The sequence below is a fragment of the Oncorhynchus gorbuscha genome, linkage group LG06 (assembly GCF_021184085.1).
Source record: "Oncorhynchus gorbuscha isolate QuinsamMale2020 ecotype Even-year linkage group LG06, OgorEven_v1.0, whole genome shotgun sequence".
In the NCBI taxonomy this organism is placed as follows: domain Eukaryota; kingdom Metazoa; phylum Chordata; class Actinopteri; order Salmoniformes; family Salmonidae; genus Oncorhynchus; species Oncorhynchus gorbuscha.
In genome coordinates, this window is record NC_060178.1 from 34,996,638 (window position 1) to 35,140,816 (window position 144,179).

The 144,179-nt window shown below is 41.9% G+C and overlaps 1 protein-coding gene across 1 annotated transcript; it reads right to left on the reverse strand.

Annotated features, from left to right (window-relative positions):
* Positions 1-8,095: 8,095 nt before the first annotated feature.
* On the reverse strand, positions 8,096-83,842 carry LOC124037109 (BMP/retinoic acid-inducible neural-specific protein 3-like). The gene is made up of 9 exons (XM_046351753.1): positions 83,391-83,842; positions 45,152-45,498; positions 35,631-35,821; positions 30,197-30,387; positions 14,671-14,776; positions 14,060-14,296; positions 11,502-11,724; positions 10,232-10,574; positions 8,096-9,417 (listed from the first exon to the last, which is right to left on the reverse strand). The coding sequence occupies exons 2-9, from the start codon at positions 45,361-45,363 to the stop codon at positions 8,629-8,631; spliced, it is 2,292 nt and encodes a 763-aa protein (XP_046207709.1). The 5' UTR covers positions 45,364-45,498; positions 83,391-83,842; the 3' UTR covers positions 8,096-8,628.
* Between the last annotated feature and the right edge of the window lie 60,337 nt (positions 83,843-144,179).

The following is a 144,179-nucleotide window of genomic DNA, read 5'->3' on the forward strand; positions in this document are numbered from 1 at the left end:
CCGTGGCGGATATCTTTGGGGGCTATACTCAGCCTTGTCTCAGGATGGTAAGTTGGTCGTTGAAGATATCCCTCTAGTGGTGTGGGGGCTGTGCTTTGGCAAAGTGGGTGGGGTTATATCCTTCCTGTTTGGCCCTGTCCGGGGGTGTCCTCGGATGGGGCCACAGTGTCTCCTAACCCCTCCTGTCTCAGCCTCCAGTATTTATGCTGCAGTATTTTGTGTCGGGGGGCTAGGGTCAGTTTGTTATATCTGGAGTACTTCCCCTGTCCTATTCGGTGTCCTGTGTGAATCTAAGTGTGCGTTCTCTAATTCTCTCCTTCTTTCTTTCTCTCTATCGGAGGACCTGAGCCCTAGGACCATGCCCCAGGACTCCCTGACATGATGACTCCTTACTGTCCCCAGTCCACCTGGCCATGCTGCTGCTCCAGTTTCAACTGACCTGAGCCCTAGGACCATGCCCCAGGACTACCTGACATGATGACTCCTTGCTGTCCCCAGTCCACCTGGCCATGCTGCTGCTCCAGTTTCAACTGTACTGCCTTACTATTATTCGACCATGCTGGTCATTTATGAACATTTGAACATCTTGGCCATGTTCTGTTATAATCTCCACCCGGCACAGCCAGAAGAGGACTGGCCACCCCACATATGCTCTCTCTAATTCTCTCTTTCTTTCTTTCTCTCTCTCGGAGGACATGAGCCATAGGACCGTGCCCCAGGACTACCTGACTTGATGACTCCTTCCTGTCCCCAGTCCACCTGACTGTGCTGCTGCTCCAGTTTCAACTGTTCTGCCTTATTATTATTCAACCATGCTGGTCATTTATGAACATTTGAACATCTTGGCCATGTTCTGTTATAATCTCCACCCGGCACAGCCAGAAGAGGACTGGCCACCCCACAAAGCCTGGTTCCTCTCTAGGTTTCTTCCTAGGTTTTGGCCTTTCTAGGGAGTTTTTCCTGGCCACCGTGCTTCTACACCTGCATTGCTTGCTGTTTGGGGTTTTAGGCTGGGTTTCTGTACAGCACTTTGAGATATCAGCTGATGTACGAAGGGCTATATAAATAAAATTTGATTTGATTTGAATGCTCCATTACACTTTCTACTGAATGAGGACATCTAGTGGAAGATGTAGGAAGTGTTTCCAGATCCATAACTTGTTTGGAAGGGAGGGGGCGATGATGTCAAAGTTGCCCCAACTTTCAGGATTTCAAAACATGTTTGGAAGACTGCCTGCCCTGTGAGTTCTGTTATACTCACAGACATAATTCAAACGGTTTTAGAAACTTCAGTGTTTTCTATCCAATATTAATAATAATATGCATATATTAACAATTTAGGACAGATTTTGTGCAGTTCACTATGGGCACGCAATTCATCCAAAGTGGAAATTACTGCCCCCTATCTGTAAGTGGTTTTAACTTTGTTTTCTTTGCATTTTTCTTTCTTTTTCATTTTTTTAATGCAAATGTAGAGATCAACAATAACAGTTTGGGTGTTATTTGATGTTGAAGAGTTATAGGCTATGTATTTGTTATCGTGGAACTCGTTGGTAAGAGGTCTGGATGTAGTGGTGTAATTATTTTCTGGTGATGAAAACGTTAGAGGTGTCAAAGTCATCCTTTTATCTGCATTACTGACCCCATGCTGCTCTCCCCTTCACTGAGGTTTGATGTTGAAGGGCACTTTGCTCTGGGTCCCAAGACACTCCCCCCCCCACACGCAGAAACTACGAAGGGATATTCTTTAAACTTCTCACTTAGAAGTTATTATGATTATCATATTCTCGAATCAGAAATACTCAATAATTCCCTTGTCTGAAACTTTATATTATAGTTTATTTTTCTCACAGCATTGTCAAGCTATGTACAGGTAACTGCCAAAATAAAGGAAACACCAACATAAGTGTGTTAATAGGGCGTTTGGCCACCACGAGTCAGAACAGCTTCAATGCACCTTGGAATAGATTATACAAGTGTCTGGAACTCTATTGGAGGAATACCTAGAAATTCCATAATTTGGTGTTTTGTTAATGGTAGTGGAAAACTGTTTCAGGCACCACTCCGGAATCTCCCATAAGTATTTAAATGCCACAGACGTCTCTGGTGACTGAGATGGCAGTGCCATATGGTTTACATCGTTTTCATGCTCATCAAACCATTCAGTGACCACTCGTGCCCTGTGGATTGAGGCATTATCATCCTATGGGTGCATAGCTATGGTACCCAAAATAATGGCCAAATGGCCTGATAAGCATTTTTATACATGACCCTATGCATGATGGGATGATAATTTCTTAATGAACTCAGGAACCATACCTGTGTGGAAGCACCTGCTTTCAATATACTTTGTATTCCTCATTTAATCATGTGTTTCCATTATTTTGGAAGTTACCTGTAGCTCAGGGATTCTTGAAAGACAGAACAATAAAAAAAAATCACAAATGTTATTCTTAATATTAACAACATTTGAAATGTATATTTTGATAGACCAAAGTATCAGCTATCAGACCATGCAAAGGAACAACCTAATTCTTACATTTCATAAAAGGCAACTAACTGGATTTATGTCAACTTCGTTAGCAGGACCACTGGAAAAAGTGTTGTGAGACGGCATTTGCCACAACATTTTTCTATCAGATGTTGCAGCTCCACATCACTTTCATTTTAGTATAATAAAACATATTGAAGTAAATTGTTAAAAGAGGGGCAAAGTGCTGTTTCTTTTTCTGATTTGCCTCGTGATTTGTGAACTTGCACACAATTTCTCTGTCCTTCACAACGGTGTGCTGCTGCAGCCTCTTTGCGTGTCGTGACCAATCAGATTCATGGAAATAGCCTAGTCAGGCACAACACAAAAAGCTCAAGGTGTGCTCTCAACTTTCCTCCGGTATTTATTTAGCAAGCGTGATAACACATCACTCCCGACAGATACAAGCAAAAATTCTTACATAAATATAGCAGCCAATACAACTAAACATTAGCGTCTCTGTGTCTGTATATAGGAAACCCCCTAGTCCTTCATTAAAATATAATTAATATGAACAAGTACAAGGTTGCTGCAGTTTGACAAGGTTTTCATCCTCCCCAAGGCCAGGAGTTTTTCCTGGAGTTTTTAAAACCATGTGACCTGATTGAAAAAATATTAACCCACCATAGCCCAAATGAAACCTTTTTACAATGGATTATTCACGTCATACCGTGTAAAGACATCATAATAAGGATTTAATTCGTACATGTATTGTCCAATAAGTGTTTAAAGACCTTGATTGATTATTTGTAACTTATATGATGGTATATAATGCTCCAGGGCTAATTTTGTTTGTTTTTAGATTCAGAAGATAGAACAAAGTGTATAAATAAAACATTATACCTTAAATCTAGCACAGCAATACTTAAATAGTTGAAGCATATGTTGCAGAATAGTGATTAAAATATTATTTCCGATTATTTACAACAACAAAAAAAACATTTTAAGAGGGTTAGCCATCAGTGACGCAGTTCAATTGTAAATCAAATTGAATTTGTCACATGCTTTGTAAACAACGGGTGTAGACTAACAGTAAAAGGCTTACTTATGCGCCCTTCCCAAGAATAAAGAGAGAAAAAAGATCAATAGAAAAATAATTACAGGTAGATATGCACATATACAGTGTGTTCCCGAATGTATTCACATCCATTGACGTTTTCCATATTTTGTTGTGTTACAGCCTGAATTTAAAGTGGATACAATTGAGACTTTGTGTTACTGGCCCACAAACAATACACCATAATGTCAAAATGGAATAATGTTTCTAGATGTTTTTACAAATGTGCCATGGCAAATAATTTCAGTCGTAGAAATGTCGTAAATAAGTCACATAATAAGCTGCATGGACTCACATTGTGGGAAATAATAGCGTTTGTATATTTTCTAACATGGTGGTGGCTGCATCATGTTATGGCTATGCTTGTCATCGGCAAGGACTGGGGAGTTTTTTAAATAAAAGAAAACGGAATAGAGCTAAGCACAGGGAAAATCCAATAGAAAAACCTGGTTCAGTCTGCTTTCCAACAGACTCTGGGAGACAAATTTGCCTTTCACCAGGACAACAACCTAAAACCCAAAGGCCAAAAATACACTGGATTTGCTTGCGAAGACGACATTGAATGTTCCTGAGAGGTCTAGTTATAGTTTTGACTTACATTGGCTTGAAAATTTATGACAAGACTTGGAAATAGCTCTCTGGCAATGATCAACAATGAACTTGAATATTTTTTTATAATTAATATGTTATACAAATATTATACAATTCTGGTATGCAAAGCTCTTTAGAGAATTACCCAGAATGACTGCCAAATGTGATTCTAACATGTAATGTCTCAATGGTAAATTAGATATTTCTGTATTTAACTTTCGATCAATTAGTAAAATTGTCATTATTGAATCCATTTTTAATTCAGGCTATAACACAACAAAACATGGAACAAGTCATGGGGCATTAATGCTTTCTGAAGGCACTGTAAGTGGGGATAAAGTGTCTAGGCATCAGGACAGATAAACAGTAGCAGCAGCATCTGTAATGAGTCAAAAGAATTAGTGCAAAAGGGGTCACTGAGGGTAGCCATTGGTTAACTATTCAGAAATCTTGTAGCTTGGAGGTAGAAGCTGAAGATGCTCTCGATGCAGCTGTAGAAATATTTTAGAATCTGAAGGCACATGACAAATCTTTTCAGCCTCCTGGGGGAGAAGAGACATTGTCGTGCCTTCTTTACGACTGTGTCTGTGTGTGTGGACCATGATAATTCCTTAGTGATCTGGACACCGAGGAACTTGAAGCTCTTGACCTGCTCCACTACAGTTGACAAGCCATTGACGGAGCTGACAACAAATACTTAAAACAGATAAACATAATTTTTTTATTTGGAAATTCCCAATAAAAACAACAATTCTGTTAGATCTTACAGCACTCAGAGTTGATGTTTGACAAAAATCAGTCAGAATTGAATATCATTATGTTTTTCTTCATTCAAGTGGTATAAACAGTTGCAATTTAGTTTTTCCTCAGTTGCTTTATGACTAAAACCTATCTTAATCTGTCAGGGAGATGGAGTTGACAGTTTATGGATGTGACAATAGTGATTTCAACATTGTTTGTTTAAATCTATCGAAAGTAGAGAACTTTACAGACCATGAGTGGTCTTGTTGCACTACATGTAATGAGGACATGAAGAAGGGGTCCTTATACTATACTGTATCTGACCCTGCTCAAACTTGATCCATTCAGAAGTTTAGAAAAATCTGACAGAGTAACCACAAACCACCATTTTTTAGGAATCAGTTTTGAGAGAAATATTCCTTTAAGTCAGAAAGGGCTACTGAAAGATGCTACATAATACCCTTGTTTAAGTTCATATTCATTGTTGACAGTTTTTAGAATTTACATTTTTTGGGGGGAAGAGTTTGAAATTGTGATCCTGTGCTTCAGACATTTCACAGAGCCGCCATGGAAATTAATAATGTTGAACATTAGAACAAACCTTAACAAATCTTTCCCCTAACTCATATTTTTTCTCGAATAATGCTACGAAATGCAACAAAATGTTCAACTATAAAAACATACGTTTCCCTGCTGGAAAATGATTGTCCCAACTTTTAAGAATCCCTCACGTTTGAGGGTTTTGTGTTCACAGCCTGAGTGGCTAAGCAATGGCGATTGCTAGCCAGACACCTGAACAAATGTCATTTTACAATGCATCATCGTTGGAACTAAAAGTCAGGATTGATTTGTGATTATACAAACCATGCCGTGCGGAAACTGCCATCTCAGTAATGGGTGCTGATCTAGTCTCGTCTAGTCCGGTGGGACAGGTGGCGGGAAGGGGGATCGGAGGGGGGACAAAATGCCAGAGGAGCCTCCTCAGAAGAATTATCGATCTCTTTGCAGAGCCGTTTGTTCTCCCAGGTAATGAAGCAGACTATTGATTTATCGGCCGGTGACGGTTACCTTTTGCCTCCTCTTGTGTTTTCTGTTCCCAGTTAACTGCAAAGTCCCCACGAGGGGACTTTTTTCAAAGAGAAACCTGGGATCTTACTTCCTGTATCATAGTACAATGGTTTTAAAATGTGTTTTTCTTTTGTTCACTGTTGATACAGTCCCAAAATGTTTTGCCTGTCAGCACTCAAGTTGTCAAGATACTGGACTTTCAAGAAGATAAGTGTCTCTGGCCACATCATCATGATGATGATGCAAAATGATGATGCATTTTTCCTCATAATGGGGATGTGGATTATGTGGCACCATCATAATTACATAGACTAATTAAAAAAAAATTGTACATATGTTCAATTTAACAGACCAAGCAGCACCGTTCACTTCATTATTACACTCGTTGATCTTACATTAGAAATTCAACTATGCTAACTTACTTGAATGTATAATTGATTGTGTGAATGCATTTCCAACATGGTATAATGTGGAGTGCATGCAAATTGGTCAGTGTAGCAAATCTGATGATTGTGTCTGTGACAGAGGTAACTAACACGTCTTTCTTTTACCTCTATCATAACATCATAATGACCTATTTCAGAATAATTAAATGTTTCTCTTCTATGGGTAGCCATGTCTTATTAAGGCATTCCGTTTAGAAAAAGAACTGCGTTATCAACAGTAAAAGCATAAAAGTATGCAATCTAGTTGCAACAGGACAGTCATACAGTACATGAGCAAAGTTATTATATCTGACACTTTTGATTGACATCTCAGTAAAGGTCAGACCTTCCTTCATCAAAGCTTTGTCTCTCCTCTGCCCACTCAGTGTCTCATAAGGGATAAAAACAATTTACAAGCTCGCAATAATGAATTATGGCCAGCCTCGCCAGGATGGGCTATAGAACTGAGCCTGGTAATTGCAGAACGAGCAGAGGGCTGTTAAACATCATAATTATAGTCACCTACCTGGTAATCTTTTCATTTTTACCGCAGAAAGAATAAATGGGCAGACAGAATTAATTTTCCTCTGTTTTTTCTTTTTACTCCAGCATCCCTAGCTCACTTACTGTGAGAGGAAAAGGTTTAATTTGTTGGCGGGTTGATGTGAGATAATGGGATGTAAAGTTTTCGTCTGTTCTCTGTCTCACCTTTAATAGGACATGTTAACCAGGAGAAGGTGGATAAAGTGTTCTGATGGTTTTCGGGGAAATAATTTACTTGTAAAGACCAAAAAGACAACCAGGACCTTACTTCTTCCATCTCTTCACAGTGGCCATGTTCTGACACTCCTGCATCCAAAGGACACCTTGAAATGCAGTTATACATCCAGCACACACCTCAGCATCAATCCATGTTCATCCGTGTTACCCTCCTTGGATTGTATCTTATGACATGAGAAGGATTTGATAAGAGGAGCAGACAAATGGAGGTTCCAGCCATTGACCTTCATAGGTGTGTGACCGCTCCCCTGGACAGACAAGCCATGAGACACAGGCCATGTTAATAAATGAGATCTGACACCTTATAGTCCTGACATTTAATACTGCAGGTATGGATCTGTGGCCAAGTCAAGTAGAGGGGCATCACTCCTGGTTCTAGAGGGCAGTTGGAGTGTCTACTGATCTGAGTGTCTACTGATCTGAGTGTCTACTGAGTGTCTACTGATCTGCTCCAATTTAATCTGCTATCAGATAAATAAATACAAAAATTCACCCTGTGTGTTTCTAGCCATGGCCCAAATGGAACCAGTCTTACGACAAACTCAGCTTAGTTCACTTCTTTCAGCATCTGTAGTATGTGTGTTCGTGTGTGTGTGCACATTCACTGTGCATAACCTATGGTTTTTTGTAAAATAATTAGGGCTTCAATTGTTCCTTTAACAAAGTCTACTAATCAATTAGGATAAAGAAGCTTGGTCACAAGCCATACACGAACTACATAAATGAGAGTAATAGAGATTCCTGATGATTCGATCAAACTCCTCTATCATGTTTAATTTCATTCACTCAGTTTAAGTGGTTTCAATTCCTGCGATTAATGTGTTGAATGTCTTACAATGAGATGTGATAACAGCTGTTCCTCGGCTCTAAGTAAGTCTGACAAAAAATATCCCCAGTTGTTAATCCATTATGTTTTAATAACAAGTCATCTACAAAACTGACTGACACCACTGTATTCTGGTCATTATGGAAAGTGCACGGTCACATAAGCAAAATAACATATAAAAGAGTTACAAACAAACAGACTGTACCATGTTTCTTAAAAAGTTCCTCCAGTTGGCTTCAGTATATACTGTATAAATGAGAAGGGTTGAATTTAAACAAGATGGTCAAATGGATGTGGAGAGTGTTAAATATATCAATTTCTAGATCTGTTTTTGTTTTCAGATGTCAGGAGTTCTCTCGACCAAAAAGCACCGGCTATCAGCACCTCCCAAGTCATTGAGTCGCCACAAAACTGAAAGCTAAACAACATTATTCAGTTGTCCTTCTCATCCAACTGCTCCATTTAGTACATAGTTTTACAGTCTTGTAATCCAGAGAATCAACAAACCACTGAAAGCCAAAATACTGTACCAGTACACCATTCTGCTGTCAAATAGTTCACCCTTGAAGCCGTTTATCTTTAACGTCCCCCAGTCGTCCCCTAGTAACTGTTAACTACACAGCTTGGTTGTCTCGTAATCCAGAGAGTTGGGCAGGCGGTTGCTAAAGGCCTGCAGTGAGGCATGTATGCGGACCACCTCGCCGGCGGTCAGTTTGAGCCGGTGTCTGAGCAGACAGGAGAACAGGTCCAGTCTCTGCTGACCTGGAGGGGACAGTCGGTTGACCCGGTCCCTGATCTCCAGCAGCTGCAGCAAGGCCGTGTCCTGGGAACCCTGGGTGTGCGGGTAGTCCAGCTGCAGGATCAGGTCGCGGATCGCTTCTGGGTCAAAGTGCATACTGTAGCCAAACACCTGGATGCTGTTGATCTTCATGTAGCCCAGATTCCGAGAAGAATCCAGAATTTCTAATGGCTCATAGTAGAGGCTGTCGTTCACCGCCCCTGCCGGGCCTCCACCGCCTTGCGTCTTTATCCGGCTCCGCAGGTAGATGTGGATAGTCTCGAAGAAGGTCTTCCACTTGTTGCCCAGCGTCAGGGTCCAGTTAAAGCACTCCAGGGGCAGGTCTAGTTTGGTGGCTGTCCAGTCTGGGAAGCTGTTCTCACTGACGGGAATGTACCAGCTCTCAGAGTGGCTGCCTCCAAAAGGGTTGATGTAGAGGGTGAGGACAGGCTCCAGGGTGCTGTTCTTGGTCAGGCAGATCTGGAGAGACACGCCCAGCAGCATGTGGACCAGGTTGGACTTGTACTTGTTGCTCTTCAGAGTCAGCAGCATCCTCTTCCTCCAGGACGGGTCAAACCAGCTGTTCAGACGCATGTCATTACTGATGAAGATGGCGTGGACCTGGAAGGACATATTCATAGTTGTTTAAGTTGTTAGAACAATATGTCTATCTACTTTCTCAAGATCGTATATTACAAAACATGCATCCTCATATGCAATAAGGCACTAAAGTTATACTGCAAAATATTTGACAAAGCAATTTACTTCATGTCCTGAACACAAAGTCTTAAGTTTGCGTGGAATCATTAAGGACTGGGGAGTTTTTCAGGATAAAAAAGAAACAGAATGGAGCTAAGCACAGGAAAAGTCCTAGAGGAAAACCTTGTTCAGTCTTCTTTCTACCAGACATTTGAATACAAATGTACTGAAAGGACAATAACCTAAAACCTCAGGCCAAATCTACAATGTAGTTGCTTACCAAGAAAGTGAATTTTCCTGAGTGACCAAGTTATTGTTTTGAGTTAACTCTACTTGAAAGTCTATGACAAGACCTGAAAATGGTTGTCTAGCAATAAACAACAACTAATTTGACAGAGCTTGAACAATGTTGAAAACAGTAATGGGCAAATTCTGCACAATCCAGGTGTGGAAAGCTCTTAGAGACTTACCCAGAAAGACTCACAGCTGTAATCACTCCCAAAGCTGCTTCTACAAAGTATTGACTCAGGGGTGTGAATACTTACGTAAATTAGATATATATGTATTTCATTTTCAATACATTTGCAAAAATAATTGTTTACAGGTTTCACTTTGTCATTATGGGGTATTGTGTGTTGATGTGCGCGAAACGTTAATTTAATAAATTTGGCTGTAACACAACAAAATGTGGAATAAGTCAAGGTTTATAAATACTTTCTGAAGGCACTGTAATTACCTCCAGCCGACGGTCAGCCCTCTGTAGCAGGTATCTCAGCTCCAGGTCCTGTAGGTCTGTCTCAAAGCCCAGGTAGTTCTCTGTAGAGTCAGCCACCATGGGTCTGCAGACCCCCTGGGTTAGGCTGTATCCAGGGTTGCAGCTTCCACAGCGGGTGTGGTTGTCTAGGGCGCAGGCTGCGCAGGCGGGGCCCTCTCCGATGGCACATGGCGGGGACAGCTGGCAAGGGCTGTGCTCGTAGCTGCAGGTACAACTGTGGAGCTCTTCAGAGAACGAACCCAGCTGGTTGTTCTCAGAACAGTAGAGGAGAGACTGGAAGTGACTCAGCCAGTAGGACTGGGGCCTGGGACGGAGACAGAGAGACACAATGGAATATAACATAGGATGGCAATACAGTAGGTGAATGAAAATTGTGTTGGGTTTAATTGGTTTATTGTATTTTTAAAAATCTGTGCAATTGTACTTAGTAACAGTTACTCTTACCAGGAACTAATGATGCATGTTTGAGTTCATTTAAACAAACATATTCCATTAATGCATTCTGCAATTTTGTTTGTTTGTAGTATTGTAAAAAATCTTTACAAAGAGACAAACATATGGCTTCATCTGTGAAATAGACATGCAGAAAGTAAACCTGCATAATTTGGACTAATGGTCAAAGTTTGAGCACAAAGGCTGCGGTCGCAAAACTAGCCCAATCATGATATATTTTTTCCACAAATTGGTCTTTTGACCAATCACATAAAAAAATTTCACATCAGATTTTTTTCAGAGCTGATCAGATTTTTCAAAAGACCAATTAGTGAAACAAATATCAAAATTGGGCTGCCTGTCTGAACACAAAGTGTAGCTTAAACCAATTCTGAAGTCGTAGTATTACTTGCTGTATAAAACTGAGCCGCCGTCTCCATGCAGATTATTCCTTCATAATTGTCAGCGGAACTGGCCCCTGGAAGTTATATCAATCACGCATCTCTCGTCTGTGTGAAGCACTGCGAACTAAAGGCATGCAGGGGAGCCTCCCAGTCAAAATGACAAACATTCCACTCCCTCTCTCCACAGTCTATAGTCACAAAATAAGTATAGTGCTTTACATTTTCCTCACAGCGGCAGTAATAATGTAGATAAACACTGCTTGGCTTGCCTCCCGTTTCTCCTACTCACACAGGGGTAGATGGAGGTTTGCTATCAGCTTCCTGGATGGGTGATTAAAGTGTAATTGGGGATCAGTGGTAAGAGGTGTAATGTGGGAGCAGAGTGGGACTCTCACAGTTCTCTGGGTAGACGGATGTGAGGCTGCCTCTGACACCTCTTGCTGAGGCTGAATAGCTTGAACACCACTCTTTGGGCTCGTCTGAAGAGCACTCTCATGCTGTTCTCCAGCTGCTCGTAGCGCCACTGGAACACGCCATCCAACGACCACAGGTGCTGGATTGTCGTCACGTTCAGGAAGAAGTTCTGCGGGAGCCTCGTCAGAAAGGTCTTGAACTCATCTGGCAGAAAGAGAGTGACAATGAAAAGGTGATTGTTTTGAAATGAACATGTCATGAATATGGCAAGGTGAATAGGGATCTAGTGCTGCCGTAGCGTGAGGGGACCGTGCTCCATCACTTTTCAATTTGAGAATACATGGAGTTGGTAAGGTAAAAAAGTATTCTGGTCAACTCTAAATAGATAATGTCACACCGCAAAAATTCCATTAAAACAAAAGAATGACAAACTAAATAGATATGTAGGTTATAGCAGCCTACAGGTACAACAATTGTGGTTTCTTCCCTGTAGTCTCTCTCTCTGGAGAGATGAATATCTGTAGGCGTGTGTGCAGAGGCCCAACGGTCAGAGGCTTGACAACTTTGAGCAGGCCAAATCCACCATGACAAGAACAGCCACAGACAGGAAACTCTATCAGGGGTTGCTGAAACATTTGTCCTCAAAACATTGTGTTATGGACTTGGGGCACATGTACAACTCACTTGAACTCGCCCTACTGTGCATGTGCTTAGCTTACAGAAATGCACCACCTCAATTGCGTATGCAGACAAACTCATCCACTGCATGAACCTTATCACACCAACAAGATCTTGGATCCAAATTCACAGCATGTCTGTCCTGAAGTTCATAAAACTCCACAGTCCCCCTCCTGCGCAATGGAACCCAGAACGACCACTTGGTTATGGTGCTGTCCTTTCAGCACCATGATTCAAAGGCGCTCAAATCGCTTAAAGTAACCTTAATCAAGAACTGTTGCCTACGCCTAATAATCCTTCTCATCACTTATGATTATTATCACTTCTCACAATAGTGTTCATTTAGTAGCCTAAAGTTAGATAAAAGCTGAATCAATGTCTCACAAGATCACACAATGATGAATTAGTATTTTTACATAGCCTAGCAGAACCAAATATGATAGCATACTGTAGCATAGACACCTACAGTATAATATGTTACACCAAAAACACCTCCTCAGTCATTTCTAATCTGAAGCTGAGGAGTTTCATTTCTTCCCCCTCATGTGGCTAATAATCTACAGCGTGCGCCATTAGGCAGTATATATGCTTTGATTGAAACAAAATAGTCCATCAAGAAAGGCTACCCACTAGGCACAGACGTTCAGTCAACGTCTATTCCACTTTGGATCTACGTAATTTGAAATTTCATGGAAACAAAGTTGATTCAACCAGTGTGTGCCCAGTGGGTAATAGGATCCAAAAAGGATTCTCCTATGGGGATGGCCAAAGAACCCTTTTGGAAAAATGTTTTCTGTATGTTTGAAAAGAAAGAGCATAAGATCACTTCATGCATGTTGCCACATTCCTCAAGGCCAAAGGAGAACGACGTCATTGGTTCCAGTACTGCCATGCTAATAATAATAATAATAATAATAATAATAATAATAATAATATATGCCATTTAGCAGACGCTTTTATCCAAAGCGACTTACAGTCATGTGTGCATACATTCTACGTATGGGTGGTCCCGGGGATCGAACCCACTACCCTGGCGTTACAAGCGCCATGCTCTACCAACTGAGCTACACAGGACCATGCTCCATGTTTCCAGGTGTATTTTCTTCCTGCTGGCATCCCATTCCGCTGAATGTTGAAACGTCTTTGATATCCTTTACCGAAGGACATGTTTACGACCTCACCTGAGAAACTCTTTATTCCTGGCACTCTCACACGCCTGCACTCTCCTCTCTGCTCTTAAAACATCAACTTTGAAAGTAATTGCACTTATAAATATTTCACACACCAAAAATATTTGAAGAGAAAAAAGGCCCATCCATTCTGAATTCACCTCAGGAATAGTGGTCACTACAGGGTGACCGAGAGAGGCAATAATATCCCAACATTATGCTAAGTGCTCTCATTCATACGTTGTTACTCCACCGATGTGAAAATGCTGGAATTAATCTGCTCGAGATGTTTTTTTTTTATCCAATCCTATCAGGTTGTGATTTGCTGCACACAGACCGTGTGCCAAGTCCCCCAGGTTTCACTGTGACTCATTACGGTTTACACCGTAAATCATAATGTCTGGGGTACACACCAAGGAACGGCCCTCCACCATTAATTGCGTGACATATGATCAAACACTTTTACTCAGCTCACATAGTCCCCTACAAAAACTATCCAAAGATTGTCCACATATGAATTTATAAGCTATCAACTGCATGCGCAGCGACTACGTTTAGAGCTAAGCTAGCTGAAGACATTTCGTAAATGCTGCATGACAACTGAGTTGCACTGGACACTTCATATATCAAATTAAAAGTTTAATAGTTTCAGCATCTAAAGATCAAAGAGGATCCAAAATGTTTATCTTCACCTGAGTCCTCAAACTCCTTGTAAAGTGTCCCCCATGTCTCAGTGATCCTCTGCAGGCTGTCCTCCATGGCTTGGATGTCCATGTAGGGACAGTTGCATTCTGGGAACTTGGGGTCACACTTGCACCAGCAGTCGTTGTCCTTACAGATGAAGCCCCCTTCCACGTTACAGGCGATGTAGCTGAGAGCAGCCTGGACAAAACTGTCCCGCAGGTAGTCTGGCAGGATAACCTGTAGGCCTGTAAAACAACACAACATAGCCAGGATTTAAAACCACCATTAATGTGTACTGTTATGGTACTGTATAAGAGAACAACAATTTGTGGTCTATAGTGAGTGAATTGCAAGGCAGTGCAAGTGTAGTTGTTAGCCTTGGTAGACTAACAATGTAAGAGCATACCAATAACTGTATTTTACTCTATACAATCGTTTTAATGGGATGTGTGGATCTCTTTGAAGATGCTATTGTATGGGAATTTGTGCTATAAACCATATTTCATATTTTTTTTGTGCTTTTTTGTGGTTGATTCCAAAGCACTGGTGTGGAGCGTGACAATGGTGTACAGGATTTGCATTCTAGGAATACGTAATCAAGAAAATATATAATACAGACCTTGCAAGTGGACTTTGTTTTCCGGACTCTGAACCAGAACAGAGCTGACAGAATCAAGGTTGTCATAGTTACTGCATCCGAGAGGGCCTGTCCGGGTCTCTGTTACCTTGGCAAGAACAAACATACAAAGCTTTGAATGCACATTCCTTATAACGTCACAGCAACATTTGTATGCTTTGCCATACTATTACATCAGTATGCGCAAATGAAATATCAAACTAAAAATATGGAGGAAAAACACTACTTCTACAGTACTTCTGTATGTGACAAAGGAAACACTTCTCAGAGAGGTTGCTCTCTGCTGGGAAAATGCAATGAAGTGATGAGAATGTGAGTTCCCTGGTGAGATGAGTGTTCAGCCATGGTTTTCTGCTTTCTGTGCCCCTTCTTCCTGTGCCCCTGTAGCCAAGCCCCTATTACACACATTAAACAGGCCCCTTAATAACCATCACCCACAGCTCTGAGTAGATACTGAATCACAGCTAGCAGAGAGACACTGAACATTGCACAGTGGTAGAGCACATTTACAGTACGCCTTCTCCTCTCCTCCGCTCTCTTTCTCCTTCCTTCCACCCACAGACACTGAATTGATTACATGGATTCCTTCATTACATTCATTCTTATGCACCCACAGAGAAAATGGCAGCGTTGCTGTTCTTATTCTCTCCCACTCAAAGAAAAGAGAAACATCAGAGTGGTGTTGAAGGTGGGCCTCAAACAACTCAGCCGTGGCTGGTCTTTTCTGTCGCATTGACTGAGACATCTCTCCTGACCTTTCAATGGCAAAACATATCTGCCAGACCTGATCATCCTTTCTACCTCATTTGCAACATGAGATGTCTTTTCTCTTTCTGTTTGAGGTTACATGGTGGAGAGCACCTAACTGATTGCCATTTTTCTCCCTTTGTAGTAGAGGGACAGTGTTGTCAGCCCAGAGACATGACCAGGTTTGGCCTGTCACAGGACGGGCAGAGAGACAGATGGATGTGGCGAGAAAACAAGGGTCAGTCCATCAGTTACACAATCAAACACAATCCCAGAGTGCTGACAGAGAGAAAAAAACTCGAGAGGGACCTGATGATAATACTATATACAGGGAAACTTCTGGAGCTATTAAATCACACCTTGAACCTAGCAAAACCTGGGTGTCTAGGAAAATGAATAGAATATGCTAATCAGAGAAAGGGGAGAATCTGTGTGGAATGATTTTGCCATTATTATTTACAGCACATTGTAAATCACAAATTTCCTTCATATGGGATTTTACTGCTGGTAAGACTGTAGAAATGAGGAACAACATTTTGGGACACTTGAATATTTAATCTATTAAGAGTATTACTTGAAATGACATATATGATAGCCCATATGGCATAATGTTGACTGACGAGCACGGCAATCCATTTACTCTATGGATAGCAGCTGTTTTTTTTTATTGCAGATACTTTCTGGTATATTACTAAATGCTTAATGCACATTATTGGCGAGCTGTATCTCTGTGTTGCTGCTGGAGGAGGTTTCACATGTAGTACAGAGAGGGGCTGTGTTCCAGTACAGTCTGCTATGCTTATTTTTCTCTTCCTCTGCTTCTGCTTTTCTTCATGACCACTAGAGGGTAAGGAGATAGATAGGTATATGATACAGTAGCTTGATGAAGCAAAGATGAGGAAGATATGAGGAAAGGTGGTTATTTAAATGACGTGGTAAGCACTTTTACAATTGCCCAAGACTTACTGGCAAGTGCCGGGGCAGGACTTTAGACTGAAAATGAAAGGTACAGATTGTAGCTTTAAGACTGCTGGGATACAGTGCACCTGTGACAAAAAAGAGCATTCGATTGAGTAGCAGGGCGGAAACATAAAAATTCAATGCTGCCATAATGGGAACATAATGCAATACTGTTCTGAGTGGAAATAAATATGAATCCTCACGGTGTTGTGAGAGCCCCGCTGCCGAGAAACGTTTTCTCATTGTTCATCATTCTGCAGACACACTGCCAACCATGGTCTGGTTCAGGTGGGGATATCACCATTGATTTAGTCAGGGAAATTGTCAATCATTCCCTCTGCTCAACCTTTCTGCCGCTGTGCTCTCACCTGACACTCTGAACTAATCTCTGCCTTTGAAAAATGAAATCCGGCACTCACACGTACATACACACTATTAACGTTACTCCCAACAGAACAGACAAAGCAGCGCGTCTTGCTATATGAGGAGTGACTACATCTGCTGTGATACAAAACGCCTGACCTCCCAACAAGCTCTATGGTTGAGGTAGTAGAGCGCTTTGATAGTAGTTATTCATAGTTTGCTCTGTCAGAAACAGCTGTGACTTTCACTATATAGAAACATGAAGGATAGGGAAGGTTTTTCTTTCCTACTTTCAAAAGGTGTATACACATTTTCAGGGGTAGGGTAAGAAACATTTCAAAATAAATGAATATACAGTGCATTTGGAAAGTGTTCAGACCACATAGAGGGGCGGCAGCATAGCCTAGTGGTTAGAGCGGTGGACTAGCAACTACGGGTTGCAAGTTCAAATCCACGAACTGACAAGGTACAAATCTGTCGTTCTGCCCCTGAACAAGGTAGTTAACCCGATGTTCCTAAGCCGTCATTGAAAGAATTTGTTCTTAACTGACTTGCCTAGCAGAATAAAGGTAAAACAAAACTTCCCTTTTCCACATTTTGTTACGTTACAGCCTTATTCTAAAATGTATACAATGTTTTTTCCCCCTCAATCTGCACACAATATCCAATAATGAAAAAGCAAAAACAGGTTTTAAGAAATGTTAGCAAATTCATAAAAAATAAAAGGTACCTTATTTACATAATTATTAAGACCCTTTGCTATGAGACTCGAAATTGGTGCATCCTGTTTCCATTGATCTTGCTTGAAATGTTTCTACAACTTGGAGTCTACCTGTGGTAAATTAAATTGATTGGACACGATTTCGAAAAGGCACACACCTGTCTTAATCAGGTGCCACATTCAACAGTGCATGTCAGAGCAAAAACCAAACCGTTGAAGGAATTGTCCGTAGAGCTCAGAGACAGGATTGTATCGAGGCACAGATCTGGAGAAGGGTACCAAAAAAGTCTGCAGAATTGAAGGTCCCCAAGAACACAGTGGCTTCCATCATTCTTAAATGGAAGAAGTTTGGAACCACCAAGACTCTTTCTAGAGCTGGCCACCTTGCCAATCTGAGCAATCGGGGGAGAAGGGCCTTGATTAGAGATGTGCCCAAGAACCCAATGGTCACTCTGACAGAGCTCCAGAGTTCCTCTGTGGAGATGTGAGAACCTTCCAGAATGATAACCATCTCTGCAGCACTCCACCAATCAGGCCTTTATGATAGAGTGGCCAGACGGAAGCCACTTCTCAGTAAAAGGTACATGACAGCCTGCTTGGAGTTTGCCAAAAGCCACGTAAAATACTCTCAGACCATGAGAAGCAAGCTTCTCCAAGATTCAACTCTTTAGTCTGAATGCCAAGCATCACGTCTGGAAGAAACCTGTCACCATCCCTACGGTGAAGCATGGTGGTGGCGGCATCATGCTGTGGGGATGTTTATCAGCGGCAGAGACTGGGAGACTAGTCAGTATCAAGGGAAAGATGAATGGAACAAAGTACAGAAAGATCCTTGATAAAAACCTGCCCCAGAGCACTGAGGACGTAAAGACTACGGCAAAGGTTCACCTTCCAAAAGGACAACAACCCTAAGTACACAGCCAAGACAACGCAGGAGTGGTTTCAGGAAGTCTCTGAATGTCCTTGAGTGGCCCATCAAGAGCCAGGACTTGAACCTGAACATCTCTGGAGAGACCTGAAAATAGCTGTGCAGTGACGCTCCCCATCCAACCTGACAGAGCTTGAGAGGATCTGCAGAGAAAAATGGGAGAAACTCCCCAAATACAGGTGTGCCAATCTTATAGCGTCATACCCAAGAAGACTTGAGGCTGTAATCTCTGCCAAAGGTGATTCAATAAAGTACTGAATGTACCAATTTGTAAGTCGCTCTGGATAAGAGCGTCTGCTAAATGACTTAAATGTAATGTAATGTAAATGTACTGAGTAAAGGTTCTGAATACTTATGTAAATCAGTACAATGGCACCGAAGGGGATTGCTTTCGTTTTACGGGCTCCAAACCAACTGTGCTATTTTTTTCCCCGGCATTGTTTGTAACTTATTCTGTACATAATATTGCTGCTACTGTCTCTTATGACTAAAAAGAGCTTCTGGACATCAATACAGTGATTACTCACCTCCAACTCCAAAGATTTTTTTTCTTTCATGAGTCCAACGCGAAGGGTATACTGTTTGTCTGAGACCAGGCCCAAATCCCCGTCATTCGCGTGAAGAAAAGACGGAAATACAGGGGGCGGAGATTGGGGTGCCTGGTTAGAATTCATTGGCTAGTGTGTAAACTTCCTCTACCATCTGTTCTATTGGCCAACCTGCAATCACTGAAAATTAAACTGGATGATCTCCGTTCGAGACTATCCTACCAACGGGACATTAAAAACTGCAATATCTCACGTTACACAGAGTCGTGGCGGAACGACAACACATAATATTCATTTGGCTGGGTTTTCCGTGCATTGGCAGGACAGAACAGCTATGTCCGGTAAGCTATGTCTGGGGTGGGGGTGTGTCTATTTGTCAATAACAGCTGGTGCACGATGTCTTGCTCGCATGAGGTAGAGTTCTTCATGAAAAACTGTAGACAGACCATCAACCTAGAGATTTTTCATATATATTTTTTGTAGCCATATATTTACCACCACAAACCGATGCTGGCACTAAGACCGCAATCAACGAGCTGTACAAGGCCATAAGCAAACAAGAAAAAGCTAATCCAGAAGCGGTGCTCCTAGTGGCCGGGGACTTCTGTCACGAGGGAAATAAACTCTAGACCACCTCTACTCCACACAGAGACGCCTCCAAAGCTCTCCCTTGCCCTCCATTTGGAAAAGCTGGCAGTAATTATATCCTCCTGATTCCTGCTTACAAGCAAAAACTAAAGCAGGAAGTGTCAGTGACTAACTCAATATGGAAGTGGTCAGATGACGGGGATACTACGCTACAGGGCAGTTTTGCTAGCACAGACTGGAATATGTTCCGGGATTCATCCAATGGCATTGAGGAGTATACCAACACAGTCACCGGCTTTCTCAATAATTGCATCAACGACGTTGTTCCCACAGTGAGGGTACGTAAACAGTTGAAGTCGGAAGTTTGCATACACTTAGGTTGGAATCATTAATTGTCAACTCAATTTTCAACCACTGCACATATTTCCTGTTAACAAACTATAGTTTTGACAAGTCGGTTAGGACATCTACTTTGTGCATGGCAAGTAATCTTTCAAACAATTGTTTACAAACAGATTATTTCACTTATAATTCACTGTAGCACAATTCCAGTTGATCAGAAGTTAACATACACGAAGTTGACTGTGCCTTCTTATGGTATAGGGGACGCTTGTGTCCCACTTGAGCAAAAACCAGGGAAAATGCAACGCGGCAAATTCATATAAAATGATATAAAAATCTAACTTTCATTAAATCACACATGTAAGATATTCAATTAATTCATTGTGAATCCAGCCAACATGTCAGATTTTTAAAAGGCTTTTCGGCGAAACCATAAGAAGCTATTGTCTGATGATAGCACAACAGTAAACAAAGAGGGTAACATATTTCAACCCTGCAGGCGCTACACAAAACGCAGAAATAAAATATAAAACATGCATTACCTTTGACGAGCTTCTTTTGTTGGCACTCCAACATTTCCCATAAACATCACAACTGGTCCTTTTGCTCAATTAATTCCGTCCATATGTATCCAAAATGTAAATTTATTTGGCACGTTTGATCCAGAAAAAAACTGCTTCCAAAATGCGCAACGTCACCACAACATATTTCAAAAGTTGCCTTTAAACTTTGCCAAAATATTTCAAACTACTTTTGTAATACAACTTTAGGTATTTTTAAACGTTAATAAATCGATCAAATTGAAGACGGGTCTATCTGTGTTCAATACAGGAACACAACAAACCAAGCTACTTTTCAAGTCTTGCGTAACTCTCAACAGTTTTACGCAGTTCCTAGTTGGCCCTACTTCTTCATTGCACAAATGAATAACCTCAACCAAATTCCAAAGACTGGTGACATCCAGTGGAAACGGTAGGAACTGAAAACAAGTTTCTAAGAAATACCGTTTGCCAATGAGAGAACAGTGAACAGACAGACCTCAAAACAAAAATAATTCTGAACGGTTAGTCCTCTGGTTTTTGCCTGCTACATAAATTCTGTTATACTCACAGACATGATTCAAACAGTTTTAGAAACCTCCGAGTGTTTTCTATCCACATCTACTAATAATATGCATATCTTATATTCTTGGCAAGAGTAGCAGGAAGTTGGAATTGGGCACGCCATTTATCCAAAAGTGAAAATGCTGCCCCCTATACCTTAAGAAGTAAAACAGTTTGGAAAAATCCAGAAAATGATGTCATCGCTTTAGAAGCTTCTGATAGGCTAATTGACATCATTTGAGTCAATTGGAGGTGTACCTGTGGATGTATTTCAAGGACTACCTTCAAACGCAGTGCCTCTTTGCTTGACATTATGGGACAATCAAAAGAAATCAGCCAAGATCTCAGAAAAATAATTGTAGACCTCCACAAGTCTGGTTCATCCTTGGGAGCAATTTCCAAACACCTGAAGGTACCACGTTCATCTATACAAACAATAGTGCACAAGTATAAACACCATGGGACCACGCAGCCATCAGACCGCTCAGGAAGGAGATGCGGTCTCCGAGAGATGAACGTACTTTGGTGCGAAAAGTGCAAATCAATCCCAGAACAACAGCAAAGGACCAGATGAAGATGGTGGAGTAAACCGGTACAGAAGTTCATTTTCATGGTCCGATAACGCCCTCCCCCTCTACTTCCTCAATCCCTCCTAGCTCGTTTGTTCATGGTGATATGAGTAGATGTCATGTGGGGGCGATGCCCATTAAATTGCAATTTCCCACCTTTGGGAAAAAATATGACAGTCCTGATCCGCTAATCTAGAAAGATGTCGTGACTTTCTTGCCCTCAATCCCCTGACTGATGAAGAACTCCTTGCCACATTGAGGAATGTGTTGCATGGAACAGCTCGAGACTGGTGGGATGTGGCACGTCTCACCACTACCTCCTGGGCTGACTTTGAGGCCAAGTTTTCCTCTGCATTTCTGTCTGAGGACTACACGGATGAATTGGCAGACAGAGTCAGAAATCGAGTACAAAGAGAGAAAGCGAGTATCCGTGACTTTGCATACGTTTACCACTCCCTGTGCAGAAGGTGGAAACCTGGCAATGAGGAGGAAGAGGTCATGAAATTGATCTTGAAGAACATCAACCCACTACTAGCCAGTCAACTCCGAGAACGAGTCACCACTGTTGATGGACTGGTTCGCTTGGGACAGCAGTTTGAGAAAGACAGAGAATGCCAACAGCAATATGACCAGAGAAAGAAACAGACACCCAAACAGTTACCCAAGACAGACCATCAACAACAGCCAGAGTCTCCAGCCAAGACCCTCTCATGTTCTGTTGGAGATGTAGCCAAACGGGACATTCTTCAGCTACAAGACCGTATCAAGTAAACCCTTCCAGAAACCACAAACCACAACAGGCCATCACACCTAACTCTCTTCGCAGGAATGACCATCCTACTCTGGGTGCTCTAACCAGAGCGGAAACCCCAAGAGTCACTGCCTACACCCCCCCATCGACATCCCCTTCCTTTCAGTTAATACCGCATCAACTGGTGTTACCCCTGTCCATAGGCCCATGGACAGGAAGAGCCATCTTGGATACCGGGTCATCCTACACACTGCTCAATGAGAAACTGTGGAAGGAGGTTAAAGGTGACCCAACAGGTGTAAAGGTGAACAAAAATCAAAAAGAAGGGTTACCAGCCACAATACAACTTGAAGCCGTGGACAGAAGGTCCACTCTATCTGGCTGATGGTGAGGCTAAACGACCACTTGGATGGAGTGAGGTAGAGTTTCGCCTGTGTAACCGCTCCTATATGATTCTCTCTGTTGTCCTACAAACCAAGAATCTTGCTTTTCCTGTAGTGTTGGGAATTGATTTCATGTACTTCAGTGGTGTCCAGATTGATATAGCACACAATTGCTACTGGTTTCCATACAATCCGAGCAAGAAGCATTTCTTCCAATCAGAAGCTACGAAGTCACATGATTGGGGATCAAATGGGGCAGTCTTCTCTGCCATTGCTCCGGTACCACTAACCCTTGATAATCCTTCTGACGATCTATTTTTACAGTCTGTGAGAAGAGCTCAGCTGGAACAGCCAGATAAGTTATTAAGGCTGTTGGAACAGCTGCAGAATAATGCTGATGTATGTACTTCAAAGCTCGGACGCACCGGGCTCCTGAAGCACAAAATATTCCTGAGAGGCATACACAGGAAATGCACAAACGATCAAGCAAAAGCCACCTAGCAGATCAGACACCTTTGTCCCGACAGATACACAGACACAGCACGGTAATCATCCGACAGGACAGGAACGGAAAACAAGGGAAGAAAAGGGACAGGGGAAAAGATCATAAATGATTGATTGATATGTTAACGAACAGAAGGAAAAGCAAAATGACAAGATGATATAAGACAAAACATGACAGTTCCTCCTCTCCCTGGGCTGCTCCTGTTGTCCTCATCCCAAAAAAGACTGATGGTCTTTTGTGTGGACTATAAGAAGACCAACAATGTTACCCAGACTGATGCCTATCCTCTTCCCACCATCCATGAGATCCTGGAGTCATTGTCTGGTGCTGTTGTGTTCACTACCCTTGACCTCAATAGTGGTTATTGGCAGATTAAGATGGACCAGGAAAGCAAGGACAAGACTGCTTTTGTCTGTGCTGAGGGCTTGTTTTCCTTGAAGGTGATGCCTTTTGGATTAAAGAATGCACCTGCCACTTTCCAAAGACTCATGGAGATTGCGTTAGGTGAGCTCAAAGGGAAGATCTGTTTCGTCTACCTGGACGATATAATTATCTACTCCCAGAACAGGTGTAAAAGGTGAACAAAAAATCAAAAAAAAGAAATGGTCTCACTATGGTTACCAGATACCTAGTGTTTCCAGACTACCATCCAAGGCAAACAGGGTTAAAGGTGTCATGTTACAGGCTTCCCAGACAACAACTTTCAAGATCTTCTAGCCGTGTTGGACAAGCTAAGAGAAGCTGGTCTGACCTTGAATATGAAGAAGAGCAACTTCTGCCAAACCTCCCTGAAGTTCCTTGGCCATATTGTGTCTTTTGACGGTATTCATGTGGATCCTGAAAAGACAAAGGCTGTACAAGACTTCCCTGTGCCAACCACAATCAAGGCCCTTCAACGGTTCCTTGGTATGGCTGGATGGTACCATCGGTTTGTGTCAAACCTTTCCCAGGTGGCAGAACCCCTCAACGCGTTGAAGCGAAAAGGAGCAAAATTCCAATGGACGGCAGAGTGCCAGACCTCCTTTGAAACCCTGAAACGACATCTCGTCACACCTCCCATTTTAGGTCATCCCAACTTTGATTGCCCTTTTGTTGTTTACACTGATGCAAGTGATGTTGGACTTGGTGCTGTCCTAATCCAACAGACTGGACTTGGCACTGAAGAATTGCTAGCGTTCGCCAGTAGGACATTGAATGGAGCAGAACGGAACTACTCCACAACCAAGCAAGAGTGCCTTGCAGTTGTCTGGGCTTTGGAAAAGTGGAGGTACTACTTGGAGGGAAGACACTTCACTGTGGTCACTGATCATTCCTCCCTTGTGTGGGTGTTCAAGACCAACAAACCAAGTACCAGACTCATAAGATGGGCTCTACGGTTGCAAGAGTTTGCAGTAGAATACAGGAAAGGAAAATACAACACTGTTCCAGATGCCTTGTCCAGAGCTCCTGCTTGTGATAACGGTGGCCCTCATCTTACATGTGCTACTGTCCTGTCAAGCAGTCGAGACTCACCCAAAACTGACTTTCCCATCTCTGATGAGGCCATATGGAAAGCCCAACAGGATGATCCAGAAGTACAGTCTTTGTACCAGACTATCCTGGAAGATGGAGAAAAGATGGTCAATCCTACCACAAAGCTGACAATCATTGAAGACAAAGTCTACCGAGTTGTACAACTACCTCACAGAACACTCTACCAAATGTACATACCGGAAACTCTACGCCTACAACTGATTCAACATTTCCAAGAAGACCCATTAGCTGGTCATTTGGGCAGGTTCAAAACCTACAAGCGGTTGCAAGCGTTACTGTACTGGCCACATCTGAGCATGGATGTGAAGTCACACATCCGAAATTGTCAGGTTTGTCAAATGTACAAACCAGAAGGTGGAAAGCCTGCTGGCAAGTTGCAGCAAACGGTGGTTACCCGACCTTGGGAAATGTTAGGAGTGGATTTGATGGGTCCATTTCCTAGAAGCTCCAATCAGAATGTGTACATGCTTATTTTTGTTGATTACTATTCAAAGGGGGTGGAGCTCTTTTCCCTGCGTCAGGCCACAGCAAGGACCGTCTCTAACATCCTTACGAAAGAGATCCTGACTCGCTAGGGAGTGCCTGATTTCATCCTCTCTGATGGAGGTTCCCAATTTGTCTCTGAACTCTTTGAGGAGACCTGCCAAAGATGGAACCTGAGACAGAAGTTGACCATGGCCTATCACCCACAGACCAATCTCACTGAGAGAGTAAATCGAACCTTGAAGACAATGATTGCTTCCTATGTAGGGACCCAGCACAAACACTGGGACAAGCACATTCACAAGTTTCGATTTGCCCTGAATTCTGCTGTGCAAGAGTCCACTGGAGTCACATCTGCAGAGCTGAACCTGCAGAGCTGAACCTAAGTTGACCCTTGGATATGGTGCTACTTCCCCAGCAGCTTACTCCAGACGCTGCTTGCTATGACCAGGTAGTCCATCTCCATGACTTGAGAGCTCGTCTCAAAGAACATGATCCAGGCTCGACTCAAGCAGAAGATAAATTATGAGGAATTGGAGGCGATTGAGCGCCTCAAGGTCCTGGATATCTTTGAAGAGGAAAGTGAGGAGACTTTTCTCGGATTCACAGACCCAGAAGTCTCACACCTTAAGGCCTGTGACCCCTCAGCTGAGGAGCATGAGCTCCAAAAAGTCATTAATATTTTTGTAGAGGAAAGCGGAGAATGAGGAGACCTTTCTCGGTTTCCCCGACCAAGATGTGCCTTCCAGGGCAATGATCGGCTTTTTCCAGGGGAGGGGGTGTGTGACGGCCCTGAATTTTTCTGAACCGCCTCAGTGCAGCTCCTTCCAATAGGGTGCTTACCCTTTAATTCCCAATTAAATAGCCAGCATCAGCTGCGCAAAAGTGGGGTTGTGATGGAGACTTGAATAAGGATGTGTTCAACCCTCAGTTCCGAAGCTTCTCTATTCCGTTTGTTTTGTTGCCGTTAAACGTGTGTTTTGTAGCCTAAGAGAGTTTACCCAGGATCGGATCCACTCCCTGCGTCCGTGGACTACACCTCTCTGTTCTTCGTGGCCTTTCTCCGCTGGAGATCTATTGGCGGATTGGATTGTCTGACTGACTACCACCTTTTTGTATGCGGTATTTCATTTGTTTTGATGTGATGTATACTGTGATTTATGTAGTTAGTTGTAGTTGAGGACTTAAGTAAGAGTTGATACGCATTATTAAAGTTCTGTGGTAAAATAATTGTTATATTGATTGTATGTTTAACACTGGGTTTACGCTACACGGAATGAACGGACAAACATTGCGTGACAAAAGTCACTTGAGTTCACTGAACTGCTTTACCGGGCTGGACTCTTTTTAGGGCCGAGGTACAGGACATTTCTGGAGGAACCAGAACTCATTGTGTTATATTATTATATGTGTGTGTAATCATTGATGTTGTTAATACAACCCACGCAAAATAATATAGTTGTTTTGGAAGTTATTTCCAATGTTTTAAGGGTTTATGAAAAGTTTATTTCCATCCTATCTTTTACATAAGTCCTTTGTATTGGCGTAGACTTGACGGACCAGATGGGACTCGTTCCCTCCCAAACCAAAAGGAGAAACCAATGTTTTCTCTTGTAGGCACAACCTACCTGGCACCCCTATAAATAATAACCTTAAGTCAAAACCGTTACACAATGTGAAGCACGGAGATGGCAGCATCATGCTGTGGGGGTGCTTTGCTGCAGGAGGAACTGGTGCACTTCACAAAATGGATGGCATCATGAAGGAGGAAAAATGATGTGGATATATTGAACAACATCTCAAGACATTAGTCAGGAAGTTAAATCGTGGTTGCATATGTGTCTTCCAAATGGACAATGACCCCCAAGCATAATTCCGAAGTTGTGGCAAAATGTCTTAAGGACAACAACATCAAGGTATTGGAGTGGCCATCACAAAGCCCTAACTTCAATCCTATAGAAAATTTGTGGACAGAACTGAAAAAGCGTGTGTGAGCAAGGAAGCCTTCAAACCTGACTCAGTTGCACCAGATCTGCCAGGAGGAATGGAACATTTGAAAATTGAACATTCACCCAACGTATTGTGGGAAGCTTGTGGAAGGCTACGCGAAACATTTGACCCAAGTTAAGCAATGCTACCAAATACTAATCGAGTCTATTTAAACTTCTGACCCACTGGGAATGTGAGGAAAGAAATAAATGCTGAAAATTAATCACTCTCTCTAATATTATTCTGATATTTCACATTCTTAAAATAAAGTGGTGATCCTAACTGACCTAAGACATGTAATTTTTAATTGGATTAAAATGTCAGGAATTGTGAAAAACAGTTTAAATGTATTTGGCTAAGGTGTATGTAAACTTCCGACTTCAACTGTATATCCCAACCAGAAGCCATGAATTAGAGACAACATCCTCAATAGTTTCAAGGATAGGGACACTAATCCGGACACTTATAAGAAATCCCGCTGTCCTCAAACGAACCATTAAAAAGGCAAAGCGTCAATTCCGAAAGACTACTAATAGTTATTTTCCACCATAATTTGCAAATCAAATCCTACAATGTGATTTTCTGGATTTTTTTCTCTCATTGTGTCTGTCATAGTTGAAGTGTACCTATGATGAAAATTACAGGCCTCTCTCATCTTTTTAAGTGGGAGAACATGCACAATTGGTGGCTGACTAAATACTTTTTTGCCCCACTGTATATACAGTACCTCCATATCAGGTTTAGTTTTTTTGTGTATTTTTTCTATTGTTCCTGAATATTTTTCACATGTCTATTCATGTACCTTGGTTGGAAAGCAAGGTAGCAACATAATACCTTTTCAGTGATCTACCGGGATGGCATGCAGTGATCTACCGGGATGGCATGCATGTCACAACATTCATCTCATCAGCTAGTCAGTTCAGATGAGTTCAACATCACCTACTGATCAACATTCCGCAAGCTTCTAGCCATCCAGGACGTACATGCCAGGCGGTATCTGAGAAAGAACCGGAAAATTGCCAAAGAATCCAGTCACCCGAGATATGGACTGTTCTCCATGCTCCCATCTAGCAGGCTGTACTGGCACATCAAGGCTCCTGAACTCCTAAACAGCTTCTATCCCCTTGCCTTGAGACTGTTTAATGGCTAACAACTCCTCTCCTTTTCCCACAGACTATCCATAATAAGACGAGACTTAGCAGCCTCAGAAATTGTATCCCAAATAAATGCTTCACAGAGTTCAAGTAACAGAGAAATCACAACATCAACTGCTCAGAAGAGACTGCGTGAAGAAGGCCTTAATTGTACAATTTCTGCAAAGACTAAAAGACACCAATAAGAAGAAGAGACTTGCTTGGGCCAAGAAACACAAGCATTTGGCATTAGACCGGTGAAAATGAGTCCTTTGGTCTGATGAGTCGAGATATCCGATTTTTGGTTCCAACCTCTGTGTCGTTGTGAGACGCAGAGTAAGGTGAACGGATGATCTCCGCATGTGTGGTTCCCACCGTGAAGTATGGAGGTGTGATGGTGTCGGGGTGCTGGTGACACTGTCTGTGAATTATTTAGAATTCAAGGCACACAACCAGCATGGCTACCACAGCATTCTGCAGCTATACACCATCCCATCTGATTTGCGATTAGTGAGACTATCATTTGTTTTTCAACAAGACAATGACCCATCACATCTCCAGGCTGTTTAAGGGATATTTGACCAATAAGGAGAGTGATGAAGTGCTGCATCAGATGACCTGGCCTCCACAATCACCCGACCTCAACCCAATTGAGATGGTTTGGGATGAGTTGGACCGCAGAGTGAAGGAAAAGCAGCCAACAGGTGCTCAGCATATGTGGGAACTGCTTCAAGACTGTTGGAAAAGCATTCCAGGTGAAGCTGGTTGAGAGAATGCCAAGAGTGTTTAAAGCTGTCATCAAGAAAAAGATTGGCTACTTTAATTAACACTTTTTTGGGTCAATATATGATTCCATATGTGTTATTTCATAGTTTTGATGTCTTCACTATTATTCTGTAGAGTAATAATGTAGAAAAACCATTGAATGAGTAGGTGTCCAAACTTTTGACTGGTACTGTATATATTAACAGTAGTATTGATACATTCCTGTTACCAGTCACTTTTCAGCCCTCTTTACATGTATATCCTACTACCAGTCACGTATTATATATTAATCTCAACCACTGCACTAAGGTACTGGTACTGACCTGTATACAAAACATTAAGAACATCTGCTCTTTCCATGACACAGACTGACCAGGTGAATTCAGGTGAAAGATATGATCCCTGACTGAGGTTACTTGTTAAATCCACTTTAATCAGTGTAGATGAAGGGGAAGAGACAGGTTAAAGAAGGATGTTTAAGCCTTGAGATAATTTACATGGATTGTGTAGGTGTGGCATTTTGACAAAAAATGTGCCTTTGAACTAGGTATGGAAGTAGGTGCCAGATGTACTGGTTTGAGTCAAGAACTGCAACACTGCTGGGTTTTTCACGCTCAACATTTTCCCGTCTGTATCTCAAGAATGGTCCACCACCCAAAGGACATCTAGCCAACTTGACAACTGTGGGAAGCATTGGAGTCAACAGGGGCCAGCATCCCTGTGGAATGCTTTCAACACCTTGAGTCCCTGCCCTAACGAATTGAGGCTGTTCTGAGGGAAAAAAGAGGGTGTGCAACTCAATATTAGGAAGGTGTTCTTAATGTTTCTAATACGCAGTGTTTCTAATACCCACATTCTCGTGTTTTTCAACCCATATTTGTGTTTTTGATTTGTTTAATATATATTTTATTTTATTAGTTTTTATTTATTTATTATCCATATTATTATAATTACTGCATATTACTACATTGTTGGGAAATAGCTGATTGCAGAAGTCTGATTGCATTTATGAATCTGTCCGAAAGTCAGGGTGTGTACTGTATGTTTGTGTGTGTATGTCTGATGTGATCTGCATGTAGTGCAACTTGTAGGTTTACCTTGATGGCTGTGGATGCTATCTGGATGTGGTGCAGCTTGCGCAAAGTGCTCTCTCTGTCGATGAAGTAGGAGGCAGCCAACTGGTGCAGAACCTCCAGAGTAACACTGGACGAGTTGCCAGAGTAGTCGCTCACCTCGGGCTTCTTACTCAGCTTCCTCTTGTCCACAAATATCGCTAAGGCCTCTTCCCCTGCAAACAGAAAGACAGCATTGGGACAATGTTTGCTGACGGTGTTTAAACAGGATGGGAAAAAGTTTGATGGCGAACATGGTTGAAACAGTTTATACAAATGTCAGCTGGTGTTATTTAGACAGTCTGAACTTCATAACCAACTGTTAGTAATAATGGCAATAAAATGTAATATCAATGTATTATTCACTGCCAGTGATTATGACTATTTACCAGGTGCTATTTGGTAGTATATGAACAATTATAAACCAGGAAGTTTGGGTCCTGGATGTTGATTGGGAGAAACAACATTTCAGCAGTGTGTAGATCAGACAATATACCACAAGTACGATTCAAAAACACTTGTTTCCTGATCTTTTTCTGTTGGTAACCAGTTAATAATAGCAATAAGGCACCTCAAGGGTTTGTGATATATAGAGAATATACTGTACCACGGCTAAGAACTGCATACAGGCACCCTGCTTCTCATCACAGCCCTTAGCCGTGGTATATATATATAAGGGATAAATGCTCCCGATCTGTACATTACCTTGGAAACTCAGTGGGACGGACGATGCAGAAGCAGAGTCCCTCTGCAGACTTCATTCGTTCCAAGGGAATGTACAGAGTGGAAGCATTTATCCCACTTATTCCTTAGGAAAAGGTACTAAAGCAAATATTTACTGGTATAGAATAGAAATGCCATTTATATAAATTCATACGTTTTCATCCTCCCACAAACCCTGGTTGTTAGTCTGTTGCCCAGTTGTTGTTTTTTTAAAATTCTATTGCCATGGTGGCAATGTTATTTTCCCTTGCTTGCTAGCTAACTATGGCTAACACAGTCACGTTAAACAATGCCTATGGCTAACAAACAATACAGCCACAATAACAGCAAAGTATCATTTGCGTTAGTTTAGGCTGTTTTCTACTGGCATTTATTTGGATAGATCCATAACAATGAGCTGATGATGTGCAATTTCGCCTGGCATAGAAAAGTTGTGGCTAGGGCTGTCTACTGCCCCCGCTGGAGTAATTGCGTGCCCATAGTAAACAATTTTTTTTTGTCAAAAGTTGCTAATATATGCAAATAAAAACTATTATTGAATAGAAAACACTCTAAAGCTTCTAAAAAGGTTTAAATTATGTCTGTATGTAAAGCAGAACTCTCAGGGCAGTCATTCTCCCAAACTCTCTCTTGGCATCAGAAAAGTTGGCCCAACTTTGACGTCATCGCCCCCACCCATCCCAAGCACTTACAGGTCTGGGAACAGTCTCTCTGTCTTCAGAGCGATCTCAGCTTTCAATGGGGCTTCTCATTGTGAGAATCGCGTGCTCACAAGAGTTTTGGCGGGCCGAAACCTTTCGGTCACGCGAAAAAACAGGTCACTTTTATGCGCGCTCTGCTCCGGTCCTGTCTTTTTTCCAAGATTGATTATACAATGCATGCGTTTCTGTTCGTCCTCACGATTGCTGTACACCTTTATAACATGTTAAAGCTGGATTATGAAGTTAGTTTGACAAGTTTAATTGACATATAATATGTAAGTTCGACGTTTTGGTGCGCATCCACTTGACTTTTGGCTACATTTCAACCGAAATGTGTCGTGTTTGAGAACCGAAAGACACAGACTGCAAAACTAAACGCTGTTTTTGGTAAGTATAATTCCTTCCAGGTCTTCTGATGGAAGAACAGCAAAGGTAAGGGAATATTTATGTGGTAAATTTGGGTTTCTGTGGACTCCAAGATAGAGGAGCCATAATGCTACTTTTTGAGCCTAGTGAACAAAACCTGTAACGTTAAAAATAAATGTAACACAGTGATTGCATTCAGAAGAAGTGTATCTAACTATATATATGTAGAACATGCATATTTAGTCAAAGTTTATGATGTGTATTCCTTGTTAGCTGACGTTATCTGCCGGAGCTATCGTCATTTCTCAGGGCATTTGAGTAGCATTTTTTGAACGATGCATCATTGTAAACAGAGATTTATGGATATATATAGCATATTATTGAAAAAAACATAAATGTACTGTGTAACATGTTATATTACTGTCATCTGATGAAGATTTCAAAAGGTTAGTGCATTATTTTTCTTTTAATCCTGCGTTTGTTGATTGCATATTTTTTTCAATTTGGCTATGCAAATTAGCTGTGTCTTCGGTGGTGGTTTGACATAAATATGTGCTATGTTTTCGCCGTAAAACATTTTAGAAATCTGACTTGCTGGGTAGATAAACAAGGTGTTTATCTTTCATTTGAGCCATTGGACTTGTTAATGTGTGGAGGTTAAATATTTTTAGGAATATTTTTGCGTTCCATGCGCCACCTTCCAGCTGAACGTGGGGGGGGGGTGTTCCAAAATTGGAACCCTAGTCCCCTTCTGGTTAACAACCCAATTCAACAACAGTTGCCGAAAAAAAGCTGGTCAAACTAGAGAAATGAGAGGAATTGATAGCATAGCGCCACTTGCGCCATGACTGCATCATTGAAGGTCCGGAGAAATACAGGTTCAGAAATACAGGTGCGTTCGTAAATTCACTATGGCCATCTACTCTGTTCTCAGAGCACTCTCGTCTGTGTGCCAGAGCGCAGAATACATTTTTTTACTAACACGCAACCCTCGTTGAATATGACCAGTGTAAATAAATGTAGGAAAAAACATTTAATACAATTGTTGCCAGCACCACAGTTAAAGTCACTTAGGCTCTAGATAAATTAAAATCATCCAAACAAGCTTTGCTAGGGTAAGTAAAATTATCAGAATGGGGTGTTCTCTTATTTGTGTCTGGAAGTAGCTAGCGAGCTTGCCAACTTTAGCCAGTTAGCGTTTGACTGCCGTTGCAAGGTCAGAACGCTCGGATCAACCCTTCACCTCAGCCAGAGGGTCAGTGTGTGCTCTGAATGCTCCGGATTTACGAACAGACAATCTGACAACACTCTGAATTAACAAACAACCCAGAACACACTCTGACACACTGGTGGAAATTTACAAACACCCCATAAGTCTCTGCGGAAACAAATTATTGCTTTTTAGCTAGGTTTTTCCTTATTGGACCTGCATAGACAATGTATCTCCTGACCCCTCCTGTCTTAGCCTCCAGTATTTATGCTGCAGTAGTTCATGTGTCGGGGGGCAAGGGTCAGTTTGTTATATCTTCTCCTGTCTTATCCGGTGTCCTTTGTGAATTTAAGTATGCTCTCTCTCATTCTCTCTTTCTCTCTTTCTTTTTCTCTCTCAGTGGACCTGAGCCCTAGGACTACCTGGCATGATGACTCCTTTCTGTCCCCAGTCCACCTGGCCATGCTGCTGCTCCAGTTTCAACTGTTCTGCCTGCGGCTATGGAATCCTGACCTGTTCACCGGACGTGCTACCTATCCCAGACCTATTATTTGACCATGCTGGTCATTTATGAACATTTGAACATCTTGGCCATGTTCTGTTATAATCTCCACCCGGCACAGCCAGAAGAGGACTGGCCACCCCTCATAGCCTGGTTCCTCTCTAGGTTTCTTCCTAGGTTTTGGCCTTTCTAGGGAGTTTTTCCTAGCCAACGTGCTTCAACACCTGCATTGCTTGCTGTTTTGGGTTTTTAGGCTGGGTTTCTGTACAGCACTTTGAGATATTAGCTGATGTACGAAGGGCTATATAAATACATTTGATTTGATTTAATTTCAGTTTGTGTGGTTGTTAGTTTAGCTTTTTGTAAGTTTGTAGCAAGTATGGTCTGCATGGTGTAGTGCTTAAGAAAGATAAAAAGGCGCCTATTGTTGGAACTACTTCAGATGTGTTGTAAAGATGTGCGCTGAGAGTCAGGAAGCAAGTATAGGGTAAATGAATAAACACAACATAATCAGAAACACGAACAACATTACAGAACTTATACAGGAACGGAAACAATGATGCCTAGGGAAGGAACCAAAGGGAGTGACATATAGGGAAGGTAATCAGGGAAGTGATGGAGTTCAGGTGAGTCTAATGAACCGCAGGTGCGCGTAACGATGGTGACAAGTGTGCGCCATAACGAGCAGCCTGGTGACCTAGAGGTCGGAGAGGGAGAACACATGACAGGTGTCCTATATCTTTTCTAACTGTTGCGTATACAGTATCTGGTTTTAATGCCCACTCTAGAGTGCCCTTCTAGCCAATCAGAAACTATTATTCAACAATGCTGTGGAATAGTAGCAAATCATAAACTGGGTGGTTCAAGCCCTGAATGCAACGGGTATGACAAAATGTTGATTTTTATTTTTCCAATTACGTTGGTAAACAGTTTAAAATAGCAATAAGGTCCCTCGGAGGTTAAGCGCTGTGGTATATTGTTTCATCATTCTGAAGAACAGCACTGAGCTGTAGTATATTGGCCATATACACCACACCCTTCGTGTCAAATTACTTAAATATACCACACCCCCTCTGGCCTTATTGCTTAAATATACATTCAGATTCAGAGATAAGGCAGGGCGTAATCCGTATTATGTGTTCTTCTTCCTCCGCTGCAGAAAGGTGCCCTTAATATCCCATGTTCCAGAACACGGACAGGCAATCAATTTATAACCCCAGTCAGCAGCGAGCAGCACATCTCTGGCTCATGGCCAAGCACTAGCTCCTCATCTTCCTCTCCTCATACTAGTCTGAATTGGTTGTGTGCCAGAGCATGGAGGTTACATTGCATCAGCCAGCACAGCAGTGTATGTGTTTGTGTGTGTGGGGGCATTTTACGGAGCCACTCATAACTACGACCTTTCCAGGAGCCCGGCTGAGGTAATCGACAAGTGTTGCTTTCCAACAGGAAACCCATTCCCTTGGCTGCCCCGACATGCCCATTGCTTTGTAGCTGAAATAAGCTGTTCTCCTGTAAAGAGCAACCACCCTCACAGCATTGTCCACATGTCTATCAAAGCACAACAATGCGGTGTCGCTGAGGGTTATAGTGTACATGTATTGAGGTTTTTAAAATGGGCTTTATTGATGTAGATAACACATTCTTGAAAGGTCTTCTGAATTCGTATAGGCTGCTGTACCAATATTGTACATGTCCTGCCGTCAGTGGAATTGATCTAGATACAGATCTGTTAAACATCAGCATTTTTGTGGTTCTTTACTCACAGATTACACAAAGATTATCAGATTGCCGTACCCCCTATCCTAACCATTAGGGGGATGAAAAAATATGACCCTGTATCAGTTGATAGGGGTCAACTTCTACAGCTATACCTCCTCCTGCATTCCCACATTATTCCCACAGTGGTTTGTTTACCTCCCAGTGTGGCCGACAGCAGAAAGTGAGTCCCATACTTCCTGATCAGGTTGTCAGTGATAAGCTGGGTGGTGGGTCTCCGACCCAATAGACGGATGTTACGGATGAACTCTGGCGTCAGGGGCAACGGCGACTCCAGGAAGTCTCTCCTCTCCACAGCCAGGTTGTTCACCTTCCACCTCCCAAACTCCCTGGAAAGGAGATGACAGGGAGGATAAGACGCCATTGAAGATGCTGTTTGGTAAATAAGACTCACTAATTACGTGATGGTATTAATGATTTTCTGTCAGTCTGTCCTGTCTGTCCTGCAGAAGGGTAGGGGAGAGGTGAATCTACGGGGGCAGCCATCAACCACATTGCCTCGCCTCACAGCATCATTAGCTTTAAGTTCTGACTGAGGGATGGGGGGAGAGAGAGAGAGAGAGAGAGAAAGGAGAGAGCAAAAGAGAGCGAGAGAGAGAATAGAGAGTTATTCCAAAACAGGTACCATTTGGAAGATGAATGTAGCTGGGGAGGAGACTGCTCTCAAAGCGAGCAGCTGACAGGTGCTCTCCTTAATAACCACATCATGACAGAAATGTGTAGTGACAGTGAAACCCATAGACATCGGCCCATCTCTAACACTCAATACAACTCATAATGAGGGAAGAAAGAAAAGCGCAGCAAAGGAAATGCTGGAGGCGGCTGTAAAGTTCTGAAAGCCGGCTGAACAAAATATTTCTCATGAAATATTTGTCTGTAGATGTGACATCCTCCTCTGTTTACATTGACAAACATTACTAAATTATTCTGAATGCAACCTTAAAGATGGGAGCTTCGTATGCCGTTACGCCTTGACAGACTTTGTTTGCATTAATCTGCTGTGTTTAAATAATCTTAGTATCTAGTATTTCAATTGGCTCTGACAGGTTCAGATAATATTTCTGTGCGTCAGGTTGAAATGAATATGCGCTGTGTCAGTTAGCTGGAGGCTACAGTAGAAGCTATGTCATGTAGGAAAGCATAGGCCTTATTGCCAGTTGTTTTTCCTCTTCTGTCCATCCCTCTGTCTTGAATTGCTATACTTCAATGTATTTCTCTCTCCTCCTCCACCACACACACAAAATATACACACATACACACACTCCCTAACTACTCTCACAGGTACGGGTTAGCACTAAATGATGCACTGCCGTGTGAAGTGGAGGCTTGTCTGCTATAATCAGAATAGGTTGGACATCCTGTGCTGTAGGTGATGGATGGAGGGAGGATGGCCTTTTGATGGAAGATATATCACATTAAAGCAAGAGTAATGAGGGAAAGCATCACACCCAGATGTTTGATGGATTCAATCATGGTAAAAACCCTGAGTGCAACCTGCTTCTTATGGGACAATGTGGAATTATGTCAAATAATTTCAAGCTGCTGTTGTATAGTCAGTAATGTAGCAATACATTTACTTTGTATAATATAAACTTGCATGAGTCCATTTATGGCATTCTTTCATGTGTCCATTTCATTTAAGCTTTCTGAAATACATACATGAAACATACAGTGTAATAACTATACAGTATATACGCTTATACTTCTAATTTTAGACATGGCCCTTGAGTAATTTGTCAGTCAGTTACACCTAGCATAACCATTAATCCTGACCTATTTTCACTCGATACATATAAATTCCTCAACTGGCATACTATCGTATCCCTCACCAATTCTAACTAGCTTTGCTATGTTAGAGCTGAACTCGCCAGTGCAAAGGTATCACACGTAAGACGCAAGAGAGGGGGAGAGAGAGGAGTGAGAAAAGAGAGGGGAGAGGAGAGAGAGAGAGAGAGAGAGAGAGAGAGAGAGAGAGAGAGAGGAGTGAGAAAAGAGGGGAGAGAGAGGATTGAGAAGAGAGGGGAGAGAGAGGGTGAGAAAAGAGAGAGAGAGAGAGGAGTGAAAAGAGGGGAGCGAGAGAGAGGAGTGAGAAAAGAGGGGGAGAGAGAGGAGTGAGAAAAGAGGGGAGAGAGAGAGAGGAGTGAGAAAAGAGGGGAGAGAGAGAGGAGTGAGAAAAGAGGGGAGCGAGAGAGAGGAGTGAGAGAAAAGAGGGGAGAGAGAGAGGAGTGAGAAAAGAGAGGGGAGAGAGAGGGGAAAAGAGGGGAGAGAGAGGAGAGAGTGAGTGGCGAGAGAGAGAGGAGTGAGAAAAGAGAGGGGAGAGAAAGAGGAGTGAGAAAAGAGAGGGAGCAAAGGAACAGGTAAGGAAAGTGTAGCCTCAAATCCCCTCTGTCCCCTTTGTCTTATCTTAACCCCCCATAGACCTAATGGCATGTCCACCGGGAAGTGAGATGAAATGGATTTCACCATGGTGCAGTTTTCGGCGTTCTGCCGTCTTCCTTATACTAGACCATGCAGTTATTATTTATATCTTTCTCTCATCACTGTACTGTACGTAGCTACATTGGTTTAATTTGCGATACCGTTAATTCATTTTCACACATCTCATTGTTGGACTATTTCTGGGAGTGGAGATTATGAGAGCTGAGATTTCTGAGAACTGGGATACTGTATCTTGGCCTGCATACTGCATCTACCTTGGTTTTCATTTTAAAGCAACACTTATGCACTGAGCCTCCTCACTAACATCCTTAACACATTTTTGTCTATCTAGAACCTAAATGGTTCTTCAACTGTCCCCATAGGAGATCCCTTTGAATAACACTTTTTGGTTCCAGGTATAACCCTTTTGGGTTCCATGAAGAACCCTTTCCACAGAGGGTTCTACCTGAAACCAAAAAGGGTTCTCATATGGGGACAGCCAAAGAACCCTTTTGGAAACCCCTTTTTGTAAGAGTGTATGGGTATGAAATCAAAAACCAAGGTCTTTTTCAGGTTTCCGAAAGACAGTTTAAAATTTGACGCATTGCAGCCTTAACTAAATATGTCATTCACCCTGTGACCTTCTCTATGCAATTTGGCGCCAACACACCCACTTATGTTATTCAAATGCAATATGTCAAAAACAAGAGATACACACACATAGCCACATAGACACCCTGTTGTCTATGGCAACTGTCACTTGGCAATGGATGCCTAGGACAGGTGGTGCAGCGGAACCCCGTCTCTACTCATGTTGACTGAGGGAAACACTGTTTCACTCGCTAAATCACTGAGTGATTCCCCAAACAGGAAAACAGCCTTCATTTACCTGTTATAGGACTCATTAAAATTATTTCAAATTCAATCAGGAGGAGATGGTGCGATTTCATTACTGCAGCGTAGAAACACGCCGCCACTGTAACTAGAAGTACCCAGTTGTGGTAATTCATCTTCTCTCTGTCAGTGAGGATTATGAGAATTTAGCAGAGATCCAAAACTCTGCAGGAGCAGAACTGGGCAGGAAAATAATATTGTCACTTTCCATCTCCTCAAGTCTCTTTTGCTGTGAAATGATCTGTTATGGGCCAGGGAATAGATTGTAAGATATGAGAGGTCATTTGAAAATCAACAAACAGGGTGGTGGACTGTTTGGCTATGCTGCAATCTCTGGGAATTGGCAACAGAGTGGACATATTGGATGTATGCTTGTCAGCATGCCACATATTAACAGAGGCAATTAGTACAACCTGCATGCACTTTAATACAAAATGGCCACCACACAATTCCACAATAAAACCAAAAGTTGTCTGGCAAAGTCGGCAAAGCAATGTCTACACGGCAGGGGTAGTCTAGTCAAGTACTAAGGTCCGGTCACACAAAATCTCCTAGGAGACAATGGTCCAAATGGATATTGTCACTTATCGGCGTAGTAACAAACCCCCACCTCGCATCCCATGTGATCCCAAACTGTTCAAACTGTTCACACTCCTTTTTTTGACAGAGAGGAAATGTTGCAGTTTTAATGCTCATTTCCTGTAATTCTTCAGATTTTACTGTAGAATTATGGGGAATTCCCCCCATTAAACATGGACTGGTTGTAATTTAGCGTGCCTCAGACACAACCTTGAGGCTGACAGTAGCCTCTCAGGGGACTGTCTGATAATGCAGAGTAATAAGTATTAAGAGCCTACTAATCACTTGGCCACATGATAAGACTATTAATCTTACCACCCATGAAGCTCAGGCCACAGAGCTAGGTTGGGCCGCACTAGCCAGGGGAGAAATGTTCAATAGCCTTCCAAGCCATGATGAATGGTATTTATGGCATAATTGCCACTAATTTCATATAACAAGCCAATATATGAAATTGTGTTTAGAGTGACAAATCATCAGTTACTTTCCCTGCACTAAAGTAATCAACATATTTTACCTGATCAGATTTCAGAATATGCATATGGGCCTTTGCTTGTAATAACCTTGATCCACTTAAAAAAATATATATTATTTTTAAATCACCCACAATAGCTATATAGTATGTAGGTGTCTAGGTGCATAGATTAAAAATATATATATTTACATAGATAAGAACATTTCCACAATTGCTACACAATGAAGGTGCCATTTTGTCATTCTAGTTTACTTGCTAGAGAAAGGAAAGTTCTTCACTCCTCTCCAAGGGCCTTTATTGAACTGAAGGAACTGCAATGAAGTCAAATGAGGTGAAGTGAATAATGTTTCCACAAGATCATTATAAAAGGGATGAGGTGAGGTCTTTCCACATAAGTGTTCAAGGCCTTCCTTCCAGTGGTATTTACTTCACACCTTTAACTTCTTCGATATAGGGGGCGCTCTTTTAATTTTTGGATGAAAAACGTTCCCGTTTTAAACAAGATATTTTGTCACAAAAAGATGCTCGACTATGCATATAATTGATTTGGAAAGAAAACACTCTGACGTTTCCAAAACTGCAAAGATATTGTCTGTGAGTGCCACAGAACTGATGTTACAGAAAAAAATCCAGATACAAATACAATCAGGAAGTGCCACATTTTTTGAAACCGCCTCATGGCAATGACTCCTTATATAGATGTGGAGGAGCTAGGAGTCAGCTTATCTTTTCCACGTTTTCCCAAAGGTGTCTGCAGCATTGTGACGTATTTGTAGGCATATCATTGGAAGATTGACCATAAGAGAATACATTTACCAGGTGGTCGCTTGGTGTCCTCCGTCGCAATTATTGCGTAATCTTCAGCTGCAGTATTTTTCCGTTTTCTTCTGATAAGAAGCCAGCTGCCATCACTGATAGATTATCGAATAAATATGTGAAAAACACCTTGAGGATTGATTCTAAACAAGGTTTGCCATGTTTCTCTCGATATTATGGAGCTAATTTGGAAAAAAGTTTGGCGTTGTAAGTGACTGAATTTTCGTTTTTTTTTCTTAGCCAAACGTGATGAACAAAACGGAGCTATTTCTCTTACACAAATAATATTTTTGGAAAAAATTAACATTTGCTATCTAACTGAGAGTCTCGTCATTGAAAACATCGGAAGTTCTTCAAAGGTAAATTATTTTATTTGAATGCTTTTCTTGTTTTTGTGAAAATGTTGCCTGCTGAATGCTAGGCTTAATGCTATGCTAGGCTATCAATACTCTTACACAAATGCTTGTGTAGCTTTGGTTAAAGCATATTTTGAAAATCAGAGATGACAGTGTTGTTAACAAAAGGCTAAGCTTGTGTTTCAATATATTTATTTTCATTTCATTTGCGATTTTCATGAATAGGAAATGTTGCGTTATGGTAATGAGCTTGAGGCTATGATTACGCTCCCGGATACGGGATTGCTCGACGCTAGAGGTTAAACCCCACATGAGACTGAACATACTTAAGTGGATAAAACATTAATCTGGCTTTGATGCATTTCAGAATATGCATATGGCTCTTGTGGTCCACTCTGTCCATCTATGCCCTCCCCCGCCCTCCCTTAGGCAAATCAGTTCACACCTTTAATCTGCTCCTCCCTTCCTATAGGCAGAAAATCAAACAGGAAGAACTCATGGTAAGGACTGTTCAACGCTGGTCTGACAAATCGGAATCCATGGTTCAAGATTGTTTTGATCACGCGGACTGGGATATGTTTGGGGTTGCCTCTGGGAATAACATTGATCTATACACTCACACAGTGACTAAATTTATCATGAAGTGCATAGGAGATGTTGTTCCCACTGTGACGATTAAAACCTATCCAAACCAAAAACCGTGGATAGATGGCAGCATTCGTAGAAAACTGAAGCGCGAACCACGGCAAGGTGACTGGAATATGATTGAGAACAAACAGTGCAATTATGCACTTCGTAAGGCAAGCAGACAGGCAAAACGTCAGTACAGAGAGTGGAGTCGCAAATTAACGGCTCAGACACAAGACGGACTCCAGACAATCATGGATTATAAAGGGAAAACCAGCCATGCCGCGGACACAGAAGTCTTGCTCCCAGACAAGAGAAACACCTTTCCTTTGCACGCATCGAGGAAAACACTGCTCCCGTTGAATGTGAGCTGTCTGTTCTCCATAGCCAACGTGAGAGACATTTAAGTGTTTTAACCCTCACAAGGCTGCCGGCCCAGACGGGATCCCTAGCCGAATCCTCAGAGCATGCACAGACCACCAGCTGGCTGGAATGTTTAAGGACATATTCCATTTCTCCCTATCCCAGTCTTTTGCCCCCACTTACTTCAAGATGTCCACCATTGTCCACCAAACAAAAAAGCTTAGGTAACTGAACTAAATTACTATTGCCCCGTAGCACTCACTTTAGTCATCATGAAGTGCTTTGAGAGGCTAGTGAGGGATCATATCACCTAAACTTTACCTGACACACTATACCCATTGCAACTTGCATACTTCCCCAATAGATCCATGGATGACGCAATTGCCATCGCACTGGCCCAACCCATCTGGACAAGAGGAATATGTAAAAGGAATATATAAGAATGCATTTAATTGACTACAGCTCAGCCTTCAACCATGGTACCCTCCAAGCTCATCACTAAGCTCGGACTAAGCCTGGGTCTGAACACTGCCCTGTGCAACTGGGTCCTGGACTTCCTGATGGGCCGCTCCTAGGTTGTGAAGGTAGACACTGACACCCCCACTACGCTGATGCTCAACATAGGTGCCCCACAGACAGTGTGGTGAAAAAGGCGCAACAGCACATTTTCAACTTCAGGAGGTTGAAGAAATTTGGCTTGGCCCCTAAGACCCTCAAACTGTACCATTCAGAGCACCCTGTCAGGCTGTACCAGCGCCTGCTAGGGCAACTGCACCGTCCGCAACCGCAGGACTCTCCAGAGGGTAGTGCGGTCTGCCTAACGCATCACCGGGGTCACACTGCCTGCCCTCCAGGACATCTACAGCACCCGTTATCACAGGAAGGCCAAGAAGATCATCAAGAACCTCAGCCACATAAGCCACACCCTTTTAACCCTGCTACCAAACAGAAGGTCGGTACAGGGTCGGTACAGGTGCATCAAAGCTGGGGCCAAGAGACTGAAAAACAGCTTCAATCTCAAGCCCATCAGACTGTAAAATAGTCCATACTTGCCAGCCTCCGTTCAGTACCCCGCTCTGAACTTTAGTCATTGTCACTAGCCGGCTAGTACCCGGTTACTCTACCATGCACCTAAGAGTATTCTGCCCTATAGTCAAGGAACACTGGTCACTAATAATGTTTACATACTGTTTTACCCATTCATATCTACAGTGCATTCGGAAAGTATTCAGACCCCTTCCCTTTTTCCACATTTTGTTACGTTACAGCCTTATTCTAAAATTGATTAAATAAAAAAAATATCCACACACAATACCAGATAATGACGAAGTGAAAACATGTTTTGAGAATTTTTGCAAAATAAAAACAGATATACCTTATTTACCTAAGTAGCCTCTGTTTTCATTGATTATCCTTGAGATGTTTCTACAACTTGATTTGAGTCCACCGGTGGTAAATTCAATTGATTGGACATGATTTGGAAAGGCACACACATGTCTATATAATGTCCCATAGTTGACAGTGCATGTCAGAACAAAAACCAAGCCAGGAAATCGAAAGAAATGTTCGCAGAACTCCAAGACAGGATTGTGCCGAGGCACAGATCTGGGGAAGGGTACAAAAACAATTCTGCAGCATTGAAGGTCCCCAAGAACATGGAAGAAGTTTGGAACAACCAAGTATCTTCCTAGAGCTGGGTGCCTGGCCAAACTGAGCAATCTGGGGAGAAGGGCCTTGGTAAGTTAGGTGACCAAGAACCCGGTGGTCACTCGAACAGAGCTCCAGAGTACCTCTGTGGAGATGGGAGAACCTTCAGAAGGACAACCATCTCTGCAGCACTCCACCAATCAGGCCTTTATGGTAGATTGGCCAGACGGATGCCACTCCTCAGTAAAAGGCAGATGACAGCCTACTTTAAGTTTACCAAAAGGCACCCAAAGGACTCGAGATTCTCTGGTCTGATGAAACCAAGTTTGAACTATTTGGCCTAAATGCAAAGCGTCATGTCTGGAGGAAAGCTGGCACCATCCCTACAGTGAAGCATGGTGGCAACATCATGCTGTGGGGGTGTCTTTCAGCGGTAGGGACTGGGACCCGAGTAATGATCGAGGGAAAGAGGAACAGAGCAAAGTACAGAGAGATCCTTGATGAAAACTTTGCTCCAGAGTGCTCAGGACCCCAAACTGGGGAAAAGGTTCACCTTCCAACAGGACAATGACCTTAAGCATACAGTCAAGAGAACGTAGGAGTGGCTTCGGGAAAAATCTTTGAATGTCCTTGAGTGGCCCAGCCAGAGCCGGACTTGAAACCGATTGAACATCTCTGGAGAGACCTGAATATAGCTGAGCAGCAACGCTCTCCATCCAACCTGACAGAGCTTGAGATTATCTGCAGAGAAGAATGAAAGAAACTCCACAAATACAGGTGTGCCAAGCTTGTAGCATCATACCTAAGAAGACTCGAGGCTGTAATCGCTACCAAAGGTGCTTCAACAAAGTACTGAGTAAATTGTAAATGTGATATCAGTTTTTATTTTTAATAAATGTGCAAATATTTCTATAAACCAGTTTCTGCTTTGTCATTATGGGGTATTGTGTGTAGATTGAGGAGGGGGAAAAAATGATTTAATCAAAATTAGAATAAAGTTGTAACTTAACAAAAATGTGGATAAAGTCAAGGGGTCTGAATCCTTTCTGAATGCACTGTATATGCTGCATTCTAGTCAAGACCTATCCTATTTAACCATTGCTGTACATATAGTATTATTCAGATATACTACATATTATATCTACATACTGTACCATCACACACACATTTCATATATATATTTAAAAAACATACAATATTTCTAAATTTCTTAATTCCATTATTTTACTTTTTAGATGTGTTTATTGTGGTGTATTGTTAGATATTACTGCACTGTTGGAGCTAGGAACACAAGCATTTCATTATAACTTCAATAACACCTGCCAAATATGCGACTGATACAATTTTGATTTAACTTTAGATTCTCCCAACACCTCATCAGACTACCTGTGTTCTGACTCTCCTGTATGTAAGAGAAATCTGCTATGGAGACTCACCCCTTTAACTGTAAGCCCCCTATGTGTAAACCCTGATATGAGACTAACCTGTATATCTTGTAGCGGGTGGAGAAGCCCTGCCGGTTCCTCTCAACGAAGTCTGTGTATTCCTGGGAGTGGTGGAAGGGGCCCTTGTCGGACAGCAGCCAGTCCAGGGGCCCCCCAGGGCGGTCGTGGGGCAGGCTGGCCAATGCAGGGGCCCCGGTCAAGAGCCAGAACCAGACCCAGCAGTGCAGAATCAGAAAGCCCCATAGAGCCATCAGAGGTTGAGGGAGGGAGGGAGGGAGGGAGGGAAAAGGGGAAGGGATCAGCAGTGGAAGGGATTCCCACACGTGAGCTTACACCTCCTCTGGGATGACAGGTGGATCTGCATTCCCTCACCTCCCCCGGATGACCTGGGAGTGAGAGACATTATTGTCACTTGAGAAATGAATGCTCTTATAATCATCAAGCACCTTCATAATTTTAGAGATCCCATACTGACAAGTAACAAAAAAAATCTGATCTCTTTAGCTCTTATGGATTAAGTCACTAGACATCTGTTTTAAGACTAGCCTGCTGTTCTATCTCTAGTCCAAGCCTCCCATCTTCCTCCTAAGAGTTGTCAATTTCTCCCTGCAGCCGTGACCAAACCAGATGCTTGTTTTTTTTTAAGTCCCATTACTGTATTCTGATGACAATCTGTCAAGTGAACTCAGCCATGTGACCATGTGTGTGGGAGTGTTTCAGAAATCATTATTCTCAAACAATAGCACAAGACACCAGGGGGTGGGGGTGGACATGGGAGCAGGTGCTAGGAGATGAGAGAAAGAGCGGTATGGAGAGAGAGAAAGAGATGAGAGAGAGAAACAGAGAGAGAGACTGGGAGAAAGAGTGAAATATGGAGAAAAAGAGAGCTAGAAAGAGAGGAGAGAGAGAAAAAGAGAGAAGTGTGAGAGAAGGTGTGTGCGCGCATCATGTGTGTGACTATAATGAATTGCAGACTGGGTGTTATTCACAGAAAAGTGAATATCCCTCACCAATGCAAACACAGGCTTTATCTGGTTCACAATGTGATCACACCAGATTCAAAAGCTCTGATTTTGCTGCATGACATTTAATTCCTCAGTGCAGACATCTGTGTATGGCAACACATATTGATGAGATGTGTGTGTGTGTGTGTGTGTGTGTGTGTGTGTGTGTGTGTGTGTGTGTGTGTGTGTGTGTGTGTGTGTGTGTGTGTGTGTGTGTGTGTGTGTGTGTGTGTGTGTGTGTGTGTGTGTGTGTGTGTGTGTGTGTGTGTGTGTGTGTGTGTGTGTGTGTTGGGGTGGATCTGAGTAAGTACACAGCAGGGAGCCAACAATGGAGAGCAGTTCATTTTAGCACAGTGGTGTTCCACATAGTGAGGGAGGTAGGGAAGCCATGAAACACTGCAACCATTGCTATCCTCAGTAATTCCCTTATAACTTTGTTTTTGTGGCTGTTGTTAATGTTAAACAGTGAGTTAGCCTTTCAGCTTTTACAACATTCATGCAACAGCAACACTATTTCCACCAAGTCAATTGGACCACCTGCAGCACGTAGGGTTTACATGGCTTTTTGTAAACATTGTGTAAAAGTGACCTTCGCTTACAGTGAGGGGACTGCCTAACCTATTAATATTAGAAAAGAGTACAGGGGTCATGTTTAAAGACGCTTTATTTTATCATCCAACAGGCATGGGGCCAAACAAACACTGATGCAGGAAGGAAAAGTATTTAGTCTCTCTCTCTCTTTCCAGCTGACTTTCTCTCTCACTCATCATCATCTCTATTCTATCTACCTGCTCAATGTAAAAGTCCAGTATGTAAACATGTATATGTCCACAGATTCAGACAATACCAACTCTATAATCACATTAACAGACAACACAGACCCAAATAACCATGTCTGAATCATATCCGGTACACACCATTACCACTTTACAAGGGCATTACTGGATCACATATGTGCTTGCATACACAAACATAAACATGACATTTTCAAGCATGGTTAAAATGCCATCTTTGAGCTGCAATAAGTATCATATTTTGGTATTTTATTAGGATACCCATTTGCTGTTGCGAAAGCAGCAGCTTCTCTTCCTGGGGTCCACACATAACATGACATGATACGTAAGGAATACACTCTGATTTTCTGTACATTACCTTGGAAATAATGGACGAATAATGGATGAGGCAGAGCCGAGTCCCTTTGTGGAGTTCATTTTTCCAAGGTAACATACAGAGGCATTTATCCCAATTATACCACTATGGCCAAATAAACAATATGAAAGTACACATTTAGTGGTATAAATACTTTTTTCTACATTACTATTTAAAAAATGTAGAAGCAAATTCATACTTTCTCAGCTTTTGGTTGCCAGAGAACTAATCGTTTGTTCAATTAGTTCCATATTTATGGACACGACGCAGTCGTTCGTTCTTTATGTTCCATTGCCATGCTCAGTGGCAACGTTCTTATCCATTCCTTGCTGCTAGCTAACCAACTAACTATTGCTACACGGTCACACATTTGATTTTGTTGTGTATGTATAAGCTGTTTACCCTGCTTATACCACAGTTGCCAAAGAAAACAATACTATAAACACCAGTGAAAGCTGCTGAGGGGAGAACTGCTCATAATGGCTGGGAAGGAGTGAATGGAATGTCATCAAACAAATGGAACCAATGTGCTTTTAACACGAGCCTGTACTCCCCAATTAAGGTGCCACCAACCTCATGTGATAAGCGCACATTTACCGGTAGAAATACAATATTTTCATTGATATTTTCATTTACAGTGCATTCGGAAAGTATTCAGACCCCTTGACTTACAGTGCATTCGGAAAGTATTCAGACCCCTTGACTTACAGTGCATTCGGAAAGTATTCAGACCCCTTGACTTAAAGTGCATTCGGAAAGTATTAAGACCCCTTGACTTACAGTGCATTCGGAAAGTATTCAGACCCCTTCACCTTTTCCACTTTGTTACATTAGTCTTATTCTAAAATGGACTAAATATATTTTTTCCTCATCAATTTACACACAATAACCCATAATGACAAAGCAAAAACAGGTTTTAAAATGTTTTGCAATAAAACGTAAATATCACATTTACATAAGTATTTAGACCTTTACTTTGTTGAAGCACCTTTGGCAGCGATTACAGCCTTGTCTCTTTGTGGGTATGACGCTACAAGCTTGGTGCATGACGCTACAAGCTTGGTGATCCTCTCAAGCTCTTAGGTTGGATGTGGAGTGTCGATGGACAGCTATTTTCAGGTCTCTCCAGAGATGTTTGATCGGGTTCAAGTCCGGGCTCTAGCCGGTCCACTCTAGGACATTCAGAGACTTGTCCCGAAGCCACTCCTGCATTGTGTTGGCTGTGTGCTTAGGGTCATTGTCCTGTTGGAAGGTGAACCTTCGCCCCTAGTCTGAGGTCCTGAGCGATCTGGAGCAGGTTTTCATCAAGGATCTCTCTGTACTTTTCTCCGCTCATCTTTCCCTTGATTCTGCCTAGTCTCCCAGCCCCTGCCGCTGAAAAACATCCCCACAGCATGATGCTGCCACCACCATGCTTTACCATAGGGATGGTGCCAAGTTTCCTCCAGACGTGATGCTTGGCATTCAGGCCAAAGAGTTCAATCTTGTTTTCATCAGACCAGAAAATCTTGTTTCTTATGGTCTGAGAGTCCTTTAGGTTCCTTTTGGCAATCTCCAAGCGGGTTATCATGTGCCTTTTACTGAGGAGTTGCTTCTGTCTGGCCACTCTACCATAAAGGCCTGATTGTTGGGGTGATGCAGAGATGTTTGTCCTTCTGGAAGGTTCTCCCATCTCAACAGAGGAATTCCGGAGGTCTGTCAGAGTGAGCATTGGGTTCTTGGTAACCTCCCTGACCAAGGTCCTTCTTCCCCGATTGCTGAGTTTGGCTAGGCAGGCAGCTCCAGGAAGAGTCTTGGTGGTTTCAAATGTCTTCCATTTAAAATTATGTTGGCCACTGTGTTCTTGGGGACGTTTAATGCTGCAGACATTTTTTGTGCCTCGACACAATCCTGTCTCGGAGCTCAACATACAATTCCTTCGACCTCATGGCTTGGTTTTTGCACTAGAGGTGAAATAAATAGACAACTATTTAGGCGAGGTGCAGGCTAGCGGAATGGAACACATGAAAAATTAAAGGAGGAGCTGCACACTCTAGGAGGTCCAATACAATAATTGAATAACCTAATAACCAACGTTTCAACAGACAAGCTGTCTTCATCGGGGTATAATGACAAACACTACAGGGTGACTAGTTTATAGTGTCAAAGGACACACATGTGTCTGTAATCATGGCTGGGTGTGGCGTGATATCATTGTTTAATTCTCAGATATAAAAATAACATACCAAAAACATTAAAGGATAGCATACGATCGAAGATAAAAACATTTACAATAGCAAAATCACAAGAATGGTTTCAGATTGAAGTCTACGTCGAGACCGAAGCGAGTGAGCGTCTTTAAATTAAAGATCCAGGCAGCCTCTCATTTTAACAAATTGTCGAGGTCACCCCCTCTCCTTGCGAAGGTGACATGGTCGATGCCGATATAAAGTAGGGACGAAATCGAGTGGTTTGTTTGCACAAAGTGGGCCGCAACTGGGTAAGTCGAGTTTTTGCACCTAATGGTGCTATAACGCTCCAAGATTTGTACGTTTAATTAGCACTTTGTTTTACACACATCATTTTTTATCACAAGGACAAGTTGTAAGATAAATATCCTTAGTGGAGCACATGATAATGCCTTTGCACTGTCAACTGTGGGACCTTATATAGATAGGTCTGTGCCTTTCCAAAACATGTCCAATCAATTAAATTTACCACAGATGGACTCCAATCAAGTTGTAGAAACATCTCAAGGATGAAAATGGAAACAGGATGCACCTGAGCTCAATTTCGAGTCTCAGAGCAAAGGGTCTGATTACTTATGTAATTAAGGCATTACAGTCTATTTTTTAATACATTTGCAAAAATGTTTTAAAGAAAACTGTTTTTGCTTTGTCATTATGGGGTATTGTGTGAGATTATTTATTTTTAAATCCATTTTGGAATACATTTGTAATGTAATAAAATGTGGAAAAAGTCAATATATAAAAAGTCAATATATATATATATATATATATATATATATATATATATATATATATATATATATATATATATATGCCATTTAGCAGACGCTAACAGTAGAGAGAATGGTTTATTTCAGCTCTTATTTCTTCCATCACATTCAAAGTGGGTCAGAAGATTACATACACTCAAATAGTATTTGGTAGCATTGCCTTTAAATTGTTTAACTTGCCTCAAACTTTTTGGGTAGCCTTCCACAAACTTCTCACAATAAATTGGGTGAATTTTGGCCCATTCCCACCTGACAGAGCTGGTGTAACTGAGTCAGGATTGTAGGCCTCATTGCTCTCACACACTTTTTCAGTTCTGCCCACACATTTTCTATAGAATTGAGGTCAGGGCTTTGTGATGGCCACTCCAATTCCTTGACTTTGTTGTCCTTGACTCTGTTGTCTTGCCACAACTTTGGAAGTATGCTTGGGGTCATTGTCCATTTAGAAGACCCATTTGCAAACAAGCTTTAACTTCCTGACTGATGTCTTGAGATGTTGCTTCAATATATCCACATCATTGTCCTCCCTCATGATGCCATCTATTTTGTGAAGTGCACCAGTCCCTCCTTCAGCAATGCTTCCCCACAACATGATGCTGCAACCCCCGTGCTTCACGTTTGGGATGGTGTTCTTCAGCTTGCAAGCCTCCCCCTTTTTCCTCCAAACATAACGATGGTCATTATGGCCAAACAGTTCTATTTTTGTTTCATCAGACCAGAGGACATTTCTCCAAAAAGTACGATCTTTGTCCCCATGTGCTGTTGCAAACCGGAGTCTGGCTTTTTTATGGCGGTTTTGGAGCAGTGGCTTCTTCTTTGCTGAGTGGCCTTTCAGGTTATGTCGATATTGTACTCGTTTTATTGTGGATATAGATACTTGTGTATCAGTTTCCTCCAGCATCTTCACAAGGTCTGTTGCTGTTGTTCTGTGATTGATTTGTACTTTTCGCACCAAAGTACGTTCATCACTAGGAGACAGAACGCAGCTCCTTCCTGAGCAGTATGAGGGCTGCGTGGTCCCATGGTGCATGGTCCCGCCTTCAGCCGTTTGGAAATTGCTCCCAATGATGAACCAGACTTGTGGAGATCTATGATTTTTTTTCTGGGGTTTTGTCTGATTTCTTTTGATTTTCCCATTATGTCAAGCAGAGGCACTGAGTTTGAAGGTTGGCCTTGAAATACATCCACAGGTACACCTCCAATTGACTCAAATTATGTCAATTAGCCTATCAGAAGCTTCTAAAACCATGACATCATTGTCTGGAATTTTCCAAGCTGTTTAAAGGCACAGTCAACTTAGTGTATGGAAACTTCTGACCCACTGGAATTGTTATACAGTGAATTATAAGTGAAATAATCTGTTTGTAAACAATTGTTGGAAAAATGTCTTGTGTCATGCACAAAGCAGATGTGTGGAGTGGTTGAAAAATTAGCTTTCATGGCTCCAACCTAAGTGTATGTAAACTTCCGACTTCAACTGAATATGGTTGAATCATCTGCATACATGGACACACATGCTTTGTTTAATGCTAGTGGCAAGTCATTGGTAAATATAAAAAAAGAATAGAGGGCCTAGAGAGCTGCCCTCCAGCACACCACACCCTATATGTTTAACATTAGATAGGCTTCTATGAAAGCAAACCCCTCTGAGTTATTTTAGATAGATAGCTCTGAATCCACAATATGGCAGAGTTTGAAAAGCCATAAGATGTAAGTTCTCAGCAACAGTTGATGGTTAATAATATCAAAGGCTGCACTGAAATATAACAGTACAGCTCCCACAATCATCTTATTATCAATTTATTTCAACCAATCATCAGTCCTTTATGTCAGTGCAGGACATGTTGAGTGCCCTTCTCTATAAGCATGCTGAAAGTCTGTTGTCAATTTGTTTACAGAGAAATAGCATTGTATTTGGTCAAACACCATTTTTTCCAACAGCTTACTAAGAGCTGGCAAGGTCTGCTGTTAGAACCAGTAAAGTCTGATCTACCACTCTTGGGTAGCAGCATGACTTTGGCTTCCCTCCAGGCCTGAGGACAAACACCTTCCTCTGGACTCAGATTAAATATATGACAGATAGATGACTCTATGGCCATTCCTATCATCCTCAGTAGCTTTCCATCTAAGTCGTCAATGCCAGAAGGTTTGTCATCATTGAACGACAAAAAAAGATCCACCTCTCCCACACTAACTTTAAATAATTGAAACTTACAATGCCTTTCTTTCATAATTTAATTTGTTTTGATGCATGAATACGATGGCTCACTGTTCGCAGTTGGCATTTCCTGCGTAAATTTGCCCACTTTGACAATTAAGAATAGGACTTGGAGATATGGAAATATAGATTAGCCTAATTATTTTACCTGAGCATGACCCCAAAACTAAGGACTTATTAGCCAGACCTACACTGTTGTCATGGGTAACTGATTGGGCTCATGGATTCGAGTTCCTCACGGAATGGCATGCTTTGAGCACAACTGAAAAGTGCTATTTAGATGAGTAAAATGAATGCCATATGCTGCATTTGCTATAGGCCTATTGTATACCTTTTTGTTGGTGACATTTTAATATTTCAATAATATGCAGCTGTTTAAAGGGCAAATCCACAGATGAAATAATAATGCTCGCCCCGCGGCCTCCCGGGTGGCGCAGTGGTTAAAGGTGCTGTACTGCAGCGCCAGCTGTGCCATCAGAGTCCCTGGGTTCACGCCCAGGCTCTGTCGTAACCGGCCGCAATTGGCCTAGCGTCGTCCGGGTTAGGGAGGGCTTGGTCGGTAGGGATGTCCTTGTCTCATCGCGCACCAGCTACTCCTGTGGCAGGCCGGGCGCAGTGTGCGCTAACCAAGGTTGCCAGGTGCACGGTGTAGCCTCCGAAACATTGGTGCGGCTGGCTTCCGGGTTGGATGCGTGCTGTGATAAGAAGCAGTACGGCTGGCTGGGTTGTGTATCGGAGGACGCATGACTTTCAACTTTCGTCTCTCCCGAGCCCGTATGGGAGTTGTAGCGATGAGACAAGATAGTAGCTACTACAACAATTAGATACCACGAAATTGGGGAGAAAAAAGGGGTAAAATTAAATAAAATAAAATAAAATAATAATAATAATGGTCGCCCCGCCTCTGTTTTGGCAAAAAGCTGAGGGATGGGTTTGGAGAAATGTAACCACTTTCAGATTAATAGACATAGCTATGGATACATGGACTGACGATCCTTATGTTTGGGTTCTCATGGAGTGTGACAATTGAACTAAGCTCATGAGGCATTTATTATATCATATTCTTCAAGAATCAATGGAAATATATATAATTTATAAGTCTAAAAATGGATGTAGCAACTACAGATTGCCCCGGTAAGTCTATCAAAAGTGGGCAAGTTTGAGGATGGATTGTTTTGTTATTAACATGAATTAGATACTGTACACTGTAGCAACACCTCCCATTTAAGCATTCCTGTCTCTTCTATAGATATTATATCCTTGTATTGCTACAGTATTGCTGTATCGCAGAATAACTGATGAATTTACAGACGTTCAACACTGGTTGAATATGGCCGGTGTCAGTAAATGTTGGCAAAAAAGCATAATTCAAATTGTTGCCAGGAGCACAGTTACAGTCACCAATGCTCTGGATAACATGAAAACATCCTAATCAACTCTGCTAGAGAGAGCAAAATGGTCAGAGTTTGGGTCGGGGCTCAAGTTTAAGATGATTCTTATGGCATTGTACACGGTCAGTGTGAACCAGATTGACTTGACACAACGGGCCAAGCAAGCTGTACAAACAAAACGGAAACAACACAGGACGTCTTATTTAATGAAAGGGATTGCAGTCTGCCGTGAAGCATTCCTCCATGTATACGGGTAAGTGTATAACTACATTTTCATATACGATAACTTTCCAATTTTGGCAGAAAGTTGTTTTAATTTTAAGTTAAAACCTCTCTAGGGTATATGGGACGTTAGCGTCCCATCTGGCCAACATCCAGTGAGATTGCAGAGAGCCAAATTCAAATACAGAAATACTCATTATAAAAATTCAGAAAACAAAAACATATTTTACATAGGTTTAAAATATTAACTTCTTGTGAATCGAACCACGGTGTCAGATTTTTTAAATGCTTTACGGCGAAAGCATACGTTACGATTATTTGAGAACATAGCCTAGTTGACAAAATATTACAAACAGTAACCAGCCAAGCAGTGTTACAAAACTCAGAAATAGAGATAAAATTAACCCCTTACCTTTGATGATCTTCATATGGTTGCACTCAGAAGACATTAATTTACTTAATAAATGTTCCTTTTGTTCGATAAAGTCTCTTTATATGCAAAAACCTCTTTTGTTTGCACGTTTTTTTCAGTAATCCACAGGCTTAAACGCAGTCAAAACAGGCAGAATAAAATCCAAATTGTATCTGTAAAGTTCATAGAATCATGTCAAACAATGTTTATATTCAATCCTCAGGTTGTTTTTAGCCTAAATGATCTATAAAATTTCAACCGGACAATAACGTTGTCAGTATAAAAGGTAAACAAGAAATGCACTCTCTCGCGATTGCGCATGAAAAAGCTCTGTGACACATCAGGGTCCACTCATTCAGACTGGTCTTATTTCCTCATTCATAAGAATACAAGCCTGAAACAATTTCTAAAGACTGTTGACATCTAGTGGAAGGCATAGGAACTGCAAATTGAGTCCTAAGTCAATGGATACTGTAATGGCATTGAATAGAAAACTACAAAACCCCCCCAAAAACTTCCTGAATGGATTTTTCTCAGGTTTTCGCCTGCCAAATCAGTTCTGTTATGCTCACAGAAACGTTAGAGTGTTTTCTATCCAAATCTACCAGTTATATGCATATCATATCTTCTGGGCCCGAGTAGCAGGCCATTTAATTTGGGCATGCTTTTCAAACCTCAATCGGTTTGTATTGCTAGTACTTTATGCATTAGGATTATGGTTTGTTGTTTAGCTAGCATGTCTAAACAAAAGACTCCACTTCACCAGATGATTACATGACCCATCAAGTTAGCCAGGGCTGACGGCTATCTATTGTATAATAATGCCAAAATATTGGTATCTGGAATTTCTCAGCATCAGTAGGACACTCCTTCACCAGTCACACAAGGAGAATGGTCTAATGCCTCCAGTCAAAAAGAGAGCTGGCCCAAGCAGGCACAGGTTACACCTGAAGCATGAGGACTTGCAGCAAGTTGTGAACTTCATCAACAACTATGCAAATGATAATGCAATGGTATTACTAGGATACCACCCAGGACACAAACACTTGATGGAAAGCTGCCACCATCCCATATGAGAAAAGCAGCGGCGTGGCGTCTCTACAAGGAATCGATGACAAAACTTGGTATGTAAAACATAAACACATTTTGATTATTTAATTTACCTCCAACATGAGTGGCGCTCCTTTTATTGATCTCACATATTTGTTTTGAAATTTTCTGTTTTACAACTTCGATGCTCTGGAGCCTGGTGTCATTGTCGACAAGGAGCATTTGGAATCAAGTCGGAACCAGGTTTCAGCTGCTGCGCAACACTGAAATCCTTTCTCCCAAATATGGTCTTTCTGTACAAGCATCACCTGGACTGGACACAGCTAGACAAATATCTTTGAGAAGATCAGGTAATTTTGCGACGAAGAGGCTATGGACGTCACATGCCCTGCACCAAAGTCAAGGGCAGGACAGAAACAGGCTCTCCGATTATATATTATCTTGTTTATGCGTGGTTTGGACGAACGAGTTCATCACCGGCGGTGAGTTCCCAGTCATCAGCACTCTCTGCAGTGCCTCTATTCAAATGACTCTCTCCTAACACACACACCATATGTTGCTGCTATTTTCTTTATTCTGCTGCTCAGCCGTTTGACCCCTGATTGTATGCTCTTGTACATACTGTATATTATTTTCTTCATATTGGCACTCTTTTTTGATATCGGTACTATGCAAGTAATCATTTCACTATACCGTTTAAACTTTCTGTAGAGACCCATCCACTTAGCAAGATGTGGCTGGAAGTTATAGCATTTATTTCACATGACCCATCAATCAAGTGTGTCTGGGTAAGCGTCATCTAATATTTATAACATATTTTTATCTGGATATTTTGTTTACCTGGAACTTTTTCTTATTTTAGGCTACTACGTTTACCACTTTTAGTCTTAATCTTTACTATACTACTCACAGTTTAGCACAAAACAGACTAACTAGCTGACTGCCAGTTCACAGTTGTAAATGAGAACTTGTTCTCAACTAGCCTACCTGGTGAAATAAAGGTGAAATAAAAATAATTATAAAATATACATGACCTCACATGTGAATCCTTAAAGAGATGGGTGGGGTTGGCTTAAGAGGGTGTGAACAATGCTGAATAGGTGTAGACAAAGAAGAGCTCTCCAGGAGGTACCAAAACATTCAAAGGCCATTTTCTCAAAACTGAGGTTACTTTAAACTATCAACTTTCAAAGCAGAATTACTTTCCCATTGTTCCTCAAATGCAGTGTATGATATACCATTTTGTATTTATGTTTCTCTACACAATCTCAAATGTTTCTATATAAGACCGAATCAAGATGGTTGGTCACGTATGGAAAAGAAAAAACAAAGCATGAGGGGAAAAAAACATTCTGCAGTCCATTAATCAGTTGGTGTGTGTGTGTGTGTGCCGCTGCGGGGTTGAAGCTTTGAACCCATAGGCTTGCCTCTCTCATCCCTTCCAGGCTTTTGGGAGGAAGGGTGGGTAATGAGCCTGTCATAGTGGATGTAAGCCATGTCCCCAAGCACTCTGGCAGCTTTCATGGCTGGGATAAGTTATTTTCTCTTCGGGTGCATAACTTAAGGATAGTCCTTGTTCCTCTCAAGTTCTTGGCTCTTTCCAGAACAGCTACCTTGTCCTTGAACCTGAGCACGATCGGCCTGGGCCGGTCACCTGGGCCAGTGGTGGGTTTTCCCAATCCTGTGGTAGTGCTCCACCTCAATCTTCCTGTGGTCCATCTTCAGTTTCTCCAAGATCATTTCCCTCACGTTGTCCTCAAATTTGGTCCAGGTTTCATGTGGAGATTTTTCAATTTCGTCCAAAACAATGTTTTTCCACATTTAATTGTCCCCTGAGTCTGATTTCTCTGTCATTGTTATCATGGATTCACATACAGAACTTATGTCCTCCCTGAGTGACTTACAGATTGCTGTCATCTTGCCGTTTTCCTGCAGACACTAAATAGAGTTGACCCAGGGAGAACTGCAAACTGTTCTTCGGTTCCTGGACCTCTCTGGTCATGAAATCTATTATTTTATTAGATGACGCCACCAGTATTTGGACAAAACACTTGAAGCTATTTTCTTGTTGTTGTGTAAGTGTGTAGGTGTAAGCTATGCTGTTACTCAAGTTCTCAAGGAACTGTGAAGAGTAGTTCTCACAGTTCTCAAGCCCTCAAGGAAACCCCGCCAGCTTGGTAGCCTAGCTGCCACTGTAAGCTGCCTATCTGCTATGGCAAGCAGCTCATCGGAGCCTTAGTCAGCAGGATCCCTGGACATATGGCAGTGGTCCCAGCAACTGATGCCAACCATGTTGCAGGATCCAAACTCAAAAAGGTAACTAGTTACCAAACCTTTTCAATAAAACACTTTTTCAGAGACTTTCAAAACAACAAACAGCTCTCCCTCGTTTCGGCATTCAATAGGAAGTGCGATTGTTGTTCACATTCTTTATATTATGTAGATAGTAGGCCTGCAAGAATACTCCCTGTTTGGGATGTCATAATGCCTGGAGAAGTATTTATCCGAGGAACAACATCAGTATAGCAATCTACTGCTTTGCACAGCGTGACTGCAATGTAGGTGACCTGGAACACCACCATATATATATATAGAAACAACAGGATTGTCGTAGCTGAGGCCGTGGCTGTGGCGTGAAAGGCAGTTGAATTATTACCAGTCGTAAGAGAGAGAACAAAGGCCCTGGTGGCTCCACTCAAACATTATTATACAGTACACAACGTGGGCCAGCTATTAACCCAGGGCTGTTTGTAGCCACCGCACAAAGGCCAGAGATGGGTGTATGTTTGTTAGGTAATGTATGTGTGAAGTGCTCTGGGTGATAAGAATGCCAATGATTAGGGTGTCCAATCAAAAACGCATCTTTTGACCAATGGGTAAAATAATAAATATGTTAATTGTGTAGATAGTCCTCTGAGAAAACAAATGGTCCAACCTCATGTCTCTATCATAATCCGTTCAAAACTTATTGTAGTTATTAACCCTTGTAGGATGGTAAAAAAATAGGGCAACTAAATCATTGGCCAGAGAAAAAAAAGTGGTAAAAAATCTGGAAAATAGCACTGCGTCTGATAGACTGGATGCTGTGCGAGAATTAGGAATACCTCACAGGCTTATCATTGAACTCGTCATCTCTCTTCTCAAATCCGGAGGACATAAAACAGAGGTAAAATAGATTTCGATTTTGAGATATGACATGTAAATGTGAAGTTCCTGTTATTTTTCAAAGACTTCGAAACACAAACCAGCTTATCTGTGAAATGTCAATAGAACACTGAGCGAGATTTTATTTTATTTTTCAAAGCATTTTCCATTTAATTCAACTCGTGTCAGGTTTTTTTAGTTATTTGCAAAAACAACTTGAAGTCGACGACTTAAAATTCTCAAATATCTACGAGAACTTAATATCAGATGTATTATCTTATGGAATCCAACTTTGGGGATATAATGTGAATGATCTGTGGCAGACTGGCTCGATTTGGTCTTACGTAGCAACATTTTTTATTTTTTACATTGGCTAAAAGTAGAGACTCAGAGCTAGAAAAGGGTATATCATACACTACAGTTGAGGAACAATGGGAAAGTAATTATTTGAATGTTGATAAACTTGTAACTTCACTTTTGAGAAAATGGCCCTTGAATATTTTTGGTACACCTACTGGAAAGCTCGTTGTCTACACCCATTCAGCATCTTCACACCCTCTTAAGCTTTAGCCCCACCCATCTCTTTAAGGATTCACATGAGGCCATATACTAAACAACCAAAGATTTCAAGGATAAAGGCTGGTTTATACTACAAGAGTGTTCGTAAATTCAATCTGGAATGCCAGAGTGTGCTCTGGCTTTTCATAAAGATGTCAGATTGTCCATTTGTAAATTCAGAGTGTTTTGCTGTCAGAGTGTTCAGAGCCCACACTGGATGCTCTGGCCGAGGAGTAGTGTTGATCCGAGCGTTCTGACCTAACAACTGCAGTCAAGCACCCAAGCTAACTGGCTAATGTTGGCTAGCTTGCTAAGTACTTAGAGACACAAATGAGAGAAATGCTCACTCTGACCATTTTACTCAGAATAGCAGAACTTGTTAGGCTGTTTTCATGTTATTGTGTTGGTGACTGGAACTGTGCTGCTGGCAACAATTTAATTATGCTTTTTTGCTAATGTTTACTGACACTGGCCACATTCAACGTGTGTTGAGCGTTTGTAAATTGGTCAGTTATTCTGCACTCTGGCACACTCAGACAAGAGTGCTTTGAAATCGGAGTAGATAAACCTGGGTGGTAAATTCACTCTGGCTATCGACAGTTGTCGCAGTAACATCATGAACATTCTATTGAAATGGTTACTTGCATAGTGGAGTCTTTTGTTTAGACATGTAGCTAGCTAGGTAAACAATGAACCATAATCCCAACTCATAATGTTACTACCCTACATGAATCTGCATGTAGCCAACCAGGTTCAATGTTAGCTAGCTAACATTAGCCTATAACTAGCAATGCAAATGACAGAGATAGGAATAATATTACCACACAGATCATACACATAACGTTAGCTAGCAAGCCAGCAAGTTAACGTTAGCTAGCTAACTAATAGTAAACTAACTTGAAATGAAAACAACTTTGAAATGTGTAAAATCTAAAAATTTAGCTAGCTAGACTATCTTACCAGTATACATGGATGGACACTTCTCCCTCTTTGTCATGGATGCCATGCTTGCCCTTTGTTTGAAAATGTAACAGTAGTCTGGAGACAGCTGTTCTATACAACAGCCTTGCGTGCATTTTCTTTCCAAATCTGTCTGCATATTTTCAATCAAACATCAGAATTTTCTCCATCTCCTTAGCTATCATAATCTAAATCCACTGATTTCAAAACTTGGTCCACCAGAAAGTAGAGGGCAACACTTATGCAGTTCTACTATGTGATATCGTTCAAAATACATTAGAAATGATTACCCACACATACTGACCAGCTCATGTTATAGACAGAAGCGTGCTACCTGGCAGACCAATCTGAACTCATCTCTCAGCATATCCAGCCCACTCATTATCTCAGCCAATTATGGCTAGCGAGAAGATTGCTGTCTTTTTCCATGGCTAGACCAACTAGGCTCGTAATTGAACAATTTTATTAGTATTTACAGATGGCATAAACATTTCTTATTAAGGCACATGAAAATTAACATGTTCCAAAAGGCATTTCTGTCTAAAAACATATATATATTTTCAAAGTTTGTTCAAATAGCTCTCCTGTGAAGTAATGACACATGACATACAGCTAGTTTCCTGAAACGAGTCACATACAGTACCAGTCAAAAGTTTGGACACACCTACTCATGCAACAAGTAGGTGTTTCCAAAATCAAATTAGCATAATACAAACATTCCCATCAAAATCAGTCTGTTTCATCTAGAGATATCTAGAGCTACAGCGATGTTTGTCAGACCATGAGACATCCTGAAAATCAGCCTTTTAATTTTTTTATTTCACCTTTATTTAACCAGGTAGGCAAGTTGAGAACAAGTTCTCATTTACAATTGCGACCTGGCCAAGATAAAGCAAAGCAGTTCGACATACAACAACACAGAGTTACACATGGAGTAAAACAAACGTACAGTCAATAATACAGTAGAAAAATAAGTCTATATACAATGTGGGCAAATGAGGTGAGATATGGGAGGTAAGGCAACAAAAAAAAGGCCATGGTGGCGAAGTAAATACAATAATAGCACTGGAATGGTAGATTTGCAGTGGAAGAATGTGCAAGGTAGAGATAGAAATAATGGGGTGCAAAGGAGCAAAATAAATAAATACAGTAGGGGAGAGGTAGTTGTTTGGGCTAAATTATAGATGGGCTATGTACAGCTGGTGCTTAAAGCTAGTGAGGGAGATTTCAGTTTCAGAGATTTTTGTAGTTCGTTCCAATCATTGGCAAGAGAGGCGGCCAAAGGAAGAATTGGTTTTGGGGGTGACCAGAGAGATATACCTGCTGGAGCGCGTGCTACAGGTGGGTGCTGCTACAGTGACCAGCGAGCTGAGATAAGGGGGGACTTTACCTAGCAGGATGTTGTAGATGACCTGAAGCCAGTGGGTTTGGCGACGAGTATTTTTTATGAAAATGTCTGTAGAAGCCGAACTGTTTGGCCTACAATATGGCCAATTAAAATGACCACTCTAAGGAAAGACTCTCACGAACACGATACTGCCGATCTGCCAACCTCTGTAGCATCCGAACACTTTGGGATTCACACTAATATGACCCTCTATGGAAAGGTGAGACTCTCATGAACATGCCAGTGGTTTTGCTTTAGGATAACAAAGCTGACTTAGAGAAAACATTTTAAAAGTCCATATACAGTATATTGTGAATCGCCCATTCATTAGAAACTTTTTTTCTATGATTTTTAGGCCATATCACCCAGCCCTAGTTACACTGACTGAATCAGCACAGAAGTACAGATTTTAATATAAAATCAAATTACATTTATTTATGTTTTGAGTTTGATTCGTTTTATTATGTTCAGTTTTAGACACAACAGGACAACTTTATTATAATATATTGAAACTATAATAAACTGCGATTGTCTTCATTCTCATTGTTCATTCAGCAGATTGGACTAGTAGCTAGTGCTGAAAGCATTGAAAAGGGGCGAGGGATGGTTGGTTCTATAGCTCTGTGACCCACTTAGATGTCCCACAGAGGATTGTCCTAAATCCATGCTAAATAATCATATTGATTATTAATAATGCCAGTCGTTCACATAATCTCTACTCCGTTCTCACAGAACATTTCTCAAAGAGCTCATGTTTTATATATTTCCTTTATGCACGATCGAGAGTCTTTACAGTCACCTGTTATAGACCAAGGTATACAAGTTCAATTGTTATGAACACACCCTTCTGTCTGTCTCCAACGGTTTGAACAGCATGCTAGCCTGTCCACTTTGTTCAGATGTTTATATCAAGTATATCAACTTATTTCTCAGAACGAGAATGAGTTGACAAATCCTTATATAATTGTTTTTTTATGGTCTTAGCACATTTAACAAACACAGAATATACAGCTAGTATAACAGTCTGTGGCTAAAATGCTGCTAGGGGTACATGGTACCGCAATGCTGCGCTCAACAGAAACTGATCATTCATTTTCCAGAATCAATGTTAATTGATACTCCTGTTTCAGTAGGGTCTGCTCTTCACACAATGTCGGTTCTCCTCTATTACAGTAAAATAACATCTCAGTGTGTTTTTGTGTCCATATGAGCTGTTGGACCAAACCTCAAATGCAAATAGTGAGTTGAAAGAGAGAAAGAAGAGACATTTAATTTGTGTTATTCTGAGTGGCAGGAAGAGGAACTTGTTGTGTGAGTCTAAATGGGAGGGTGCACAGTCACAACAAAAGGAGTGAAGGAGATGAGACCAAAAGACAACATGAGAAAAAGCGGCCATAAACTTAAACTAAAATAAACCTTGATTCTTGCAATTCAGGCATTTGGAATATTGTGTTAAAGCATACAATCGAACGTACATAATTAATTTGATATATCGCCCAGCCCTAAGTGTGACATTACTATGCAACTACTACTACAGCTACTTCTAAAGATCTAAAGGTCTGTCACGATTGCACCGGTCTTTTTGAGTGACACATCCAGAGACTGTTTAACCTACAGTGTCAGACCTACCGCAGTGTTTAGACAGTCTCTTCACTCTCCCTCTCGGCTCAGAGGAGATACTGTACTGTTGTATGCTTGATGAGGTTTGGGAACTCCCCAACCTAATCTGTCTAAAGCATTCCACCAGTCCCATTCAGAGGAGAGAGAGGGATCGGGGGAAAGTAAGTAAGTGAGTGAGTGAGAAAAGAGAGAGTAGTGTTTCTCAGAACATCTGTTCAGCCACTATACCCATTAGGACACCGGAGCCATAGAGATGATGCGCCTTCCCTTCGCTGGCACTGCAACTATGCAAATGTGTGGATGGCCCTCACTTCGTGATATCTCCCTACTTTGAATACACTTGAAGGCAGAGGGAGTGAGGGAAGGAGGGAGAGAGGAGGAGGGGAGGAAGTAACTGGTCCACTTTGAAACTTGTCTGCGAGCCATCCCCAAAAGCATCTTCAAAGTGTGGAAGCACGAAGTGATAAACTTTACAATCTCCCCTTGGGTGCTGACTAAAAAAGGTTTTTGGCCCTAATTAACCCACATACAGTATTGCCCCTCCTACGGGTATGACTGTCAACAATGGCCTTTGTGAAATAATAATATGTCTGCAGATCTACTGCTGCTCTCCTATTCGGATGTCTTACACATCAACACCCAAAGAAAAGCTGCTCTGTTATGTAAAGGAATAGTAAGAGGTGTGGGCGAGATTTGGTTGGGGGAGGCACCCCACCTGGCTTGAAAAATGTTTTAGTGTCCCCCATTTGGCAGCTAAGAACCTGATGTTGCTGTTTGTTTAATGATATTTCCACAATATGAAGTTGAAATAACACTCAGAAATGGTGAAAAAGTTAATACCATTTTTGTGTACGAGCAGTTTGAAAAGAAATCCTGGAATTTCAGCCTTTGGCCGACATCATGATGTCACAATGTAATCTGATTATAATAGTAGAAGGGGGTGGGCTCTAGACTGTTTTATCAGCCATTCGGGGCTGTGTATGTAAATATCTTTGATCAGACATTTCAAGACCCAAAAGAGGGAAATATTTTCATTAAATTAACACAGTGATTTATTATATATGCACTATGGTCATACTATGGATCATTTAGCTATTTGTTTTGGATTTTTAGGATATGTGTGTGGCCCATTTCAGGAAGTTATGCATATATATTGCGGGTCACTAATTCACATTTTATCAAAATGCGTTTGTTGGCAGAAATGCCTTCTCGAATGTGAACTTTCATTTTAAAAGTAAAATTATTAAAATGATTAAAATTACGAGCCAAGTTGATTTAGCCAGAGAAAAAGTGAGCAACTTTCCCGCTAGCCATGAGTGGCTGGGATAATGAGTGGGCTGGACATGCCGAGGGATGAGTTTGGATTGGTCTGCCATATAGCACACTTCTGTCTATTTGAGCTGGTCATTATGTCCAGGTAATCCTTCCTAACGCAGCTTTTATAAATAATGTATTGCGTAGTAAAATTGCATAAGTGATGCTCTCCACTTTCTGGAGGGCCGAGTTTTGAAATCAGTGGAATTCGAGTATGATAGCTAAGGAGATGGAAAACAACACCTGTCTCCGGATTACATCTTCAAACTAAGGGAAACCATGGCATCCGACAGGAGACACGTCCATCCATGATGTATACGGGTAAGATAGTATAGCTAGCTACATTTTCAAATATTACATGTTCCTAATTGACAGAAAGTGGTTTCATTTCAAGTTAAAGTGTATTGTAAGATAGCTAATGTTAGCTGGCGGGCTCGCTACCTAACGTAAAGTGTGTGATCTTATTATTCGTATTGCAGAGCCATTTGGTTGACTAGTTTAGCCTAATGTTAACTAGCTTTCATTGTTTACCTAGCTAGCTAGCATAATTAAATTGTTGCCAGCAGCACAGTTAGTCACCAACGCTCTGGATAACATTAAAACAACCGATGCAGCTCTGCTAAGGCGAGGAAAATGGTCAGAGTTGGGTGTTCTGTCATTTGTGTCTGGAAGTAGCTAGCACGCTAGCCAATGTTTGCCAGTTAGCTTGGGTGCTTGACTGCCGTTGTGAGGTCAGAATGTTCGGATCAACTCTACTCCTCAGCCAGAGCATCCAGTGTACACTCTGAATGCTCCGAGAGTGAAATGTTCCGAATATACGAATGGACAATCTGACAGCATAGTTGCAGTCACCAACGCTCTGGATAACATAACAGCCTAACCAGCTCTTCTAGAGAGAGTAATGTTCAGTGAGCTGTTCTCTCACATGTTTCTGGAAGTAGCTAGCAAGTTAGCTTGGGTGATTGACTACTGTTAGTACAGAATGCTCAGATCAACCCTTAAAGAGATGGGTGGGGATAAAGCTTTAGGATCGCCCCCTTTTTTAAAGTTTTCGCCTAAAATGACATACCCAAATCTAACTGCCTGTAGCTCAGGCCCTGAAAGCAAGGATATGCATATTCTTGGTAACATTTGAAAGGAAACACTTTGAAGTTTGTGGAAATTGAGAGGAATGTACGAGAATGTAACATAATAGAAAAGAAAAACCAACCGTTCTTTTGTATTTTTCTTGTACCATCATATTTGAAATGCAAGAGAAAGGCCATTATTCCAGGCCAGGTGCAATTTATATTTTGGCTACTAGATGGCAGTGTATGTGCAACGTTTTAGACTGATCCAAATGAACCATTGCATTTTTGTATCAAGACTGCCCAGATGTGCCTAATTTGTTTATTAATAACTTTTCATGTTCAAAATTGTGCACTCTCCTTAACCTCTTGCTCCTACCTGACACACAGGCGTCCCATCTAGACATCTGGAAATGCAAATGCGTTACGCTAAATGCTAATAGTACTAGTTAAAACTCAAACGTTCATTAAAATACACATGCAGGGTATTGAATTAAAGCTACACTCGTTGTGAATCCAGGCAACTAGTCAGAGTTTTAAAATGCTTTTCGGTGAAAGCATGAGAAGCTATTATCTGATAGCATGTAACACCCCAAAAGACCCGCAAGGGGACATAAACAAAATAATTAGCATAGTCGTCGCTACACAAACCGCACAAATAAAATATAAAACATTCATTACCTTTGACCATCTTCTTTGTTGGCACTCCTAGATGTCCCATAATCACTATTGGGTCTTTTTTCGATTAAATCGGTCCATATATAGCCTAGATATCGATTTATGAAGACTGTGTGATAAACGAAAAAAATAGCGTCTTATAACGTAACGTCATTTTTTAAATTAAAAAAGTTGACGATAAACTTTCACAAAACACTTCGAAATAATTTTGTAATGCAACTTTAGGTATTAGTAAACGTTAATAAGCGATCAAATTGATCACGAGGCGAAGTATATTCTTTAGCTGTCCGTCTGTAAATAATGTCCGGGTAAATCTCAACCAAAATATCCGGTCGGAGACCGGAAGAAATGCGCTGCCTTGCGTCTGTTTGACCAAGAAACAAATAGTAGGCAAATGACAAGACTCTAGACAACGTGTGGAAGCTGTAGGTATTGCAACCTCAGCCCCATTAAATGTGGTTATCAATGGGTTCAAGTCGCGCATGGATATATTTTTCCATTTTCAGTGATCAGATTTCCCTGCACTTTTCAATGAAACGCACGTTCTGTTATAGTCACAGCCGTGATTTAACCAGTATTATAAACGTCTGAGTGTTTTCTATCCACACATACTAATCATATGCATATACTATATTCCTGGCATGAGCAGCAGGGCGCTGAAATGTTGCGCGATTTTTAACAGAATGTTCAAAAAAGTAGGGGGTAGGAGTAACAGGTTAAACAATAGTATGGTATTATTTCACTGTAATAGCTACTGCAAATTGGACAGTGCAGTTAGATTAACAAGAATGTAAGCATTCTGCCAATATCAGATATGTCTATTTCCTGGGAAATGTTCTTGTTTACTTACAACCTCATGCTAATCACACTAGCCTACGTTAGCTCAACCATCCCACGGACGGGATACCGTGAACAATGCTGAATGGTTGTAGACAAAGAAGGGCTCTACAGTAGTAGTATTAAAAAATCTAAGGTCATTTTCTCAAGTGAGTTTACAAGTTTATCAATTTTCAAAATTACTTTCCCATTGTTCCTGAACTGTAGTGTATGATATGCCATTTTCTAGCTCGGAGTCTGTATTTTCATCCAATGTAAAAAACACAATTTCATATGTTGCTACATGAGACTGAATTGAGCTGGTAGATTGCTAACTAAATATTTTGAAAGTCCAATCAAAGCTACTGTAGATTTGTTATTTTAACTCATATTACCTGTGGCCAATGACCTTGAGCCTTCATGGATAGGCACTTCTAATGTAACTCTATGGCAGCACCCAAGGGGCTTGAATTTTCTAGCTCTACTTGTAGATTTCGCAGTGATGTAGTGTCCCCATGAGTGACAGAACACTGAGCCAATCACAGCGCAACTAGAGAACATTACCATTACACATTCTGCTGGCTGCCCCACCACCACATAAAGCACTGAGCTAGGCTGAAACGCCTGCAAGAAAACAGAAAAGAGACCAAGTGTGTATGAATCTCTTATTTCTCTCATTGACTTATCAAATCCCAAACCCTAGCCTGGTCTGCATGATCTGCTTTGCAATTGTTCCTCAAAGTCTCACAAGTGACACAGCGAGTGGCACAGTGGTCTAAGGCACTGCATTTCAGTGCAAGAGGTGTCACTGCAGTCCCTGGTTTGAATCCTGGCTGCATCACATCTGACTGTGATTGGAGGTCACATAGGGTGGTGCACAATTGGCCCAGCGTTGTCTAGGTTTGGCCGTGGTAGGCCATCATTGTAAATAAGACTCTTTTCTAAATTGACTTGCCAAGTTAAATACCATTTTTAAAAATCTCTGCGTTTAGAAACTATGATTTTGTGAAGTAGTAAAAGTGGATGAAAGCAGTGATTGCGAGGGGCCATATACATTTGACAGTCACATGACAGAACTTCAAATATGCCACGTCAAGGGAACTTTACAGTTCAAATGGGTTAAATGGAATAGTATATGGACACTGACTATAGGTCTATAGCCTAATATAACATTAACTCCTGCAGAATTGCTATAAAATGAAACACCAAATGTACATTTTGACTTGGGAACAGGAGTGGAGAAACATGATTTCTTTCTTTTAGCATCTTGAGAGAATGTGAATGTGCAGTTAGGGACTGTAAAAAGTTCTATCTTTATTAGCATCATAAAAGCTGATAGTATTTTAACGACCACATAAAATATGCATCCAAGCAGAACTGAAATCTCATCAGAAATATGTTGGGTAGTCTCAGCTTTTAATTTTCTTAAAACTGATCAAAATTATAAATAAATAAAATATAAGCAGAGATGAAAGAGAAAAGTTTACCAAAGTCAACTAGATTGAAGCATTCATTCTATTGATTTATGACATTATCCTGGTGAACAAGGGTTTATTTAGCCTTCTAGAGGCCTAGGACGACAAGTAATGACAGAAGAGAAGCTGCATGTATCTAATTATAGACTACAAAATAAGTTGACTAACAAATAGCCAACCAAAATGTCAGAAATTATAAGCAGAAACATATCTAAATTAGACGTTAAAAATCGTGTAAAATAAATTGTGTAAAATAAAGCGCATCTTCTGTTTTGCGGGTTAGGGTTGGGTGCAGGCCACAGATTTTCACTTTATCACATAGTCGGGCGGTCGCGGATGAACTATTGGCAATTACGGGTGAGTGCGGGTGAATAAACCCGTACATTACTACTACGTGCAGCGTATAGGATGAGGCGGTTCTGGGTGTGGGAGAGCATCAAAGAGAGGGTTTCCCATTGAAAGCATTTCAAAACCAATATTAAAAAGCAGAGATTCAGTTGGGGTGTTAGAAACAGTGGCAGACAGTGTCAGGTGGTGGAAGACAGAATGAAATATCCTTTCTAATATGGCTGTCACTTTGAGTAATGGACTGTTTGAGTATAGACTGATGCTTTAGGGGACGATAGATGACTGCCTGGCCAGTGGTCTAATACAGTATGAAATCAGAGCGCCATGTAGGCTTGTGAATGCTATTACATGTAAAGCTAACATGGACTACAGCTTGTTATTTACTGCTTTGAAGGAATAATTCATTAACTGAACAAACATGTGAAGCTACATTATGTTGGTCAGTGTTTTAGCTTGTATGTTACACATCACATGACTGATTTATCTTTCTGTTTGAAACATTAGGCACAACTCACTGGAAAAGGAAAAACCTGAGTGCTGTTAAAATATGCTTTTTCTCAGTCCTTGCAGCCCCGAATCAATTTGAAATGAGCATCGGTTTTAATTGGCTCAACAGGAGGTATAATGCAGAAGTGTGTGTGTGGGGGCTTAAAGATTTCAATTGGATCTAATCAATTAGTGGAGTGAGTGAGTGAGTGAGTGAGTGAGTGAGTGAGTGAGTGAGTGAGTGAGTGAGTGAGTGAGTGAGTGAGTGAGTGAGTGAGTGAGTGAGTGAGTGAGTGAGTGAGTGAGTGAGTGAGTGAGTGAGTGAGTGTTCTGCTGAAGGGTTCATTGAAGTAGAGTACTTTTCCTTTCTACGTTGAAGAAAAAACACCAAATCAATGTAAAACAACAAAAATCCCACTTGAATAGTCAATTCTGGAAAGGAATGATAAAAAACAGTCTTGATTATGGCTATTCACTTGATTTACCTGCATATCACTGGGAGGCTGCGAGCAGAGCGGGCAAATGCTTCTATAAATCTCAGTAAAGCACACATAGGCCTCTTCTGAAAACGAGAGACAGTGGCCGGGTACAAGCAGGCCCAAAAGGTCCCTCCTAAATAAAGAGCATTAATTCTGCTGAGTGAATAGTCGTATATATAAAAGTAAAAACTGGGCTAACAGCTTTTTCCTTTTAGATACTTGACATGGTGGCAGGTTTGTGTGTGTGTGTATAAAATGAGATATCAATCATTAGGAACACCTTCCTAATATTGAGATGCACCACCCAGCCCCTTTGCTCTCAGAACAGCCTCAATGTGTCAGGGCATGGACTCTACAAGGTGTCGAAAGCGTTCCACAGGGATGCTGGCCCATGTTACATTTACATTTACATTTAAGTCATTTAGCAGACGCTCTTATCCAGAGCGACTTACAAATTGGTGCATTCACCTTATGACATCCAGTGGAACAGCCACTTTACAATAGTGCATCTACATATTTTAAGGGGGGGGTGAGAAGGATTACTTTATCCTATCCTAAGTATTCCTTAAAGAGGTGGGGTTTCAGGTGTCTCCGGAAGGTGGTGATTGACTCCGCTGTCCTGGCGTCGTGAGGGAGTTTGTTCCACCATTGGGGAGCCAGAGCAGCGAACAGTTTTGACTGGGCTGAGCGGGAACTGTACTTCCTCAGTGGTAGGGAGGCGAGCAGGCCAGAGGTGGATGAACGCAGTGCCCTTATTTGGGTGTAGGGCCTGATCAGAGCCTGGAGGTACTGAGGTGCCGTTCCCCTCACAGCTCCGTAGGCAAGCACCATGGTCTTGTAGCGGATGCGAGCTTCAACTGGAAGCCAGTGGAGAGAGCGGAGGAGCGGGGTGACGTGAGAGAACTTGGGAAGGTTGAACACTAGACGGGCTGCGGCGTTCTGGATGAGTTGTAGGGGTTTAATGGCACAGGCAGGGAGCCCAGCCAACAGCGAGTTGCAGTAATCCAATACTTGTTGACTCCAATACTTGGCTGGAAGTCCTTTGGGTGGTTGACCATTCTTGATACACATGGGAAACTGTTGAGTTTGAAAAACCCAGTAGCATTGCAGTTCTTCACAAAAACCAGTGCGCCTGGCACCTACTACCATACCTCATTCAAAGGCACTTAAATATTTTGTCTTGCCCATTCACCCTCTGAATGGCACAAACAATACATCTTTCAATTATCTCAAGGCTTAAAAAATCCTCCTTTAACCTGTGTCCTCCCCTTCATTTACAAGGAATGAAGTGGATTTAACAACAACTGGCTTCACCTGGTCAGTCCATGTCATGGAAGGCTTAATGTTTTGTGTACTCAGCGTGTATGTGTGTATTCTACTGAAAGGTTTGAGGTAGAGCGCTTTTCCTTTCCACGTTGAAAAAAAACACCAAATTGATTTAAATCCCACATAAAAAGCCCACTTGAATAGGCAGTTATGGGATATATGAGATTTTCTTTAGAGGGTAGATCACCTTTAAAAATTGCAGATAGATTGTGGCTTCCATCAATGTAATTGTCTGCATAATTTCCAATCACCCATATATTTTGTAGGGAAATACAGTACCAGTCAAAAGTTTGGACACACCTACTCATTCATTGTTTTTTTATTTATATTTACTATTTTCTACATTGTAGAATAATAGTGAAGACATCAAAACTATTAAATAACACGGTGGGAACCACACATGCAGAGATCTTCTACTATTAAGGCCTGATTCTCCTCTGAACAGTTGATGTTGAGATTTGTGAAGCATTTATTTGCAATATCTGAGGCTGGTAACTCTAATGAACTTATCCTCTGTAGCAGAGGTAACTCTGAGTCTTCCTTTCCTGTGGCGGTCCTCAATGAGAGCCAGTTTCATCATAGCGGTTTTTGTGACTGCACTTGAAGACACTTCCAAAGTTCAACATTTTTCACATTGGAAAACATTCATGTCTTAAGGTAATGTTGGACTGTCGTTTCTCTTTGCTCTTTGGTTCTTGCCATAATATGGACTTGGTCTTTTACCAAATAGGGCTATCTTAGGGCTACCAACCCTACCTTGTCTCAACACAACTGATTGGCTCAAACGCATTAAGAAGGAAATAAATTCCACAAATTAGGCACACCTGTTAATTTAAATGCATTGCAGGTGGCTACCTCATGAAACTGGTTGAGAGAATGCCAAGAGTGTGCAAAGCCATCATCAAGGCAAAGGGTGGCTACTTTGATGAATCTAAAATGTATTTTGTTTTGTTTAACACTTTTTGGTTACTACACGATTCCATATGTGTTATTTAATTTTGATGTCTTCACTATTATTATACAAATGTGAAAAATAGTAAAAAAAATAAAGAAAAACCATGAGTAAGTGTGTCCAAACTTTTGACTGTTACTGTAAAGTTTTTTAAATAAATGTTCCTTCATTATTTTTGCTTAACCCTACCACCTCTCACCTAATTGGAGTGCACTAATGGACAACACTTAGGCTTCTATTTCGAGTTTATATATTTTACAGACACAGCTCATTTTAAAATAATTATCTTTTGTTTGTTTTCAGTCCCATCCTTCTGCTTCACACAACCTTTCCTGTCGATCTCTGAACACCATCCAGTTTTGATTCAAATTGACCATATATTTTTCAAGTGTGCTGGGATGTTTCATAAAACTTCTTAACATTTCTATTCTCATAGACTCTACATATTGTAAATGAAAGATCTTTGCTAAGAGTGTTATTATATTATTACATTCTATTGGTTGCAAGAATTTTGAATGATCATTTAGATTGAAAAACCCTACATTTTGACTAAAGCGTTGTTTTGTGAATCAGTTCATAAAGCATGTGCCATGGAATCAGTACATAGAAAATGTATTTGTATGGCACCGCTGCCATTTTTTGGGGTCCTGAAATGAAACAGCTATACTTTTTTAATTACCTCAATTTTCTTTAACCAACACTGGTCTTTAACGCAGGGCCGACTGACAAGTTCCTTCCTTTCTCCCCCTTCCACTTGCCTCTTCCATTCGTGAGGTAATGTTGAATAGAGCAGACATTTCCAAATATTTTTTTAGCTGCAATGTGTGGCATAATTCCAACAGTCCTATTGATGATATTTGAAAAGATACTGTTTACACATTTAAAAAAATAAATAAAAATCAATTAGTATATTTTAGTTCAAACATAATATTTTTTGTAATATTTGTTCGGTTCTTTCTTGTGGATTAAACTGAAATTGCAACCAGTATAGCTCGTTTTAAAAATAACGTTATTTTGAGATCATTTCATTTACAAATAACCGAAAGTGAGAGGTTGTAAATGGAATTCAGGACCCTTACAAATCAGCCGTGCTAGACAATCTGGACCCTTACTTTCTAAAATGATCTCGCGAAATTGTTGCAACCCCTATTACTAGCCTGTTTAACCTCTCTTTCGTGTCGTCTGAGATTCTCGAAGATTGGAAAGCAGCTGTGGTCATCCCCCTCTTCAAAGGGGGGGGACACTCTTGACCCAAACTGCTACAGACCTATATCTATCCTACCCTGCCTTTCTAAAGTCTTCGAAAGCCAAGTCAACAAACAGATTACCGACAATTTCGAATCCTACCATACATTCTCTGCTATGTAATCTTGTTTCAGAGCTGGTCATGGGTGCACCTTAGCCACACTCAAGGTCCTAAACGATATCTTAACTGCCATCAATAAGAAACAATACTGTGCAGCTGTATTTATTGACCTGGCCAAGGCTTTTGACTCTTTCAATCACCACATCCTCATCGGCATACTCGATAGCCTTGGGTTCTCAAATGATTGCCTCGCCTGGTTCACCAACTACTTCTGTCAAATCTGTCAAATCGGAGGGCCTGTTGTCCGGGCCTCTGGCAGTCTCTATAGGGGGTGCCACAGGGTTAAATTATTGGACCAATGATGTCGCTCTTGCTGCTTGTGAGTCTCGGATCCACCTCTACGCAGACAACAACATTCTGTACACTTCTGGCCCTTCTTTGGACACTGTGTTAATAACCCTACAGACGAGCTTCAATGCCATACAACTCTTCATCCGTGGCATCCAATTGCTCTTAAATACAAGTAAAAGTAAATGCATGCTCTTCAACCGATTGCTGCATGCACCTGCCCGCCCGTACAACATCACTACTCTGGACGGTTCTAACTTAGAATATGTGGACAACTACAAATACCTAGGTGTCTGGTTAGACTGTAAACTCTCCTTCCAGAACCACATCAAACATCTCCAATCCAAAGTTAAATCTAGAATTGGCTTTCTATTTCGTATCAAAGCATCCTTCATTCATGCTGCCAAACATACCCTTGTAAAACTGACCATCCTCCCGATCCTCGACTTTGGCGATGTCATTTACAAAATAGCCTCCAATACCCTACTCAATAAATTGGATGCAGTCTATGACAGTGCCATCTGTTTTGTCAGCAAAGCCCCATATACTACCCACCACTGCGACCTGCACGCTCTCGTTGGCTGGCCCTCGCTTCATACTCGTCACCAAACCCACTGGCTCCAGGTAATTTACAAGACCGTGCTAGGTAAAGTCCCCCCTTATCTCAGCTCACTGGTCACCATAGCAGCTCCAACAGGTATATCTCGCTGGTCACCATAGCAGCACCCACCTGAAGCACGCGCTCCAGCAGGTACAGTATATCTCTCTGGTCACCCTCAAAACTAATTTTGGCCGCCTCTCCTTCCAGTTCTCTGCTGCCAATGACTGGAACGAACTACAAAAATCTCTGAAACTGGAAACACTTATCTCCCTCACTAGCTTTAAGCACCAGCTGTCAGAGCAGATTACTGCACCTGTACATAGCCCATCTATAATTTAGCCCAAACAACTACCTCTCCCCCTACTGTATTTATTTAGCTCCTTTGCACCCCATTATTTCTATCTCTACATTGCACACTCTTCCACTGCAAATCTACAATTCCAGTGTTTTACTTGCTAAATTGTATTTACTTTGCCACCATGGCCGTTTTTTTGCCTTTACCTCCCTTATCTCACCTCATTTGCCCACATTGTATATAGACTTATTTTCTACTGTATTATTGACTGTATGTTTGTTTTACTCTCTGTGTAACTCTGTGTTGTATGTGTCGAACTGCTTTGCTTTATCTTGGCCAGGTCGCAATTTTAAATGAGAACTTGTTCTCAACTTGCCCAACTGGTTAAATAAAGGTTAAAAACAACAACAAAAAAACTTCAGGCCATTTTATTGTTAAACTACACGATAATATAACATTTTATTTTGTTGTAATTTAATATGTAATATAGTACATTTATTATAATTTGGTTGTATTCCAGAAAAGAAAACATGAATCATCAGTGTACAATGACACCTTTGTTTTTAAGCTCTGGATTTCTAGGACCTTGATATTATTGTTGGATCTGATTTTAATGGATAACATTTTGATAATGAATATGCCAATAGTGGACAGCCTTATTTTACTACTCTTGACATTTTAATACTTTCTGAAAAGTAGCCATTATTTACTATTTTACACCGAGGGTTACAATCTTAATTGTGGCTATCCAGCTCGTATATCAGTGCATATCACTGGGAGGCTGGGAGAAGAGTGGGCAAAAGCGTCTATAAATCTCAGTAAAGCACACAGGCCTCTTCTGAAAACGAGAGCCAGCACAAGCAGGCCCAAAAGGTTCCTCCTAAATAAAAGCATTATTTCTGCTAAGTGAATAGCTGTAAAAATAACCGATGAAACTGGGCTAATAGGTATTCCCTTTACAGTACTTGGTATGGTGGATGGCGACAGACTTGGGCTACTGTATGTGTGTGTGGTTCGAATCCCCTAGCCAACGAGGTATAAAATCTGACAATGTGTCCTTGAGCAATGCACTTAACCCTAGTTGCTCTGAATAAGAGAGTCTGTTAATTGACCAAAATGTCAAGTTGAAGTTGGAAGTTTAAATAGACTTAGTTTGGAGTTATTAAAACTCGTTTTTCAACCACTCCCAAATTTTTTAGTTAACAAACTAGAGTTTTGGCAAGTCGGTTAGGACATCTACTCTGTGCATGACAAGTAATTTTTCCAACAATTGTTTACAGATGGATTATTTCACTTATAATTCACTGTATCACAATTCCAGTCTGTCAGAATTTAACAAACACGACTCAGTTACATCAGCTCTGTCAGGAAGAATGGCCAAAAGTCACCCAACTTATTGTGGAAAGCTTGTGGAAGGCTACCCTAAATGTTTGACCCTAGTTCAAGAATTTAAAGGCAATGCTACGAAATACTAATTGAGTGTGTGTAAACTTCTGACCCACTGGGAATGTGATGAAAGAAATAAAAGCTTAAATAAATCATTCTCTATACTCTTATCCTGACATTTCACATTCTTTAAATAAAGTAGTGATCCTAACTGACCTAAAACAGGGATTTTGTACTTGGATTAAATGTCAGGAATTGTGAAAAACTGAGTTTAAATGTAGTTGGCTAAGGTGTATATAAACTGTAAATGTAAATTGAGAAGGTCAGAGAGGGAGAATAACATATTTGGGGATTGACCAGTAACGACAGCATTTACAAGAACACATGCTACCTGTCTTTTTCACCCGTTTCTAATATAATTTTGTTTGTCTTATTGAGGCAAGGTTTGTGACTGTACATGTCCCATCATTGCCTGGAATCATATATTTTTTCAATTACCAAGCAAACTCTCAGTGTCCTGCTCTCCTCTCTTCTTTCCTACCTTCTCTCCCCACTTCACATTGTCTCTATCTTTCCCATTGTCTTCCTTTCTCTCTGTTGTCCTCTCTCTCCGTCAGGCTCGGATACGAGTTAGGGCCGCTACGCCACTGATCCACCAGTTTGCTCATTATAATAAAATAATGGGCCGTGGGTAGACACCACAAAGCCAAGGGTTGGGGAGTAACCGATTTATATGTAATCCGTGACATGTTAACGGACTATAAAAAACTGTAACCCTTTTCCAGCAAAAAATATTGTACTCAGATTACAGATACTTTCAAATAAAATTATTACTTCTAGGATTACTTTTAAATTCAGTCAGGATGTTTATGAAAAAAACTGTCATAACATTGTTTTCTCAATGACATTCAAATCAGCATTGATAAAGGCGTAAGGTTTACGTTTTTTCTACCAGAGTGAGTCTGACAACAAGTCAAAGACGACTGAAATCAAACGTGTTTGATGAATGGCAGGAAAAGAGCAGGATAGGTTTTTGTAGGCTACAGTACAGGCTACTGTATGTATTCCAATGGTGTGACCGCTGTCGACATCCAAAGATTATCCAACTTGAATAAACACTTGGACGTAAGGACGACAGCAGTGGTGTAGCCTACAAGTGATACAGATATCACTTATTATTGTTGTCAAAATCAAATAAAATTGTATTGGTCACTTATAGATATTTAGCTGATTTTATCGCAGGTGTAGTTACATGCTTGTGTTCCTAGCTGCAACAGTGCAGTAGTATCTAAAAAACAATTCACAACAATACACACACATCAAAAGTAAAATAATTGAATTAAGAAATATATCAATATTAGATCGAGCAATGTCGGAGTGGCATTGAATAGAATACGGTATATACATATGAGATGAGTAATGCAGTATGCAAACATGATTAAAAAATGACTAATGTTCCATTATTATAGTGGCAAGTGATTCCAAGTCTATGTATATAGGCCAGCATCCTCTAAGGTGCATGATTGCGTAACAGGGTGGAAGCTGGCTAGTGATGGCTATTTAACAGTCTGATGGCCTTAAGATAACTGTTTTTCAGTCTCTTGGTCCCAGTTTTGATGCACCTGTACTGACATCACCTTCTGGATGATAGCAGGGTGAACAGGCCGTGGCTCAGATTGTTATTGTCCTTGGATGATCTTTTTGGCATTCCTGTGACATTGGGTGCTGTAGTTGTCCTGGAGGGCAGGTGTGCTCCCTCTGCTGTTTTCTGAAGTCCACAATCAGATTGATCTACATAGCGCATTGATGTGAATCACACTGCTGCTCTCTCATTTGGCTATTTTGGCCTTATGGATTGTGGTTGTTGTGGATGGCTGTTCAAAAATGTTTATGTGTATTTTAATCCTATATATATATGGTTGAATTTAAAGAAGTTTAAGCTGCCTATCAATAATTTTTTCGACCAGTGGACAGCCAGTGAAAAATGAGCTTTTGCAACAGCTGCATAGTGCGGATTCGTGCCTATGGAATAAAAGTTTGAGGAAGTTCCTCCCATTTAAACTCATCCGTTGTATTGTGCTTCATACTGTCAAAAGCAAGTTTAATTTAAGAAGAGCATGAGTAGGGCTTTTAGTGCTCAATCTAATTCGTGCTGATAAAAAGTCTTTCAATAGGCCAAACGGACATGCTCAAACTCGCCCACTTTGATAGACTTCAACAGCTGCAAATGATTGAAATATCAAAGTGTCACCAACAAAAATGTAAACAATATGCCTATAACGAATGCAGCACATGGCATACATTTTGCACATGCAAATAGCACTTTTCGGAAGGGCTCAAAGCATGACATTCCATGTGAGCAGCATTTATTTTTCATCTTGAAGCAATGAGCCCAATCAGTCCTCTATGACAAAATAAACAACAGAGTAGGCTAATAAATCCTTCGTTTTGGGGATATGCTCATGTAAAACAATTGTCTGATCGATATTTCCAAATTATATTCTTGAAGATCAATGGGTATTCAATTAAATGGAATGACTGATAATCTGACAGATTTAGTAGTAGAAAACAAATGGGTTTGAAGAAGCCTATACATAACCAACCCATAAAGTAAAATGCAAATCCATTTATGGCCAGCTATGCATTGATTTATCCTGCAATAGATATGATTGAATTGGTAATATAAATGTGCCTTCTGATGCCTCTTAAGAGAAATCAAAAAAATAAACCAGACTACGTTACTGAGTTTGGTTAATCCAAAAGTTACGTTACTGATTACAATTAGTAACTGTAACAGTTTATATTTAGAAAGTAACCTACCCAATCCTGACAAAACCCCATGTTCTTGCCAAAACCTGCCTGCCTGCTGCCTGTTTGTCCACCGTTTCTTCCTGTATCTCTCTCTTTAAGTCTCTTTGATTCTCTCTTTCTTCTCCTGTCTCCATCTTCTCTTTTTTATCTCCACTGTGGATATTTGATGGGATAAAATTGATTCAGCAGTGTTTCACGTGTGATTCATTAATTAATTTGTGTGCTTGTTAGCAGCAGGCCTTAAAGAAATCAAATCAAATGTATTTACATTATAGAGTATACATCAGCTGATATATCAAAGTGCTGTACAGAAAAGAAGATGTGGGTTCTTTAAGGAAGACACACCCTTGAAGCATCACACGGTCATTTGAACACGGTGCCATCTCACATGTCTCATCTGATCTATGAAAATATCTCAGGAGCAGATGAACAGGCCATTGAGAAATCCGCATCAGTTATTGATGTCGTGTGTGTGTGTGTGTGTGTGTGTGTGTGTGTGTGTGTGTGTGTGTGTGTGTGTGTGTGTGTGTGTGTGTGTGTGTGTGTGTGTGTGTGTGTGTGTGTGTGTGTGTGTGTGTGTGTGTGTGTGTGTGTGTGTGTGTGTGTGTGTGTGTGTGCAAATCTGTGTACGGGTTTGTGGGATTACGTGTGGGTTTGCCAGTGTTTGTGTGAGCTTTATTATGCTCTCTCCAATCTGCATTGCTTCTATTATAGGCCTCTAAATAGCGAGGAGACAGTCAGACTAGTCTACAGTGGCTTGCGAAAGTATTCACCCCCTTGGCATTTTTCCAATTGTGTTGCTTTACAACGTGGAATTAAAAAAAATGTTGTTTGTTTTGGGGGGGGGGGTTGAATCGTTTGATTTGCACAACATGCCTACAACTTTGAAGATGCAAAATATTGTTTTATTGTGAAACAAACAAGAAATAGGACAAAAACTGAACTTAAGCGTGCATAACTATTCACCCCCCCAAGTCAATATTTTGTAGAGCAACCTTTTGCAGCAATTACAGCTGCAAGTTTCATGAGGTATGTCTCTATAAGCTTGGAACATCTAGTCACTGAGATTTTTGCCCATTCTTCAAGGTAAAATTTCTCCAGCTCCTTCAAGTTGGATAGGTTCCTGATGGTATACAGCAATCTGTAAGTCATACCACAGATTCTTAATCGGATTGAGGTCTGGGCTTTGACGAGGCCATTCCAAGGCATTTAAATGTTTCCCCTTAAACCACTCGAGTGTTGCTTTAGCAGTATGCTTAGGGTCATTTTCCTGCTGGAAGGTGAACCTCCGTCCTAGTCTCAAATCTCTGGAAGACTTCAACAGGTTTCCCTCAAGAATATCCCTGTATTTAGCGTCATCGATCATTCCTTCAATTATGACCAGTTTCCCAGTCCCTGCCGATGAAAAACTTCCCCACGGCAAGATGCTACCACCACCATGCTTCACTGTAGGGATGAAGTTCTCGGGGTGATGAGAGGTGTTGGGTTTACGCCAGACATAGTGTATTCCTTGATGGCCAAAAAGCTCAATTTTAGTCTGAACAATGACCCCAAGCATACTTCCAAAGTTGTGGCAAAATGGCTTAAGGACAACAAAGTCAAGGTATTGGAGTGGTCATCAAAGCCCTGACCTCAACCCTATAGAACATTTGTGGGCAGAACTTAAAAAGCATGTGCAAGCAATGAGGCCTACAAACCTGACTCAGTTACACCAGCTCTGTCAGGAGGAATGGGCCAAATTTCACCTAACTTATTGTGGGAAGCTTGTGGAAGGCTACCCGAAACATTTGAACCAAGATAAACAATTTAAAGGCAATGCTACCAAATACTAATTGAGTGTATGTAAACTTCTGACCCACAGGGAATGTGATGAAAGAAATAAAAGCTGAAATAAATCACTCTACTATCATCCTGACAATTCACATCCTTAAAATAAAGTGGTTATCCTAACTGACCTAAGACAGGGACTTTTTACTACAATTAAATGTCAAGAATTGAGAAAAACTGAGTTTAAATGTATTTGGCTAAGGTGTATGTAAACTTCCGACTTCAACTGTACAACCACTTCAAATGTTGATATTTGGTTGTGTTGACAACCAAACACAAATCAATATCATTACATTTGAGATGAACCAGAGGTTGAATTGAAACAATAGCTGTTGATTTTGCTAATGCTATACTGAACAAAAACATAAATTTAAAACATGAACATGCAACAATTTAAAAGATTTTACTTAGTTACAGTTCATATAAGGAAATCAGCCAATTTAATTAAATTCAGGAGGCCCTGATCTATGGATTTCACATGGCTGTGCAGGGGTGCAGCCATAGGTGAGCCTCTGAGGTTATAGGCTCAACCACTTGGGAACCAGGCCCAACCACTAGGAAGCCAGTCCCAGCCAATCAGAATGAGTTTTTCCGCACAATAGGGCTTTATTACAGACAGAAATACTTCTCAGCATCCTCCCTCAGATGATCCCCCAGGTGAAGAAGCTGGATGTTGAGGTCCTGGGCTGGTGTGGTTACACCACATGCACGCATTACTCTTCTGTTTTTTTTCTTATTTCACTTCACCAATTTGGACTATTTTGAGTATGTCCATTAAATGAAATCCCACCCAAAAAATGCATTTAATTTACAGGTTGTAAATGCAACAAAATAGGAAAAACTCCAAGGGGGATGAATACTTTTGCAAGGCACTGTATATAATGTTGACGGGGTACAGCTGGGCCACCAAGCTCTCTCACTATACACCACAGGACATCAATGCAGCATTCAGCTCTTAAGTCTGGCCACGGCAATGGACTCACTCTTTATACAGTCTCTGGAGATAAATTACTCCATGGCCTCCACAAAGGAACAAGAGATTGAACCCTTTATGGAGCTGGGCCTGCACCAATTCTATGGAGAAGTTACATGAACACATTCATACGCATTCACACACACAAACACTTTAACGTGGTACGTCCTGAAGATAGTTCATAGAGCCCATTCCCTTGCAGGTGACATACTGTACATACAGAGGCTTTAGCACTCAGTGCTAAAAATCATCCAATGATTTGACTCTGGGGCTCTCTGAGCTAACAGCTAATGTGAGAGACTCATAGACTATGACAGTACTGATTCCCTCCAATTGTAGCGATAAACCAAAGCTGACATAAATTCACCCAATGGAGCCTTAACCAGAGACATCACTACATCTCCATCATATAGATCTATCGCTACAATATCTTCAGATATGACTCATGTATTAACCAAGTTCACTCATCACTTTCATAGACTCTCCATAGGCAAAGATACACCATTTCCTTTCTTTGAAACAAGATTCGTCGACCATTGTCTGTTTGACAACTGCCAGATGAGTGAATGTCTATTATTTTGGTATATTTACCAAACATTGATTTATGTTATATCAAGTCATTATTAGCGCAAGCTAGATATGCAATAGTATAAAGTATTTGGTATGCAGTATTTAGTATAATTATCTGAAAGGGATCAAATTGACTATATAAACCATTTCAATACATCGAAATACTCTAAATCCACAAAGACCACAATATCCCCTATTCAAGAGCAGCACAAATGTATAATGTTATGTCATTGTGCTTTACTGGGTTCATTCAATTTATCAATGCCAAGTTATTATATTTTGATTTAGGAGCTACATTTACAGTGGTGTTTGTGGATTGAGGGTGCTTGGTTTTCATGACATTCTTTACCTGCTTTCAAAGCCATGGGAATCAATGCAGGTTTTGAAAAGCTTGAGGGTGAAGTGTATAATTATGAAATCAGAGGGAAAATTGTTTGTGGATGTCTGGAAGCTGCTGGTTCTGCCTGACTGACTGGCTAGCACTTGGCAGACTTGCTCACACCACATCAGTGTTAGAGATCTGATCCCCAGCTCTGCTTTGCTCTGCTCTCCAGACAAGCCAATACACCCTCAGGGATATAGACTTGGTGCCAAGGAGGGAGTGAAAAAAAGAGAAGGTGGTGGTGGGGGGGGGGGGTGAATCAGTGTGCATGCATGTAAAGGTGCATACCAATGTTGTCTCCTCGTGTGTGCAAGGAGACAGATAGTGTGTGAGTAGAACCATCTCTAGCCACCTCCTTATGTCACTGACTGACATAACAAGATAAAAATAACTTTTGCTATGCTATCTCTCAACGGTAAGTTTATTTTTATGAATGCTTTAGTGGGTGGCCAACTATTGCAACAGGGGCCCTAAGTGCAGCACGTAGTCTGGCTATAGGCAGAGGTGGCACTGTTTGTGTGTCTGTGTAAGAGAGAGGACATCATGCTATTTTCACGGATTGGCTACCTCTGGAATTCAGTTATAGGTCTAACCAATCTGTCCCTACATTGCGTGACAGTGTTCATGCAATTTTAGGAAAATGTAAACCATTACGTAACAAAAACCTAAGCTCTTTCCAGGCTTACTAACAATAGGTCTTATGAAAGATGGATATCTCAACTCACCGCGATTCAGAACAGCAGACAAAGTTAAACTCAGCGTCTCCCATTATCTTGCTGAATCAGCGGATATGCCCACAGAACTGCCAAAACGTTCATCGGTGTGAATGAGTTATGAATTGGACGAGACCAACAAAACTCCACAACATCCGATGAACAATAGAAGGAAAACGATTCGACAAGCCGGACTGCGCTGCGCCTTAGCAATCCTTCCTATCGCTCCGGCCCACTGAGGAAGTTCGGTAGAAAAAAGCTTTTCATAGAGGTACGATTATCCGGGAATACTTTAACCTTCCTGGAAGCAGAGTTTTTGACCTTTCCGGGGATAATTACTAAATTAAAGTATCCACGGAGAGAGCGGGCGCAATTCCACTTGGTGGGGGAATGCGTGCGCGCCCCGGGTTAGAAACACCAGTGGGCGACTGGCAGGAAGGCAACTACGGAGGAATGCAGGTGGGTATTGCTTCACCGGATGGTTAAGTATCTCTGGCCAGTGGTTAAATATTATTTTATAAAGTCCACGCCAGCACCGGTCTCTGCTTGACCCGCCTACTCTGCAGCGCTGTCAGAGAAAGGGAGAGCCAAATTTCAATAGGTGAAACAGCAGACACGGTCTTTTTTAGCCCTCCTCTCTCCCTTTTACCCCCTTTCTCACCCAGTCACATGTTTAAAACACAAGTAACCCTCTGTAATAGCTACGAAAGGAGGATATACTTAAGACCGTCACCGTTGACGTGGCGCGAATGGTAACAAGCGCGTTGGAGACAGCGGCTCCCTTATCACAGTGAAATAGCCTACAGCTATGGATTCCTAGATTTATTGTCCGAGGATATTTAAGTCTTTATTTTCTAATGACGTTTTAAATCTATTATTCATTTTATTGATGTGATCTCTTTCAGGAGGGGCAGATGAATAGGCGACATTTGAGGAATGAGCGAATGTATCTCACCAAAATAAATACCTATAGGCTAAAGCACACTGTCTGTGAGCCAGCCGTTAGTTTAGTCTTCATACCTGTCTTAGTGTCATACTTAGCTCTATCTGTCTGAGCAGGGGATGGGAGCTGAGGACGGTTCAGTGACTGCTTCTCTTCTCCCTTGTCTTCAGTCCCCACATGTCTGTGCATAAGCCATGCATCACAGCACTGCAAAGGCAGCTAACAGCACCAACTGAGACTCCAGACAAAGTATGAATGCTGGCATTTCACAGTGAATATGAAGGAATACATCAACACACATACATCAGCATTTCAGTTTAGAAGTGATCATATGCAACTGCATCTCCTCTAAATTAAGATTCTAACCTAAGCTTAGACACCTGAGTTTAAGAACCTAAACTCATCTGCATCCTATCCCTTGGTCCATATATATTATTTCCTTTGTGTGCAATAGTGTGCCAACTACAATCAACATGAACCTTGTTGGAATAATTAACATACCAGTTGGTAGAGCAAGGTGCTTGCAAAGCCAGGGTTGTGGGTTCGATTCCCAGGGCCACCCAAATGTAATATGTATGCAAGCATGACTAAGTCGTTTTGGATAAAAGCGTCTGCTAAATGGCTTACATTATTATAATAAGGTCTCCATCTCCACCCAATATGGTCAGCTTTGTGGTGTCTTCAATTGAAGACAGAAAGAAAGTGTGTTTGTAGTGTATTGGAACAAGTAGACCTTTCCTTAGTTATATGGTATGGGAGCTGTCCATGGTGCTGAACTGCCTCTAAATAATGACTAACTCCAATGAGAACAGTGACTTGGAGACTCCATCTTTGACTTCCATCAACCTCAATGTAAAACTCTTCAACTTGCCATAATTTCCATAAGGCTCTATTTGTGTTGTTTCCCAGTGTGGGAGCTGTTCCTCAGGGCTATAACATGTGAGCTGTCCACGGTGAGGAAAAAAACATATTTAAAAACCTCAACGAATAACCGTTCAACTTTGGATCATTTCCATAGGGGTTTCTGTAGTAGACTTAATCAGGGGTATAGTTGCTTATCAAGAATACTCTGACATAAAGCACTCTTTACTCTGATTATTTGTTACGCGGAGTGGAACAGGGGAACCCAAGAGCAGACTCAGATGAGGGGACTGGGATGAAGTAAACAAGGTATTTATTGAAACACAGGGGACAGATGGAGTGCAGGCCAGGGGAAGCTTGAGTGGGTTGCAGGAAACCATGTGAGGATGTGGAGGCTGGAGCGAGAGGGGTTGGGACTGGGTAAGCAGGTCCGGAGAGGAATCCAAGTGAGTAGTAGAGTGGGGAATCCAGGACAGATAGGAGGATAACAGGTTCCAATAGTAACAAACGGCTAGAAGCTTAGACTGACGGAGCAGAAATTAGAAACTGGCAGTGTGGAAGTAGCAGGACTGAGTATTTGTAGAGGTCTTGATTATGGAACAAGTTGAAGTCGGTGGGGGATCTGCTCTGAATCCCGGACACCTTTCTCCGCCCACACAATCACAAACACACACACACACACACACACACACACACACACACACACACACACACACACACACACACACACACACACACACACACACACACACACACACACACACACACACACACACACACACACACACACACACACACACACACACACACACACACACACACACACACAGAGTGAGAGGGAGAGAGTGCTGGGGGAGTGGCGGCAGGTCAAGGAGACAGGATGAGCAGTAGAGGGCGTTGCAGGAGCAGATGTGACATAATTGACACTCATCTGTTTGCTCCATTATCTGTTACTTTGGCAACAGCTCCTCTTTCTGGGGCCCCCAGAAAACACAATACAAATCAATGAAACACACATGCTGTAGGCATACACAGAAGTATCCCCAGATTATGATGATTGTAATGTTTCCACTATTAATATGGTATACTATTGTAGTCGGGATATGATTTCCAGTGTTCTATTTGGGATACACACAAATAAGTGCACTCAATTTGTTTACGGGTTGATGGTCACTAGACTTATAATTGAATGTTATGGACTGTTCTCATATCTGTTATAGTGACTGACTCCAGACTGGATTTTGATTTTATTAGGATGCCCAAGGACTGAGGACACTTTATGTTATTTTATTCTGTGACACTGTGTGATACTGTAGCAGATGATTTTGCGACATCATACTACATGCCTCAGCTGGTGTTTACAGAATATAAGAGCCTGCTTAGAGAAGGCAAACTATAATTTTCTATGCTTCTATGCTGAAGGTTGTCTCCCTGTTGCAACTTGTAATTAAAAAACTACATTATTTTGACTGATTTTATCAACCTGGAAATTAACTCATCAATCAGGACCGGCCCAAGCCAGAACCCCCTGTATAGAACCTCGTTATTGTTATTTTATTATACTTTATTATACTTTATATTTACTCTATATTCAAATTTTAGTAACTATTTTCTTAGCTCTATTTCTTATTAAACTGCATTGTTGGTTAAGGCCTTGTATTCGGGGCGCATGTGACAAATAAAATTTGATTTCCATTCCCACAATATAGGTCCAGGCCTACACACCACTCAGAAAAATACCTTGGCCGATGGGTGTTGTTTAGTTCTTATATGGTTTGTATAGGGTTACTAACAGGTCCGTGCCAGACCTTTCAAGGATGCAGCCCCCCATTCCCCAGCTTAAAAATATCTCCAAATGCATAACATATCAAATGCCTCTGTAGTGAACATGTTAACATTTTTGAGCATAGGCCTATTTATTTTTGCAACAACACATTCATCACAAATTGTAAGCAAGCTATGGCTCTATTTAATCAGCTACGCTTTAGCCGACCTCCGCATAGTGGTTGTTTTGACGGTGTCTGAGTTGGAACTGCATTAGAGCTCTCAAAACCCCAAATGGCTTCCAGCATTATTTCTAAAGCGGAAATTGCCATTGGCTGCACAGAGTTGCATTAACGTGAATTCCGCCACTTTTCAACTTCATATTCATCATATACAGTACCAGAACAGTGCCTACATATGTGAGAACAGCGCATATCTATGATCTGTTTTTAAAAAGACAAGAAAGGTCCTAAAAAATGCTTCTCTGTGACATAACAGGGTAGGATTAAAAGTAAAAACGGTGATTTTTAAAACCTGCCACGGGGTTCTCGCCAAGGGAGTGTATTGTCTTGCTCCCCACGTCATTGTGAACCTCAGTGTTTGAAAATCACTGTTTTAAAATGTTTTAACTTTTGATGATGTCATCGGGTAGAACTTTTTAACTTCATTTTTTTTTTTCTACAAAACTTAGAAATGTGCCCTTTTCACATGTTGACACTGGTATTGTGCTGGAGATAATGAAAATGATGTTGAAAAGTGGTGGATTTGCCCTTTAACAGAAATCCCATGCAGCCTGTTTACAAGTTCAAACACTGGAATGTGAGATGTGAGCTACACCTCCATTAGGATGATAGAAATCATCATTATTTCATTTAATGATTTTTCTATATAGCCTACACTGCCTTGTTCTGTACTTCTAAAGTGAGTGGGGCGGGTGTGGCTTCAAGACAATGATCGCAAGAGCAGCTGCTCACCGATTTGATTGCTCCAGCGCAGTTCCACCTCCGACACCGCCGAAACATCTGCTATGCCATCGCCGGTTGATCTGATTGAATCTAAGCCCTTATTACAGCACCTCTTAAATGTGTATCTGTATCTCTGTGGTGCTTAGTTCAAGATGATCACAGATCAGAAACCATTGGAACTCATCTTTACCAACCCCAAGTCGAAGCCACCAGTCAGGATTGAGAGACGGGCTTTCAGGCTTCAACCCTACAAGTTTGAGGTGATTCACAAGACAGGCAAGTCCAACCCAGCAGACTACATGTCTCGACATCTGCAAAGTCTTTGTTAATCAACAATCACAATGATGTGGACACTGAAATGCATATGTGCTTTATCGCGAAGAATGCAGGACCTAAAGCCATAACTCTTCAAGAACTGAAAACCGAGGTAACGAATGACCAGCTTCTGCAGCATCTGATCAATCTTTCACTGGCAACTGGAACAGGATCTATGGGAACTTCACATCTGAGAACAACCTGCCAGTCAGTTCCTGAAGAGGGACTAACAGCGCTCAAAGCATTCTACAATATCAGAGAGGAATTTACCTCACTCAAGAAGACGAACTGACAATAAGCCATTGCAGATGTCTGAGCTATCACAAGGCCCGTGGCAGAAAGTCTCTGGGCCTTTGCGGACCTATCCATACCGGTAACTATCTCATAGTCATTCTGGCTGAATACTAAAGAATCCCGTTTGCGGAGATAACGTGAACCTCTGTAAGCAAAGTTATCCCCATCATGGACAAAGTGTTCTCTACTGTGGGAATACCAAAGGAAGTTTCAAGTCGAGTTCTCCAACTTCACAGGTTTCTGCCATCGGAAAATCACACCTTACTGGCCCCAAGCCAACGCTTAAGTTGTAAGGTTCATGAGGATTGTGAGAAAAGCTTTTACAACTGTGACATTAAAAGGATAGCTGTGGAAGGAGGAGCTGCACAAAGTACCAAGGAACTACAGAGATACACCTCACCACTCCGCAAACCAGCCCTCAACTGACTTGCCCTATTGACATCTTCTGTCGATCAAGCTACCTACCTTTGAGTTACCTTCAAATGATGTCGAGCACCTCCGCACGGACCGCTCCAAAAAGGAAAAGATGAAAACCTAAGACAAAGGATAAACGCATCACAGTCAGAACTCTCTGTAGGAGATGTCGTCCTCATCCGTCAAAAGAAGACAGGTAAACTTGTGACTCCATTCAACCCAAGCCATACAGCGTCACAGCAGTGAACGGCACAATGATCACTGTCCAGCGACACTGGCACATTGTCAAAAGGAACCAGTCACACTTTAAGGGTCTGAAACACTGCCTAGAAGTCACCTGATGAAGAGGATGATTAAGAGGATGATGAGGAGGAATCTCAAATTGACCCTCAAGTTCATCACCTCACCTCCTACTCATCCTGAAGCCATCCCACTAGCAGCAAGAAGATATCATCATGCCAGGACTACCTGACATGATGACTCCTTGCTGTCCCCAGTCCACCTGGCCATGCTGCTGCTCCAGTTTCAACTGGCCTGGGCCCTAGGACCATGTCCCAGGACTACCTGACATGAGGACTCCTTGCTGTCCCCAGTCCACCTGGCCATGCTCCTGCTCCAGTTTCAACTGTTCTGCCTTACTATTATTCAACCATGCTGGTCATTTATGAACATTTGAACATCTTGGCCACGTTCTGTTATAATCTCCACCCGGCACAGCCAGAAGAGGACTGGCCACCCCACATATGCTCGCTCTAATTCTCTCTTTCTTTCTCTCTCTCGGAGGACCTGAGCCCTAGGACCGTGCCCCAGGACTACCTGACATGATGGCTCCTTGCTGTCCCCAGTCCACCTGACTGTGCTGCTGCTCCAGTTTCAACTGTTCTGCCTTATTATTATTTGACCATGCTGGTCATTTATGAACATTTGAACATCTTGGTCATGTTCTGTTATAATCTCTACCCGGCACAGCCAGAAGAGGACTGGCCACCCCACATAGCCCGGTTCCTCTCTAGGTTTCTTCCTAGGTTTTGGCCTTTCTAGGGAGTTTTTCCTAGCCACCGTGCTTTTACACCTGCATTGTTTGCTGTTTGGGGTTTTAGGCTGGGTTTCTGTACAGCACTTTGAGATATCAGCTGATGTACGAAGGGCTATATAAATAAATTTGATTTGATTTGATTTGATTTGATCAGCAAAGACAAAATGGAAGAGCTCCTCACAGGCTGATAGCTGATGTTAAAAATAAAAACCAATTAATTGAGCTGCTGAGAAATAACATTTTATTTGAATAAGGGTTTAAAAATATAATTATATTTCCGTTTGTTTAAAGTAACAGAAGAAAACACATACTGTAACACATGTTAAGCATTGTGGAATGAAAGTGTATTAATACATGTACTGTATAGAGAATGTTTGAAAAAAAGCATGTTCATTTTCGAAAAGAAAAGGAGGGATGTAATATAACACGACCCCTTTAAGAATGCCACATTCAGTATCCGCAAGTGAAAGTTAGAAACAGCCTTCAGTATTCCTACCCAAAAAAGTGTGCCCAATGACAAACAACATTGCTGTTCAGATGAATTCATAATAAAAATGTAAAGAGGTTAGATGCATAACCCAGTATTGCAATAGTTCAGAGGTGTGCATTTTCAAAATAGTTGAGAACTTTTTCCTTTTCCCAAAGGTGTGAATCAATGGATAAGCACACACCATAATCGAAAAAAGGGGTAATGGAGGTGACTGCTTACATTTGAATACATTATCTATACCCCACTACTAGATAGAAAAGAAAACAACATGGTAGGCGATAGAATGAATCTCTATGAGGCTTGATGTGTTCCTCATATAGCCTGTTTTAAATGTAGCAGATATAACCGCTGGCCTGATAGTATTCTGCAAAGTGATAACCAGAGAAATGGAGCTCAAAAGAAGGAGCTCTTAGTCGAAGCACCCCTGGATGCATTTTCCACCGGGCCTCATGGAATGGAGTTATCTGAATCAACAGTCCTCAACTGTTCGTGGAAGGATATTGAAGGAGGCCGAGGTCAAATTACATGGGGATTCAGGTGGCATTAGACTTCTGAGAGTTTCCAGACTCTGGGAGAGATGATCTTCAGGGCCTTTAGTACTCAGAAAGAGGCTGAAGAGACTGACAGCTGAGGCAATGGGAAGGATGAGAGAAAAAAAGATTGAAAATCATAGGGTACATCATAGTTTGCTGCAGTCAAAAAATGTACAAAAATGTATCTTTTTTTTGTATCTTTTTCCCAGTCCTTAAAGTTTTCTACAACAAACATTAAGACAGAACAGGAAGAGCTGTTCCTGCAGCTGCATGACACTTGGCTAAGATGACTCTCTCCCGACTCTCTTCTGTCCCGACTATTCTGTTCTGTGATTGAGACTGTGGTTAAGGTGTGAATTAGTCACCCACCCCCAGCCTGTGGCAGACCCAGACTGTAGAGTAGGAAACACACTGGGCTGTCATGCCTCTGCCACCATGGGCCCTCAGAGGAGATCCATTTCAGGAACACCACTCATTAATATGCTAATGGTGCTCATTTCAGCTTGATGCTGAAATTAATGGAATTACAGTATTTAGTGGGTCAGAGATGAGAGAGGATGAGTGTCACATTTAAAATAGAGAGCACTTGATGTTTTTGTTATTGTGCAAAGTAATTTTTACTCGGAAAAAGCATGATTATGTGATTTTCATCTCTACAGTAACAGCACTGTGCAAGGGTAGAGTTTTTCAGTTTTCTTCTAATGTATGCTGGGAACTTGTTTTCTCTCCAGTACATTGGAGTATATTGTATCCAGATCTAGCATTTGGCAAGTAATACAGTCTGCAACAACATTGCACTTGGCTATTCTATTATTAAGTTACCAGGTACATGCACATAGAGGAGTCTACCTGTGCTGAGCACAAGCTCATTTGCCCTCCCGCTTACTAAATGTCTTTTGGGTGGTGGTATATTTTTTTGTATATAGTTTTTGTCATTTTTGTACTGAACCGACTGCCTGCAAGTCATCCTGATGTCAATTTCACCTCCACCACCACCCCGTCCGTTGGTTGCACATGTTGGTCTGCCCTCTACGGAGATTGCTCGCGTTACCCCCGGTATCCAAACATACATGGCTTGAGATACGGTCGAGTGTGTGTAGCTAGCTACCTCGTTTAAATATCAACAGTACTGCTACAGCAGCATAACATTTGATAAACACTTGCTAAACACTTGATTTACATAATCAATATTCGGTCTGGTTGGCTGATACAGACAGCAAAGAGAGACAGAAAGACATAGAGAGGAGTGGCTGCATCAATGACCCTCCGACTCAACTCCATCCCTTCTTCAGTCAGGAGTTGCACATGCGTGTCACTGCAGCAGCAACACAACACAGCTAACCACCATATGGTCCTTCTAGACAGTGGTCCTTCAGCTAACCACCGGGACCATACTGAAATATCACACATGACAAGCCACTGCTAAAGCCTGAAATATAATCTTCTGACTCATGATATATGGCTATGAATATTAAGTTATGAAGTTATAATTTAAGAATTGAAGAGCATTGAAGATAAATCACAATCATTGGAGAGAAAAAATCTAACTCAGAGATCAGCTTATAGCCCACCCTCTTTTCCTGATGTAAATCATGTCTTTAACAGTGCCAGACTGTTGTCAGTGCATCTTGTCCAGTCTGGGAGGATCTGTTTGACTTGGATAGATGCTCTGCTTGCATATGCAACAGTATGTGTCATGTTCATCTTCTAATCTTCCTGTGCTAGGACTGCACCAATGATGTCTGTTTCTCTGTCTGGGTGGAAGTAACTCATGACTGGGTTGTTGAGAAGTTGTTCGTTGAACATGTTTAGTGCTTAGTTGTGTGTTTGTTTCCAGGCCCACTCTGTGTCTTTATTTGTGAGGTCATGCAGTGGTAGGGTGATTGGGGAGACGTCCGGAATGAAGCGTGCACTGTAGTTCGCCATTCCCAGGAGGCTGAGAACTTCACTCTGGTTTTGAGGAAGTGACATGTTGCTTATCGCCTCAAGCTCCTTGGGGTCTGCTGAGATGCCATCTTGAGATACGTTTTAGCCATAGATCTCCAAAGATGTTTTTTGATACTCACTCTTGTCTTTGTCGATTTTCAGGTTGTTCTCATGAAGCCTTTGGAAGATGGCTTCCAGTGAACAGTTGTGAGCTTCGGCTGAGGTCCCAAACACAAGAATGCAATCACTGCAGTTTTTCACTACTGGGATTCCATGGAGCACCTGCTGAATGATGTGTTGGAAAACTTCAGCAGATAATGAGATTCTGAAAATGAATGCTTGTACCCATGTATGCTTAATTAATGCTTAGTCCCATGTATGTTAAGAAAGTTGTGATATACCTCTACTCTGGAGCAAGTTCCAACTGGTGGTATCCAGTCCAGTCAAATTCAAGGAACGACCTTTCTAGGGGTTCTGATGCTTCTAGATTTTATTTACATTTTGATAACATTTCCACATTATTTCACTTTTTAATCTGTGTAGTATTGCTTACTAGTTGTTGTCCAATGAATTATGTAACCACTCCCTCTTCAAACCAGGGTTGATTGGAAAAAGCTGTTAGAAAGAGGACATTGTATTATCATATCTTTGTTCTCCCTGACAAAGGCCATGCAGCCGAAACACGTCAGAATTTTAAATCTTTGTTTCCATTGAACATGCCATACAAATAAAGACCTTTTCATTAATTATATAAAGAGTGCCTTGGTTCTCCTTTCTTTTTGATGACCAATTTACCCTTTTTGCCAAAGAGCACCTTCTGTCTACCAAAACCTACTATTGTGTACCTTAGCAGCATCTCCCTTCCTTCTTTTTTTCTACAAGTTAATCACAGAACTTCGGTAGTGCTTAGAGGAAGCAGCTCCACAGTAATTGTTTTGTGTTTTTGGGATATTTTAAACTCAAACCATGGATTTTACCAGAGAGGCAACAAGTTGTTCCTATGAACATGAAGAGGGTCAAACAATTATTACCACTACCTCATTGCTAGATGAGATGACAGCCATAGAGAACACTGGACCAGACTTGAACAAGACTTGATCAATATTCCAAAACCCATTTGAGAGTATCTTGTGTCCCCCCGCGACCGGTTTTGTAACATTGTTCCCTATGAAACACTGCCAGATACAGTTGAAGTCGGAAGTGTACATACACCTTAGCCAAATACATTTGAACTCAGTTTTTCACAATTCCAACTTTGGAAGTGTGCTTGGGGTCATTGTCCATTTGGAAGACCCATTTGCGACCAAGCTTTAACTTCCTGACTGATGTCTTGAGATGTTGCTTCAATATATACTCATAATTCTCCTTCCTCATGATGCCACCTATTTTGTGAAGTGCACCAGTCCCTCCTGCAGCAATGCACTCCCACAACATGATTCTGCCACCCCAGTGCTTCACGGTTGGGATGGTGTTCTTTGGCTTGCAAGCCTCCCCCTTTTTCCTCCAAACATAACGATGGGCATTATGGCCAAACAATTCTATTTTTCTTTCATCAGACCAGAGGACATTTCTCCAAAAAGTACGATCTTTGTCCCCATGTGCAGTTGCAAACCGTTGTCTGGCTTTTTTATGGCGGTTTTGAAGCAGTGACTTCTTCTTTGCTGAGCGGCCTTTCAAGTTATGTCAATATAGGACTCGTTTTAATGTGGATATAGATACTTTTGTACCGGTTTCCTTCAGCATCTTCACAAGGTCCTTTGTTGTTTTTCTGGGATTTTCGCACCAAATTACGTTCATCTCTAGGAGACAGAATGTGTCTCAGTCCTGAGCGGTATGACGGCTGCGTGGTCCCATGGTGTTTATACTTGTATACTATTGATTTGTACAGATGAACGTGGTACCTTCAGGCATTTGGAAATTTCTCCCTAGGATGAACCAGACTTGTGGAGGTCTACAATTATTTTCTGATTTATTTGGATTTTCCCATGATGTCAAGCAAAGAGGCACTGAGTTTGAAGGTAGGCCTTGAAATACATCCACAGGTACACCTCCAATTGACTCAAATGATGTCAATTAGCCTATCAGAAGCTTCTACAGCCATGACATAATCTTATGGAATTTTCCAAGCTGTTTAAAGGCACAGTCAACGGAGTGTATGTAAACTTCTGACCCACTGGATTTGTGATGCATTGATTTATAAGTGAAATAATCTGTCTGTAAACAATAGTTGGAAAAATTACTTGTGTCATGCACAAAGTAGATGTCCTAACCGACTTGCCAAAACGTATGTTTGTTAACAAGACATTTGTGGAGTGGTTAAAAAAATGAGTTTTCAACCTAAGTATATGTAAACTTCAGAATTCAACTGTAGATGCAGTCTCGTAATAGATAGTGAGAAAGTTGTAAAAAAAAAAACTAAATGGCATCGAAGCAAACACGTCTCCAGTGACTTGATAAGCTGATTGTGGTCTTCCTGCTCAATGTGCCATCCAGCTACTACTTGATAACTTCATTGACAAACAAAGAGTTGGAACTTAGCTAGCAAGCAAGTTACTTTGGGCACTGATAAACCATGTGCATCTTGTGCTTTTTTAAAGATAGTTTGACAGCTTGCAGATGATTAAGTTGTAGCCATGTTATTGTTCTCAGAAATCAGTCCTGAGTGTGCAGCCGGACTTTCCCGACTTGATAGAAAGTCTGCAGTGCACTGATTAGTTCTTCATTCACATTGTTTTACTTTAGAAATACTGCACTAAACACCTTAGCTAGATGTAAAATTGTGCAACTAAAACCTCTGCAAAAACATCTAAATGAATGACAGATTTCTTGATTTATCTTTATCAATTCAGACTAGTCTAAGGAAGTGAATATTTTGAGGAAATGGCTATGTTGTTGCTACGGTGACTCAGGAGGGAAAAAGAACAGTACATGCCACACCCCCAAGACAACTCTCATTTGGCTTCAGTAATGGCCGCTAGCATTTCTTAATGAGCTATCTACCAAATGACGCCAAAAACAGGAAGTACCCTTTAATACCTTTAAGTACACCATTATGGATTTGATGTGTCATGGGATATTTTCATTAATTTAGAGGTGTTGTATTCTTATATTTAATGTTAAAATACCTTTTAGCCTCAAATAAACACAACCTTTCTTCAATTCTTCATCGTGAAATTGCAGTTGTGTTCCCCAATGTCCCCATCAAAACTGTCATTACATTAACTATTAGACCTTAAACATCAAACTAGTTCCCAATTACGACATCTATCAAACCAGATCACGACCACAACAGGGAAGAGAAGTAGACTTTGTATCCAGAAACAGTTTCTCGCTGGCTTAATAACTGTCTGCTTGATTTGAAACAACAATGGTGGTGAAAGTGATTTTTTTTTAATTATACATATTTTTATTTTATTTAACCTTTATTTAACTAGGCAAGTCAGTTAAGAACAACTTCTTATTTACAATAACGGTGATCAAGGTCTTTGCTTGAGGGAATCTTCATGGTAGAGGAGACTCGGTGCTTAGCAGTATGTCTGCTAATTCAGGGGGATTGTAGGATTGATAAGCCACTGCAGAGCGGATGAGAAAGGTAAGCTGCTTTGTCTACCCCTCAGTATTCACAGATCACATTCAGAATCTCACAGCGATAATGTCCTTTCCTTTTCATGGCATTGTCCTCCCTTTTCATTTAGCATTTTCATAACACACCTCTGTGAGGCTTATCAAAGCTTATTGAAGTTTTTGTGTGTTGAGAATTTACTTAATTTGAGAAACTCAAAGAAATAAGAACAATTCAAAGTACTATGGTTATCTTTTCAGGTGCATTTGGAAGGTTTGACAGTGTATTTGCGGTCTCATATATTCCTTGTTAATGTGTTTTGTGGAGAGGATTTGTGCCAAAAGCCTAGAAGATGATTGGATGTATCTTCTAGATATTATCAGGCTCTACCCTTCTGTCAACACTGTGTGGCACGCTGCTAAAGGACAGACCCAGGTGGGAATGGAACATTGTATGTTTTGTGCCATTTTCTGCTCGGGAGGTGGGCCATCATTGATACTAGCAGAGCAGATAGGCAGGAGATTTGTAAGCAGTGATGTAGTGCTGTGAGCGAGAGAGGCCCAGCTCCTCCATTACAAATCCATCATCAGTGATATACAGGAGATAAAGTAGAAGGCAGAAACAAGTTACTACATCACTAGGAGGCTGGGGCTGACCGACCACACTGAGGAAAGTGAAGACTGCCTACGGACCACTCATATAGTACAGTTAGAGCGTGTGTCTTAGCAGGGTTGCACATAAAATCCATTTTTGGAACTGTGGGTGTTTGCACAACCTAACAAACATACGCTGTTGTAGTCTCTTCCAAAAAGGCAGACTAATGTTAGTGTGATGTCCAACAAAGGAACACGCTTCACACTTCAATAAACTAGTTTTGACATTCTTCAGGGCGGTGATTGTATCTCAAGGATATGTTCCATACAAACAGAAAGCACTTGTGACTGATCAGGGTTACATTTTGGGTTGTCTGCACACCTAAAGAGTGTGTTAGCTCAAGGCTAGCTGAGAGGTAAAAGGTAAGCTGAGAGCTAATCTTCCGGTCTTAGCAGGGTTACATCATATGAGTATAGAGTGATTTCGGAAAGTATTCAGACCCCTTGACTTTTTCAAAATGTTGTTACGTTACAGCATTCGTCTTAAATGGATTAAATCATTTTTTCCCTCATCAATCTACACACAATACCCTATAATGACAAAGCAAGAACTGTTTATTTTTTTACAGACGTAATGCTTGGCATTCAGGCCAAAGAGTTCAATCATCAGATCAGGGAATCTTGTTTCTCATGGTCTGAGAGACTTTAAGTGCCTTTTGGAAAACTCCAAGTGGGCTGTCATGTGCCTTTTACTGAGGACTGGCTTCCGTCTGACCACTCTACCAACAAGTTCTGATTGGTGAAGTGCTGTGGAGATGGTTGTCCTTTTGGAAGATTCTCCCATCTCCACAGAGGAACTCTAGAGCTCTATCAGAACAACCATCAGGTTCTTAGTCACCTCCCTGACCAAGGCCCTTCTCCCCCGATTGCTCAGTTTGGCCGGGCGGCCAGCTCTAGGAAGAGTCTTGGTGGTTCCATTTATGAATGATATAGGCCACTGTGTTCTCTGGGATCTTCAACGCTGCTTTTTTGGTACCCTTCCCCAGATCTGTTTCTTGACACAATCCTATCTCAGAGCTCTACGGATAATCCCTTCAACCTCATGGCTTGGTTTTTGCTCTGACATGCATTGTCAACTGTGGAACCATATAGACAGGTGTGTTCCTTTCCAAATCATATCCAATCAATTGAATTTACCACAGGTGTACTCCAATCAAGTTGTAGAAACATTTCACGGATGATCAATGGAAACATGATGCGCCGAGGTCAATTTCGAAGTCTCATAGCAAAGGGTCTGAATACTCATGTACATAAGATATCTGTTTTTATTTTCTGTAAATTTGCTACAATTTCTACAAACCTGTTTTTGCTTGTCATTATGGGGTATTTTGTGTAGCTTGATGAGGAAAAATAATAATGTAATCAATTTTAGAATTAGGCTGTAAGGTAACAACATGTGAAAAAGTCAATGGTCTGAATACTTTCTGAATGCACTGTATTACACCGATTCACCTTCCCTACACATTGGTTTCAAGAAGCAGACAAGAAGGGGACAAGCGTTGAGTCATGCATGGACCATGTCTTAGACATATCACTCACCAACAAGCTCTGGTTCGAAGAAGTAAGAGAAGGGGACATGTGAAGGCATGTGAAGCGACCTGGCCCACGTTATCCCTGTCACTTTGTTTCTTTCACGGCCACACCTGTGACAGTTCCATGTGCCGCCAGCTGACAGGGATTATTCAGGCAGGCTAGAAAGAATGCTCTGTGACAGGGTTGGGAGGAGAATACTGGAGATAAAACAGCATGACTCAGCAAAATATATTGCCCCCTTAAAATGTTATTTACAGCCAGTTTCAGACACATCTTTAGCTCGATAATCTGTGACAGTAGGCTTCAGTGATTGGGCATGTAGAGGACATAACAAACGTAGCTTCTTTGCACCGTCAATCCATTTATTAGACCTACCACTACTTAAGCTGTCTCAGCAATGGTGGATTTGGTGTTGGGTCTTCCACATAATTTTTTTCGAAGGACAAAGAAGTTAACTGGATGAAGAAGTGTAGGCTACGCTACAGTCTACCTTGCTTGACAAAGTGACTACAACCCTTCATTCAAAGAGTAGCTATCTTGGGGTGTTATAACGTTCTCATTGAGAGCAATGCCTACTTCTACCTATCCTATCAACTATTGCAATGGAAAGTTGTAGTTTAAATTAAAAACAAGATGGTTCTTGATAACCCAGCCACATGCCTTTTAGCAGTTTATGTGAAAAGCTGGACCTTTGAAGGCCTTAGTAGTTAGGCTGAAAAGGGAGAACAGAAATGGGTACCATTGTCCTATGCACTAATGTACACTTATGTCTGATTACTGGGATTGTTTTTTCCCCTGTTCACTACTGTGCTTTCAATCTGTGAATAACAGACATGACCCATTCAGAGTTTTGATTAAAAAAACAGTTATCTTAAATGAATACAGTGTGAGTAGGACACAAATAATGAAACTCTAATTGCAATCACACTCCTTGGTATTTTCAACCTCTATTGTCTCTGGAGTTAAATCAACAACTTGCAATTTGGCTGTGAAAGCTTATTCAAAGGAAGGCATGCTTATTTTGTCAATGCTTATTTTGTGAATATGAAATAACTTGTATAACTGGTTACCTAAAATGCTAATCTTTGAATAACATTCTGTCCACCTCTCCCAGTTTTATCAGCAAATCGTCAGAACTTGGAGCTTGTATGAGTTGGACACCTGTTTTCTTAAAGCTTTAGAGAGTAGGCGAAAGCACTGCACCAGAGGTACTCTCGACCCCCGGCATTGTTGTTTTCTCCCTGGTAGAGGCTAGGAGACGTCTTCAGGAGCCCTTTAGAATCTCTGATTGACAGCCATACTAAATTAGAGAGAGGTTCCAGGATAGGCTGGTTCTCCTGAGGTTCCACAGGCTCTAATTCTTCCTGAATCCGACACGAGCGTTCCCATGTTCCTCAGCCCTAATTTAACAGTTCTAAAACACTCCCGTGAGCTCAGCGCTGAACAAAACCCAAACGCTGCTAAATGCCAAGTTAATTAACACAGACCCAGATGCTCAGCCCTCAGAAAGCCATGGAGCGCCAGAGAGGGAATATTTCCCTCTAGTTCTGTTTATTTTCATGCTAATGCCTTGATGTCAGTGGGACGGACATTTGCTAGGCCCTCTCAGCTCAGCTGCTTGGTTAATTTTGTTTACACAGCCTTCTTTTTCCAAAAATGGTATGATAAATATGGGCATCATGGCTTTTGACACTGCCACCGTTTGCTGTTGCCTGTCTATGAAAGTCTGTGGCGGCTAGCAGGTGGGTGGTTTTCAGAAGCATTGTGAGCAAATAAGACTTTTGTCTGGCTGAATCTAATGAGCTAGCTTGAAGTATAAGAAAAGCTGTCATTTTGCTCATAAAATGTCCAACCAAATGTTGACCTAGTTACTTTATTTCAGTTTTTAGGAGGGGTTCCTCCGTTGTTGGTATGAAGAAAATCAAGTCATTTTCAAAACCTTTTGTGAGACATTGAATACCAGCTACATTTTACTTTGGAGACTCTCCAACTGATTGCTCCGAAAACATCAAATGTTATCCGTTCTTGAACAAAATTATTCATTGGACTGTGATACTTAAAGGTAAAAGGACTGCTATCATTAAAGTAACCTCAGGCTAGCACTTTCCTGGTATTACAAATTTCCCCCATGAGTACTATTCTACCATCCATTCTACCCTTTCTTTCTCATCACATGGAAATGTGCAGACTACAGAACCACTGTGATATTCAGTCCCTGGTATAAAAAAATGGTAAAATAAACACAGTAACAAATGGCAGGGAGCTGGAAGGGTAATTATTTGATTCAGGAGGCATTAATCATCATCATTAGTTAGCATGATGAGAACCTGCATCATGCAATATGTGGATAATTGGAAGGAAAGATAGCAGCGTGTTAAATATGTTTTTATCTCTGCGAGTTTTGAAGTAAAGATAATTAAAAGGTCAAATAAGTGACCAAGGTAGTGGGCCGGATGTGTATTTGCTGGCTGGCAGATTACCCACCCTGTCACTAAATCATTTAATTGACTTTGCTTTGCATGCCATATCTCACCAATTACAGAGGAAAGAGAGATCTACTCAGGCAGGGACCAGGGTGTGCTGGCAAGGTCATCAATCATTCAATCAGACCTGTAAACACGAACAGTCTGCAAATGATTCAAACGATAGTGACAATCTTATAGCCAGCCATGGATAACAAATCTCCTTCAACCTCTATTAAAACAAATTGACATGCAGTGATCCCATATCTCTCAGATGGATTCTGTGTGGCAGACAATTTATACCACCTTTCCATAACTCTTCAATACTTTATATGCTTCCAAGTACTGTATTTTGAGTCCTTTGACTGATTGATTTGACTCTCTTGACCAGAAGAGGCAGTGCAGTTTGAGAAGCATCACCCTGTATGGCTCGTTGGACGTCAGAGACTGTGTAGGTAGTTCACCTCCACCATACCAATGCCCCCGATCCACTATAATTTGCATACCACCCAAACAAATCCATGGACGACGCAATCACCGTTGCACTGCCCTATCCCACCTGGACAAGAGGAACACATATGTGAGACTGCTGTTCATCGACTACAGCTTAGCTTTTAACACCATAGTGCCCTCCAAGTTCGTAACTAAGCTCAGTACCTTGGTTTACTATATTATATGTGGAAGAAAAATACTTTAACCTGTCTAGGACTGGGCGGAACCCCTCACAAACAGCCAATGAAATTGCAGGGCGCCAAATACAAAGCAACAGAAATCTCATAAATCCAATTCCTCAAACATACAAGTATTAGGCACCATTTTAAAGATAAAATTCTCATTAATCCAGCCACCGTGTCTGATTTAAAAAATGCTTTACGGCGAAAGCTCCACAAACGATTATGTTAGGTCACCACCAACTCACAGAAAAACCCAGCCATTTTTCCAGCCAAAGAGAGGAGTCACAAAAAGCACAAATAGAGATAAAATTAATCACTAACCTTTGATGATCTTCATCAGATGACACTCATAGGAATTCATGTTACACAATACACGTATGTTTTGCTCGGGAAAAGTTCATATTTATATCCAAAAATCTTATTTTACATTTGCGTGTTATGTTCAGTAGTTCCAAAACATGCAGTGATATTGCAGAGAGCCTCATGAATTCACAGAAATACTCATAATAAATGTTGATGAAAATTCAACTATTATACATGGAACTTTAGATACACTTCTGTTGTGTCAGATTTCAAAAATACTTTATGGAAAAAGCATAATCGGAGAACGGCGCTCTGAGCCCAAACCAGCCAGAGAAATATCCGCCATATTGGGTAGTCAACATTATTCATAAACAGTATCATAAATATTCACTTACCTTAGATGATCCCTAATCAGAATGCACTCCCAAGAATCGCAGTCCCACAATAAATGCTTGTTTTGTTCCAAATCAAAAAGTGCGATCTGGTCCATTCAGACGAAACGTTCAAAAAGTTATATTACAGGTTGAAGAAACATGTCAAACTAAGTATAGAATCAATCTTTGATATGTTTTATCATAAAAGTTCAATAATGTTCCAGAGAATTCCATTGTCTGTAGAAAAGCAATGGAACGAGAGCTACCTCTCAAGTGACTGAGAATGAGGCTGTAGGCAGAGCCCTTAGTCAAACAGCTCCCATCCGGCCCCCCTTCACATGAGAAACCTGAAGAGAGATAAGTGCAAAAAAACAATATCCCACTGTGTATTCAATAGCAGTGAGTTCAAAAACGACAAACCTCAGATTTCCCACTTCCTGTTTGGATTTTTTCTCGCCATATGAGTTCTGTCATCAAGGCAAAGTGTGACTACTTCGAAGAATTTCAAATATATTTCGATTTTTCGACACTTTTTAGTGTTACTTTTTAGTGTATGTGTTATTTCATAGTTATGATGTCTTCACTATTATTCTACAATGTAGAAAACAATAAAAAATAAATAAAAACTCTTGAATGAGTAGGTATGTCCAAACTACTGTACCCCAGCTGGTATGCCATCCTGTCCTGGAGTTTTCCCTGGCCTAATTATTTTAATTTCCTCAATAAGTCCTGTTAATTTTACACTATTATTAGAAAAACTATTCTTAGAGTTAACTTCAGTTAGTGGAAATGGAGGAGACTGAAAAGAGAACATATGCTTAAAACCTGTTTGGGATATGGGGCAGCATTTTCACTTTGGATGAATAACGTGCCCAGAGTGAACTGCCTCCTACTCTGTCCCAGATGCTAATATATGCATATCATTATTATTATTGGATAGAAAACACTCTGACGTTTCTAAAACTGTTTGAATGATGTCTGTGAGTATAACAGAACTCATATGGCAGGCAAAAACCTGAGACAAATCCAACCAGGAAGTGGGACATTGAGGTTTGTAGTTTTTCAAAGCTTGGCCTACTAAGTGCACATTGAGATATGGATGAGGTTGCACTTCCTAGGGCTTCCACTAGATGTCAAATGTATTTTGAAACTTGAATGAGGATTCTACTATAAAGGAGGGGCTCAAGAGACCTGTTTGAGTCAGTGGTCTGGCAGAGAGCCTTGGTCTCCTGACGCGCGCTCCCGACAGTTACCTCTCGTTCCAGTGCTTTTTCTGAAGACAAAGGAATTCTCCGGTTGGAATATTATTGATTTTTTATGTTAAAGACATCCTAACGATTGATTCCTTACATCGTTTGACATGTTTCTAAAGGGCTGTAACGGAACTTTGAGTTTTTGTCTGGATGAAATGCTCGGGCCTCATGAAGATGGATTACTGGGCTGAACACGCTAACAACAAGTGGCTATTGATGGAACTTTATGGAACAAATCAGTCATTTATTGTCGAACTGGGATTACTGGGAGTGCCTTCTGATGAAGATCATCAAAGGTAAGTGAATATTTATGGTGTTGTTTCTGACTTTGTTGAATCCAAAATGGCAGATTTTACTCTGGCTGTTTTGGGTTCTGAGCGCCGTTCTCAGATTATGCTTTTTCCGTAAAGTTTGCATTAAGGAGAAGTCCATCTTTAATTCTGTGAATAACACTAGTATATTTTATCAATATTTATTATTAGTTTTTCTGCAAAATCACCGGATGTTATGGAATCAAAACATTACTGCACGTAAGGCGCCAATGTAAACTGAGATATTGGGATATAAATATGCACATTATCGAACAAAACATACATGTCTTGTGTAACATGATGTCCTATGAGTGTCATCTGATGAAGATCATCAAAGGTTAGTGATTCATTTGATCTATATTTCTGATTTTTGTGACTCGTATCTTTGGCTGGAAAAATGGCTGTTTTTTTAAATTGAAGGTGATCTAACATAATCATATGTCATGCTTTAGCTGTAAAGCATTTTTTAAATCGGACACGGTGGGTAGATGAACAAGAGTATTATCTTCCATTTGCTGTATTGGAATTGTTAATGTGTGAAAGTTACATGTTTCTAAAAACAAAAATTAATTTTGCACGCTGCCTTTTCAGCGGAATGTTGTCTCTGCACTAGAAAGGTTAAGCAATGGCTTTTTTTCTGGCCACTCTTCCGTAAAGCCCAGCGCTGTGGGGTGTACGGCTTAAAGTGGTCCTACGGACAGATATTACCATCTCCACTGTGGAGCTTTGTAGCTCTTTATCGTTGGTCTCTTTGATGACTCTCTGATTAATGGCCTCCTTGCCTGGTCCCTGAGTTTTGGTGGACGGCCCACTCTTGGCAGGTTTGTTGTGGTGCCATATTCTTTCCATTTTTTAATAATGGATTTAATGGTCCTCCGTGGGATGTTTAAAGTTTCGTATATTTTTTTAGAACCCAACCCTGATCTGTACTTCTCCACAACTTTGTCCCTGACCTGTTTGGAGAGCTACTTGGTCTCCATGGTGCCACTTGATTGGCAGTGCCCCTTGCATAGTGGTGTTGCAGACTCTGGGGCCTTTCAGAACAGGTGTATTTAAACTGAGATCATGTGACAGATCATGTGACACTTAAATAAAGTCCACCTGTGTGCAATCTAACTAATTATGTGACTTCTGAAGGTAATTGGTTGCACCAGATCTTATTTAGGGACTTCATAGCAAAGGGGGCGAATGCATATGCACGCACCGCTTTTCCATGTATTTATTTATTATTTGAAACAAGTTATTTTTTACATTTCACTTCACCAATTTTGACTATTTTGTGTATGTCCATTACATGAAATCCAAATAGAAATATTTTTAAATTACAGTTTGTAATGCAACAAAATAAGAAAAAACGCCAAGGGGGATGAATACTTTTACAAGGTACTGTAAATTCCTCCGGTGTACATATGTATACATTGAATTTTGATACTGCTACAATGCTATTCGGGTTGCTAATTGGATTCCTCCCACCATTCTTGATTGCTTGTCTTTTGTTTTGTCTTTACATTTTAATTGCTTGACATTTGACTGCATTGTTAGGAGTTAAAAACATCAGCATTTCGCATGTACCACTATAACACCTACTAAACTGTGTATGTGACCAATAAACTTTGATTTGATTTGATTTATTGTCACTGAGATATGAAGCATTCTCCTCTCTGAGGTATGCATGCCATTGATTCCCCAGGGGCACTATCAATCACTGTGATACTCTAGCATCACATAACTTATTGAGAGCCATCATTCAGCCAATGGGCAGTGGGATGAGAGGAGAAGAAGGGACAGAAATCTATGGTCTTTTTTCTCTCCCTTTCTATCTTTCATCTTCTCTCTTGTCCCCCCTACCCCAATTTAAATTAAATTCAAAATGTTTTATTGATATGACATATTTGTCTGTCCCTCTCTCTCTCTCTCTGTTTCTCTGTTTCATTCTCTCTGGTTCTCTCTCTCGGTTTCTCAATCTCTCCTCTACTCTCTCCAGTCTCCCGTAAGTGTGAGGTATGAGTCAGCAGGCAGCAGGCACATCCAGGCTGGCAGTGGTCTATAATGTGGTTAACCCCCTAGAGTCAATGTCCGCAACCCATGGAAATCTAATTAGCATAATAAAATCCCCTTTCTGTCTATTAAGATAAAGATATGAGTTTTTAAAGAGCTGCGTCCCAACGTTGTTTTAAAAAATATATTTAAAAAATATATATTTATTGACTGACCATGACTTTACAAATCACCCAACACTGCTATTTGTAAGGTTCATTTTAAATTAATGTTGTGATTTTTTAAAACCATTTCTGAACCTGTGACCAGAAACAAGCTACATAGGGGCAATACCAGAAAAAAATTAACCAGTGATTCTGTCTCTTTGCAGCAACATCTACAAAGCTGAGATTGTTGTATTCCCCATACACTATATATACCATTATGTTTGTGGTAGGAATTTTGTATAATAATTGAAATAGAAAAACTCAGTGTTGAATCAAGTGTTGTTTTTTGTATCAGTTCATAAACCATGTGCCATGGAATCGGTACATTGAACATCTCTTCTCATTTATTTTGCAACCTTTATGATGTTTCCAATCAATATTTTTGTTTTCAAATGAAACTGGTATATTTTTCTATCTTTGCCAATTATTTTCATCCAATTTGTTACTTCAATATATGGCAGACAAACAACCCTACCTTTTCCCTCTTCCACTTGCCAAATCAAATCAAATCAAATCAAATTAAATCAAATTGTATTTGTCACATACACATGGTTAGCAGATGTTAATGCGAGTGTAGCGAAATGCTTGTGCTTCTAGTTCCGACAATGCAGTGATAACCAACAAGTAATCTAACTAACAATTCCAAAACTACTGTCTTATACACAGTGTAAGGGGATAAAGAATATGTACATAAGGATAATTGAATGAGTGATGGTACAGAGCAGCATACAGTAGATGGTATCGAGTACAGTATATACATATGAGATGAGTATGTAGACAAAGTAAACAAAGTGGCATAGTTAAAGTGGCTAGTGATACATGTATTACATAAGGATGCAGTCAGTCATGTAGAGTACAGTATATACGTATGCATATGAGATGAATAATGTAGGGTAAGTAACATTATATAAGGTAGCATTGTTTAAAGTGGCTAGTGATATATTTACATAATTTCCCATCAATTCCCATTATTAAAGTGGCTGGAGTTGGGTCAGTGTCAATGACAGTGTGTTGGCAGCAGCCACTCAATGTTAGTGGTGGCTGTTTAACAGTCTGATGGCCTTGAGATAGAAGCTGTTTTTCAGGCTCTCGGTCCCAGCTTTGATGCACCTGTACTGACCTCGCCTGCTGGATGATAGCGGGGTGAACAGGCAGTGGTTCGGGTGGTTGATGTCCTTGATGATCTTTATGGCCTTCCTGTAACATCGGGTGGTGTAGGTGTCCTGGAGGGCAGGTAGTTTGCCCCGGGTGATGCATTGTGCAGACCTCACTACCCTCTGGAGAGCCTTACGGTTGAGGGCGGAGCAGTTGCCGTACCAGGCGGTGATACAGCCCACCAGGATGCTCTTGATTGTGCATCTGTAGAAGTTTGTGAGTGCTTTTGGTGACAAGCCAAATTTCTTCAGCCTCCTGAGGTTGAAGAGGCGCTGCTGCGCCTTCTTCACGACGCTGTCAGTGTGAGTGGACCAATTCAGTTTGTCTGTGATGTGCATGCCGAGGAACTTAAAACTTGCTACCCTCTCCACTACTGTTCCATCGATGTGGATAGGGGGGTGTTCCCTCTGCTGTTTCCTGAAGTCCACAATCATCTCCTTAGTTTTGTTGACGTTGAGTGTGAGGTTATTTTCCTGACACCACACTCCGAGGGCCCTCACCTCCTCCCTGTAGGCCGTCTCGTCGTTGTTGGTAATCAAGCCTACCACTGTTGTGTTGTCCGCAAACTTGATGATTGAGTTGGAGGCGTGCGTGGCCACGCAGTCGTGGGTGAACAGGGAGTACAGGAGAGGGAACGCACCCTTGTGGGGCCCCCGTGTTGAGGATCAGCGGGGAGGAGATGTTGTTGCCTACCCTCACCACCTGGGGGCGGCCCGTCAGGAAGTCCAGTACCCAGTTGCACAGGGCGGGGTCGAGACCCAGGGGCTTCATAAATGGACATTTTGGGTATACATGGACAGAATTAATCGAAAAAAAAGACCCAATTGTGATGTTTAAGGGACATATTGGAGTGCCAACAAAGAAGCTCGTCAAAGGTAATGAATGTTTTCTATTTTATTTCTGCGTTTTGTGTAGCGCCGGCTACGCTAATTCTTTTGTTTTACGTCCCCTTCAGGTATTTCGGGGGGTGCATGCTATCAGATAATAGCTTCTCATGCTTTTGCCGAAAAGCATTTTTAAAATCTGACATGTCGGCTCGATTCACAATGAGTGTAGCTTTAATTGAGTACCCTGCATGTGTGTTTTAATGAAAGTTTGAGTTTTATCGAGTACTATTAGCATTTGGCGTTGCGCATTTCCATTTCCTGTTGGCTAGGTGAGACGCTTCATTTTCAATTGGTCGGAAATTTGAAGTTGCAATCTGTATGAAGGCAAAAAGGCAATTTCTGAACAAGGGATGAGCCTTTCTTAATAATCTACTTGAGAACCATTTTGGGTTTAAGTATAACTTATGTATGAGTGAAGCTTTAAGTGAGAGGTTTAAGGTTTAATAATTGCAGCCTCCCAAACTCTATAAATTGGCACATTCAATTTTGCCTGCTTAGCATTCCAATAAAATGAAATATTCTTTGCTCATGTGATTTAAAAAACGAGTTGTCTGGAGTAGGCAGCGCCATTTGTAAGTAAGTAAACTATGATAGCACCAAAGAGTTAATCAGTGTGATTTTTCCATAAATAGACAAGTATTTACCCCTCCATGGTTGCAGAATCGTATCTATTTTTACAAACTTTTGCAAGCATTGTTTATTACTTTTTTCTATAGCATCTGAACAACTTGGGCAATACACTAATCTGTTTTTCCATGTCTGAATCTGTTATTCCATGTATTTCTTTGGGCTAATAGCAGTAAAGCCAAATTCAATGTTTCATCAATAATTAAAATAATACCTAAAATTCTAAATCAAATAGCTAAATGATCCTTGGTATGACCATCTTAAAACAATTCCATATGTTAGCATAGTAGATAGTGAGAGGTTAGCATGTCTTGAGGTATGATATTTCTGTGTCTGTAACTTTCTCACTCATTATTCACGATTCATAATCATGGTAGCATCCACATTAATGTAGCAGTGTTTAGAAACATATGATATTCTTATTTACAATAAAAGTAACGCCAAAATGACACAATACATTATTTACTATTCATTTCTATTGGGCACAAAATAATCTGAAACACAATCAAAGCAAACAACAAACACATCCAAGTAGTGTGTACAGCCACAAGCCTGTTGTCATTGCGCGCTAGGACCAAATACAAATAACTTTTTACAACTTTAATACACATATGTGACCGACTGGCTCAAATCGGTCTTGTGTAGCAACATTTTAAATAGTGTTTTCTACATTGGATAGAAGTAGAGCTACAAAGTCTACTGCCTCAGTTTGTATGATGGCAATTTGCAATGGTCCAGAATGTTATGAAGAGTGATCAGATGAATTGCGATTAATTGCAAAGTCCCTATTTGCCATGCAAATGAACTGAATCCCCCCAAAACATTTCCCCTGCATTTCAGCCCTGCCACAAAAGGAACAGCTGACATCATGTCAGTGATTCTCACGTTAACACAGGACTGAGTGTTGACGAGGACAAGGCTGGAGATCACTCTATCATGCTGATTGAGTTCGAATAACAGACTGTAAGTTTCAAAGGGAGGGTGGTGCTTGGAATTATTGTTCTTCCTCTGTCAATCATGGTTACCTGCATCATTGCTTTGCACAAAAAGGGCTTCACAGGCAAAGATATTGCTGCCAGTAAGATTGCACCTAAATCAACCATTTATCAGATCATCAAGAACTTCAAGGAGAGCTGTTCAATTGTTGTGAAGAAGGATTCAGGGCGCCCAAGAAAGTCCAGCAAGCGCCAGGACCGTCTCCTAAAGTTGATTCGGCTGCGGGATCGAAGCACCACCAGTACAGAGCTTTCTCAGGAATGGCAGCAGGCAGGTGTGAGTGCATCTGCACGCACAGTGAGGCAAAGACTTTTGGAGGATGGCCTGGTGTCAAGAAGGGCAGCAAAGAAGCCACTTGTTTCCAGGAAAAACATCAGGGACAGACTGAAATTCTGCAAAAGGTACAGGTGAGGACTGGGGTACTGGGGTAAAGTCATTTTCTCTGATAAATCCCCTTTCCGATTGTTTGGGGCATCCGGAAAAAAGCTTGTCCGGAGAAGACAAGGTGAGCACTACCATCAGTCCTGTGTCATGCCAACAGTAAAGCATCCTGCGACCATTCATTCATTCTGCACAGACCATACAAGCGCTCCACACCGCGTGGCCGCTGCCACCCTAATCTGATGGTCCCAGCGCGCACGACCCACGTGGAGTTCCAGGTCTCCGGTAGCCTCTGGAACTGCCGATCAGCAGCCAACAAGGCAGAGTTCATCTCAGCCTATGCCTCCCTCCAGTCCCTCGACTTCTTGGCACTAACAGAAACATGGATCACCACAGATAACACTGCTACTCCTACTACTCTCTCTTCGTCCTCCCACGTGTTCTCGCACACCCCGAGAGCTTCTGGTCAGCGGGGTGGTGGCATCGGGATCCTTATCTCTCCCAAGTGGTCATTCTCTCTTTCTCCCTTTACCCATCTGTCTATCGCCTCCTTTGAATTTCATGCTGTCACAGTTACCAGCCCTTTCAAGCTTAACATCCTTATCATTTATCGCCCTCCAGGTCCCCTCGGAGAGTTCATCAATGAGCTTGATGCCTTGATAAGCTCCTTTCCTGAGGACGGCTCACCTCTCACAGTTCTGGGCGACTTTAACCTCCCCACGTCTACCTTTGACTCATTCCTCTCTGCCTCCTTCTTTCCACTCCTCTCCTCTTTTGACCTCACCCTCACCTTCCCCCCTACTCACAAGGCAGGCAATACGCTCGACCTCATCTTTACTAGATGCTGTTTTTCCACTAACCTCATTGCAACTCCCCTCCAAGTCTCTGACCACTACCTTGTATCCTTTTCCCTCTCGCTCTCATCCAACACTTCCCACACTGCCCCTACTCGGATGGTATCGCGCCGTCCCAACCTTCGCTCTCTCTCCCCCGCTACTCTCTCCTCTTCCATCCTATCATCTCTTCCCTCTGCTCAAACCTTCTCCAACCTATCTCCTGATTCTGCCTCCTCAACCCTCCTCTCCTCCCTTTCTGCATCCTTTGACTCTCTATGTCCCCTATCTTCCAGGCCGGCTCGGTCCTCCCCTCCCGCTCCGTGGCTTGACGACTCATTGCGAGCTCACAGAACAGGGCTCCGGGCAGCCGAGCGGAAATGGAGGAAAACTCGCCTCCCTGCGGACCTGGCATCCTTTCATTCCCTCCTCTCTACATTCTCCTCCTCTGTCTCTGCTGCTAAAGCCACTTTCTACCACTCTAAATTCCAAGCATCTGCCTCTAACCCTAGGAAGCTCTTTGCCACCTTCTCCTCCCTCCTGAATCCTCCTCCCCCCCCCCCCTCCTCCCTCTCTGCAGATGACTTCGTCAACCATTTTGAAAAGAAGGTCGACGACATCCGATCCTCGTTTGCTAAGTCAAACGACACCGCTGGTTCTGCTCACACTGCCCTACCCTGTGCTCTGACCTCTTTCTCCCCTCTCTCTCCAGATGAAATCTCGCGTCTTGTGATGGCCGGCCGCCCAACAACCTGCCCGCTCGACCCTATCCCCTCCTCTCTTCTCCAGACCATTTCCGGAGACCTTCTCCCTTACCTCACCTCGCTCATCAACTTATCCCTGACCGCTGGCTACGTCCCTTCTGTCTTCAAGAGAGCGAGAGTTGCACCCCTTCTGAAAAAACCTACACTCGATCCCTCCGATGTCAACAACTACAGACCAGTATCCCTTCTTTCTTTTCTCTCCAAAACTCTTGAACGTGCCGTCCTTGGTCAGCTCTCCCGCTATCTCTCTCAGAATGATCTTCTTGATCCAAATCAGTCAGGTTTCAAGACTAGTCATTCAACTGAGACTGCTCTTCTCTGTATCACGGAGGCGCTCCGCACCGCTAAAGCTAACTCTCTCTCCTCTGCTCTCATCCTTCTAGACCTATCGGCTGCCTTTGATACTGTGAACCATCAGATCCTCCTCTCCACCCTCTCCGAGTTGGGCATCTCCGGCGCGGCCCACGCTTGGATTGCGTCCTACCTGACAGGTCGCTCCTACCAGGTGGCGTGGCGAGAATCTGTCTCCTCACCACGCGCTCTCACCACTGGTGTCCCCCAGGGCTCTGTTCTAGGCCCTCTCCTATTTTCGCTATACACCAAGTCACTTGGCTCTGTCATAACCTCACATGGTCTCTCCTATCATTGCTATGCAGACGACACACAATTAATCTTCTCCTTTCCCCCTTCTGATGACCAGGTGGCGAATCGCATCTCTGCATGTCTGGCAGACATATCAGTGTGGATGACGGATCACCACCTCAAGCTGAACTTCGGCAAGACGGAGCTGCTCTTCCTCCCGGGGAAGGACTGCCCGTTCCATGATCTCGCCATCACGGTTGACAACTCCATTGTGTCCTCCTCCCAGAGCGCTAAGAACCTTGGCGTGATCCTGGACAACACCCTGTCGTTCTCAACTAACATCAAGGCGGTGGCCCGTTCCTGTAGGTTCATGCTCTACAACATCCGCAGAGTACGACCCTGCCTCACACAGGAAGCGGCGCAGGTCCTAATCCAGGCACTTGTCATCTCCCGTCTGGATTATTGCAACTCGCTGTTGGCTGGGCTCCCTGCCTGTGCCATTAAACCCCTACAACTCATCCAGAACGCCGCAGCCCGTCTAGTGTTCAACCTTCCCAAGTTCTCTCACGTCACCCCGCTCCTCCGCTCTCCACTGGCTTCCAGTTGAAGCTCGCATCCGCTACAAGACCATGGTGCTTGCCTACGGAGCTGTGAGGGGAACGGCACCTCAGTACCTCCAGGCTCTGATCAGGCCCTACACCCAAATAAGGGCACTGCGTTCATCCACCTCTGGCCTGCTCGCCTCCCTACCACTGAGGAAGTACAGTTCCCGCTCAGCCCAGTCAAAACTGTTCGCTGCTCTGGCTCCCCAATGGTGGAACAAACTCCCTCACGACGCCAGAACAGCGGAGTCAATCACCACCTTCCGGAGACACCTGAAACCCCACCTCTTTAAGGAATACCTAGGATAGGATAAAGTAATCCTTCTCACCCCCCTTAAAATATTTAGATGCACTATTGTAAAGTGGCTGTTCCACTGGATGTCATAAGGTGAATGCACCAATTTGTAAGTCGCTCTGGATAAGAGCGTCTGCTAAATAACTTAAATGTAATGTAAATGTAATTCATGTGTGGGGTTGCTTCTCAGCCAAGGGGGTGGGCTCACTCACAATTTTGCCTCAGAACACAGCCATGAATAAAGAATGGTACCAACACATCCTCCGAGAGCAACTTCTCCCAACCATCCAGGAAGAGTTTGGTGACGAACAATTCCTTTTCCAGCATGATGGAGCACCTTGCCAAAAAGTAAAAGTGACAACTCAGTTGCTCGGGGAACAAAACATCGATATTTTGGGTCCATGGCCAAAACTCCCCAGACCTTAATCCCATTGAGAACTTGTGGTCAATCCCCGAGAGGAGGGTGGACAAACAAAAACCCACAAACTCTGACAAACTCCAAGCATTGATTAAGCAAGAATGGGCTGCCATCAGTCAGGATGTGACCCAGAAGTTACTTGACAGCATGCCAGGGTGGATTGTAACTCACTTTTGAGAAAATAGTCTTTGAATATGTTGGGCCTACTATTGGAGAGCCCTTCTTTTTCTACACCCATTCAGCATTCAACCCATCTATTTAAGGGTTGATCTGAATGTACTAAAAACATCAGTCAAGCACCCAAGCTAACTTGCTAGCTACTTCCAGACATCTATGTGAGAGAGAACAGCTCACTGAACATTACTCTCCCTAGCAGAGCTGGTTAGGCTGTTATGTTATCCAGAGCGTTTCTGACTGCAACTGTGCGTAGTGGAGTCTTTTGTTAAGACAAGTAGCTAGGTAGCTAGACAAGTAGCTAAAAAATGAACCATAATCCCAACTCATGATGTTACTACCCTGCATGAATCTGCAGGTAGCTAACCAACCAGGTTCAATTTTAGCTAGCTAATATTAGGCTATTGCTAGCCAAGCAAATGGCTCTGAGATATGAATAATAAGGTCACACATGTACCATTAGCTAGTGAGCCAGCTAGCTAGGTAAACAATGAACCATAATCACAACTCATGACGTTACTACCCTGCATGAATCTGCAGGTAGCTATCCAACCAGGTTCAATGATAGCTAGCTCACATTAGACTATAGCTAGCCAAGCAAATGGCTCTTTCTTTCAAAATTAGAAATGTGTAATATTTGAAAATGTAGCTAGCTAGACTATCTTACCCACATACATCATTCATGGTTGGGCGCGTCTCCTGTCGGATGCCATTGTTGCCCTTAGTTTGAAGATGTAATCCGGAAACAGGTGTTTTCTCCATCTGCTTAGCTATCATACTCGAATTCCACTGATATCAAAACTCAGTCCTCAAAAAATTAAAGAGCAACATTTATGTAGTTTTAATACATGATACATAAAAAAGCAAACCTCAAATAGACAGACAGCTCTCCTGTGAAGTAGTCACCCACGACATATGCCTAGGGTCGCAACGATCTAAGGCACTGCATCTCAGTGCTAAAGGCGTCACTACAGACCCTGGTTCGATTCCAGGCTGTATTACCACATGCAGTAACTGGGAGTCCCATAGGGCGGTGCACAATTGGCCCAGCGTCGTCCAAGTTAGGGTTTGGCCTGGGTAGGCCGTCATTGTAAATAATAATTTGTTCCAAAGGGAAGTTTTAACAGAACAAATTAAATGTGAAAAATACTTCATCACTCATATATCATCAATGATGCTATTTAGGTCTATATATTCTGAACAAAAATATAAACACAAAATGTAAAGTGTTGGTCCCTTGTTTCATGAGCTGTAATAAAAAATTCCAGAAATGTTCCATATGTACAAGTAGCTTATTTCTCTCAAATGTTCTGCACAAATTGTCACGCCTTGGTCATTGTATTTTGTGTTTTTTGCTATATGTGTGGGTAGGCCAGGGTGTGACATGGGTTTAATTGTTGTATTCGTATTGGGGTTTGTATTATTTGGGATTGCGGCTGATTAGGGGTGTGTCTAGTTAGGCTTGGCTGCCTGAGGCGATTCTCAATCAGAGGCAGGTGCTTGTCGTTGTCTCTGATTGAGAACCGTATTTAGACAGCCTGATTTTCGCGTTGTATTTTGTGGGTGTTTGTTCCTGTCTTAGTGTTGTAGTCACCAGATAGGCTGTAACAGGTTTCACGTTTCGTTTGTTGTTTTCTTATTTCAGTTATTTCATGTACGGCGATTTATTTCATTAAAAGTCATGAGTAACCTACACGCTGCATTTCGGTCTGACTCTCTTCATACAACAAACGAACGACGTTACACAAATGTGTTTAAATTCCTATTAGTGAGCATTTATCCTTTGCCAATATAATCCATCCACCTGACAGGTGTGCCATATAAAGAAGCTGAGTAAACAGCTTGATCATTACACAGGTGCAACTTGTGCTGGGGACAATAAAAGGCCACCAAGTGTTTTGCCACACACAGCAATGCAACAGACTTTTCAAGTTTTTAGGGAGTGTGTAATTGGCATGCTGGCTGCAGGAATGTCCACCAGAGCTGTTTCCAGATAATTGAATGTTCGTTCTACCATAAGCTGCCTCCAATGTCATTTTAGAGAAGTTATCAGATGCTGACCCACAAATTGACAAATATTGTGAATTATAAGTTAAATAATCTGTCTGTAAACAATTGTTGGAAAAATGACTTGTGTCATGCACAAAGTAGATATCCTAACCGATTTGCCAAAACTATAGTTTGTTAACAAGAAAATTGTGGAGTGGTTGAAAAATGAGTTTTAATGACTCCAACCTAAGTGTATGTAAACTTCTGACTTCAACTGTATCTTCTGTTTGATTAAAGTTTGATTTGATTTAGTCCTATTTTTTAACTTGAGATTTTTTTGGTTGAGATGGAGACATGAATTCAACATATCAATTTTTGTTCATAGACCAACTGGAATTAAAGCCAAACTCAGTCAGTAGGATAGATGTATTGACAACCAAAAACAATATTACTTTGTACTACAATAAATAGTCAACAAGTTAACAAATCTCCAACTCAACTAAAATTCTAAAATATATAAATAGATTAAGCCAGTGGCTCAATTGGAACTATCCAAGCAGTAGATACAGCTCGTAAAGAAAGTTTTCACACAACTTGACATATTCCACATTTATTTTTTTTAGAGCTTGAATTTAAAATTGATTAAATTGAAATTTTGTGTCACTGATGTACACAAATTATATTTTTTAGAAATGTCAACAAGTATTCACCACCTTTGTTATGGCAAACCCAAATAGATTTGATAATCATATCGATGAGTTTTTTTATAACTTCAGGAGTAAAAAAAGGTCAGTTGGATGGACTAACTGTGTCGGCCCCACTGAACCTGATTAGCATAATGTAAACATCCCCATAAGAATCTGTCAATTCAATTTGTTAACACCTTTTTGGTTACTACATTCCATATGTGTTATTTCATAGTTTTGATATCTTCACTATTATTTTACAATGTATAAAATAGTAAAAATAAAGAAAAACCCTGGAACGAGTAGGTGTGTCCAAAATGTTGCTTGTCATAGGCAATGATTAGGGATTTTTTTGCATAAAAAGAAAAGAAATATAGCTAATCACAAGCAAAGTCCTTCCCAACAGACACGGGGAGACAAATTCCAAGTTCAGCAACACAATTATCTAAAATGAAAGGCCAAATATACACTGGTTATTTACCAAGACAACGTTGAACGTTTCTGAGTACGCTAGTTACTGTTTTGGCTTGAAAATCTATGGCAAGACTTGGAAATAGCTGTCTAGCAATTATCATCAATCAACTTGACAGAGCTTGAAGAATTTTAAATATAATAATGTGCAAATATTGTACAATCCAGTGTTGTGAAGCTCTTAGAGACTTACCCAGAAAGACCCACAGCTGTCAGGTGTTTCTAACATGAATTGTGTTGACTCATGGGGTAGAATGGCGCCGGAGATGATGGCCGACATGTTACGTGCTCCGAACCAACTGTGCTATTTTATTTGTTATAACTTATTTTGCACATTGTGTTGCTGCTACTGTCTCTTATGCCCGAAAAAAACTTCTGGACATCAGAACAGCAATTAATCACCTCAATCTGGATTAAGCTTTTTCCTTTAACGAGTCTGACGCAAAGGGGGTGGAGGTCGGGCTTCCTTCTGAGAATTCGTAGGTGAGTGAGTAAACCCCCACTGTCATCCATTCTATTGGGCAACGTGCAATCATTGGAAAATAAGATCGATGACCTACGATCAAGATTACCCTACCAATGGGACATTAAAAACTGTAATATCATATGTGTCATCAAGTCGTGGCTGAATGACAACACAGATAATATAGAGCTGGCGGGATTTTCCATGCACCGGCAAAACACAGGTGTGGTGGTGGTATGTGTTTATTTGTCAATAACAGCTAGTGCGCAATGTCTAATATTAAAGAAGTCTTGAGGTATTGCTCACCTGAGGTAGAGTACCTTATGATAAGTTGTAGAACACACTATTTACCAATAGAGTTCTCATCTATATTATCCGTAGCCGTCTATTTACCACCACAAAACGATGCTGGCACTGAGACCACACTCAACCAACTGGAAAAGGCTATAAGCAAACAAGAAAATGCTCATCCAGAAGCGGCGCTCCTTGTGGCCGGGGACTTTAATGGCTGCAAACTTAAATCCGTTTTTACCTCCTTTCTACCAGAGATGCACAAATCTGACCATAATTCTATCCTCCTGATTCCTGCTTACATGCAAAAACTAAAGCAGAAAGTACCAGTGACTCGCTCAATACGGAAGTGGTCAGATGACGCAGATGCTATGCTACAGGACTGTTTTGCGAGCACAGACTGGAAAATGTTCTGGGATTCATCTAATGGCATTGAAGAGTATACCACATCAGCACCTCTCCTCCGGGCCGTACCCCTCCCAGTCCACGAGGTACTGCAGGCCCCTCACCCAGCGTCTTGAGTCCAGAATGGCCCGGATCGTGTACGCCGGGGTCCCCTCGATGTCCAGAGGGGGGGGAGGGACCTCCGGCAACTCACTGTCCTGCAGGGGACCAGCTACCACCGGCCTGAGGAGAGACACATGAAACGAGGGGTTAATACGATAATAGGAAGGGAGTTGTAATCGATAACACCTTCTTTATTCTCCTCAGGACATTAAAGGGCCCTACACACTGCGGACCCAGCTTCCGGCAGGGCAAGCGGAGAGGTAGGTTTCGGGTCGAGAGCCAGACCCTGTCCCCCAGTACAAACGCGGGGGCCTCACTGCGGTGGCGGTCAGCACACCTCTTCAGCACACCTCTTCTTGTTGTAGAGATTCCTGGACGGCCCTCCAGGTCTCCTTGGAGCGCTGTACCTATTCCTCCAACGCAGGTGCCTCGGTCTGGCTCGGATGCCATGGTGCCAGGACCGGCTGGTACCCCAACACACACTGAAAAGGGGACACGTTAGTAGAGGAGTGGCGTAGTGAGTTCTGAGCCATTTCAGCCCAGGGAATGTATCGTGCCCACTCCCCTGGCCGATCCTGGCAATACGACCGCAGAAACCTACCCACCTCCTGGTTCACTCTCTCCACCTGCCCATTACTCTCGGGGTGATAACTGGAGGTCAGGCTGACAGAGACCCCCAAGCGTTCCATGAACGCTCTCCATACCCGAGACGTGAATTGGGGGCCCCGATCAGAAACGATGTCCTCCGGCACCCTGTAGTGCCCAAAGACATGGGTGAATAACGCCTCCGCAGTCTGTAGGGATGTAGAGATACCGGGCAACGGGAGGAGACGGCAGGACTTAGAGAACCGATCCACAATCACTAGAACCGTGGTGTTCCCCTGAGACGGCGGAAGATCGGTCAGGAAATCTATGGACAGATGTGACCATGGCCGCTGTGGAACGGGGAGGGGTTGTAACTTCCCTCTAGGAAGGTGCCTTGGAGCCTTACTCTGAGCGCACACTGAACAGGTGGCGTGGCGAGAATCTGTCTCCTCACCACGCGCTCTCACCACTGGTGTCCCCCAGGGCTCTGTTCTTGGCCCTCTCCTATTCTCGCTATACACCAAGTCACTTGGCTCTGTCATAACCTCACATGGTCTCTCTTATCATTGCTATGCAGACGACACACAATTAATCTTCTCCTTTCCCCCTTCTGATGACCAGGTGGCGAATCGCATCTCTGCATGTCTGGCAGACATATCAGTGTGGATGACGGATCACCACCTCAAGCTGAACCTCGGTAAAACGGAGCTGCTCTTCCTCCCGGGGAAGGACTGCCCGTTCCATGATCTCGCCATCACGGTTGACAACTCCATTGTGTCCTCCTCCCAGAGCGCCAAGAACCTTGGCGTGATCCTGGACAACACCCTGTCGTTCTCAACCAACATCAAGGCGGTGGCCCGTTCCTGTAGGTTCATGCTCTACAACATCCGCAGAGTACGACCCTGCCTCACACAGGAAGCGGCGCAGGTCCTAATCCAGGCACTTGTCATCTCCCGTCTGGATTACTGCAACTCGCTGTTGGCTGGGCTCCCTGCCTGTGCCATTAAACCCCTTCAACTCATCCAGAACGCCGCAGCCCGTCTGGTGTTCAACCTTCCCAAGTTCTCTCACGTCACCCCGCTCCTCCGTTCTCTCCACTGGCTTCCAGTTGAAGCTCGCATCCGCTACAAGACCATGGTGCTTGCCTACGGAGCTGTGAGGGGAACGGCACCTCAGTACCTCCAGGCTCTGATCAGGCCCTACACCCAAACAAGGGCACTGCGTTCATCCACCTCTGGCCTGCTCGCCTCCCTACCACTGAGGAAGTACAGCTCCCGCTCAGCCCAGTCAAAACTGTTCGCTGCCCTGGCCCCCCCAATGGTGGAACAAACTCCCTCACGACGCCAGGACAGCGGAGTCAATCACCACCTTCCGGAGACACCTGAAACCCCACCTCTTTAAGGAATACCTAGGATAGGATAAGTAATCCCTCTCACCCCACCCCCCCCTAAGTTTTAGATGCACTATTGTTAAGTGACTGTCCCACTGGATGTCATAAGGTGAATGCACCAATTTGTAAGTCGCTCTGGATAAGAGCGTCTGCTAAATGACTTAAATGTAATGTAAATGTAATGTAACATAACCCTTAACCCTTATTAAGTAGGCCACCAATACCTCCCCTGAAGGCTCCCCACTGTCCTCGTCACCCCAGGGTGACCCGAGGAGGATAGGACGTGAGCCCACCGAATCAGTTTGTCCCGAACACCAAGCGGCACATACCTTCGCCCCGCTGGACACTGAGGAGGCGCGTGTTCAGCCCGTAACGCCCGTTCGATGTCCGAGTCCACCTCCCATACCACTGGTGCTACCAGCTTTGAGGCGGGAAGGATGGGAGTAGGTTCGGTGGACCCATCCTCCGTGTCGTAAAGGCGGGACAGTGCGTCAGCCTTTACTTTCTGGGAGCCCGGTCTATAAGACAAAGTAAACCGGAACCGGGTGAAGAATATGGCCCACCTTGCCTGACGTGGGTTAAGTCTCCTAGCTGCCCGAATATACTACAGGTTCTGGTAGTCGGTCCAGATGAGAAAGGGGTGCTTAGCCCCCTCAAACCAGTGTCTCCACACCTTCAGAGCTCTAACCACCGCTAGCAACTCCCGGTCCCCCACATCATAGTTACGCTTCGCTGGGCTGAGCTTCCTTGAGAAGAAAGTGCAGGGGCAGAGTTTTGGTGGCATACCCGAGCGCTGTGATAGCACGGCACCCACCCCAGCCACCCCAGCCTCGGACGTGTCCACCTCCACTATGAATGCTAGAGAGGGGTCCGGATGCGCCGACACGGGCGCATCAATGAACAGCGCCTTCAACTTGTTGAATGCTCCGTCCGCCTCTGCTGACCACTGCAACCGCACCAGGCCCCCCTTCAGCAGTGAGATAATGGGAGCCGCTATCTGGCCAAAATCCAGGATAAACCTCCGGTAGTAGTTGGCAGAACCCAAAAACTGCTGCACCTCCTTTACCGTGGTCGGAGTCGGCCAATTACGCACGGCCCTAATGCAGTCGCCCTCCATCACTACCCCCGAGGTGGAAATGCAATATCCCAGAAAAGAGACGGCTCGTTTAGAGAACACCATTTCTCAGCCTTGACGTATAGGTCATGCTCCAACAGTCTACCAAGCACCTTGCGCACCAGAGACACATGCGCGGTGTGAGTGGCCGAGTAGATCAGAATGTCATTGATATAAACAACCACTCCCTGCCCGCACAGGTCCCTGAGAATCTCGTCTACAAAGGATTGAAAAATGGCTGGAGCATTTTTTAACCCATACGGCATGACAAGGTACTCATAGTGGCCTGATGTGGTACTAAATGTGGTTTTCCACTCGTCTCCCTTCCGAATACGCACCAGACTATATGCGCTCCTGAGATCCAGTTTTGTGAAGAACTGCGCTCTGTGGAATGATTCCACCGCCGTAGCGATGAGAGGTAGAGGTTAACTATACCCCACTGTGATGGCGTTTAGACCTCTATAATCAATACACGGACGCAAACCTCCCTCCTTTTTCCTCACAAAAAATAAACTCGAGGAGATGGGTGAAATGGAGGGCCGAATGTACCATGTCCCAGCAACTCTGTGACATATGTCTCCATTGCCAACGTCTCCTCCTGGGACAGCAGGTACACGTGACTCTTGGGAAGCGCAGCGTCTACCTGGAGATCTATCGTACAATCCCTTCCCGGTCGATAAGGTGGTAATTTAGTCGCTTTCACTTTACTGAAAGCGATTGCCAAATCGGCATACTCGGGGGGAATGCACAACGTGGAACCCTGGTCTGGACTCTCCACCGACGTGGCACCGATGGAAACTCCCAAACACCTTCCAGAACACTCCTCTGACCACCCCGTCTCCACAAAATTTTAGGATTGTGCCGGGCCAGCCAGAGAGTCCCCAGCACCACTGGAAATGCAGGCGAATCAATAATTAAAAAACTGAAACGCTCCCTATGATTCCCCTGCGTCCCATGTCCAGTGGGACCGTGGTCTCCCTGACCATCCCTGACCCTAATGGCCGGCTATCTAGGGAGTGCACGGGGAAAGGAGAATCTATCGGCACCAGCGTAACCGCTAACTTAAGGGCGAGTCCGCAATCCATAAAGTTCCCAGCTGCGCCTGAGTCGACTAGAGCCCTATGCTGGGAAGAGGGAAAAAAGTGCAGAAAAAAGGTTAAGACAAACATGTGGCCAGCAGGGGGTTCTGGGTGAGTTTGATGCTGACCCACCTGGGGTGACCGAGAAGCGTTCCGCCTGCCATCTCTACTCCCAGACGGACCCCCCAGCCCCGATCAGACGTGTGTCCTCTCCGATCACAGTTGGTGCAGGGAAGGCCTCGTCCTCCGGTACCCCTCGGCGCAGCCCCTCCGAACTCCATCGGAATGGGAGCGGAGGGGCTGGGTGGTGGAACGCACAGGACCCTCTCTGAACGCCTACGGGCAGCCAGCAGATTATCCAGTCGAATGGACATGTCAATCAGCTGATCCAGTGACAGAGTGGTGTCCCGACACACTAACTCCCGGCGGACGTCCTCTCGGAGACTACAGCTGTAGTGGTCCATAAGGGCCCTGTCGTTCCACCCAGATCCGGCTGCCAAGGTCCGGAACTCCAGTGCGTAATCCTGGGCGCTCCTCCTCTCCTGACTGAGATGAAATAGTCGTTCTCCCAAACTCTGAGTAGTGCTCCCGCGCTGAGTCTGGGCCATTCCAGACTGCGTTCGCCCACTCCAGAGCATGACCTGTGAGGCAGGAGATGAGGACACTCACCCTCTCCGCTCCTGATGGAGTGGGTCTGACGGTGGCCAGGTATAGCTCCAGCTGAAGCAGAAACCCCTGGCAACCCGCCGCCGCTCCATCATAAGCCCTCGGTAGCGTCAGACGGAGGGTGCTGGAGTCGGGAGATGGGGAGTCCGGAGGGGGGGGGGGGTGCCGAAGGTGCTCCCGATGGGAGCACCACCGTCCTCCCATCGGTCCATTCTCTCCATCACTTGATCCATCACGGATCCGATCCGATGGAGGACGGTGGTGTGGTTGTGGGTGGTTGTGGCTCCTGCTGACTCCATTCAATTTGATAGGTGCGGGATTCTGTAATGCTCCGGGTGTTGAGGGTGTGGAGTCAAACGCAGGAGACAGAGTGCAATGCTGTGCGTCTTTAGTAGCACCAACGCACCACAGGGTGCTCACAATAGTAACGGCCCCAAACACAGGGAATGAAAATGTACAACGGAAAATCACGACCAGGCACTAACACGTACCTCTACAACGGAGCCGAAGGTTACACTGAAATAATCCCGCACAACAACCAGGCTGTCTAATAACGACAAACTAATCATACATAAACAGGTGCTACTAATAAACATACAAGGAGGGGGAGGAAAGACAATCAGTGGCAGCTAATAGGCCGGTGACGACGACCGCCGAGCGCCACCCGCCCGGGAAGGGAAACCACCCTCGGTCGGACTCGTGACACCTTCAAAAAGGTCCAAATTCACAAAGCCGCGGGGCCAGATGGATTACCAGGACGTGTACTCAAAGCATGCACGGATCAACAGGCAAGGATCAACTGGCAAGTGGCTTCACTGACATTTTCAACCTCTCTCTGACCGAGTCTGTAATACCTACATGTTTCAAGCAGACCACAATAGTCCCTGTGCCCAAGGAACCAAAAGTAACCTGGCAAAATGATTACGGCTCCATAGCACTCACATCGGTAGCCAGGAAGTGCTTTGAAAGGCTGGTCATGGCTCACATCAACATCATCCTCGAAGATACCTTAGACCCCTCCAATTCGCATACCGCTTCAACAAAGCCACAGATGATGCAATCTCAAGACAGTTGTGAAGAGGGCACGGCAACACCTTTTCCCCTCAGGAGACTGAAAAGATTTGTCATGGGTCTCCAGATCTTCAAAAAGTTCTACAGCTGCACCACAGAGAACATCCTGAACGGTTGCTTCGCCGCCTGGTATGGCAACTGCTCGGCATCTGACCGTAAGGCGCGACAGAGGATAGTGCGTACGGCCCAGTACATAATAATATAATAATAATATATGCCATTTAGCAGACGCTTTTATCCAAAGCGACTTACAGTCATGTGTGCATACATTCTACGTATGGGTGGTCCCGGGGATCGAACCCACTACCCTGGCGTTACAAGCACCATGCTCTACCAACTGAGCTACAGAAGGACCATGCATCACTGGGGCCAAGCTTCCTGCCATTCAGGACCTATATAATAGGCGGTGTCAGAGGAAAGCCCATAAAATTGTCAGAGACTACATTCACCCGTCATGGACTGTTTTCTCTGCTACTGCACGGCAAGCGGTATCGGAGCGCCAAGTCTTGGACCATGCTCATTAACAGCTTCTACCCCCAAACCATAAGACTGCTGAACAATTAATCAAATGGCTACCGGACTATTTACATTGACAATCCCCCACACATTTGCCTTGTACACTGCTGCTACTCACTGTTTATTATCTATGCATAGTCACTTCACCCCTACCTCCATCTACAAATTACCTCAACTAACCAGTACCCCCGCACATTGACTCGGTAACGGTACCCCTTGTATATAGCCTCGTTAATTTATTTTATGTAACCTTTTCTTGTGCTACCTTTTACAATTTTTTACTTTAGTTTATTTGCTAAATATTTTCTTAACTCTTTCTTGAACTGCAATGTTGGTTATGGGCTTCTAAGTAAGCATTTCACGGTAAGGTCTGCACTTGTTGTATTTGGAGCATGTGATAAATAAAGTTTGATTTGATTTTACTTATCTAATCAAAATATATTAGTGTTTTTCAAATTTTCAGTTGACAGAGTATTTTGCTTAGATCATTGACCAAAAATGATAATTATATCCATTTTAGTCCCACTTTGTAGCACAACAAAATGTGGAAAAAGTCAGGGTGTGAATGCTTTCTGAATGCACATCTCCTTTAAATGTTTATATATTTAGTTGCATGTCAACTAAACACAATTCAATATTAATTTTGGAATTCATTTACCTTTTAGGGATAGGGGGCAGCATTTTCACTTTGGATGAATTACGTGCCCATAGTAAACTGCCTTCTACTCTGTCCCAGATGCTAATATATGCATATTATTATTACTATTGGATAAAAACACTCTGAAGTTTCTAAAACTGTTTGAATTATGTATGTGAGTATAACAGAACTCATAGGGCAGGCAAACTTCCAAACAGGAAGTGGAAATTATGGGGCTGGTTGATTTTCAACTCATCGCCTATTCACATCCAAATAAGATATGGATCTGTTCGCACTTCCTACGCCTTCCACTAGATGTCAACAGTCAGTAGAACGTGGAATGAAGCCTCTAGTGTGATGTGGGACCGGATGGCAGCTATTTGATTCACTGGTCTGGCAGAATGCCAGTTCCTTGTTATGAGCAGTAGTCATTATATCGCCTTGCATTCCATTACTCTGTAGACAAAACGAATGCTCCGGTTGGAATGGTATTGGATATATATCATAATAGCATCCTGAAAATTGATTCTGTACTTAGTTTGACCAGTTTATTTGACCTGGAATATAACTTTTTGAAGTTTTCGTCCGAGTTCGCCTGGACCAGCACCAGCTTTTGGACATGTGAACTAAACGTGCTAGCAAAAGTAGCTAATTGGACACTAGTAATGGACATTATGGAAGAAAACAACCATTTATTGCAGAACTAGGATTCCTTGCACTGCATTCTGATGAAAGATCATCAAAGTTAAGGGAATATTTACGATGTAATTCCGTATTTCTGTTGACTCCAACATGGCGGAGAAATATATTTACTTCTGAGCGTCGTCTCAAATTACTGCATGCTATGCTTTTTTCGTAACGTTTAAAAAAAATCTGACACAGCGGTTGCATTGACAACCAGTGTATCTTTAATTATATGTAAAACATGTATCTTTCGTCAAAGTTTAGGATGAGTATTTCTGTTATATGACGTGGTTCTCTGTAATTACTCCAGATATTTTGGAGGCATTTCTGAACATGGCGCCAATATAAACCGAAACATAAATGTATTGTGTAACATAATGTCATATGAGTGTCATCTGATGAAGATTATCAAAGGTTAGTGTTTAATTTTATCTCTAATTCTGCTTTTGTGACTCTATCTTTGGCAGGGAGAAATGGCTGTGTTTCTTTGGATTTGGTGGTGATCTAACATAAATATATGTTGTGTTTTCGCTGTAAAACAGTTTAAAAATCAGACCTGACGGGTTGATTAACAAGATGTTTATCTTTCATTTGCTGTATTGGACTTGTTATTGTGTGAAAGTTAAATATTTCAAAATAATATTTTATAATTTCCCGCGCTGCCTTTTCAGCTGAATTTTTTTTGGGGGGGGGGTTTCCGTTAGCGGAACCTGTATCCTAGACAGGTTTTAAATAGCCTAAAGTTGAGGCTATCTTACAAACTAATGTAACGTTCAACCTTAAAATGAGTAACACATCCATGTCCACATTGAGGTTACTGTAACTATTGAGGTTACTGTAACTCATCGCCCACCCCTTTTAATGCGACTATCCCAGATGCTTCTCCCTCTATTTCCCCTGCCCCGCTACAAAGTTTCTCCCTGCAGGCAGTCACTGAATCCAAAGTGCTAGAGGAGCTCCTGAAACTTGACCCCCAAAAATCATCTGGGTCAGATGGTTTCGACCCTTTCTTCATTAAGGTTGCTGCCCCTATAGTCGCCAAGCCTATCTCCGGCCTTTTTTACCGGTCTCTCCGTTCTTGGGAGGTTCCCATTGCTTGGAAGGCAGCAACGTTTCGTCCTTTACTAAACCTCTAGCGACGAGCAATCCCGTATCTGGGAGCGTAATCATAGCCTCAAGCGCATTACCATAACGCAACATTTCCTATTCATGAAAATCGCAAATGAAATGAAATAAATATATTGAAAGCTTAGCCTTTTGTTAACAACACTGTTATCTCAGCTTTTCAAAATATGCGTTACAGCCAACGCTAGACAAGCATTTGTGTAAGTTTATGCATGGCATAATGCTATGCTAGGCTGTGCTGGCAGCAGGCAACATTTTCACAAAAATAAGAAAAGCAACCAAATTAAATCATTTATCTTTGAAGAACTTCAGATGCTTTCACTCAGGAGACTCCCAGTTAGATAGCAAATGTTCCTTTTTTCCAAAAATTATATTTTTGTAGGCAAAAAAGGTCACGTTTGTTCATCCTGCTTGGCTGAGAAATCGACCGAAAATACTTCAACTATAACGGCAAACATTTTTCAAAATTTGCTCCATAATATCGACAGAAACACGGCAAACGTTGTTTAGGATCCATCCTCAAAGTGTTTTTAACATATGTATTCAATAATATATCTGTGGAGGCAGTTGGTTTCTCATAAGAAACTGTTGGAAAAATGCCTACCTCAGTATTTTACGCAACGTTTTCTCCGGGAGACACCATGCGTCCACTCGCCAAATATGGTCTCTTACAGCCATTTTCCAATGGAAATGCCTAAAAAGACGTCACAATGCTGCAGACACCTTGGGGAAAACCTAAGCTGACTCCTAGCTCCTTCACAGCCATATAAGGAGTCATTGGCATGAGGCTGTGTCAAAAATGCGACACTTCCTGATTGGATTTTTATCTAGGTTTCGCCTGTAACATCAGTTCTGTGGCACAGACAATATCTTTGCAGTTTTGGAAACGTCAGAGTGTTTTCTTTCCAAAGCTGTCAATTATATGCATAGTCGAGCATCTTTTCGTGACAAAATATCTTGTTTAAGACGGGAACGTTTTTCATCCAAAAATTAAAATAGCGCCCCCTATATCCAAGAAGTTAAAGGGGGATTTCAAGCTTATCCTACCTGTTATAGGCCTATTTCTATTTTGCCCTGTTTACCAAAAGTGTTGGAAAAACAATAATCTCTCTGGTATGCAATCTGGTTTCCACTCAGGTATGGATGTGTCACTGCAACCTTAAATGTCCTCAGTGATGTCACCATTGCCCTTGATTCTAAGCAATATTGTGCTGCTATTTTTATTGACTTGGCCAAAACTTTTGATACGGTAGACCATTCCATTCTTGTGGGCCGGCTAAGTAATATTGGTGTCTCTGAGAGGTCTTTGGCCTGGTTTCCTAACTACCTATCTCAAAGAGTGCAGTGTATAAAGTCAGAAGATCTGCTGCCTCAGCCACTGCCTGTCACATAGGGAGTACCCGAAGGCTGAATCCTAGTTCCCACGCTCTTCTCAATTTACATCAACAATATAGCTCAGGCAGTAGGAAGCTCTCTCATCCATTTATATGCAGATGATACAGTCTTAAACCCGGGTTGCCCTTCCCCAGATCTTGTGCTCTTCAACAAAGCTTTCTTAGTGGCCAACACGCTTTCTCTACCCTTCACCTTGTTCTGAACACCTCTAAAACAAAGGCCATGTGGTTTGGTAAGAAGAATTCCCCTCTCCCCACAGGTGTGATTACTACCTCTGAGGGTTTAGAGCTTGAGGTAGTCATCTCATAAAAGTACTTGGGAGTATGGCTAGACAGTACACTGTCCTTCTCTCAGCACATATCAAAGCCGCAGGTTAAACTTGAATCTAGACTTGGTTTCCTCTGTCGTAATCGCTCCTTATTCACCCCAGCTGCCAAACGAACCCTGATTCAGATGACCACCCTACCCATGCTAGATTACGGAGACATAATTTATAGATCAGCATGTAAAGGGTGCTCTCGAGCGGCTGTTCTTTACCATTCAGCCATCAGATTTGCCACCAATTCTCCGTATAGGACACATCACTGCACTCAATACTCCTCTGTAAACTGGTCATCTCTGTATACCCGCCACAAGACCCACTGGTTGATGCATATATATAAAACTCTCTTAGGCCTCACTCCCCCCTATCTGAGATATCTACTGCAGCCCGTATCCTCCACATACAACACCTGTTCTGCCAGTCACATTTTGTTAAAGGTTCCCCAAAGCACACACATCCCTGAGTCACTCGTCTTTTCAGTTCATTGCAGCGAGCGACTGGAACGAGCTGCAACAAACACTCAAACTGGACAGTTTTATCTAAATCTCTTCATTCAAACGCTCAATCATGGACACTCTTACTGACAGTTGTGCCTGCTTTGTGTGATGTATTGTCGTTTCTACCTTCTTGCCCTTTGTGCTGTTGTCTGCGCCCAATAATGTTCATGCCATGTTTTGCGCTGTTAGCATATTGTGTTGCTACCATGTTGTTGTCATGTGTTGCTGCCTTGCTATGTTGTTGTCTTGTCGTGATGTGTGTTTTATACATATATTTATGTTATTTATTTTTTACATTTTTAATCCCGGGCCCCGTCCCCGCAGGAGGTCTTTTGCCTTTTGGTAGGCCCTTGTTGTAAATAAGAATTTGTTCTTAACTGACTTGCCTAGTCTCTCTCTCTCTCTCTCTCTCTCTCTCTCTCTCTCTCTCTCTCTCTCTCTCTCTCTCTCTCTCTCTCTCTCTCTCTCTCTCTCAGATAGAAAGAATTCGCAGATAGAAAGAATTCGGGAGACAGAGTGTGAGGGTCATCACAGAGATTTTATTAGAAACAATAAAGTAGATGCTTATTCATGGTTTCCTCGCGCGTAAAGGTGGTTGAATTATGAAGGCATTAGGTCAAAGTCCGAATATGGCATAATACCTTCATTTATTTATTTTATCTCCACCCCAAACAAATAGCGAATGAATATCATGATATTCTAATGTTGAAATTCAAGGTCAGAATACGCATATAGAGAAAAGGGCATAAAAAATGCTTAACTCAGGTTTGATTTCCCCCCCATATGATTACATAAGGATACATTTTTTATATTGTATTTATTTAACCTATATTTAACCTCTAGTGACACCCCATCCCATGAACGGGACCGCTGTCATCATCTGACACTAGTTAGCATAACGCAACGGACATAAATATTCCTAGAAAATATTCCTATTCATGAAAATCACAAATGAAATATAGAGAAATTGAGACACAGCTTAGCCTTTTGTTAATCACCCTGTCATCTCAGATTTTCAAAATATGCTTTACAGCCAAAGCTAGACAAGCATTTGTGTAAGTTTATCGATAGCCTATCATAGCATTTTATCCAGCTAGCAGCAGGTAACTTGGTCACGGAAATCAGATAAGCAATCAAATGAAATTGTTTACCTTTGATGAGCTTTGGATGTTTTCATTCACAAGACTCCCAGTTAGATAGCAAATGTTCCTTTTTTCCCAAAATATTATTTTTGTAGGCGAAATAGCTCCATTTGTTCTTCACGTTTGGCTGAGAAATCGCCAGGAAATTGCAGTCACGAAAACGGCAAAAAATATTCCAAATTAGCTCCATAATATCGACAGAAACATGGCAAACACTGTTTATAATCAATCCCCAAGGTGTTTTTCAAATATCTATTCAATAATATATCCATCGGGACAATTAGTTTTTCCGTAGGACCGATTGGAGTAATAGCTACCTCTGTATTTTACTCAAGAATCTCTCTGGGAGCATCAGGTGACCACTTGCGCAATGTAGCCACCTACGGTATTCTTCACCATAAATGCGTAAAACTACGTCACAATGCTGTAGACACCTTCGGGCAAACTGAGAAAGAGTAATCTGGTTGATAGCCCATTCACTGCTCAATAGGGACACATTGGAACGCAGCGCTTTCAAAATATGGGGCACTTCCGGATTGGAAATTTTCTCAGGCTTTCGCCTGCAACATCAGTTCTGTTATACTCACAGACAATATTTTTACAGGTTTGGAAACTTTAGAGTGTTTTCTATCATAAGCTGTCAATTATATGCATATTCTAGCATCTTGTCCTGACAAAATATCCCGTTTAGTTCGGGAACGTTTTTTTTTCTCCAAAATGAAAATACTGCCCCCTAGTCACAAAAGGTTTTAATAGGATGTCGGTGGGCAGAGCCGGGAGGGTCGTCAGCGAAATGGGACACACCTGGGCTCGGGTGTGTCCCAGGATAAATGCACCTCTTCTCCATTCATTGGGGGGACTCTCGCCATGCAGACACTGATAGATTTTGGTCGTGGCTTTTTTCGTTGGCACCTTTCAACAACCCTCATTATCACATTTATGCATGCAACCAACCACTCACTTACAGTACTGACTACACACACCATTGTTAATTGTATTTTACTCTTTTGTTTAATATATTTTGTTATGCCTTATCTCCATGTTGTCTCCCTTTTTGTTATGAACTTTGAGCCGGACTTAATGTTATACTCTGTAGGTGCTTTGTTTACATTTTTTGTTACAGCTTGTTTGAGTTGTAATGTTTTGTGCCCAGTATTGGTTACCTTTGTTTGTTTGGTAAACTTGCCACTGCGGTGGATAGTTGGTTGTGTGCTGCGTTGGAGAGAGTACATTGGTTAGTTTTCAAGCCCTTGCCCAGGCTGGAGACTCTTGATTTACTCACTGTTGGGACATCGGTCCGAGGAGGTGAGTACAGTCGGCTGTGTACCTCAGTGGGAGATTTGGGGAAGGTAGTGACACTTACTACCTGGAGCTATAGCCTTTTACCAATGTTAGGCATTTTGGAATATGTTGGGCATGGCTACTTTGTTTGTTATTTTTGTGTGGTGTCTGGACTGAGCAGTTGTCTCGGGAGCACATCCGTGGCTTGGGGGAATCTGCCAGTGTGCTGGGTGGTTTATTTCCTTGGCTACAGTGTGTAATTACCCACTGCAAATCTGCACAAAGACCAGAGTTGAGTTACTGTAGGTTTTGGGGAATCTCCATATCTCTTTTCTCTTCTGTGGTGCCCAGTTGATTGTCACTTCTCTTGTGGTCTGTTTTTTTTGTTTGTTTTTTTTGTAATTACTTCTGACTATGCTGACTAATGTAAACAGGTTCATTTGCTTTCCATTAGAGGAACTGTTAGAATTATGTAATAAAGAACAAATGTTGAATATTTCTGAACACTACACGGTTGAAATTATTGATGACCTAATATAATTTTTTGATGTTCATTATTGAAGGCCAATCTGATGGAGTGGTATTCTTGAAGTTACCACTGTGTCAGCCTCTGCTGAGAACTCACAGTCTCCCCTGTAACGTTACATTGGCCACTCCATCTTAGTCCTAGTATTCATTTTGAACAGCAGCAAGAACTGCTTCTGTTACAGCTAGAGCATGATCGTGAGAAGCTAGAGCATGAATGTGTAAAATCTGAAAAATAATTGGCATTTAAACAGGATTTGGAGTGTGCTAAAATCAAACTGAAACAAGAGCGGCTAGAGCTGTTTGGGGTAGGAAAGCTCTCAGGGGAGAGTTTGCTCTAGGAAGGTGACCCAGATTAACCTAGGGGTCGTTCCTCTTTTGGTCGTGCCCCAGACACATTTGATATTGTTGGGAACTTACGGTTCTTGCCAAAATGTAATTAGAAGGACCCTGAGACATTCTTTTTGTTGTTTGAGCGTGTTGCTGATGCTAGGAGTTGGCCTGATTCTGACTGCACTTTAATGCTGCAGTGTGTTGACAGGTAATGCGCATGAAGCATATTCAGCTCTTAGTGTAGCCGACAGTGTTAGTTATGATAAGGTTAAAATGGCTGTGTTACAGATTTACGAATTGGTCCCTGAGGCTTACCGCCAATGATTTAGAACTTTAAACAGGGATAATAAACACTCATGTTGAGTTTGCATGAGAATTATCTTAGCAGTTTAATTGCTGGTGTTCCTCCTCTGCAGTTATGACTTTCCAAGGGCTGTGTGATCTGGTTATGCTAGAGCATTTCAAGGACACAATCCCTGATCATATAGCCAGGTACATTAACGAACGAACACTAAAGACTGTCACTGAAACTGCTGTTTTGGCGGACGAGTATGTTTTGACTCACAAAAGTGTCTTTGCAGAGCCCCGTCTTCGGAGTGAGTGGGGGCTTTCGGTGAGATTTGGGCCTCGCTCACCAAGATAATTTGGTTCACGGGGAGAGTTTCATTCAACTAGGGTTGGCGCCTGACTCCCATGGTAAAGCGGACTTTGGTCAAAAGTTTCACTACTGTCAAGGTTCGGGTCATTGGAAAAATGAATGTCCGGTTCTCAGGGATAGGGGTGATTTCGGTATGTGCGCTTACATTAAATCTATGCCTATGGCGTTAGCTGTGCCTGTTCCACATCAGTTCAATGCTCACGAGCATGTGAAAGTCCATACTGACTCAGAACATTTACCTTTCATTACGGAGGGTTTTGTGTCTATGTTACGGAGTAAGGACCTAGTGTCAGTGAAGATCCTGACAGACACAGGTGCCTCTGAATCGTTTGTGTTGGAGTCTGTGTTACCCTTCTCTGCTGAGACTGATTCGGGGAATAGTGTTCTAATCAGGGTAATAGGTTTGAACACTGTCAGTTCCATTTCATAAACTGATGTTGGATTGTGGACTGGTGAAAGGTGAGGTTGTTGTGTGGGTGCGTCCTTCGTTGCCTATTGAGGGTGTCAATGTTATCCTTGGGAATAACTTGGCTGTTGAGCGTGTATGGCCTGTCGTGTTTTCATCTCCAGTAGTTTCTGCTAAACCGTAATTTGTAGGGATTCTTGATGAGTGCACAGAGTTGCCCAGAGGTGTTCTCTGTGTGTACAGTGACTCGTTCTATGAGCTGTGGCGACCTGGTCTCTGCACTGGCTAACAAGAATGCCACAAAGAAATCTGTCACTGTTATCCCGTTATCTGTACCCCACTCCGATCGAATCAAGGCGCAATGGGCTGACCCCACATTAGAGTTGCGTGACCAAATTGTGCCTGTGGAACATTTGGGAGATGTGGCTATTTTCTCCAAGAGGATGTCCTGATAAGAAAGTGGGTGTCTCGTGGTAGTTGTTTTCCAGGGGAGGCGATTAGTCAGGTTGTTGTACCAGTTAAGCTTCACGAGTTGGTGTTGACAACTTCCCACCACGAAGTTGCTGTACATATGGGTGTGATGAAAACCTACCATCGCATATTAAAACATTTCTACTGGCCTAGGTTAAAGGGGGATGTTTCTGAGTTCATCAACTTGTCACATCTGTCAATTAACTGGTAAACCTAATCAAGCTATTAAACCGGTACCACTGTTTCCTGTTCCTGTACCCAGCGAACCTTTTGAGTTTCTGACAATTGACTGCTGGTCCTCTGCCTCGTTCTAAAAAGGGTATTAGTTACCTGTTCACTGCGTCAGACCACTAGGTTTCCTGCTGCCTATCCTCTCCGGTCTATCACGACTAAGTCTGTGCTAAAAGCTTTGACACAGTTTCTCTCACTGTTTGGAATCCCTATAGTCATTCAGAATGATCAAGGATCTAATTTCACCTCTAATCTGTTTGTTCAGGTTCTCCAACAGCTCCATATTAAACACAATTTGTCTAGCGCCTATCCAGCGCCTTGTCAAGGGGCGCTGGAAAGTTTCCATCAAACACGTAAGTCTTTGTTGAGAGCTTATTGTATGGAGATAGAGGAGGGGTTTCCTTGGTTACTGTTAGTCACTAGGGAGGTTTCACAGGAGAACACGGGTTTCAGTCCAAATGACCTTGTTTGGACATAGGGTGCGTGAACTTCTATCCCCCTCAGTCCCTGTTATCTTATGTGTGTGATTTCCGGCGATGCCTCTACGCCGCTGGTGAAATGGCTAAAGAGAAGCTGTCATCTTCACAGGTGAGGATGAAGGGCATATTTGATCGGCAAACTAAGCCTTGTCACTTTAGTCCAGGTGACCAGGTTCCTGCTCTGCTGCCAATTGTTGGTTCTCCTTTTCAAGCAAAGTTTCAAGGTCCTTATAGGGGTGAAAAGAGATGGTTGGTATGATTCTGAGATTTACAGGTTTGTTTTCTGATACATTTACAAACTTTGTCAACAAGCTTTTGAAGATGCAAAGAGGTTGCTTACCTCAACTCCAGTGCTGGCTGCTCCTTTTGTGGATTGTCATTCATCTTACAGGTGGCTGCGAGTCATGTGGGGGCAGGCACAGTTTTGCTGCAAGCAGATGTGTCTGGTGTTGAGAGGTCTGTTTCTTATCCAAAAAGTTTAACCATTATCAGTTGAACTTCTCGGTCATTGAAAAAGAAGCTCTACAGCACTAATATGGGCGCTACAGCCAGCAGCATACCACACTGCATACCACTGCTGGCTGCTTTGAAGATAAGCAGGGTGGGTCCTGGTCAGTTCCTGGATGGGAGACCAGATGCTGCTGGAAGTGGTGTTGGAGGGCCAGTAGGAGGCACTCTTTCCTCTGGTCTAAAATATCCCAATGCCCCAGGGCAGTGTTTGGGGACACTGCCCTGTGTAGGGTGCCGTCCTTCGGATGGGACATTAAATGAGTGTCCTGACTCTCTGAGGTGATTAGATCCCATGGCACTTATCGTAAGAGTAGGGGTGTTAACACCGATGTCCTGGCTAAATTCCCAATCTGGCCCTTCAAACCATCACGGTCACCTAATAATCCCCAGTTTACAATTGGCTCATTCATCCCCCTCCTCTCCACTGTAACTATTCCCCAGGTCGTTGCAGCAAATGAGAACGTGTTCTCAATCAACTTACCTGGTAAAATAACGGATAAATAAATAAATAAACAGCACTTTGTGGTGTATGTTGGGTCTGGAGTAGTACCTATTGTGGTCTACTGTACATTGACCTTAACCTCACCGTTTTGAGGTCCATGATGTGTCCTAATCAAAGTATAATGAGATGGGGTTGATTTTTTACAAGCATTCCATTTCGATGTGCGGCACATCCGGGGGACTGATAATGTTGTTGCTGACGCCCTCTCTCGGCGCCCTGTTCCTGAATGTGTTTGGTATTGTCGTGTACTGTCGCTCCTCCGTGTTCCCTTCTGGTCTCGTTTTCTTCTTTCCTCTTAAAACTTGCGACTATCAAACCTGTATCCGGGAGCGTAATCATAGCCTCAAGCTCATTACCATAACTATTCATGAAAATCGCAAATGAAATGAAAGAAATATATTCAAGCACAAGCTTAGCCTTTTTTTAACAACACTGTCATCTCAGATTTTCAAAATATGCTTTTCAACCATAGCTACACAAGCATTTGTGTAAGACTATTGATAGCCTAGCATAGCATTAAGCCTAGCATTCAGCAGGCAACATTTTAACAAAAACAAGAAAAGCATTCAAATAAAATAATTTACCTTTGAAGAACTTTGGATGTTTTCAATGAGGAGACTTTCAGTTAGATAGCAAATGTTAATTTTTTCCAAAAATATTATTTGTGTAGGAGAAATCGCTCCGTTTTGTTAATCACATTTGGATAAGAAAACCCCCCGAAAATTCAGTCACTACAATGCCTAAGTTTTTTCCAAATGAACTCTATAATATCGACAGAAACATGGCAAACGTTGTTTAGAATCAATCCTCAAGTTGTTTTTCACATATCTATTCGATGATAAATCATTCGTGGCAGTTGGGTTTCTCCTCAGTAGCAAACGGAAAAGTACTGCAGCTGGAGATTACGCAATAATTGCGACGGAGGATACCAAGCGACCGCCTGGTAAATGTAGTCTCTTATGGTCAATCTTCCAATGATATGCCTACAAATACGTCACAATGCTGCAGACACCTTGGGGAAACGACAGAAAGTCTAAGCTCATTCGTGGCCCATTCACAGCCATATAAGGAGTCATTGGAACACAGCGCCTTCAAAATCTGGGGCACTTCCTGTTTGAAATTTAATCTTGGTTTTGCCTGTAGCATCAGTTCTGTGGCACTCACAGACAATATCATTGCAGTTTTGGAAACGTCAGAGTGCTGTCAATTATATGCATAGTCAAGCATTTTTTCGTGACAAAATATTGCGCTTAAAACGGGAACGTTTTTTATCCAATAATGAAATACCGACCCCAGAGTTCCTGTCCGCAAAGGTTGCTGAAGTCTGAGGTTGGCTGGGGCAAGTGGAAGTGTGAACACGTAACCCCCATAACAATATGGGACACAGAGGCTGGGTCAATTTTTTTTGTGTGACTGGTATGGTGTTCCAGGGTCCTTGTCGGTCCCCAGTTTTATGGGGGGGTGACGACCCTCCCACTCTGTCTGCCGAATTCTATCGTTGCTCTTGTTTTCCTGAGTAGGTTGTTGGTGGGCGGAGCTGGGAGGTTCATCAACGAAATGGGACACACCGGTACTCGGTCCACACCGGTACTGTGTCCCAGGATAAAAGCATCTCCTCCACATTCATTGGGGATAATCTCTCCATGCAGACACTAATAGATTTTGGTTGTGGCTGTTTTTCTTTGTTTGCGTTAGCATCTTGCAACACCCCTCTATCACATTTATGCATGCAACCACTCACTTACACTAGTGACTACCCACACCATTGTTAATTGTGTTTAGTTTAGTTTATAAATATATTCTGTTATTCCTTAACTCCACGTTGTCTCCTTTTTTGTTACAAACTTTGTCACGAACCGGCTCAATCTCCATGCACTGTAATTAGTAATTACTATTGATAAGAAGTCAGAAGTTTACATACACTTAGGTTTGAGTCATTCAAAATATTTTTTCAGCCAGTCCACAAATGTCTTGTTAACAAACTATAGTTTGGCAAGTCGGTTAGGTCATCTACCTTGTTCATGACACAAGTAGTTTTTCCAACAATTGTTTAGACAGATTATTTCACTTACAATTCACTGTATCACAATTCCAGTGGGTCAGAAGTTTGCATACGCTAAGTGGACTGTGCCTTTAAACAGCTTGGAAAATTACAAAAAATGATGTCATGGCTTTAGAAGCTTCGAGTCAATTTGAGTCAATTGGAGGAGTACTTGTGGATGTATTTCAAGGCCTACCTTCAAACTCAGTGCCTCTGCTTGACATCATGGGAAAATCAAAATAAATCCGCCAAGACCACAGAAACCACAAATCTGGATCATCCTTGGGAGCAATTTCCAAACGCCTGAAGGTACCACATTTGTCTGTACAAACAATAGTACGCAAGTATAAACACCATGGTACCACGCAGTCGTCATACTGCTCAGGAAGGAGACACGTTCTGTCTCTTAGAGATGAACGTACTTTGGTTCAAAATGAAAAAAATAAATCCCAGAACATCAGTAAAGGACATCTTGAAGATGCTGGAGGAAACAGGTTCAAAAGTATCTATATCCACACTAAAATGAGTCCTATATTGACATAACCTGAAAGGCCGCTCAGCAAGGAAGAAACCACTGCTCCAAAACCGCCTTAAAAAAACAGATTACGGTTTGCAACTCACATGGGGACAAAGATCGTACTTTTTAGAGAAATGTCCTCTGGTCTGATGCAACAAAAATAGGACTGTTTGGTCTTAATAACCATCGTTACGTTTGGAGGGAAAAGGGAGTGGCTTGCAAACCGAATACACTATCCCAACCGTGAAGCACAGAGGTGGCAGCATCATGTTGTGGGGGTGCTTTGCTGCTGGAGGGACTGGTGCACTTCACAAAATAGATGGCATGAGGCAGGAAAAGTATGTGGATATATTGATGCAGCATCTCAAGACATCAGTCAGGAAGTTAAGGCTTGGTCGCCAATGGGTCTTCCAAATGGACAATGACCCCAAGCATACTTCCAAAGTTGTGGAAAAACGGCGTAAGGAAAGCAAAGCCAAGGTATGGGAGTGGCCATCACAAAGCCCTGACCTCAATCTTATAGAAGATTTGTGGGCAGAACTGAAAAAGCGTGTGCGAGCAAGGAGGACTACAAACCTGACTCAGTTACGCCAGCTCTGTCAGGAGGAATGGGACAAAATTCACCCAACTTATTGTGGGAAGCTTGTGGAAGGCTACCTGAAAAATTCGACCCAAATTAAACAATTTAAAGGCAATGCTACGAAAACTAATTGAAGGTATGTAAACTTCTGACCCACTGGGAATGTGATGAAAGAAATAAAAGCTGAAATAAATCATTCTCTCTACTCTTATTCTGACATTTCACATGCTTAAAATGAAGTGGTTATCCTAACTGATCTAAGACAGGGAATTTTTACTTTGAATAAATGTCAGGATTTGTTAAAAACTGAGATTAAATGTATTTGGCTAAGGTGTATGTAAACTCCCGACTTCAACTGTAGGTAAATTAGAAATTAATTTGGGGAAGGGGATTTTTTAAAACCTTTATTTAACTAGGCACGTCAGTTAAGAACAAATTCTTATTTTCAATGAGGGCCTAGGAACTGTGGGTTAACTGCCTGTTCAGGGGCAGAATGACAGATTTGTACCTTGTCAGCTCAGGGATTTGAACTTGCAACCTTTTGGTTACAAGTCCTTTTCCTTGTGATCCCTGGAGACCAATGTGAAACCAGTCATGTGGAAGCAAACTGAAAATCATATAAATATGACATGTAGAGCAGCACCTTTTGCTCTGTTATAATCTCCACCCGTCACAGCCAGAAGAGGACTGGCCACCCCTCATAGCCTGGTTCCTCTCTAGGTTACTTCCTAGGTTTTGGCCTTTCTATGGAGTTTTTCCTAGCCAACGTGCTTGATGTTTGGAGTTTTAGGCTGGGTTTCTGTACAGCACTTTGAGATATCAGCTGATGTACGAAGGGCTATATAAATACGTTTGATTTGATTTGATTTGTACCTTTATTAATAGCTGTGCCATTATTCAGAAATGTAATTGTATGCCCTTATAATTTGCAGGGACGAAATTTGTAGACAGGCTTTTCTCCATTTTATAGAAAAAAATGGTATAATGTTAAATAATAACCACCTTCAGTAATACCCACACACATATATAACTGACACTTTAGTGTTAGTTTCCTTCAATTTGCAGCCTACATTTTGCATAATTTCTCACTTTTAAAAACTTTTTTTCCTCTGACTCGTCCGTGTAGTTGTTTCTGAGGGTTGTTGTTAGTAATAGTGGATCATATTAGGCTAATGTTGTGCAATAATTTGGGACATGTTGCCTATTTGAATTATTATAGAACTTAGATCACACAAAGCGGTTCATGTTGTCATACAGTTCCATGATTAGTGAGGATTAGGATAGATTCATCGGGCTATTGTTCAAACCCTATTGTACACTTTTCACATTCCAATGTTTCACGCATAGAACTTTCAGGATGAATCAAACCACTATTTTTTTGATTCATCAATATATTTCATAAGGCTTCCCAACCCTGTTTTTTATGATTCGTACATTCATTCCTAACCCTAAAATGTGCCTAAAAAATCTAGATGATCAGAGTATTTTTAAATCTACCAGTTGGTACACCGTATTTAAAGGGATGGCTTAAGATGAATGTCCTGAAAATCCCATTGAATGCAAACTCCATGAGAAAATATTTTGGCCAGCAAGTGGGAGGGTATTCAGAGGTTGAATTAAAATGATTTAGCGTGCGCAAGGGAACCACACCTACAAAGCCTGTTACTAACCTGCATAAGGTAAGTCTGAATAGCAACTACGGAGAAGTGTGTAGGAAAGCTATGCGTAGAAAGGCATACAGTCTGAATCGTGCCCGTAAAGCACATATGTTCAAGATAACATGCATGTCTTCACAGGTCTGTGGAGATATTCACAGTTGCTGTAATAATCTTAATGTAATCATAACTGAAATCTTAACTGAAAACATTAGTCTGACATTGTATTGCCATTCTTTGCTGGGCTTTTAAATGTTTGAAATTGCAGTAATACACATTTGGGTGACAACTGAACAAAAAATCTGACCATGATTTTCCATTGGAATTTGGTGGTGCTTTTAGATAGTTGAAAGCATAATGATAACTCATTAGAAATTTCAATAACTATTGGCTGTCATTTTGAGTGGGTGAATATAGGTTGTAATCTCATTGATCAAAATCTCAACCAAATATTACACAATTATACACGTTGAAATGAAATGGTATCTATCAAATGGGCACACCAAGGCACACATTAAAATATTTTTGATGTTAACCCAAAAAGGGCTGTGATTCTTATTCTTACAGACAGTCTTAAGTAAACAAGCGTCCAATATCTGAGAACCTCACTGCCTCTAATAATGTCAATGCTGCATCCCCCCTCAGGAGCTAGATTTGAAATATTCATAAGGGATGTTTTGAACTGCATCTGAAGTCAAATAATGGTAAGTGAGTCAGAGAGCAGAGGGGCTGTACAGTGTCAGTGTTTGCTGTGCCTCGTAATCCGGTTTAATAAATAATAACAACAGTAGGGTCCCGACCCCACTCTCGCCGTGCTCCAGTTGAAATGAAAGGGAAACATTTTGTATGTCGCCCATTAAACACAGGGCCATTGGCATCATCTACCCAGACACTACTCAGATTTAAATTGTTGCCCCATAGAGCCTTCTCAGGCTTTTAAAAAGTGAATTGTTTGGTCCCATCTCCCTGTGTCAGAAACAAGACGTAACCTTTCAGCACCAAGTGTGAATTATTAAATTGGTGACAGTTTTTTGCTCCAGTTGTTTCTCTAATGGGTGCCATTGCTTTGGTCTGTAACAGTGTTTAGCGACATGTAAATGTATGTATGACTCAGTGGACATTTTATGTTATTTAATTCCTTGCAAGCTTGAGTTTTAACAGACCAAGGAAATGGTAAATTATTGAAATGAATGGAATTGTTCTATTTGCTAATATTGTTGGTCTGGTTGGTTGATTAGCTTTTCAACTTTACTATTTATATTGGTGGATTAACTTTTGAACTTTGTTATTTATATTTAGTAAGTCTGAATAGCAACTACGGAGAAGTGTGTAGGAAAGCTATGCGTAGAAAGGCATACAGTCTGAATCGTGCCCGTAAAGCACATATGTTCAAGATAACATGCATGTCTTCACAGGTCTGTGGAGATATTCACAGTTGCTGTAATAATCTTAATGTAATCATAACTGAAATCTTAACTGAAAACATTAGTCTGACATTGTATTGCCATTCTTTGCTGGGCTTTTAAATGTTTGAAATTGCAGTAATACACATTTGGGTGACAACTGAACAAAAAATCTGACCATGATTTTCCATTGGAATTTGGTGGTGCTTTTAGATAGTTGAAAGCATAATGATAACTCATTAGAAATTTCAATAACTATTGGCTGTCATTTTGAGTGGGTGAATATAGGTTGTAATCTCATTGATCAAAATCTCAACCAAATATTACACAATTATACACGTTGAAATGAAATGGTATCTATCAAATGGGCACACCAAGGCACACATTGCTTTGGTCTGTAACAGTGTTTAGCGACATGTAAATGTATGTATGACTCAGTGGACATTTTATGTTATTTAATTCCTTGCAAGCTTGAGTTTTAACAGACCAAGGAAATGGTAAATTATTGAAATGAATGGAATTGTTCTATTTGCTAATATTGTTGGTCTGGTTGGTTGATTAGCTTTTCAACTTTACTATTTATATTGGTGGATTAACTTTTGAACTTTGTTATTTATATTTAGTAAGTCTGAATAGCAACTACGGAGAAGTGTGTAGGAAAGCTATGCGTAGAAAGGCATACAGTCTGAATCGTGCCCGTAAAGCACATATGTTCAAGATAACATGCATGTCTTCACAGGTCTGTGGAGATAGGCCTTTTGATCAACCAAAACAGCATTTGTTATTCTTGATTAAAGAGCACCTGCTTCTAAAAATCAACTAGTCCCTTTGAAAATATGAGTCAGAAACTGTTATTCTAGTGTCAAAATTGACTACAAAGTGTAAATAGGATAATTTTGGTCAAAAAGTCAGTCTTGTCTAAACAGATTTTGGATTATCCATAAATCACAATGGGTTAATTAAAATTGGGTTATGATTTGATGATGTCCATTTGCCCACTAACATGGGGTGAATAGCTGTGGTGATGGCTCTCTATCGAATAGCACTGACAGTGCGACAGACCTGTTCAGCAGCTCCGTTGTCCATTTTTTTACTTGAGAAATACTGCACCAAACACCTTAGTTAGATGTAAAATTGCACAGCTAAAACATCCTCTGCAAAAATGTCTAAATTAATGACAGATTAATTTAGTTATCTTAGATCAATTCTGGGGATTTTGAAGAAGTGAAATAGGCTTCCGCAACTTCAGTGTCTCATGGGGGACAAACATAATTAACCAAACAGGGAATCGGTCAGGAAACACAACTCCAACACTGAAATCTCGTTTTTCTAATGTGCAATAGAAAAACAGCTGTGCCAATCGGTGTGTTCAGTGGCTCTTTAATGGTGTAACCAGACTTGACTTTTATAGGCCTACAAAAGCACATTTGCATAATTTAATTCAGGTTAAAAAAGCACAAGGTCAGATTTCCTGTTTTGGCTTATTTGTTGTATTTTATTTCCCCTTGAAAGAAAGTGAAATTATTCAGAAAATATTTCACTCAAAGGGTATAGCATATTTTGTGCTCCCTCTAATGGCTCTCACTGGATGACCAGTTAGAATTCTGTACTTATACAACATTGACAAGGTGACTGTCTCAATCTGACCTCAAGTTCCTTTCTTCCTATTTTTCCATCTACAGGGGGAGACATCACTCCATCCAAGACTGCATCCAATCGTTTGACAGCTGTCTTCCAACAGCCTGGCAGGGGGTGGTGTGAAGTCACAACCTGAAGGAGTGCACCACAGAATCACAATCACTTCAGTACTTCCTCAGTCAAAGCACCACAGATTTATGGGTGCAACGCCATATATGGTGGACCCAATGGAAATGACAATTTTTGATATATAGAACACAGAAAAAGGCATTGTAGAACTCTAACTCTAGTATAATAAGAGCCCATTAACAATGTTAAATGTTCCAAATGTGTCACGTTCTGACCTTAGTTCCTTTG

What these genes read in the sequence shown, in the direction of transcription:
- LOC124037109 (XM_046351753.1), bottom strand. Translation starts at nt 45,363, where the DNA reads ATGGCTCTATGGGGCTTTCTGATTCTGCACTGCTGGGTCTGGTTCTGG. An exon ending in TAGCATCCACAGCCATCAAG is followed by an intron (nt 14,777 to 30,196) that starts GTAAACCTACAA and finishes GTTCTTGCCAAG; the next exon opens with GTAACAGAGACCCGGACAGG. An exon ending in GGGCTGACCGTCGGCTGGAG is followed by an intron (nt 9,418 to 10,231) that starts GTAATTACAGTG and finishes ATGTCCTTCCAG; the next exon opens with GTCCACGCCATCTTCATCAG.